Here is a 144,179-nt window from a genome sequence, read left to right as displayed (position 1 = left end):
TAGCATCTCGCGTTGTATATCGACTGCCCGGTAGCACCACAATTACTATGCCGGTCTAGAACTCGCGACCTCCAAATTTGTATTGACACCATATTATCTCAAGGAGCTAACACTCACCACACGATCCAAGACTGCTCCTAAACAGTCTATTATAACAAATGTCCGACAACAATATTCCATTCAGATTTTAATATCACATAGGCTTCTAATTCTCAAAAATAACATCTGCACATATCTTAACTGCATTATTATCATGAATTACTTATAAAATATATATTTCAACTGAAATATCACACTGTAAATAATTACTATTGGCATCTCACGTTAAACACAAACCCTTGATGACCCAATGTTTTACTCTGGCAAGATTATACCAGTCGATATGAATACAGACTTTAAATCTTGTCTAATTAATGTTGCCTAAGACACTGTAACATAAAGCCCAAACTCGTCCCAGTGTTCAACAACATCACATTGTCTGTACACACTCTAAAAGGTGAAAACTATGTGAGGAAATAGTGCAACTCAGGGTCAATGTTCAAACCAAAACGCACCGCTCTACATCTACTAATCCATGTGGATTCTTGCTGTCTCAGACGTAACACTAAGTCTCCTCCTCTTGGTCCTAATACAATTTTCTGCACACCATGACATTTAAATGACTTATTTTCACTGTGCTCAGATTTAATATGTTGGTATAAGGGAGACTTCACATCCTCATTTATGATTGCCCATCTATGCTCTTGTATTCGTAGTTTCAGCATCCTCTTAGTACTCCCAAAATACACCTTGGAGCAGTTACAAATGATCACATACACAACACCTGTGCTATTGCAATTCATAAATTCATTCATAATATAAGTTGTATCTGTATTATATTTGAATGATTTAGTTCGATTAAGGCCAAGAGCACAGATATTGCAATTATTACATGTATAAAAGCCTTTGGGTGGAGATGAGAACCAGTTTGTGTACCTCATCCTGTAGCTTCTCTACATAGTTTTTCGAAATCATGCTCCCCAAATTTGGACAGTTTCTATAAGTGATTATCGGTTTTTCCGGAATTACGCCCACTAATCCAGGCACACCTTTTAGTAGACTCCAGTTTTTATTTAAGATTCGGAATATCTGATTAGTCTCTCTACTGTACGTTGATATATATGCAATCCTGTCCTTAGCTTTAGACTTCTTGATTGTTGTTAAAGTGCTCTCTCTTGTAATTTTCTCTATCTTACTTCTTGCTTGAGAAAGAATTCGTTTAGAGTAGCCTCTATTTAATAAGCGGTTTTGCAATTCATCTAAAACTGATCTAAAATCATTTTCCTGACTGCAGTTCCTTCTTAAGCGAACCATTTCTCCATATGGAATTCCCTTAACCACTGGTTCGGGATGAGCACTGTCTGCTCGTAAAACTGAATTAGTCGCTGTATCTTTCCAAAATAGTCTTGGCCCGCCCGGGACAAGGGCGGGCCCGTCTGAGCCCGTCAGAGGCCGGGACGGGGCACATCTCTTGGCTCTTCAGGTGAGCATTCTGTGAGTGAGGTTTTGCTTTGTTGTGTGCTGGACCGACTTCTGCTTCCTAGTGCTCGGAGGCTTAACAGGCACACTTTGACTCTGCGCCCAGTCCTATACCATCTCACTAAAACGGGCAATGGCCACTGCTGGCATGAAGGGCCGGAAGTCTCTCTGGGGGTCCGGAGTGGCTGGAACCCTGGATAATTTTATTACGAGAGCCGCGTCAGTTTTACAGAAGGAAATTGAACTTACTGAGAAAAGACTCTCTCTTGACCAAGTGCTTAACAAACGCTCCTCACTGGGCAATATTGCTTTAGTAAAGTCACCAGTAGTCGCAAACTGTCTACTCAAGCCTCTGACATCAATGCACTGTCTCAGAGAGAAAATGAGAATGATGTTGTAATGGCAAACAGCAATGTCTGTAATTTATCTGAGCAAGGCGACTCTATTGGAACAACTAGATCTGGTCAACCTATACGTACTGATGCTACCCAGGCTAACCAGGCCAAACTGTCAGAACAGGTGGTGAAACGCAAGCGGGGCGGCACAGTGTTGCCCAACAAAAGATCCAAAACCCAAAAAGGGCCAAACACTGGAATATTTGACCCCGTGGTTAACGTAGATCTGACGGTTGGAGGTCCTGAGGCCATGATGGGTTCTGCTCCGAACAATGATTACTGGCTAAGACTTGAACAGCTACTCATTGCGGCTTGTCGCCCCATTTGCAACAGACTCGATTCATTGGAAAATAGACTTTCTAATTTGGAATCATTGGTTGCTGTATTGTCTGGGGCAAATGGGACTAGGGATAGCGGGGGAACCAAAGAAAATGTAGTCGTGTCGACTTGCCCCGCTCCCAACCCACCCAATGTATTGACAGATGTAACGGAACAACTTACTTTGCAGGGTCAGGGCCAGGGCCAGGACCAGGGCCAGGGCTTAGTTAACGACACCCAAGTAGTCCCCTACGACCCTATTCCATCACCTGTTGTAGGGAATTTAAGGAGTGGGGCGAGCCTTGCCACTAACAACCCATCAAACGAGCCAAGAAAACCTGACTCCGCCTTACATAAGCAGCCAGGGTTTCCCCTTGACCCCAAACTACCTTGTCTAGATCTCCCACCTGAATCTGTGCCATATGTGGTGGTTCTTGTTGGTGTCCCCACTCTGAAACACGGATCTAGGGAGGCATTCTCTGATCTAAAGAATAAATGTGTGCACTGGTTAAATTGTAACAAACCCCTCCCGAACCAGTGCAGCAGTGAGATATTATTCGCAAGGAGGATAAATTGGGTAGGGCATAGAGTCAAGGATGTCCCAGGTGATTGTGTAGTAATCAATTTCAGGAACCCAAGTACTGCTAGGTACATCTGCACATTCCAGTCCGGTAGCCATAGTAGTCCCCATTCAGCAATCAAAGCCCTCCCACTTACCTACTTTTATCCGGGACCTCAGAATTCTGGTTTTGACATCTTTCGTAGGGGAGGGGTAGATAGCTCGAGAATTGGTTGGGTTGGACCACCCCCCCTTTGTTCCTTTAATGTAAACCAAGTCCACGATTGATTCTGCCCGCCTTCTCTTGAAGCTTTCTGCCATATTAATAGATACAGTACCCTTGACCAAGTGGATTGACGTCCAAATTGTAGTGTCCCGGAAACCTATACAGTCTTGGGGGGGGCCTACAGAAATGGAAGGGTCGGCAAATGGGCTTGTGCGGGCAACCCCGGGCAGAGCATCCATCTCACCAATTATCAATAGTTTTCCCGCTGATCAGTCTTCGGCCATAACCAAACTAAAGTTGAACCCCAGCTTGCTCTCATGGAATGTGGCAGGCCTTAAGAGCAAACTGACATGTGAAGACTGGGGCACCTTTATAGATAATTTTGATGTCTGCTCAATGCAAGAGACATGGGCCTTAGAAAACTTCCAAAGGGTAGGCTTTGCATCTTTTAACACACTAGCAGTAACTAGCGGTAGGGGTAGACCATCCGGGGGTCTCACCACCTGGGTGGCTCTCCACCTGGGTGCCTCAGCAAGGCAGCTCCATACCAATTCAGATGACATCCAATGTATTTTGCTTGAGCTGCCTAAAAACACTTACTTGGCTCTCCTGAATGTCTACTCTAGACCTTCCCAGGGTGGCCGGGAATCTAAGGTCATTGAACAGTTAAATAAATTCATCTTGTCCTTGGATCCTGGATTTCCGTGATAGTGGGTGGCGATTTTAATTGCCAATATGAACCACTTAGTGTGTCGGCCCTAGATGATCCAACTGCCGAAAACGAACACCGGAATATTCCTGATCCTATGATTCCCAAGGTCAAAGCCTGGACTCCTCTAGTTCTCCAGATTTCCGCACTAACTCTCTCTTTATCCTTGAGGGCATGTAATGGGAGATTTGATTCTGACAGACCAGGACGAGCTACCTTCAACAGAGTTGGACAAGCTTCCATCCTTGATTACATTCTTATTGAAACTAGATCGTGGGATAAGGTGCTCGATTTCAGCGTGTCAGAACGGGATGATAGCGATCACAACGCTTTGGTTGTTACATTCAAACCAGGTAGCTGGGGCATGAGTAGCTACGATACACCAGTATCTCCGATACCACAACCTCTTATCTTGAACAATAATGGATGTAGGGTAAGATGGCCCCGCATTGTTGCTAGCCCAAATAAACTGTCTGAGATCTACAGTCTTGCCCTACCTCATCTTATTGGAATGTCTGAGGCTGGCCTCAATCGAATTCCCATAGAACAGGCGATCGGGCCCACAGGTATTCATACACAGCTAGTAAACAAACTCTCGAAGGTGTTCTGTTCGACTGGGAATGTGAGGCCCCACCTGCCTAAAAGGCAATTGTGGTACTCCGCTGAGTGCAGGAAGTCGAAGAGCGACTTGCTTATGGCTATCAAGGCCCTGGACAAAGTTAGGACGAAAACATTGAGAGCACAGTACAAACAAACTTTAGAAAGGGCCAGAAAGGCCTGGGAGGTTGATACTTGGGAGGAGTTAAGTCTAACTTTGCAGGCTAAGGACTTCAAGGGCTTTTGGACCATTGTCAGCAAGGGCAGAAAAGAACCAGGAACCATCTCATTCCCTAATATAGCCCCAGCGGCATGGGAAGCCCATTATGGGGCCCTTTACTCAAGCTCAAACGGCAACACGCTATCTATATCTACTTCTCTCCCCAGACCTGTTTGCCGAGCTGAGGTTGCCACGGCGATAACGATAAAGGAGGTGGAAACTGCTATATATCCGTTGATATCAAATAAAGCGCCGGGATTGGACAAAATCCCTGGCGATCTTTATCGTTCGGAACCAAAGATCTGGGCGCCGTACCTTTGTTCCTTATTTAATTCTATTCTGATGGGTGCGGAACTCCCAGAGTCTTGGCTAGGTGCGGAGATCGTACCGATATTCAAGAAAGGCTGTCCCCTACAACCCTCAAATTATAGGCCCATCAGCTTAATTGATACCACACAGAAGCTGTTTGGACGTATAATATTGGATAGATTGCAGACCTGGGAGACAGATAACAACATCTTAAGTTTTTTGCAAGCGGGTTTCAGAAAGGGAATCTCCACTGTCGACCAGATCTTCCGACTTCAGGTTATACATTGGAAGACCGTGAGTTTAGAGGGTGGCAGCCTCTATCTCATTTTTGTTGACCTGAGGTCGGCATTTGATCTGGTACCGCGAGAAAATCTGTGGAAGGTTCTCCGGGCTTTCAATGTCCCCTCATATCTTCTGTATATTGTGAGTAGACTCCACATGGAAAACTTCGCCCAGGTCAGATGTGGCAAACATGGAGAGTTGTCCCCCGCTTCCCTGTCAACCGTGGAGTCCGTCAAGGATGCGTGTTGGCACCTACGCTATTCTGATTATACATTAACGGGCTCATTAATCATCTGGCAGGCATAAGGGACACAGACGTGCCAAGACTTGCTACGGGCATGGTGCCAGCGTTGATGTTCGCTGACGACACCTTGTTGCTGTCACAAACGTCAACTGGCATCCAGCGTATCTTGGATGGCTTTGTGGATTTCTGTGCTGACAGAGGCCTAGAGATCAATTTAGCTAAAACTAAATTTATGATCCTTTACCCCCCCCAAGCACACACGGCCAAACCCAATTCTGAATGGTGTCTACCTTGAGCGGGTGACAACGTTCGGATATTTGGGGATTATACTACAAGAAGATTTTGGATGGGGGGGCAAATTGCTAACTCGGTGTTAAAACTGGCCCAAACCACTGGGGGAATTTCCCGACTTTTGAGAGGTTCGGTTTCCAAACCAGTGGCTCCAGCAATAGAAATCTACAGGACCCAAGTAAGAGCAGCCTCCATTTATGGAGCAGAATTGTGGGGTCATTCTAGAATACATAATCTGACCGGGACTGAAAATTCTTTTTTGTGGAGTTTACTGGGTTTGCCCCCTAGCTCACCGTTGGTCCCTATCAGGTTGGACTGTGGGCTGACACCTATGGAAGAGGCGGTAACGTTGCGCCCACTGATATTTTGGAAGAGACTCTGGTCTAATGCAGAGTCGGGTTTTTATCGGGAGGAATTCAAGGGGGTCTGGCCCCAAATCAAGAGCAAGAATATTCCCTGGCTGAGATTTGTTAGGGATACTTGCACCAAGATCGGCCTACCTGAACTATGGGCCTCACCAGAGGCCTCATGCCCGGCCCTACCAAAAGCAAAATTGGCCGAACAGTTCAGAAATCACCATCTCATGCGTCTCCATGAGAGTTCTGACATTGGTAGGCTGACGGTTGAGTTCCTACAAATCAAAGACAACTATAGGAGAGAGGAATTTTTAGATCTGGTTAGTCCCCCGGCTGCTAGGAAGCTCTATTGCCAACTCAGAATGGGCAGTCTTCCGCTTAGATCGTTCACCTCCAGGTGGGATGCAAATAATACTACCGCCTGCCCGGCTTGTGGATATAGACTGGAGGACGAAAAACACGTCTTCTTCTTTTGCCCCACATACCATCTGCAAAGAAAACGTTGGGCTAAGCCCATATGTAACAACCTGGGATTTAGAGAATGCGAAAAAGCTATGAGAGTTTTGAAGTACGATACTCAACCCCCAATAGTTTTTGCAGTATCCAGGTTTCTCAATGCTATGTGGTTAAAACGTAGGAAATTCTTGTAAATAATCTCTCAGTCTTAAAAATTCTTTTTTTCTTTCCTCTTTTGTACCGTATGAATGCTTTATGTAACATCTTACAACTATGAACTGATTTGGCCATTTTTAACTGTGAATTGTGATAATTTATGACGCTTTTATGGCCTTTTTGAGCCGAAATAAAGTTTAACAATGGCAATGGAAAGATTTTGAACTTAGTGAAAGGAGGAGGACTGAAGGATTTCAGAAAAATAATAATTGATTATTTTCAAGGTATGTTTAGAACTCTTGACTGTCAGTTAACAGATACGGTATGTTTTTGAGAAAAAAACGTTGATGGGATATTTCAACCGTGAACTGACTAGTGGATAAGTCTGATCAGTGGCGTAATTGGTAGGTGTGGAAAACTTTTGTCTTACACCTTGTGAAAATTTGGAAGTTTGGGTGTTCGAGACCAAGTTGGGGATAATTCCATTCCAGAGAAATATTAATTGATTATTTTTAAGATATGTTTTGAAATCTCGAATGACATTAGTTGAGGTAATGGATGACTTTAGCTAAAAACAGTCTAGTTGAATAATATTTTTGGGTGGCAGTATTGTGATTAATTATTTGGTTCTTGGATTTTGATTTTTTACACAGTGATTATCTTTTGAACATAGTGAAAAGAGGAGTATTGAAGAAATTATGAGAAATAAGAATTGATGGAATTCAAGGTATGTTTGAGCTTTCCCAGTGTTCACCTCCCGATTTTAGTAAATACTGCTAGGTACTAATTCAATGGGGACCTTTTGTTTTCTTATTATTTTTTAGAGACTTAATAAGGAATTAGGTGTGAGATGTTTCTATATTAAAGATCAATTTAGGTTAGTGCGACCTTTGTTAATATAAAGGTAAGGAGTTCTTGAGTAGCCTTAATTGGAAACTATCTATGATATTAATGTTTAAGAAAGGTATTATTCCTCATCCATCACAGAGATTTGGGGGCACGCTGTTAATTAGGTACCAGTAATATTTCATTTTCAGAACAAGAAAAGGGATCTTTATTATAAGAACATAATAAATATGTATGTATTTATGTAGACATAAGTTCATATATCAGGTTACACTGGTTCAATTAGTAACGTTAGGGAATGTGATTTTCTAATATGTAAGAAAGGGAGATGGATGAATTCTTTTAAACTAAATTGAGAAGAGAATTTTCAATACATGTTTCATTCCCCATTTACTACAGATATCTGGTTGCGCGCCGCAAATTTATGACACAAAGTATTCGATGTTTAGAAAAAGAAGAGAATTCTTCTCTCTAAAATACAAGGTGTGTGAAGTTTAACAATCATTACTATAGTTCATTGGAAACTGTTAATGTATTAAGTTTATAGAAGTCACTGTTGCCTTTTTCATTTGGTTAGGGGTGCTATATATCATTAGTATAGGAAGTGTCTGTATTAGAATCAGGTCATTTAAACTAAATGTTTGTTGTATCACATGGTTTTGGTATATTGTGAAAATCGGGTGTAAATTGTATGTTTATTTGTTTATTATTACAGCCCTGATGAAGTCCTAAGGGAAGGACGAAACGCGTAGGCAGAAAGGCTGTTAATCTATAGAAAATGCAACTGTGATCTACAAATCGATTTTGTATTGTTGATTGAAGCAACTCGTTGAAGAATTAGCAAATTTGAAAAAATAAAAAAATAGAAGGTTACTGAAACCTGAAGGAAAGATTTCATGGACTCTATTTTTTATGTTCCTTCCTAACTGTACAGTAGGGAAGGTGTTGGATTTTAAAGCCAACACCTTCTTCCCCCTCCGCAATTCGTTGTTTCGACTTGCGGAATAATGGTATGCGTTGTTACAACACGGTCGTTGTAATGACCGCGTTGTAATTGCATGCAGGGTGACGGCTTCGTTGTGAGGGCTGTTTACCACGCACACGCGCAAACACACTCACACACACACACCAGTAGGGTAACCTCTACTAACATGGGTTAAATACAGAAAGAACTCTCTGTCGAGGCTCTTTTACTCCCAACAAATTAACTCAGAAAATATCATGTGCCATAGCCATGGAGTATGGCTAAACACTTTAAACCAAAGACAACAGATTATTAGTATTTCATTTTACATTTTTTTTAAAAAGCCACCAATGGAGAGTGACAAAACGATATCCAGACTGTATCCAGGTATCTAGGAAGAAGAGCCGTTGCCATAGTAACTGGAAGTGTGACTTCGCATGGCACTGAAGCCTTTTTATGCTTTTTCGACCTACACCGTACATGTTTATCCTCTACTACGTCAAATTGAAATGTGTGCGATGTTTCTTTTCGGCAGTGCCAGAACAGTGTCACAATTTGTTTGGGGATAAAACGTTTTGCCAGACAGATCTTTTACCAAATGTCTGATTACTTTTATTTGCGCTACATATCTTTGTTTGAAAGTTTTAAACATGGGTGCAACTTTTAAATGCATGCATGGCTTTACGAAATATGACTTAGGGCGAGGGACAAGCTAGAAAGTTGGTGATCCTGCGTTGAATGTATGTTTTAGTCACTCAACCTTCAACGTCTCAGCTATAGCATTGTCCATAGTTAATCCTGCCTTGTTTGTAAATCTCAGCTCTTGTAAATGCCCTGGACTCTTGACCCTAGAGTTGCTCATCTGCCATCTTTAGCTCATTTTTCAAGGGCTGGTGAAAGGTGATCACAACATAAAACCTGAAAGACATCCAGCACAAAACGATTGTCCTTCATCGTAAAGAACGTGTCGGAAAGATAGGTCAAGATAATGTGTGAGGAAAACTGTAAGCGGCACAGTGGGTTAATGTACCTGCTGCTGAAATATGTGTGAAACCAGCAAGCCTCTCTTAGAATCCTATTGCTTAACTTGCGTCTGGCTGATAAAATGCGCACAGGTGGGTATATTAATATTAGTATCTCTTATGCACACAATGATAGAGCAACAAGTCTACGGTAACTATCACTACGTACAATTAAAATACTGAGGGCCAGATGTACGACCGATTTTAGCAGTCGCAAACGGAAAATCGGGTGGTTTGCAATATCTACAAACCCTATTTTGCGAATTGGTAACTTATTACGTACTCGCAAAATAGGGTTTGCAATTCGCTATTTGGAAAGGACTTGCCAAGGGCATCCATTCCTAATAGAGAGTCGCAGGGGGATGTACGAATGTTTTGCAAATGCGGTCGCAAAACCATCGCAGTTTACCACCTACTTTAAGTAGGTGATAAGCTAGTCTCAAACGGGAAGGGGTCCCCTTTCCCTTTGTGAATGTATGTGAGAATATTTTGTATGAGCAGGTGGTGGTCACAGGGACTGCTGCCTGCCCTTAAAAAATAAAAATAAAACTTTTCATTTTTTTTTTTCAAACACATCCTGTTTTCCCTTAAGGAAAACGGTCTGCATTTAAAAAAAAGTTGCTTTATTTAAAAAGCAAACACACAAACATGGCGGTCTGCTGCCACAGCAGGCCACCATCCCTGGGATAGTAGCCCATTCCCAATGGGTCGCAAATTGCAACCTCCCTTATGAATATTGACTCCATGGGGAATCGCTAACTGTGTCTGGGACACATTAGTACACATTAGTACATTCAGTTTGGCGAGTTGCAAAAAATCACAATTTGCGACCTGCAAAAAGTAATGGTCGTACTTCTGTCCCTGAGTCTCTATTCGCCCCAAATTAATTAGCTCATTGTATGCTATCAGCCTTCTTACAATAGGTTAAAAAGCGGTCCATTGGTTATACCAAATCCTACAAAATGGCATGCAGATTTTTATTAGCAACGCCCAATAATTATTTTTGGACTGATGTAGCAAAAATACTGTGAAAACATTGAGATAGTTTCTAATTTTTTAGTTCAATGTAAGTTTAGTCAGTGGCATTTACTGCCTTTGATGTAACTTCAAAGAGACTCGTCATAGTTCGTTCACAGTCTCATCATTTCAGAACTGAAGCATTTTCAATATTATATATAACGAAGCTATACATTTGCTTATTTATCTTATGTAGCTAACAACCATTGACAAAGCTAATAGCCCTGGCTTGTTGCAGGTATAATGTTAGTTGTATCAAATATCTGGATGCAATGACAGAAACAGCAAAATACCGGTCAGGTGAGCACGCTCTGCTAAGCACAGATTTGTAGCTTACGTGTTTTAAGCCACGCCCGTAATTATATCAGACACGCCCCTTTGAGAGACCCCCAGTTTTTTCATCCCACTTAAAGCCCTGTATTTAAACATTATGTTGGCTAACTGAAGACGTATATAAAGGGGAGGTGGGTTTCACATCGATGTTGATGAATCACAGGTGTATGTTTCTCTGTCAAGGTGTAGAGGAGCGAGAGGAGACAGAAATGAATATCCGATTCACCAATATTGAGGAATGGATATGCAAACACAATCTAGCCATTAATGCATGCATGCACACATGCATAATGACATGGCCAAATCCGGTAATCATCGGATTGAGTTAATGTATGTATGTTGATAAAGTTAGATCCTGAACTCATCTGACTGATGATTACCTGCTCTGACTATGGCAGAACAAATTTATGCCAGAGACATCACCATTCCATATTTAAGAACCAAAAACTGTAATATCTTAAGATGAAAACCTGAGAAAAACAAGGGTTTTCGTTTCAGGCTCAAATTTTCTCTAGAACAGGAAAGGCCTTAACACATAGGGGCTGATTACAATTTCATTAGGAAGGGCACCGGATGGGATTCGGTATTGTCGAATCCGATTCGGAACCCTTGTTTCCTTCCGAATCGTAAATTTTCCCAACGACCGATTCCGATGCCCAGAAACCATTAGAGGAGACCGAATCTGTTCCAAAAGGCATCCAGACAGCCCAAGTCTTTCAGAGCTGATTCGTACAGCTCTATGGACATGGTTTCCGGACGAGCGATTACGATGACCGATTCGGACAACCGTTCCGATTCGGTTTGCCCGAGATGAAATGGCTGCCAGAATCGGTCTTAGAGGGCCTGTTGTGGGCCCCCCTTCACCCAGAGGCATCTGAATGTGGCCTGTGGAGGTACCCAAGTGACTCTTCTTCCTAACCATGCACAATGTGGTAGGCACCATGGGGTGCCCGCCACAGGGTGCAAGGGCTTCCCCAACCACCCTTTTTTTCAATGGGAGCCTGTTTTCGCGTACGGAACACAGGTTTCCATTAAAAGCACTGAGAATCCGACCGAACGATGTTGGGAGGCATCGTAATCGGTCATCCGGACTCACAGAACTCGATTCATTTGGAAACTAGTCCGGAAGCTATTCATTTGGGAAAGTGTCCAGACAACATCGTAATCGGCCCCATAGTTGTAGTTATTACATATGTGATTAATAAAAATGCAGTTTTTTCTTGATGAACATGCAGAGCACCCTCTGGTAAGACAATTATTAGATCCTGCATTGATTAGGTAGGAGCTTTATTTCTGAGAGTCCCAGACTAAATTCAAAACGTTGCAGCCAGGCAGGTACTTGGAGCATCCAAAGTTGCCCATGTTACTCACATAGCTTGTACATTACACAGGTCCCAGTAAAGTCTAGGATTGAGGACAGAACTTTACTGGCATAGGCTTCTGCACAAAGCTGGGTCATTAAATGATTGGGAGGAAAGCTATGTCTGCCTAAGTTCCAACATTCAGAAAGAGCTTCAACTTGATATAAGTTTGGTGAGGGTCTTAAAGTCATTAAAAGTACAGATAAATGACCTTCTTTTTCCTAATGTCTGATTGGGTTAAAATGGCATATAAATGCTTTTGGTATGGTATGGTATGTATGGTATGGTATGGCTGGGTATGGTATGGCATGATATGGTATGGGATGGATGGGAAGGGATTATATGGTATATGGTATTTTATAGTATGATATGGTAAGGTAAGGCATGGCATGGCATGGTATGTGATTGGATGGGGTGGGATTGTATGGAATATGGTATTTTATAGTATGGTATGGTATGGCATGGTATGGAATGGTTTATCATGGTATGGAATGTGGTATCCAATTGTATGGAATGGAGAACAACATACATGGTGTAACTCCACAGGCACTGTTACCTGTGCTTCCCATGAGAGAAGGGTACACTAATGCTTAAGCAGATTGTTTGCTGTTGTATTCGTCATGCTCCTGTATGTTGCCCTTTCTATGTATGCGTTATGAGAGTATGGTTTATAAAAAGTGGATCGCCATGGCCCTTTCATCGATGTGTACGTTTATCATTGTTTTGATTTCAACAATATCCATGTCATGGAACAATGGTGCATAGGCTGAAAGCAGGCACATTGGTTTTTCCATCAATCAGATTTCCCATGATGGTTTTTTACATCCAGGGCCAGACAGGCCTATTATTCTTTTGGGCAATTCCCCACTGGACTGCAGGTTTTGGAGGCCCATTTTGAAATGCCGGGGTTTCTCCTAGTTCCCTGTCATTTTCCCCAACTTCCCAAGAGTAATTGCTGCAGACATGGGGAGGCTTCAAGAGAGAGAGAAAGAGAGGGAGGGAGAGGAAAGGTAAAGAGAAAGTGATCAGAGTGTGAGAAGAGAGAGGGGAGAAAAAGGGAGAAAGTGTCTGGATGGATGGAAAGAGAGAGATTGTGCGAGGAGTCAAAGGGAGAGGGCTGGATTGAGCATTGTTGCCAGGTTGCCCTGTCCGGCTCTGCTTTTATCAAGATTGGAGTGGCCTCTACTAAGCTTTAAGAGATGGAGCTCTCATAGTGGTGCCTAGATTACTGCAGTTCAAGGTCTTGTGCTCTTGGCCTGGATGGGGCCTGTACCCCAAAAGCTCAAGCTTGTATTTCTGTGGATGTATGTGCCTGTTAACTTGTAGAGTGCAAATGTAACCAACCTACGCAGTGGAGTTCTTTACATGGTCAAATGCAAAGATACAGTAAACAAGTTATTAGAGAGGTAGCCGGGTTTTGTAGGTGGAAGGGGACTGTTACTGTGGTGTGATGTAGTCTTCTTTAAAAAGATGTGTGCCACAAAGGGCCACGCACAGAGAGGGGGTACTGGGCCACAAACATGGTGGTTGGGGTACTTTTTGCCTGGTGTTCCGGGGTCCATCATGTTATTAGTCTGCAAACTGGGCAAAGTACACCCCTTCTGCACTTGACTCTCAGGTTAGAGAGGGCAAGCAGCGAAAGGCTTCTCAGGGAGGTAGTGTAGGAGGCAAGAGCAAAGATCTCAACAATCACACAAGAGACAAAATAACATACTGTCCAGTCCAGTGGTTATTTTAGTAAAAAGAAAATACTTCATTATTACAGCAAAAGAAATGCTAAAAAGTTCAATATGGGCTCAGTTACAGAATTTAAAATTCACCTACGAATCCTAGGCAAGTTTTACACCTACTAATGCTCCCTCTACTCTCTCTGGGAAGCTCTCCAAATGCACATGGTGGCTTATATGAAAGGACAGGGATAGGCATAGATCAGTCACAGGTGTACATCTCCAGTGATTTAACCCCCTGGATGATTCGCAGATCAGTTCAAACAATGTTTTGCCAATACCTATCACATTGACAGCAGTGATTGTTCAGACTGCAGATGTACTTCTGTGCGACCAGTTCGTGTTTCATGTTTAGGCTCTGCTTATCATGTTCGTCTAATGCGCCTTGTGCATCCTTGGTGGTTGCGCTCATCATAGTTACACTTTCAGCGTCAGCTATGGTGATGCGGGACTGCGGTGGCGGACTCACTCTGGACTAGGACTTCGATTTGGAGTGAGCAGTGTAGCAGGCACTCGTTTTGCCAGATGGATCTTCTGGGCTGGGACCAGACGGGTGCTCGTCTTTGGAAGATGCAGCTCTCAGGTGGGATTCAGACGGTTGATTGGCTTAGGCAGTTGTGTCTTCCGCTGCTGCTGTAATGACAGCTCCCACACCCGATACACAATAGTTTTGCCGGGACAATACCAGTCCTTTGGCCACGCTGCAGAGGGACCGGATGCCATGATGTTGCTTGCGTTCTTGATTTCTTGATGCTGTTCACTATGGGAACCGCACTGGGAGACTGGGAGACCTCATGCAATGGGTTGTCTATGACTTCACTCCCGATGGCAGTCAGCTGTTTTTGGTTGTTCCTCATGCCAGGAACACAGTTGGACTTCTTGTCCTTGGAGGGACCATTTGGAGGCATGAATTATTGTATGGTTGATTAATCTTCCCCTGGTCCACAGGTGGACTTGGGTGAAAGAAGCAATCCCAGTAGAGGACAGTCAGTGATATAAAACATGGGTATTTATTCTCTTTGGTTAGACCAGTGCTCTAAATGGAATCAAATATCCTTACAAAGACAACAAGATTTGTAGCCCATGGCTTTTCTCAAATGCTAAAGATTTCGGGGCAGATTTATATCAGACTTGCGCCACTTTTACGCCGCCGTTGCGTCACTTTTGTGACGCATCGGCGGCGTAAACCCTGCGCCATGTTGCGCCCCATTTACATCATGACGCATCTATGGAGATGCGTGACGGTGTAAAGCCCTGCGCCACATGAAACCTGCGTCAAGTTTCATGTGGTCGTTTCTACTCAGGGGGGGGGCGTTCCGTCGCAGGAACACCCCTGAAAAGTGACTCAGTGAAATCTATAAGATTTTCACTGAGTCACTTTCCCAACGCTGATGCGTCAAAACCCTGCGCCTGCTTGAAGCAGGCGTAAGGCTTGATGCACCATGTTAGGGATAGGGTAGTTTGGAACAGTGCTGGAGTTGCGTCGCGCTTGCGACGCAACTTCAGCACTGCGCCAACCTTACGCCGGCAGATGCGTCACGTATCTGCTTGTCCTTGCGCCACGATGCACCGCATTGTAAATGCGGTGCATCTGCGGTGGCGCAAGGGCAAACTTGCGTGACGCATCTTCCCTGGCGCATCCCTGCTGATTTGCAGGGATGCGCCAGGGAACATAAATCTGCCCCTTGGTTTTTTTATACCCTGCACACAATGCTATAGTATTTACTTGAACTTCAGCCAGTTTCTGAACATCTAACTCGACTTCAAGAGCATTCCTAAACAGCACTCGGGGATAACATGAAAAGGAAGCATAAATCGTGGCAAAGCAGATGCATAGACGATATCCCAGACTCTGTGCCCTCTGATAATAAACCCAAGATGCGTGACTACTGACTTGCACACAGAATTCTGCTAGTACATAAACAAAAGGTTGCCTCTAAGGCACGTTTGGCATACATTAAAAGATATGGCATCAGAACAGCTAGTGCTCCCTGGGACCATCTCAACATTTTCACAGCCTAGTAGTGCATAAGTCCCACAGCTGCTTTTAGGACATAAATAAAAAGAGTCTCGGTCCCAAAAGACGCAAGCCCCATTCCCTAGTCTCCCTCCTCGCTTTAATTTCCTATAATGCAGTTCTGACGATCTTATCACGCACTGTTTTCCCGATGCTGCTTTTTTACACGGTGCTGCCGAATATGCTAATGCAATATAAACGAGCGATAATAGCGTTACCTGAGCAGAAACATTAATTATCAAGCAATGTGCAGGGCCTGCCACATGAATGGTGTTGGTGCATCGGCAGAGGGAAATAGAATCAGTGCCATTGTGTCAGATTTTGAGTAATAAACATTCATTTTTGTAGAAAATGAACGCTGGCATTAGGGATTTTACCAGACAGTTAACTTTTGTGGTCTTTTATGATGGAGAAGGAAGAGGAAAGGATTAAAAGTGAGACGTAAAAATCTCTGCGTTTAGCCGTGCACTGTACATAGATTTGCACGTCTTCTGCAGTATAACGGGAGGCAGAGCGCGCGGACAGGAAAGGGTTTAGACTGCTGAAGCCTCGCTTTTGCAGCGCGTGGCAATTACCCCGAAGAATGCATGACTCACTTTGTGTACTGCTGTGTGCTGCTTAAGTACGGGTTTGGCGAGATTGCTAGACAGATCTTGAAAGCCGTAACATTGTTTTCTTTAACATCCTGCCCCATCAGAATTCCTGCAGCCAAGACCTCTTTATATGAGTTTCATCTCAAAAAGCAAAACGACAATGAAGTGCAGACAAAAATCATCTAAGATACCACCACCATCATGATGCAGAGGTTTCTGTCCAGCGAAGGGCATTTCTTGTGAATTGTCTACTGGCACGAACTCACGTTTTCTGGAGAAGTGCTAAAAATAAGCAGGCGTCTGAACCATTCCCCTTCCATCTGCATTATATTAACAGACCCCAAATAAATCCAGTGATTCTGACCGGCCACAGTGCACATTGCTAAAGTCACAACTTTTGACCACGTATCAATTTCAAGTGCTGTTCGTGTATTTTCTCTTTCACAGCCATGAATATATGTATTTTGTGAGCCGATGACTTGACTTCAGAAGTCATTTCATGAAACTGATCACATGCCTGAAACAGGTCTGTGATATTTCAGCATGTTGTGCACTGTAGTCTGCTGCTGGACACGTTCTACTGTCTCAGGAGGTACTAGTTTTACCAGCCACTCCTTTGAGGGCTGGCCATACACACACCCCACACCCATCCACTCCAGGCGTCACGACTGATGTTGGTCTGTTAATAAAAGGGCCCGAGTGCACGTGCCACAGTAACTAATGTGTGTCCGTGTCATCATTCACAAAGTATGTGCGCCTAGAGCCCACGACTTTACAATGGCGACGAGTGGGTCTGACCCCACCAGCCACGCTGCCCAGAGTGAAGTGCTGTGAAGATGACAGAGTGCCGGATTGGTGCTGCGGCCGTGTTCAACGTGGGCACAAGTCTAAGGGGCATATTAACAAGGGACATTTCTCCTATTATCAAGCTTCACGCTAGCCCTGTTAGAGACAAAAAATGCAGCGCTAACCACAGTTAACGCTGCTTTTTTACGTCTACTAATTTTCAGACTTAGCCATGTAATCCAATGGGAGGTGGATTACATGGCTAAATCCACCATGGGCTATCAACAAGGATATTCCTATCCTTGTAGTTTTATCGCTGCATTACCAGCGATAACCTCCCAAAATGCCGCTATCACTGGATTTTTTATCGCCTAGGCGGTTAGCGTTGTTAATAACGCGATAACCAGGCGATATTATCCAGCAATAGCGGGCGTTAAACAAATTAATGCTAAGCTCCCTTAGCGTTAATTTTCCCTGTTCCTTGTTAATATGCCTCTAAGTGTGCTGAAAAGGGGGAGAAGAATTGGAGACCAGCTGCCTCCACCACCTCGCCACACCTACTGCCACCCACCTGCGGAGAGATAGCATGAGGTGGTGGGCAGCACGAAGAAGTGAATGCAGCGCTATCCCCACAAGGTGAGACAGGGCTGTCACCCGAAAGCTGGTAGAGCTGTGAATAAGTAAACCCATGCTGACAGGAGCATTCTGGAAGGTGGGGGAGAACTACAGCAGCAGAGTGCATCTCCAATGCATGAGCCCCCCCCGAACACTGCCAACCCCCAGCGAAGCCTGCATACAGCTCGCCATTAACCTCGCTAGACTGGAGACCAAGCGAGGGACAGTAGGGCAGAAGGTGAGCCTTGCGCAGCCTAACTAATGCTGCTGAGACCTCAGCAGTGAATACTGCACGCCCCCTGGTGGCTACTTACAGCCTCCAAGAGGGACATAGAAAGACTGTTACGGCCTGTGCAAAGAGTTAAGTGCAGCGCCACCTAGTCAGAGGCGTAGCTAGAGCTTGTGGCGCCCGGGGCTATCCCTCAAATTTCCGCCCCTGGGGGTGGGGGGGGGGTTGCTGGGGAAAAAGGACGGCAAGCACTCGAAAGAGGACTGAGAGACATGTAGTATCGCTAATAGTTACCTCGATCATTTATTTATTTATTTATTCATTTGTAAAGCGCATGGTTATACCTATCGGTGTGTCCCCCCGCTGAGACATCATAAAGAGGAGGACATAGGGAGACTGGCTGATCGCTTAGAGGAATTTATTTAGAAATTAGCCATGTCTTCAATTGCCTGCGAAAAATAGCTTCGCTGGATTCAGTTCTCATGGTTATAGGTAGTGTATTCCAAACTTTTGCCGCCAGGTATCTGAAGGAGCGAGCTCCCATTCTGGCTCTGTAAATTCTAGGGATAGTTAGTAAGTCCATGTCTCTAGATCGTAGATCCCGGCCAGGGGTGTATCTAGATACCAATGACTTGAGGTACGAAGGGCTTTTTCCAGTCAGAATGCGGTGAACATAACACATAGCCTTAAACAGAATTCTTTTTTCTATAGGTAGCCAGTGTAAAGTGGCCAAAGCTTTTCTAGTATTAGTTCTCCTCGGGAGGCTGAGAACCAGGCGGGCTGCCGCATTCTGTATTCTCTGTAGTTTCATGAGTCCTCTCTTAGAGGCTCCTAAATACAATACATTTCCATAATCTAATTGGGATGTAACTACGGCATGAACTACTGTTCTCCTTGCATTTACAGGGAGTAAGTCAATGATTTTCCTCAAAGTTTTCATTGCTCCATAGCACTTTCCCGCAATTTTCCGTATCTGGCTATCAAATGATAGTTTAGAGTCGACCCAGATGCCGAGGTTCTTCACTTCTTCCTTAGGGATCGGGACCTGTCCTAATGTGTCTGGCCACCAGGCCGAGGACCAGATGTTCGGTGATTTGTCTACCACTAAGACCTCTGTTTTGTTTCCATTAAGTTTGAGGCAGTGGTCATTCATCCAACCTGCCACTTCTTCCAGGCATTCGGAAAACCGGATAGCAGCTTGTTCTTTGTTTTGAGATAGTAGCACAATTAGTTGGGTATCATCGGCGTAGGATACAATCGATACCTCGTATTTTTGGACATGTTCAGCCAATGGTCCTACGTATATGTTAAACAGGGTTGGGCTAAGCGTAGAGCCTTGAGGAACTCCCTGTTTTAAAACATAGCTATCCGAAGTGTGTGAGAGTTGTGCTACTTGAAAACTTCGTTGGGCTAGGAAAGAAGTTAGCCACTGGAGGGCACATCTCCGTACGCCACAACTCTCTAATCTTTGTAATAGTAGGGGATGTGAGACCGTGTCAAAAGCTGCGCTCAAATCCAACAGGATGAGCGCAGCTGTTTTCCCCTCGTCCGCCAGTTTTCTTAGGGTCTCAGTGGCCATCAACAAGGCAGATTCAGTGGAATGTGCCTTTCTGAAGCCAGACTGCGAGGGATGAAGGATCGCATTAGCATCCAAATGATTCACTAGTTGTTTGTTTACTATTTTTTCTGCTATCTTAGCTGTCAGTGGTAGCAGTGAAATAGGACGCAGGTTCTCCAGTACGGAGAAGTCCAGAGAGGGTTTCTTTCTCAAAGGTTTGACAATGGCCCATGCACATACATGACACATACATGCACATACATGACACGGTCCAAGGCTACACAGTTGAATACACCGGTGACTGGCAGTGAGTGGCAGTACAAAAGAGAACACACAGACTGCATGATCTATCTGGGGACTCAGAAAAACCGCATGTGACATCCATCAGAGAGCTGCGTGAACAATTACCTGGTAATCCCCTCAGCACAATGCAAACATGCACATGCATGACACTGTTCAGGGATCTGCATGGTACATGTTCTTTGCAGTAGGCACATTAACCCTCTGTGCTACCTTTCCAGGAGTCAACCCTTCCACTAGACAAAACTCGGATCTCTCTCTAGGAAGAACATTAATCACCGAAGTTATCATGACATTTTTATTGTTTCTGAAAATTGCTGGAGGCCAGGAAGGAGGCAGCAAGTTTTTTTTAAACCATAATATACTTGCAAACACTACGCACCCACCCGAAATAGGTACCCAGTGCGGTCACACCGTTTGCACCGCCCTAACCTGCTCAAGGTTCATGTGGCCTCAGAGTCACAGTGACTGGATCACTGTTGCTCTAGGGTGTGCTGCTTCGTAGGCCTGCCCGCAAGACTGGAGATAAACTTCAGTATGGATTGTGGTGGACAGGCCTTCAAGGTTAACTCACAATTGACACCACTAGGGTACACCTGCTTGTGCTAAGACATCAAGCCTTCTAAGGTCTAGTGGGGCCTTGTAAGGTCTAGCATGGGAATATGCTCCCTCAGTAGAGTAGTCTGGTGGACTGGTCATGAAGGCTGAACCCAGTTCCCCAGTTCCAAATTCGACAGCTCTGGCCATAGTGCCACATCCTCTCCCCCACTGAACACCATACTGCCCCACTGAGAGAAACTCGCACTGCCTTCAGCTACAACCTAATTGTGCCCGCTATAAACACTTGGATGTGGCTCAATTAAAATTAAGCACTTGATAAGAGTAATATGCTGCCTAAAAAAAAAAGTAAAAGCAATCACTCATAAGGAATGCAAGATTAAGTAAAGCATGTGAAATGTAAGCAGAAACAACATGGTTACCTTAACGATCTCTCACTCACTATTCAGAAATCAGCGAGTGGTTTTACCTGAAAAGTTAAGGACATGACTACAGGGCCCTGAAGGGAACCGTTTCAATGTCCATTGCTTATATCCTTAATAAACGTAAGCAGTATGGTTTAAAAAGACCACGTCCATAAACAGAGCCATGGTACACATTTTGTTTTCCAATCCACCCATCAACCAGGTATTGCAGTACCTCCAGGAATGGTGCACTTCCCCACCTGGGGACAACAATGCTGTTCAAAGAAAGACTAGAAAACAAAAGTAGTGCTTCACTGCAAAGTCTGTAAAGTGAGGCTGATGTGTTTGGATGTGAATAAAACCAATCTGGCCACTTTGCAACCCCTCTGTCTTGCTTTATTTAGTTATGTATTTATTTTTCATATTTAAAACCTTCTATTTCTCTCCATCCCGCTGCACTTTGGAATAGAAAAATGTCAGAAAAAGGGCATTTCCTGCAAGAGTGTTTTTCTTTTTTGGATTCATTTCACAGGGAAGCAACTAAATGAAAGAATGAAAGAGAGGTTGTGAACCGTTTCTTCAAGTTACAGTTTTCAGTAAGTGAGGAGCAAGACAGAAAGAGAGGGAATAATAGAAAGAGAGGGGGGGGGACAGCTGCCAGCACAAAAAAGAAGAGGACATTGCCCGAGTCCTATTCCTTCTCTGCCCGTCCCCGAACGTCCACGAAAGCAAACCGAGCCTTATCTGAATGTCTTTGTCCGCCCCCAAAATAGTGCCGCCTGTGGTGGACCGCCCCCACCGCCCCCCTAGCTACGCCACTGCACCTAGTGATGAATCACTGCACCCGTAAGTGATTGTTAACAAGGTGGCCTCGAAGCAGCCATTAAAAGGAAACAAGCCACCTTGCAGCCCAATAATGAAGTAGCCTGAAGTACCCTGCGACCTCACCCCAGGCCCCAAACATAAACTGTGAGTGAGGCCCACAGATGAGGGAAGCTGCTGCAGCATTGACAAAAGTGGATGCAGTGCCACCTAGTGGTTCCCTGCTGCACCGCATCAGTGACTGAAAATAAGGTGGCCCGACCAGGTGAACATAGTGCAAATGACAGGCCGCCTTGCCTTTGTCTAGATGCCCACTGAGCCCTGCGACCTCAACCTAGGCAAAAAAGACTGTAAGTGAGACTTCACAGTGGGAAACACACTACCAGCAGTGGCAGTCTCAGGAAGGAAAGAGGGAGCCTAGAGCACCACATGCCCCCTGGTGGCCGTCTGTCACTACTACAAGGAGAAACAGAAACTGATGGTCTCCCTAGGCAGAGGAGACTGTCTTACCTCCCCAAAAGCACTGCTAATAAGCCAGCCAAGCTGAAGATCGCTGCCCCACCACCTTGAGCCCCATTGGCGGACCAGTGAGCTGCAACACTGATAGACAGCACCACACCAAGAAAAGCAGGGACTGGAAAAGAAAGCCCAGCGTGCCCCTTAGTAGTAGCCGTACAATAAACAATTGGTCACAGTAGCAACAATTTACCAAAACGAAAGAAATAGTGGCATTCACAACACCAAATTTGCAAAATTTGCAGTGGATGCGATTTATTTTCAAGGCATAAATCACTTCTTATAGACAATGCAGTTGTTCATACATATGAAACATGATTGTATATGCAACAATGGTGCTTTAGTGTGGGGGAAGGGTGGGGTTGTTCTGGGTCAAAATGAGTGAGTAATTGAAAAGGGAGAGGTAATGTGACATATATACATTAAATTTACATAGTGAAACCTGTCCGGCCTATAACAGGCCAAGTATTCCAGTATATACACATAGCAATCTAGAGACACTGATAATGAATTTCAGTCATCAAAGCTAGTATAGTGGTAGTAGTCGGCCACCACCACAAGTAAGATGAGCAGCAGCACCTTCACAGAGACAAGGCATGTTACAAAACGAGCCTGGTTGCCAGCCAGGTGACCACGCAAAAGAGACGCTGCACATGTCCATCACTCCCCAGAGATAAGAAGGGAGAAATGGCCTGGCGTGGCCTGAATGCAGGAAGAGAGCTTTTACACTCCTCAACTGCAATAGCACCACCCCGCAGTGGGCCAGAGACTATTCAGGGAGTGCCGCAACACTGCCTTAAGACTGTATTGCACATTGGCCCATTACAGGGCATGAGGAGAGCTGCACAACACCAAGTGGCAAGCTCCCACCACCGCAATACGAAGAAGAGAATGTGGCACAATGTCACATTGTGAAGAAAAAGAGGAGTGACAATCCTGTCACCCTGAAGAACAGGACAACCACAGGTGCGTTGGAGAGATCAACAAGGGGATAAGAACGTGGACTCACACCACTACCAGAGTGCACCCGCAGACACCAGCCAGCCACCGAGACGGAGTGACATCCCTGGAGAAAGTTCAATGGGAGAACCACATGTAAGCCGCCGGCAAGGGCAAACCATGCCTCTCTCCCTATACTTCCCAGTGAGACCATCAGTTCCCAAGCGTCGGCTGCTTGGGACAGATGGCATCCCTGCTGACAACTGCAGATGCCCAAGGAGAAGTACAATACCAGCAAGTACACCCAGCTACGTGGCTGTGTAGTCCACCAGTCATACTCACTCCAGGCGAGTCATCACCACCTGTTGTCCAAGTCATTTATATGACAACACATCCATCAGTGCCATAGGCATCCCCATGGCCACCAAAGGAGTATCTCACCACCGAAGTGGAGCCTAACCCCCCTATAAACCACCCAGAAGGCACTCCTTACACTGTGAAAGTCCAGAGAGTATCTGACAGCCCATCTACACCTGGGTCCTGTTAGTAGGCACACCAACCATGTGTCATCCACCCTGCGGATTGCTTGAGCGACTGAGTCATAGTTCTGTTGGGGATCCTGCAGAGGCCCCCAGGCAGCCCAAACACAGCCCTGCACAGCCCATGCATTACAGTGGCAATCCAGCAAAAAGGCACTCAAGGACATTCCTGCACAAAGGTTTCATGATACAAGAGATGGTCTGGAAGCTGTTCCACCAACAAGGTACCCGGAGGCACCGGGCCTACAGAGGAACACGCCCCAAGTATCGTCTACATCATCCCAGTCCCAACAAGATTCGCCTTCCCTGAGTCAGGACACCCACAGGAGAAAAGCTCCACAGCAGATTCCAGCAACGCTCCTCATGCCCCAAGTTTGAATTTTTAACGCCAATTACATCTCAGCGAGAGCATTCCGGACTGATCAACTTCACATAAGTGGACTGTCACTCAACTAATGTGAAGCTGAGGGATCCAGATTTTGTCAGCACAGTGTTTGTGTCCAGAGGTGTTCTGGTTAAACTATGGATGTGTGCCGAGATGCCTGGGTGTTCCCAGCTGCACCTGTCCACCACTGTCCTGCGGATCACCTCCCGAGGCTGTGAGACTGTGTTGTTTTAGGAGTTTTCCTTCATTTCAACAGGTTGGACTTTGTTTTGTTTTTCAATAAAGTTTTGGAGGAATGTAGTCTCCTGCTGGACACGTTCTAGTGTCTCAGCAGGAACTAGTTTAACCAGCCACTCTTTGAGGGCTGGCCAAACACACGCCCATCCACCACAGGTGTCACAAGTGTCGTGGGCCTGTTAATAAAAGGGCCTGAGTGCATGTGCTCATGGCCAGTATAGTACAGTAACTAGCATGTGTCCATGTCATCATTCAGATGCTCTCAACTTTATAGGCACTATTCCCAACAAAAGAGGAAACATATATTTACACTAGTAAATTTAGGCTTTTGACTTTGCATGCATATTTATACAAATCCCATGCATTCACAAATAATCCATATGGAATAGCTGATAGGCTTAGATGCCCAACCACCCACAAGTGTATGCTCTGAATTTATGCATGTAAATTCTGGCCATCAATGGCTATGCAATACAAGGATGAAAGTTTCTGACAACCTGTGTAGCTGTTACATCTCTGCCATTTTACTTTTGTCGCTGAATTTTACCCTGAGTTTCCTCTCTTTTTGCCTGAGTGTGTGCAACCCCAGATTCAAAGGGATTTCCACAAACTGGTGCCCCTCATGGACGCATTTAGTGTAACCAGAGATGAAAAACTCTCCTTTGGTGTCCCCACCCTGTAGTGTCAAAGAGGTAGCCCATACACCCCTCTGCAAGAGGTAGTATATTACAGATTTTGGAGTTGCAGTAGCTTTACCCGATGGAACTTTCTACAGGCCATACTGCTTAAAATGGTGTGTGCACTTCAGAGCATTTAGAGAACCTTCCAGGGGTCCCTTCCTTTGCATTTATTCACTGTGTGTTTTAAGTGCTCAAAAACATTATGGACAATTCTAATTCTGATCAACTGCACCTGTGAGCTCAAGAAATATTTTGTAAATCAGGAGTGAAACACCATTCCATAATGATTACCCAATCCCCAGTATGTGACCAATGCCACTAACCATAAAACCTGAAATTAATTTCACCTGTCTAAATTCACTTTTCAGAAGTAAGAACACTGTTTCTTTCTGTTAAAGGTTGGAGGAAATGTGACATCCTTCATGCTTTCCCCTGAACTTTTCTCTATTTGTAGGCTGCACTCTCAGGTTTGTATTACTTTGGGAAATGTAAGAAAGCTAGCACATGTGCTATGACACCTAAATATGGTGTGACATTGGGTGAACCTAATTGGTTTATTAACCTTTTAAATAATGTCACTCTATCTTGGAGCAGGACAGGCGCCAGTGAAATGAACATTAAATGACATATGGGGACTCAAGTGACCATTTGAAGTGACTATGTGGTTATTCACTTATTTCTCCCAGTCTCCAGAGTCCATCCAGGATCAGGAAGAAAGAAGATCATATGTTTTTGCTGGTTCCACCATTGAAGTCAATGGGGTGCATCTTTCTCCTCAGATCACTTACTGTGGTGTGGGTAGCAGCATTGCAAGTTTTCAGTTTCTCCCTGTTGTCTCAGGCACATGGCCTCTCCATATCACCTGCATTATATCCACTACAAAAATATTACATCCACATCATCAACCTAACCATTACACCACATGGCAAGTTTAGGTAGTAGATGTGGAGTTAAGAATAGTAAATATATAAGACATGCAAATCAGATGGCACTCCTTTATGTATGGATGCAAACATTTCTCTTTTGTTTGTTTGTTAATGCAAAATGAAAAACAAATTCATATAAAAAAAGAGAATAGTAAATATTTACTTACAAATCCAATATAGTCGCATGAACTATATTGATGCAATATGTTGCAGGTTGGTATTATCAACCTGGATGTAGTATAATACAACCCTCAGATCCATGGTTCATCTACAGGCTTGCCATAAATAACCCTTTTCAGCCTGAAGCTTGAAATGTTGACATTCTAGAAGCCGGTCTATGGAGGAGGCTTGATGTGGCTGTTCAGTATTTTTCCACACCAAAGGCGTATCACCAAGACATCTCCAGACTAGGTGTAAATCTAGCGACCTTCGTTTTCGGCATTGTTACCCAAAATAATTTTTCTTCTGTCAGAAAAGTTTCATGGTGGGGCAGGCTCCCTCCAAATGTATAGGTCAGTGGGCAGTCATCAGAGCATTTCCTCACATTTGGAGAGTGTATTTAGGAAATTGACTACTGAGCCTTAGCTCAACCTGGGATACTTTTTTCCTCTCCATTTCAGTTGTTTTCTTGCTTTTGGCTGTTCTACTTATTGGACCCTATCACTGAACTCCTTTTGACCAAAATTAGACAGTTACTTTAAATCAAGTGCCTATTAAAGCTGCTTTCCTGGTGGATCGGAGCGTGCAGGAGTTAGGACCTTTGGTGGTTAAATCTCTACACCTGAAGATTTTTCTGGACCTCTTGATCCTGAAGGACGATCTCAGACCTAAGGATGGGGTCCTTATTTCCTGCAGTACAAGACGTTGTGCTGACTTCTTACTTTTAACGTCCCATTTCACTAAAGGAATTTCTAGGGTACACCATTAGTGTATGTGGGTGAGCTATTCAATTTTCTGGAACAAAAAGTTTAATTCTATCTCTGTGAAAGTCTGTTGGTGAATCTTGATGAGACCATACAGGTCCTAAATGTTTTGCACTACTCCATGCAAGTGAGTTAAGTTGGTTATTTCCATGATCTATGGTTTGGCAAGAAGCAAGCTTCAAGAGAAGAGAAATGCTTTTGCACAAAAGGATTGCCTGTTTCTTTTGTGGAGGCATAGAACACCTTAGTAGTTGAGACTTACTGTGTGGGAATCAGGTTATTGTCAGCCTTATTTTTTGTCCATCAGAGTATGGAAGTGAGGGACACATCAACCTTGAAATTCAGCTCATGGTACCTGCTCCATTGTCAGCTTGATGACTGGAAGTGTGTTCCTACTGCACAGTGCCTGTGGTTTGTGGTTTGGTCAAAAAGTAGAAGTAGTCTTCCTTTGCAAATCCTCCTGCAGGCAAAGTAAGAGGGTGAAAAGGGAATGATTTTGAATACTTGGTGAACTTTAGTTTTAAAATCTTCAATACCATCATTGTGTTCTGAGCCATCTTATGGTCTATGCCTCTTTTCAGTGTTTGCTAATTACATTTTTAGGGAGTTGTTCGTTAATCTAAGGGGATTTATTAGAGATGTTGCCTATTTCTGTCCTGATCATGGAGAATATGTTTCTCAGGTTAAATTAAGGAGGGCCTTTGCCGCAAGGTGGCATACCTCATATATGGGGAATAGGGGGTGCAAGATATAAATGGAATAATGCAATTTAGGGTTAAGGACCAATCATTTGGTGCAGACAAGACATGCAACTGTCTTCTCTTGACATGAGTAAATGGGGGCATATTATCAAGGGCCATATCGCTGCTTTCCTGGCTTTAAAAGCCAGAAAAGCGGCGATATTCACATCGCACTATCAGCAAGCTCGCGCTAAGCCTTGTTAGCGCTATTTTCCATGAGTTTGCTCCCGTTTTCTAATCTCCCTGCATGTCATTGCTAATGACATGCAAAGTAGGCGTTCCGGAGCAAAACTTCATGGAAATGGACGCTAACAAGGCTCCGCTTTTTTAACAAGCCTGCAGCAGACCCGCTTAGCGACAAGATTAATCGCGCTAAGCCCCGTATCGCAGGATCTTAACACCTGCTTGAAAGTCGACTAAGCATCTACATAATGGGAGGTGGATTGTAGGGTTAAGGTCACTGGGGCGTATCAGAAAGGATCTCCTTATCTCCTCCAATTTAACTCTTGTTTTCAGGCGATACTGGTGCTTTTCGCCGCTATTGCTTGATTTCATATCACCTCAGAGGTAAGCCTTGATAATAATGCACTATCTCGGCGTTGAAATCCAGCGATAGGTGGCGATAAAATAAATAGCGCTAAGCACGCTTTGCGATGTTTATCGCAAGTTCTTGTTAATATGCCCCATAATTTTTAATTTTCTCCAATTTCAGAGCATAACAGAGTACAAAACCTAATATACATATAGTATCAAATCAGAGTAACAATAATTCATAAGTCCTCAATAACGACCTATTTATGTAGCATACTGGGTAGTCAAAAAGCTAGAAAAAAAATTAGGGTCACTTTTCCGTCGTTTATTTCTGCAAACGGGTTGATGTACCACAAGACCTCCACATTACTTTTCTATTCAATAAACTCAGGTTCCTTTGCATGTCTTTGGAGTGAAAAATGAAAGCAAACGACATACCATGCTTCCCATTAGACTGTCATGGATTTGGAATAATTCTTGTGTAAGTACTCCCACAATCCACCCTGTTGTGTGGCATTTCAGGAAACCTAATTGGGCTGTAGGGAAGATATAAAAGCATGAGCCAAATAGAAACACCTTCATTAGATGTGTTCTAATGTGTCATCTTTGTTTCTGTCGTGACTTGTCATTGCCATCAAGAATTGCTTCAAAGACACTCCCATGCTTTGCAGACATGCATCTTCATTTTGAACACGAAGCAGGTTGCATGCCTTGTTTGGAATTATTCTGCAGAAATACATACATTGATTCATTGTTATCTCTGAATGCACCCAGTATAATATTTGATGTATTTTGTAACATTGCACTTATGCGGCAAGGATGTTGGGACCCTGTTTGCAGCAAAGCATTATCAGCCATTTTAAAAACTTCTGATGACTAACAATATCTAATTATACATTAAACTTTCAGAAACAGGGCCACGCAAAAGGAACAAAAAGATCAAGCTGCCCAGCATCCACCACTAAAATAGGCCAAAAATACAGATTCAACAAGCACTGATGAAGTCATTTCTTTTTGTGCATGAATCTATATATTTTTTTTAGATTGCAACACCAATATTTTACGAGGAATTCATTGTATAACCAGCCTCGTCCTCTCTTTTTAGGAAAGATACAGTAAGGATGACTTGGTGGATATTGGTGGACTATTGCATGATATTTGTAAAACCTGTGCATATAGCGCTTGCAATTATGATAGCGCTAGGGAAACTAATGCCTGACTCAGAACTGACATTTTTATTGCAATTGTAAAAAAAAAAAGCCATGCCGTGAACATTTTCATCCATCACATTGGGTGAAACCTCTAAATGTTCTCCTTGATTCTCCTACTCGCCCTTGTCCCTCATTTCCTCTTCCTATATGTGCTGTTCTCTTGACAGTTACCTCCGACTCTCCTCAGAGAAATATGAGAGGGCAGAAGACAAGGAAAAGTGAAGAGTGTAGCTAGAGAGGTGAGGTAAAGGAAGTAAAATAAAATAGAGGCAGAGACGGGGAGATGGTTGAGGTAGGGAGACATTTAAGATTGAAAAAAGGTGATGTAGCCAGAAAGAAAGCTACGCATAGGTACTCAGAGGATGAGGTAGGAAGGAAAAATAGGTAGAGAGATTGTTTTGCTTTTAGGACAAGGTTGAGAGAGCTGAGATTTGGAAAAAGAAATAAAGAGAAAAGGAAAGGGGTGGGTACACCGAGTGGTGAGTACACCGAGTGGGGAGGTAGAGAGATTGGTGGGGCAGGGCTGGGTGCGGGGGGTGGGGGGAGTCGACAGACGACGGAATAGGATAAAAAAATATATTTAATTTTCCTTATTCCGTTGACTGCCGACTCCCCCCGCCCTACCACCCCACCGCGTTTACCTGCAGGAGCCATGACTGGAGAGGTGTGTTATAAAGAGGAAGATGTGACAATCTTAGATTTGACGTGGCAAGATATGTTTAAAGATGAGGTGGAGAGATAAGGCAGCCGGCGAAAAGGAAAAAGGAAGACTATAGGGAGGTAGGGCGAGGTGGAGTGTATGATAATAATAATAATTCCAGATTTGTAAAGCGTGACTTATCACCCCTAAGGTATCCAGGCGCTGGGGGCAGCCGGGGAGATTAAGTGAGCTATTGCCCAGAGTCACATGATGCTGAGCTGACCTGGCGCTGGGGATCGAACCGTGAGCCCTGTGCTCTGGAGTCAGCCACTCTGGCCACTGCACCACACCTGTAGAGGGAGATGGTGAGAGAGATAGGTGAGCTAAAGAGTGAGAGATAGAGGAGGTTGAAAAAGATGTTGAGTAGATAGGGTGGAGATACAGGGAAATGTATTGCATAGGGATGTGGTGGGAGCAGGTTAAGAAGGATGGCACAGACAGTGATGCAGGGCGGGCATGGCAAACAAACAATAGCAAACATGCCTAAAACAAGGTTCCTTGGGAGATAACAGATAGCACGTGTTGAATCTGCAAAGGAGTCAGGCCTAAAATGGACGAAACTGATCCTTTGTCCTGCCAAGGACAAAGAACATACAATAGGGCGCGTGTCCACACTCAATGCACTACTGCATGAGACACTGAGGAGCTCCAACAGTTATTCATCTGCCTATATTAAGTGATTTGTTGGAAATATAGCCCAGCCTCTAAACACAGGGCACCTGCTGCAGGGTTGTCTCATGTCCCATAACCTTTCAATCAACAGACAAGTACTAATCCTGGATGGCCCCTGGCCATTGGTTCAACTATTCAGACACCAGTACACGATTCACACTTTTGAGCTGTGCCTATGATTTCAAGCCTAGCTACAGTAAAAAGACTTCTTTCTTCTGGGATTACCATGAACATGATTTAAGAATGGAATCAGCTGATTTTTTCAGCCCACTAGTTCTGCAGGAAAAATACTGCAATGATGCTCGAAGAGAGAAGAAGGATGATCTAAAGAGGTGTGACATATTTGTCTCCAGAGTTACCTTTGATGGACTCCCAGAACACTACTATCATCCTCAAGGATGCCAGGGATACATCATCCTCTGCTTAAACAGTACAGAGATGCTTGAAGTTATGGAAAGCTTTAGTTGCCTGTTGCAGACCTACTGTTTCCAGTACATAACATATACTCAGAGTGGGCTTTATGTCAGTCCCTTGTTCATAATTGGGTGACATTGCTGGCTGCCTCAGCTCTTGTTGTATGGTATTACAGACCATGTTTTCAGTGGGTGACCACTGTCAACTCTGAGGGAAATCAGGAGTCATGGGGGTTGTAGTAGCAGTTACAGAGAAATAGTGTTGTGCATCGCTATGTGTGATTAGAACAAAGTTATCTTGATCTTTTCCTTTTGGTTGTGACCTAAATGCAGTTCGGGATAACTGCACCATGGCAGGAAATTGGGAAGTATTTGGGCAGTGTGGTGAAGCAGGCTATTTGTCATCCTATATGTTGAGGCTGGCATAGTCTGTGAAATTGTAGTAGACAAAGGGATGTCTGTGAGGCTTTTTGATTTTGAGGGTGTCTAAACGATGCTCTCTTTGGTGAGGATAAAGCCAATTATATCCATCAATGCTTCTCGTAATGAAAATGATATCCTGGGTTGCAGACATGTTGCGCCCCCAGCAATGTGCATGCGTCTGTGACCTGTTATTGTGCCATACTGAAAGATGGATGTGATGTGCACTCTTTGATGCTTATCATTCCATGATTCTATGATTCATTCTCGTAATACTGTGGTATGCATATCTATTTCCTCTCCTCACAGCCCATCAGGCATTGCAGCGCCGGCCAGACGAGGAGCAGCCCGATGATGAAGCATGACACCCAACTGGGTGTGTGAGGGAACTACATGCCAAAGAAATGGATTCCCATCTCTTTGACTCTGTAGCCTACTGTCCTTTGTATATTGCTGAATTTTAGATCATTCAGGAACAGCACAACTTTAATTTTCATATCCTCTCCTCACACGGCATGAAACTAATTTCTCAGGGGTGTAATAAGGGACCTGGGCAAATATAACAGTGTGTTGATGATTTATTTGGTCAATTAGAGTCTCCATAGATTTCTCTAGTCTGCATAGAGTCAAAGGGAGCTATACCTTACCTAAATCCTCTTCTCCTCCCTTTCCTGAAGTTTTACAATAGTGTTTGTGCCAGTTAGTGTACAGTTTGGTGCCTAAATCATTGCAGCAACCCTAAATGGCATCTCTCAGTGTTAGGAAGTACAAGGTCCAAATCACCAGCCATACTTTCTGAATACTGAGAGGTAGATACAGTGAATAGCCAGGTCTGGAGAGTAGTTTATGAATAGTCTGATGAATAAATTGGATGCAAAAACGTAGATATGAGCCTGTTTGGCCCTCTCATCAGGCTTGGGCAATATTAGCTAGTATCTGTGAAAGTCCTGATACCCAGTGAAGATTGCATGTAGATGTAGATGTAGATGTGAATCTTCAAAAATAATAATGTAATTTTTGTGAAGCCCATATTAAGAACTGCTTATTGGCAAACGTATTGGTCTTTATAAAAGATCCTTTTATGCAGTGGTAGACAGTGAATAGTTGTTAGGGATCTAGCCCTGTAGTCTCTCTGCAAGAGGCCTAAGGTTTCACATAGTCTAATGATTGGTGTAGTGAGCCACCCAGCCACTACAGTCTGCCTCGATGACCCAGATCTATAGCACTGCCACCTTCAAGGCCAGGCGCAGCCAAGGGTACAAATAAAGGAATGTAAGACCGCTCAAGGTCTTATGCACATGCAGCATACTGTGTGCATGTTCAGTTATTCACCAACATCACATTGGCGACGAGGGGTCCCCTCGCATTTGCCACTGCCTCTGCCCCCTGACTCAGCAGCACTACCGGAGGGCCCGCCCATGGCACCTGCTTCTGTCAGAGCTAGAACTGACTTTGCTGCAACTCCCCGTGGCCCTTCCCATACAGTGGCTCCGCACGCCTGGCTCGGTGCTCTATTCACACCGCCAGCACCATGCAGCCCAACCATGCACTAGTCCCAGCACACACGCCTCCTGCAGAATGTCTGGCCTCCTGCTCCAGCACGGGGAGAGCTTGTTTGCCTGAGGTAGGCCCCTGGACGTCGTCTCCTAGGCCTGCAGCCCTCATGTGAACTTGCCTGCACTACAAGAGACAAAGATGGCCCCAGCCCATGGGTGAAATCGTTGTAGCAGGCACGACCATCAGAGCCCTCATCAACATGGGCATTGGTCAACTTCATGTGCTACCACCAGTACTGACGCCTCAGTCCTAGGCCCACGATCTCGCCATCCATGACCAGGATCTTCACCTACGGTGGACACACACCCCAGCCACTCGAAGGGAAAATAACTGCACCAGTCCAATCCAACGGCAAGGACATCGCAGCGAAGTTCCACATCATTGAACGGGAGGATGAGACCCTCCTTGGGTTCCCTACAGCAGAAGACATTGGTCTCGTGTCCTTCGTCCAGAACATGCAGGCATATCAAATAGACTAACTGTTGCACCAATTCCCCAGTCTGTTCCAGGGGCTCGGGTGCCTCCGAATGCCCCCAATAAAAGTGCACATTGGCCAGACAGTCAGCCCAGTGGCATTGAGGCATCGGTAGGGTATGTCGGTTTAGAGACCCCAATGGACTTAATGCACTTAAGTGTGTACTGCAGAGGATCTGGTGTCATTTTAAAGCCAGCCCTGCTTTTCATGCTGGTTTTAAAATAAAACTGTGTCTAAATTCAACTTTGGAATTAAAAGTACTTCTAAAGTCCACAATGACCTTTATATTACATATGTCACCCCTAAGGTTTGCCCTAGATGCCCCAAGGGTAGGGTGCATTGTTATAAAAAGCAGGAACATTATAAAATATGTTTATGCCCTGGTGAGGGAAAAACAGCCAAAGTTGTTTTCCCCCATTGTAGTGCTCCTAGCTCCATTGGCTAACATGGGAAGGCTTTATTACACTTTAATAAAGTCTAGCTTTTGACAAGATTGAGCTAGCAGCATAATTGAAATATCAAAATAATAGTTAAAATATATCCAACAAGTTGCCAAAGTCTGATTTATCATAACTTTTTAAGAACGTAGTTTTAGAACTTGTTTTCCTGAAATGACCTGCAATAGCCCTGTAGCAGCCTCCTCTGATTGGTCAGACTTTGACAGCCTGAGCCAAGCTGCTCCCTGATTAGGTGTGAAGAGGCTGGGGCTGAAACAATGCAGCCACCTGGTGGGAGAAGATGTGCTGTCTGCAGATGCCAGGACAGGAAGGGGGCTGGGGAGATAAACTGGTCATCAAAGGGAGAAGCCCAGAAAGCACCGGAACCAGGCCCACCCCCACTTCCTTAGTCCCTAGCCAGATGGGAGCCCCTCTAATTAGATTAGGAGAGGGGCTGGAAGGGAAGTGTAGGGAAAAGTTAGCCACACCTGTAGGTTGGATTTGCCAGACCTGAAATCCAAGGAGAGATTTTCTCCATTTTGATTTTTAAAGAAATGTGTGTTCTGGGACAAAATAGCCCACACTGCCCAGGAAGTTGTCATGGCAGAGGGTGGCAACGTAAACCCCATTGGTTGGGGGTCAGCACAGAATGGGGACTAAATATGGGCGAGCTGCAAGAACACCTCAGATCCTTGTCTGAAACCATCTGGAGAAGGACTGACCTGCTGGACCCTTGGACTGCACAAGAGAGGACTTAATCAATCAATAAGGGAATTGTGAAGCGCGTTACTCACCCGTGAGAGTCTCAAGGCACTGGCGGGGTGGGGCGGGGGGGATTTGGCAGCTCTGATCAGTCGAACAGCCAGGTCTTGTGTGTCTTCCTGACGGTTTTCAGGGAGAGGGCACATCTGATATTGACCGGGAGCTCGTTCCAGGTCTGTACTCAGAAGGCCTGCACCTGCTGCACTCCAAAGGCTCCACAACAGAAGAATTTTGCCTGTTTTGAAGTATAAGGAGCGGATTTCCTGAGCACCAACAGATGAAAAAGTGCTGGAAAAAGTCACCTGCAACATCCACTTCAAGGACAACTCCAGCTGACAAGCTTCACCTGGATTTTACTTGGAAGGACCAGGTGCATTGTGGGAGTTCAAGACACTAAGAGGCACACCAGCAATTCTGAACCCTTGACTGATGGTGTGGACCCTTCATGGCCCTCAGGGAACCTTTCAGAAGATAGTCAGAAAGTTTGGAAACTTTTTGCCAACTTTTGTAAAACAAGTCCATGAGAAAACCGGCATCAACGACGATATTCAAGCCGGCGACATCAAACCGCGTCTCAGCCTGACTCTGACTGCACAGATTTACTAAGTTGAAAGCTCCGGAGCTCCTCACCATCGACGGCAAAGACAAAGACCTCCAGGCCTTACCAAGGCATTGCGCTGCAGCAGGCCAGTGTCATCAAATCGAAATCTGGATCCGAGGACCCGATCGCTCGACGTCAAGAGAGAAAGCTCCTAAAAATGACTAAGTCAGAAGGTTAAAACTTGACAGGACCCAACCACTGATCATATCATTGCAGTCAGCCTGAAACTTAGACTTTATCCCGGTTCAGAGCGATCAGATAGCCGTTGTTGTTGCTTTACACTGTAAGGCAATAGAAGGCACATTTGTTTATGTACACTTTAAAATTCATATCTCTGGTTCCTTATATTGGAATTTTGTCGTTTTGGTGTCTTTTTAAAAATAAAAATATTCTTGATGTTTATAAATTGGTGTGGGATGTTTATTGTGTTCTTTCTTTTACTTATTTACTGTTTTAGTGATATTAAATGCTAGACCTGATTAATCACGTTATTGTACATGAGGCTTCTCGATGCAATGCACTGTCAACACAATTTTATCATTTTAACTTTTTATGGTGTTATATTAGTGTGCATTTATTTGTTTTTATAGCTTTATGAAGTGTATGTTCTATGATTTTTATGCTCTTTTATGGTTGTATTTATAACCGAATAAAGATTTTTGAATGATTGAAATGCTTAACACTCCTGTCTCCTAAGTTAAGCCTGACTGCTTGTCAGCCAAGCTACCAAGGGTTGAGCAAGGATTATTTTATTGAGACTTGACTGGACGTTTTTTGGGACTGTGAGGTTATTAATAGCTGTAGGTACTAACTGCATCTAGTAATAAGCCCCTTCCAACATGGGTTCTCAAACTAAAATGCATTGTCAAATCTGTGTTCCACCTTAGACTGTGTTTGCAGTACCCATTGTTGAAATAATGCACGTTGAATTCTCTTTACTTGGTTATTGAGGTGAGGCATTCTTGAAAGGTGTATTGGGTGGTAGATGACTTTGACCAACTCATTGATATGCTGGGAGTCATAAACATAGTACTAAGAAAGAGACAGTAGGAAACACTCATCTCTAGAAGTAGAGTAATGCAAATAGTAAATAGTGTGGAGATGAGGGGAGAGACATGTGGCAGCCCAAATAAGGAAAGACCAGATAAGAGAGTTATGGAGGAATGTAGGCAACCTAAGATCTTTTTGGAATAAATGAGCAAACTATGGTAGGGCACTGCCACTCACCCCACAGATGCAAAGTAAGTAAACATAGTGGGGTGAGATGCAGTGTCAGAGGCTGCTGAGAGAGCCCAAAGAAGGAGCTAAGCAGTTCTACCCATTTTATGGCCATATGCAGGTCCTTGAGAGCCATCAAGTACAGATTTTGAGAGGAGTGAAACCTTGCTTGCGCAGGTTTAGGAAGTTTGGGTTATTATAGGAAATTATAAGTTCCTGGTTAACCAATCCCTGGGTGGTTTTAGAAATAAATTGCAGTAAGAAGACGGGACAGTAGTAGACATGGACAAAGACACCAGCATTAGTCTTCATTGGGGCAGGATGTAGTCTTACGGCTAGAGCGGTCGACCTCGAAGCTGGGGAACCGGGTTCGAGTCTCGGCAATAACTCTCAACATCATGTGATTCTGGGCAAATCTCTTTATCTCCCTGTACCTAACAAAAATGAATATGTCTATCTGTAACGAATCTTGTGCTCATGTAAAGCGCTCTGATACCTGATATCCTCGGGTCTAGTTGGTGCTATATAAAACTCTAAGAAGAAAAAAAAAATGAGGAGTGGGGAACACATTGGAGAGATGAGAGATATTATGCCCATATTAGTGAGGAACAAGGTGATGGTGTTGGAGGCAAGTCTGAATATCTTCTTAGAGAATGGGTTAAGAGAAGGGGTAACTCGTCAAATGGAGGATAGTTTTGAAAGGCTAAATGTGCTGCAAAATGGGGCAAATGTGTACAAAGCATGACTGGGAGCAGAGGTAACATCCCAAACCAGCTGGTTAACCTCAGTAGTGACATGAGAACTAAGTAAAGATCTTTTTTCCGTTTTGATGAAGACAAAGACTTTCAGAAGCAGGAATAAAAAATTTGAACTAAAGATGTTTAAATCTGAAATTATTCAACAGAGTGGGATATGTGGAAAGTGTGGTAAATGAAAATGATGTGGCAAATAACAGAAGAAGAAGCTATGAAGAATTATTAAAGGCCAATAACAGCGTTTAAGATATGAACCAACATCTGGCTACTAAGGAGTGTTAATGGCCATCATGCACCACAAAAATACTCCTAGGTCTATTTGAGTGGCCCTTTAATAACATTGCGGCTGAAAAAAGCAAATATAGGATTCCAGATGGCACAACAATGTTCCGGCATCCAGTTTAGGGCAAATCCTCCAAGTCATATTAGGACCCTTGTCCTCAGCAAAAAGACTGCAAAAGAAAATTTGCATAGGGGTGTGAGAAAATCTGAAATTTTACTTCTGTAATTTTGCAAAATGTATGCATAAGGCGGTATGCTGTATCTCACATGACATTTTTATGTGAGGGCATAACACGTAAAAAAAAAGTAATGCGAGATACCGGCAGATGTAAAAGTTCTAGATATTTTTTTGATTTAACATAATGTGAAGTTAGTGATTTTCAACTGTAAATTTATAATTTCCAACCTCCTATTATGCATCTAGGAATTGATGCAAATCACTGATTCTGCATGTTATTCCGCATTGCGCAGGGGACTAAAGTAGATCTACTTGTATACCCTGGTAATACCAGTTTACGGTGTCAGTGGTACACATGTGGCCAGATTTACAGGCCCATTGGACGCACATGCAGCGCAATGGGCTTGCCCATATTTGCAAGGCTACTTAAAGTCACCCTGTGCGACTTTTCATGGCCTTGTAAATATGGATCCCCTTTTCACGCATTACTCTGCGTGAAAGGGGTGTTCCATGGGTGTTTCTCGCAACATCCATGAAACCAGACACATTCCCTGATTTACAAAGTTTTGCGAAGCTGGAAATGTGTCAGAATCCTACACCACCCCAGGGGAGGCGTAGGAGTGGCGCGACGAGGAAAAAAACTTGTATTTCTCCTTGTTTTTTCCTCTTTCTATGCATGCTGCATTCTGCAGGATGCACAGAAAGAGGAAAATACCATCAAGGATTGTTTGTGCAGGAATGTGCTTGTTCCTGCACACAAAAAAATCATCCCCCGCAACGCAGGCACCCTTGCAACATGATGCAAGAGTGTCTGTATTGGCGCACGGCTGCTGTTTGTGTCCCGGTGCAGGGGAGAAGGACAGGCATGTGTCATATCTTGTAGATGCAGCGCATTCCTGCACTTTTATTTTGACCCGCGGCAACGCAGCAGGAAGGCTTGCTGCGCTGCCCTGCGTCACATATTGTAAATGAGGCCGGTGGTATCACTAACACCAGGGGCGCTTCTACCAACCCTACAGTCCACATCACTTGTAATGAGGTCTTAAGTCTTTTTCTGTATTGATTGACACTCGTTTGACTTCCTCCACACTAATGACCCATGATGCTGTTTCTGTTTGTTGTTGTGCTGTGTTAGAAAGTTGTGATGTTGCTAACAAACACGTGTATCTGCTTTACCACTTTTAATCATGCATCCTTCCTGCCAGGCTACTCTTCTCCAGGCAGAGGCACAGCGAGCAGTGGTTATTAATCCGGCTGTTACCCAGAGTAATGGCTTCTATGAGGTGCACTGGGTGCGCGCGCAGTTCTGCGGCTGCGGGCGAGGTATTAAAGAAACCCCGACAGTGGTTTCCATTGTAATGAGTCCTCAGAGGGAGCACTGGCAGCCGACTATAAGACTGGGTTGAATTTAGCAGAAGGGTTTAATAGGAAAATGAAAGGGCGGTTTCTAAGAATAATTCTGGCATTCCTCCGTGAAATATTGAAACATAAACTCAGCTAAAATGTTGCTTTATTTCTCTTTTTTTTAGACTCACTCATGTGGGCACAGTACAACTTATCTCGTGTGATTTCTCCTACTGAAAATGCTACATATTTCTTTCTATATGTATATTAATGATATGCACATTTAAATACAATATATGTTTATTTGTGTAATTAGTAAAATGTTATCATTTATTATTCTAAATGTGTTCATGAGGGCATTCCTAATTGTGTTTTGGGATCTAATTAAGATTCAAATCTTTCTGGATCACGTACACTGTTCTATTTTTGGTAGGATGCCGGATGGCGAATAACTACTTGAATAGTTTATATTTCTAAATACATTTAAAGGTCTATTCAAACTAAAAATGGTCCTGTATTCCCTGCTACCCCCAAAATGACCAATACTGTTGGCATCATTTATTCAAGAGAAATACCGATGTATCACAAGTTGATCCATGAGGGTCCCCTGAGAAATGGGGAATAACCAGGGGGAATTGGGAAAACCACATCTGAGTGGAGCAGTTATTGCCAATCCAATAAGTATTAAGATAGACATTTGTTCTGCATTCTGTTCAGTGTACGGGAGAAAACCTCATGTCCCTCGGTGTTTTGGGAGATACTTTTAATCTTGAGTGGGTCAATAGCTCATGAAACCAGCCCAATCGGGTTTACCAGGCCTCATCATGAGGGTCCTAATTACTTTAGCAAGAATAGCTATTCCAACCTTAACGGAGTTGCCAAAGCAGCAACTGCAGGGCAGGTGTGCTAGGAAGGACAAGCATTCAGGCATACCATATTCTTTTCATAAATGAATATATTTCCACCTAACGCATCATGAAATTGATATACTTAATTGGCAAGTGTGCTGTTGCAGAGATACTGATATCTGTATTCCAGATTAAGAGCCAATGTAAGACTTTGGACATGGAGATAAGGGTATATTCCATGGTTGTCTTGGTTAGTTCTTTACTAATGTGTCCACAATATTTCTAACAGTAGCACTATACCTTTGCTTTGTTCCTAATGTTGGGTCTGACTGGACATTGAAGTCTATGGAAGTGAATTTTATCCAGCAGGAATAGTGACAAAGGGTTGTATGACAGAGGCATGCATGGCTGAACCACGTGTGCCTCTACAACGCCCAAACCACAAATGCGTCCTAACCACGCATTCCTTTACCATGCACGCTTTTACCACACATGCCTTTACCGCACAATTTTGTTGTAAAGGCAGTATTGGGAAAGGGATATGTGTGGTAAATGTCACCACTAACCCGACCCCCCCTTCGTGCCCTAAAATCCTATCCCCATACCTTGCCCCCCCACCCTGAGACCTAAAACCTTCCCCACCCTGGCTTTAAAACTACCCCTTCCCGTCCCCCCGCCCTAAGACCTAAAACCTTGTCCCCTACCAAAAGTTAACCCAGCCCTAGCCCCCGCCCTGTGCTGCCTTTAAATCTACCCCGACTCCTTTCCCCGCCCTGAGGCCTAAAACCCTGCCCCCTTTAAAAAAAATACCCTGACCCCCCCACTCTGAGCCCTAAAATCGCTCCCACCCGTAATACCTCCCCCAACCCAGTCCCTGCTCTTAAAAATTACCCCAACCCCCTCCCCCTGAGCCCTAAAACCCTCCTGCCTTTAAAAAAATCTGCCCAAACCACTCGCCCTGAACCCTAAAACTGACCCCATCCTCAAAACAACCCCACCCAAACCCGGAGACAGCCCTTACAACTACCCTCCCCTCACCCTGAGCCCTAAAGCCCTGCCCTCTTCTACAAACTACCCCAACACCCTGCCCTGAGCCCTAAAACCAACCCCACTCCTAAAAACTGCCCCCCCCAAATTCAGCCCCAGCCCCACTTACCTGTCAGTGTACAGAGATTCCTGTTCCGACACTTCCTCTTCCTCTCCCCTCCCATCTGGACACTATACTGCTATCTGCCTTAACCATGCATATACCAAAGTAACACAAAGTTGGCCTATGTGCTGTTTTGCGTTACTTTGCATCAAGAAGGAGTTCAATGGTTGGTACATGGGTGTTCTCATGCACCCACCCATGGGGTTTGCTGCAAATCCCTATCTACAAATGTTCTGAGACAGGGATTCGTGCCAAATTCTTACAACGCCTCAAGTCAGACATAACGGGGAGAGATGTTTTCATTTCTCATTATTTTTCCTACTTTGCATGGTTGGTGCATTGTACTGCATACATACATACCAAGTAAAAAAGTGTTAAAGATTATTTTTTGCACTAGAAGGGTCCTCGATCAAGTATTAAAACAATTTCTTACAGAATACACACACCCTTGCACTATGGCAGAATGGGGAATGCATTGAATCGTGGCCTAGAGTGTGTTAATGGTGGAAGGGATGGAAACAGCACCATATTTTAGTAGGTATGGCACTGTTCTACTCTCTAACACAACACAGCACAGAAAATGTGCACTACATGCTGATAATGTTTTGTAAATCTGGGCCTGAGTGCGCACCCAACAATGTTAAGAAGGAAAGCATAACACTAGTGGACATTTTCAGGCAAATAGTAGGCCACATTTAAGCTTTCCATGGCTAGCAAACATACCCTTCTACTGATGAGTGGAATCCAAATCTTGAGAGATTTATTGTGAGGAAAAACACACAGAGAACTTACTCTTACATTTTTTAGCATTTCTTTTTATCATTTTTGTTAGACCTGGCACCATTGGAGTGGGTTTCCCCTGTATTTTTGCCTTGGCCTCCAGTGTTTTTGCTGTGTTGGACTTCGTTTTTGCTGGTCTTGATGCTTTGGGTGCTTTACCACTGCTGTTCGGTGCCAACTCGCAAGTGCTACCTTTGTAAATATTGTAATGGATTAGTGATTCCTTGATTGGCATATTTGATTTACTAGTCAGTCCATAGTACAGTGCACTGTGTGTGCCGAGGGCCTGTGAATCAAATGCTGCTAGTGGGCTTACAGCACTGATTGTGCCACCCACATAAGCAGCCTGTAAATGTAACTCAGCCCTGCCATTGCATAGCTTTTCGGCAGTCTAGGTCTTCCATGTCGACTTGGCAAGTGCACCCACTTGCCAGGCCCTCACCTTCCCTTTTCTTACTTGTTAGTCACCCCTTAGGTAGGCCCAAGGTACCCCTGTGGGCAGGGTGCAGTCTATGTAAAAGGTAGGACATGCCCTGGTGTGTGTGGCATGTCCTGATAGTGAAATACTGCCAATTTCGATTTTTACTATTGCAAAGCTACCTGCTCCCATAGGGTAGAATGGGGAGTTTGCTTATGACATCTTATAAACATAACTACAAGGTAGGAAAATAAATTTTAGTATGTCTGAACTCAGAATATAAAATGCATCTTTTAGTGAAGGTGATTTTTACATTCCGTGTTTCAAAATACCACTTTTAGGAGGTAAGTATTTTCTTGCTTAGCCATCCAGTGTGCCTTTGCTAGGGTGTGTATTCACTGTCTGGCTTTAGGGTAACAGGGGCTGGGGATGAGCAGTGGCTCCAGAGAGTCTGATGGGTCAGGGCTGGGCTGAATAGACCTGGGCTGCATTTAGAGTAGGGTGAGGAGATTTCCTTTTACCTGAATGGGCCTGGTCTGCCTGACACAATGCTGTCTCCACCTCCTGCCAGGAAGCTGCACCAGAGAGGACAGAACTGGTTTTGACTGAGCACAGGGCTCCTCTGCCACCAGAGAACAAAGGATTTTGCTGTATAAAAAGGGGGTCCCAGACCCCAGACTTTTAGATCACTTCTGGGAAATCAAAAGGAACCTTTGCCAAAGAGAAGAGCTGGAGAAACCGGAGGAGGAGTACTGCCCGATTGCTGTATGCTGTCTGGGGCTGGCCTGCAGTAGCTGTTTCTGCCAAGGAAAGGAGAAGGACTTTACTGTGTGCTGTGTCCCCTGCTTGAGAAAGGTCTCCAAGGGCTTGAAGTGGAGCTTGCCCCCTGTTCACGAGGCCTCAGGAACATCAAAGACTTCACCAAGCTTCTGGGCACTGTCTCTGCAACCGCTCGTTTCAGTTGCCTGGAGAAGAAAATGGTAACCGACTCTGCCACCGAGTCCGTCGCAGGATTCTGGTCCTGAAGGCACCGTAGAGAGCATCGCCTCCTTTTGCAACACAACCCTGGTCTCACCGACTCCATCAATGAGCCGCTGCTTGCACTGTGTCATGTGGCAATCACACTCTGCACTGCTTTGCTACATGCTGCACTGATGTCATCGACTCCGTCGCTGCCCGACTCAAACATCGACTGGCTCCGTTGCCGCATTGTGACCTGCCAGCACCGCATTGAGTGCCGTCTCACCCTGTAATCCAAGCCTTGGTCTCACCGACCCTGTCAACAAGCCGCTGCCTGCACCGAGCCGTGAAGACACCGCACGCTGCAACGCTTCCATCTCACCTTGCAACCACGAATGTTGCCCCGGACCGGCTCGTACCATTGTGTCGGCCACAACAACAAAAGGTACTGTCTCCGAGTCTGTCGACGCTTAGGATAACCCATATTGAAGCAGTTGGCTAGAATTGTTAGACTCTGATGTATTCAGTATTGCAGTAGCCCCAGACAGAGCTACAGAGTCAGAGGAACTGTATTTTCACATTTTTCCTCCAATTTACAGGTTATTTTGCACTGTAACTATTTTTAAGAGTATTGTATGTTGGATTTTTTTCATTTTTGGTCTTGTTGGTTTAGATAAAATGTGCTTATTTTTCTAAACTGGTGTGGTGTCCATTTGTAGTGTTGTCACTGTGTTACAGTATGTATGCACAAATGCTTTACACACTGCCTCTGAGATAAGTCTGTTTGCTCGTGCCAAGCTACCAAGGGGGTGACCAGAGGTTCGGTTAGAAGTGTATCCCCCTTACCCTGACTAGAAGCAAAGGTCCCTATTTGAACAAAGGTACCTACCTCTGCCAAGTAGAGAACCCCATTTCTAACAATTTTTTGTGCTATATAAAACACAAATGAGCAGCAAGTTTTAACATGGCATACATTACTCCTATATTTAACTTAACACACATCTCTGTTTCTTGGCAAATTCTCCATCTGTGTCTCTCTCTTTCCTTTTCTCCCCTACTCTACCTTTCTCTATCGTTCTCTTGTTTTCCTTTTTTCATGATCTCTCTTCTCTCTATCTCACTCTTTTTCTCTCTCTCTCTCTCCCTCTCTTTTGTCCTGTCTACTCTCAGTGCTGAACCCAAAGTTCAGTGTTGAGTCAGAACAAAGACGTGGACACCTAGTGACCTTTCATTAGAACACAATACACAGATGGGCCTGTACCCTGGTCTCAGGTTTTTCTTTTTTGACTGGCCGTAGTGGACACCGGGCATTTTCCTGGTGGGCCAAAGGGGTGGGGGACGGTTTTGTACCTGTGGGTGCCAGTTTTGTTACTGGGGGCTGGTAGTATTGCAATATTGGCCCCCTGTAACAAAAGCATGTGCCTCTTACTAGCACCTCACACCCTCAACCCTGCTCTCGGGGCAGGTCAAGCAGCAATCTGCCAGGGCTGGTTGCTGTTCCCAGTCTGGCCCTGTTTATAGGTTGCCACTTTCTCAGCCCCATGGGCCCGGCAAGTATTTCCACAGTGATTTTGGCCAGTACTTTTTCAAATTCTGCAAGTATTGGCACTGCAGGTCCCCTGGAGGCCATTTCCTGAGCTTTTTTTTGCGGGGGGGGAGTATTATATATTTTATTACAAGTATTGAATTTTAAGCAATTCCATAAACACCTGGGGGCTGATTCTGCACCCATTTCCCCTCACCATATTAGTATGGCGGGGGGGACCCCAGCGGACAGACAGACCATCCGCCGGTTTTCCGCCGGTCACACAGGTGACCGGGCGGAAAAGGGGCCTGAGGAAGGCAGCGGGAATCAGCCTTTCCATGGTGGCAATGAAAGGCATGTGGAATTTGCATACAGGGGCCCGTTGCGGGCCCCCTGGGTATTGGGGGGTGCACATGGGGGGTACCTATGGTACTCCCCCTGCATTGTCATGGACATGGTGACAGACACCGCGCGGTGCTTGTCACCTTGTGCATGACAATGCACACAGTGCATTCCCAGTATTGTGGAGGGCGGTTCTCTGAGCACCGCCCGCCACAATGCTGGGAATGGAGAATGCCACCGCCACGGTGGTGGTGGCATCCTAATTGCAGGTGCGGTACTGCCGCACCACTGGCGGCCGGTACATGCACCGCTAGGTGTCTGCCACCTTTCTGCTCTCTACAAAAAGCCCTTCCACTTATTACCACTCAGATGGATCATCCCATTCCTTTGTGGTAATTCAGAAATGTATGGAATTCCAGGTAAAGCTTTCTGTACAGACTCATTAACGCTTTACCTTCTTTCAGGTTGACCGAATTAATTGGTTTTCTTTATTGGATTTAGGTAACTGACCAAATTTAAAATAACAACATTTAACCTCTAAAAACTGTAAATTAGAAATACATTTTATTATAAATGAAACTCAGATTCGTGAGGTTCATGGACAACAGCATATACCTTTAAATGTTGTTGCTTATAGAGGTCACCACTAGGAAAATCTCAAGAAAAACATCAAGATTTGATCCAGAGGTTTGTCAGGCACCAATCCTGGAGGCATCATTGTTATATACTCACAGGCAGGGTAGGGGAAATTGCAAAGTTATTTCCATACAAAATGCATGTCATTTGTGAAACAATTACATCTGTTATGTGAAATGTGCAAGGGCAATCATGTGTGTGAAAATTCTAAATGAGGCAGGCCCTCGTGACAACTAGGATAACTGCTCAATGTACTTTCCATACCAGTTCTAACGTCATGCAGTGAACATTGGTAATGCAGAACATGTCTCTGAGGCATGCGTGCAGTTTCACAGCTCTTGCAAGACATTTTCTGCCCGAACAGGTCTGCACAGCTGAAGATTATGTAAAAAAGCATAATTGGAAGAATAACAAAAAATATGCAAAGTACACAAAACACAATTCAGAGGATCTGTAAGAGATTAGCTTGTGTAAAACAATGTTTGCGCTGGACAGCTCACTGGGCAGAGGACAAACTAGATTACATTAACATTACATTAACATTTTGATAAAGCGCGCAATCGCTGAGGCGTCTTAGCGCTAAGCGTTCTTACTGGATTGGATTGAGACAAATCTGCTAATAATGAAGAGAGAAAAGCCAGGTCTTTAACAATTTTCTTAATCAAGAGATACTAGATTGCAATCTCAATGCAGGTGGTAGGGATACCACAGCCTGCAGACCAAGACAAAAAACGTCTTCCTCCCCATTAGGACCTCTTGGTTTTGGCGACCACTACTAATTTAGCAGAGCTAGAACTCAGATTACAATTCGGTGCATGCCAAGAGAAGGACTGCTGAACATATGCAGGACCTCCAGTATGCAAGGCCTTATGAACAATGCAGAGAGCTTTACATTTAACCGGTTACTGGTTACTAATGGAGGTCATGAATGCCCTTGGAGATCAAGCTAACCTTGGGGATTTTTTAAATCAGGAGAGCATCTGCATCCTGAAGTGACTGAAGTTTCACCTGATACTTTTTTTGTATGCCTAGAAACAGGGCGCTGCAATAGTCTAGATAGAACTAATGCCACGACAACCATAAATGCACATCAATATATTAATACTGTTTACGCCTTTAGCCCAGCACTTATCATGGCTCTCAGGAGCAGAACATTTTGTAAAGGTGCACTTTTCATAAATGTGTTACCCCCACATAGGGCCTGATTATGAGTTGGTCGGTGTATTCGGACCAGTGCATAAATCGCTGTTCACGCACGGGTCGGAATTATGAGTTGGTAGGTATTTCATACATTCGATAATTATCAGATGCAGTAGGTACATCAGCTTATGTTAAATTTCAGCAGGTCAAACCTACTGAACTTTAATGGGGGAAGAACATGCAGTATTAACCTTATTGTGCAGATTTTGGTGCTTTAAATACCAAAATCCTCATGTTATTCCCCACCAACTCATAATAGGTGTTATTTATTGCACCTGATAAATAATACACTCAGTGGTATTGTTATTTATACCACAATATCTCCGATAAATAGTGCCTAAACTCATAATCATGGCCATAGTGGCAAGCCATTACGTCCAGCACCACGATACATTCTCATTATCAGTGAGTTTCTGACAAGGTTTAAGAGTTTTATTCGTTTACACAGAATCTTAAACTGGTTTTGGCTACAATATAGAATTGAAATGTCAGAGGAGATCTAAAATAATTTGCAGAAAAAGCAAAGAATCTGGGGCCAGGTGTAAAACGCATTTTACGGGTCACAAATGGCCCATCGGGCCGTTTGCAACCAGTAAAACAGATTTTTCTATATACAAACCCTAATTTGAGAGTCGGTAACCTATTACCGACACGCAGTATAAGGTTTGCAAGTCCCTATTAGTAAGGGGAGTGCCAGGGGGATCCCTTCGTAGTAGCGAGTTACAGAGCGATGTATAATTGTTTTGCGACCGGAATGCATTCGCAAAACAATCACAGTTTACTGCCTGCTTCAAGTAGGTAGTAAGTCAGTCGCAAACGTAATGGGGTGCAAAGGGGGCCCCTTCCTCTTTGTGAATGGTAGCGAAAATGTTTTTTAAGAGCAGGACCACTGCCTACCCTTAAAAAATGAAACAAACGTTTTATTTTTATTTTTGAAACACATGCCATTTTTATTTAAGGAAACAGGCTGCATTAAAAAAAAAAAGTTGCTTTATTAAAAATCAAACCCAGACATGGTGGTCTGCTGTCCCCAACAGGCCGCCATCCCTGTGTTAATGCTCATTGCCAATGGGTCACAAATTGTGACCTGCCTCATGAATATTGATAAGGCAGGTCCTTTCCGACCCTTTTCAGAATCACTAATGTGTCTGAGACATTTTGCGAGTCTCTAATTATGAGTTGCATAAAATTGCAAATAGACTCGCAGAATAAAATGGTCGTACACCTGGCACCTGATGACTGACATATGGAACTCTTTCCAGTTTCCACACTCTCTCCAAAACCGTCACCTACATAAAATTCAACCCTCATTTCAAACCTAATATTAATGGACTCTTAAGGTATTGTATAAGGCAACAAGACAATGTCAAATCATTTTCACGTGCTAGTTTACTTTTCGCTGAGCTTTTCTGGTCCCAATGGTATTACACGGAAGACGAACATCGTTTGATTTTGTGAAGTATGCGGAGTTTATAAAGTATGGAGGGCCTCATTTATGAAAAGTGACGCATCACTGCGTGAAAACAGTGATGCGCCACTTTTCACTGCGCCCTCCCTGCGACTCCAGTGATGCGTCATATTTACAGTATGACGCATCATGTCGCAAGGAGTCACAGATACGTCAGGATTTCTGACGTATCTGTAGGCGCAAAAGTGACGCATCGCTGGAGTGTGTCACAAAAGTGACGCAACTCCAGCAATGTGTCCTTTCACATGGGGCAAGCCCCATGTGAAAGGGCCTGCGTCAGTCTTACGCCTGCTGTGAGGCAGGCGCAAGAAATTGACGCATTTGCACCCTAGAAGTGGCGCAGTGAAATCTCGTAGAATTCACTGCGTCACTTCTACGACCCTTTTTTGCGTCAAAACGCCCCCCTTGCATACATTATACCTGGCGCAGGTATAATGTGGCGCAGGGGTTTACAAAGTGACGCATCTACCTAGATGCGTCACTTTGTAAATATGGCGCAACATGGCGCATGTTTTATGCCACTGGTGCGTCACAAAAAGTGACGCACCGGCGGCGCAAAAGTGACGCAGAGGCTCATAAATGAGCCCCGGAGTCTTTTAATTCGTAAAACAGGATATATACGACATATTCTATCACAAAACTAACAATTTCTATGTGAATGCGAAAAACGTAGAACTTTGCATCCGTCTAAATGCTGTGGACTTTCTCTCCAACATTTTGAAGTTTCCAAGCCTGCCTTCTTATACCCATAAAAACACACACACTTCCTTTAGTACACTGAGAGGTCAGTAAAGCTCTACGAATTGCTTCAAAACACTGAACATCCCACAGGGAACAATGGAAATGATGGCATATGGAATAATGATTGGGGAGAGGACGTAGCCTTACGGCTAGAGCGGGGAACCGGGTTCGAGTCTCGGCAGGGACGCTCAACACCCTGTGATTCTGGGCAAATCTCCCCGTGCCTAAAAAAAAAATGAATGTGACCATCTGTCATGAAACTGGTGCTCATGTAAAGCACTCTGATACCTGATATCTTCGGGTCGAGTTTGCGCTATATAGAACTAAAAAACAAAACCAATGATTCCAAAAAATTGCTTTCCTATTAAAATCAAGAGAAACTGTATTCTCCAAGTGCCAATCAGTTCAAGAGTCGATCTTACAGCTGATTCTTAGAGACAAAATGATCTTCTAACTGAAGAGATGCATTTCCCTCGAAATACATTTTACATGATGTCTTCGGAATGTTTTGATCTGCCACTTTTAGCCTATCTTCGAGCCAGCACAATAGCATATGTTAATCCGCTGTCTTCCCAGTCCAGGCAAAATTCCTATTCTAATTGAAAGATAAGTTACGGGCCCAAGTAAGACTTGCAAAATTGGCCATTTTTCTACAACTGACGGTTAATATTAAGATTTGTTTGAAAAAGTGTGCCTTTCAGTAAAAATCACATATGCTTAACTGCCCAGTTCAAACACAGTCAGTGTTTGGTAGGCTGTTGGTGTTTCATCCAGGCCACACCTGGCCACACACCAGTTGATTTATTTCTCTTAACCTCCAGCCAGTGGGCGATACCAATTTACCATCTGAAGGGTGGGAATCAGACAGATGCCAGGTGGACCTCTCCCAAACTTACCTGCATTGGATTCAAATTGGGAGTGAACATTAACTGCCAGAGACTACATGAATTTAATAGGGTTCGCCTGACCCTTTCCCCAAAGGAAGCATACACAAGACAAAAAGACTAGCATTATTAGAGGCTTTTATTAGAAGCCAAACTATTGCAGAATACATGCACATTTAAAGTAGCAAATATCACAATAATTGTGCCATTAACAGAAAGTAGGTAATATGTGAAAATGTATTTTATTTAATTTTAGTTTTATATTAGTTCGCATAATATGATCAAACAAATATATAAATGCAATATTTCATTTGCAATTCGTAATTAACCTCTTCATTTCATTTAAAACCTTTAAAATGTATAAATCTTAAAACGTATGTTACAGACATTGCATTGGATACAATTTTTTTAATGTGCTGCAGTGGAAATATTATTCTTAATGAACATACTACACAGTCAATAAAGGACATCCAAAAAGCATGAACAATATTATTCTTGCATATATTAAGTACAAATCTGCCACCTGGAACCATGAAACAGCTCACTCGTCGCTATTATGTTCTAAGGGTGCTTGAAAAGGAAGGCAATGTAATCTGAGATTTGTATAAACCTTCATGATTCCAGATCTATGAGAAACTCTAGATAAGATTGCAGCTTTTTCAATTTCAAATTTGTTCCAACAATCTCCTTTTTAACTACAAGCTAACAGTAGTTAATACCCCCATTACAATCTGCTATAGATATTGAAATAGAAATTTCCCATCTTTTTATAACACCACTGGCCTTACATTTGATTCCTCTTATGCCAAAGTACGGGAATAGCTTGTAATAAAAAAACTTTTTCTGATAGTCAGCAAACATTTTAACATCTACACTTCATGTCAATTTAGGTAGTAATCCTTGTCAAAAGTTATGTATTTTATACAAAACAAGATCAATGTTGGAATTTTAGTACAATCTCTAAGGATATGACTGAGGAGCTGTTGTTCAGTAATTCTCTAAATCAAAGCAATTCTTGCTGTGTGAGAAGTGTCTTTCACCAATAAAAGCATGATATATATGGTGATTTATGTCTTATTGTGAACTAGTCCATAATGATAATCGCATCCACATATGCTGACAACTAAGGGGCATATTAGCAATAACATGCGATATTTATCGCAAAACGCGCTTAGCACGTTTATTTTTATCGCTACTTATCACCGGATATTTTAGCGGAGAAAACATACTATTAGCAACGTTTATCTCCACTGTGCTAAAATATCCAGCAATAGCGGCGAAATGCCTGAATATCGCTGGAAATCCAGCGATATTCATACATTAACGCCATGGTGGACTTAGCTTGAAGATCCACCTCCCATTGAGGAATACAGGTAAGTCAGGTTTCCAGCAGGTGTTAAATACCAGCGATGATCGCGCTTAGCGCTTCGACTGCGTTGGTAATAGGCGATAGCTGTGCTAGCGACTGCTTTCAGTCGCTACCAGTTTGGGTACGCCCACTTTGCATGTCATTAGCGATAAATATCGCTGACATGCAAAGCGGGCCTCAAACTTGTCGCTATCGCCTGGAAGCTGTCTTTAACTGCTGTTAGCGACAGCTTGATGATAGGGCGATAAGAAAATCGCCGCTTTAGCGGCAAAAAGTGCCGCTAAAGCGGCGATCAAGCCCTTGCTAATATGCCCCTAATATTCTTACCTTACAAAAGTGAAGAAAATGTATTGCAAGGATCTATTAACATCGGTGAGTCATGAATGTATAAAAAGAAGAGATGAGGGTTAACAAACAGTTCTGTTTAGGTCCGTTTTATGAGTGGAATCTGTCAGTGACTACCTCTGGGTTCCACATACAATTCTGTGCTCAAGTCTTGGTATGAAGGGTAATTAAGACTCTCAGCAAATCTATGCAATTTCATGTCCTACTGAGTCCTTGCTAGTATTAGCACCTCGAAGTCTGTCATTAAGAGAGATGAATATGTTATTGCATACCTTTTTGGCATATAGAGGCTACCCTGGGTCTGCAAAGTCAGGCTCTGTCTGGGAAAGTTTTCTTCTGTTTAGTAAAACTCTTTATTTGTTAGAGTCGTTGTCAACCCAGTCAACATGTTTCATTCCTTGCTTGGAACTTCCTCAGGGCTCGCAATAATTACGAGGGGTAATAGATCAGGTCAATGTGGAGTATGAAGAAGCTGGAAGAGAAGAAGGAGTTGACCTGAGCTGTCATGGCTAGCTTGTTGTCCAGAATAATGCCTAGGTTTCTAACGTGGTCTGTGGGAGTAAGATTAGGTCCGAGTCCCGAGGGCCACCATGATGCGTCCCTTGGGGAGCTTTTGTTTCCAAAAATCAGTACCTGTCTTTTCCATGTTGAGCTTCTGGTAGTTGTCTTTCATCCAGTTGGCAACGTCTGTCATGCAGTTGTAGAAGTTGGTCTTGATGTTGGTTGTGTCTTCAGAGAGGGAGAGAATGAGTTGTGTGTGATTAGCGTAGGATATAATGTTGAGTCTGCTGGTTTTGGCGATGTTGGACATAGGTGTCATATAAGTGTTGAAGAGTGTGGGGCTGAACGTGTATCCTTGAGGTACTCCGTAGATGATTTCCTTGGATTTGAAGGTGAAGGGGCGGAAAGCAGACTTTTTTCATTCTTCCAGAGAGGAAAGAGGCGATTATTCAGAGAGCAACTCCGTGGATACTAATGTTGCGCTGCCTTGTGATGACTGTGTAGTGGGAGACCGTATCGAAGGTATAGGAGGATCAGAACTGCTGTCTCTCCTAAGTTCTGTAGGGTTTGGATGTCATTGGTAGTCATGATGAGGGCAGTCTCAGTGCTGTGGTTGCTGCGGAATCCATATTGGCAGAAATCAAGTAGGAGGTCCTGTTCCAAATGTGAGGAGAGTTGTAGGTTGAAGGCATTTTCTAATACTTTGGTTGGGAACAGGAGTAGGGAGATCAGTCAGTAGTTTTTGAGTTTGCTGGGGTCTGCAGATCGTTTCTTTAGTAGAGAGTTGATATCTGCATGTTTCCAGTCCTCGGGGAAGGTGGATGTGGAAAGTGAGGTGTTGAACAAGGTGATGAGTACGTGGCTGATTCTTGCTTCGCTTAGGTTGAAGATGTGGTGAGGGCATGGGTAAGTTGGGGCCCCTGAGCGGAATGAGTTATACATTATCACAAGCTTACAGCCAACCTTTGGTAATATATAAAACCACAGATACCTAATGTCTTAAAGTCAGAGGGTAACATAATTTATTATGTATCCTTTTAACAGTACATACTTGAAAATGGGCACATTTTATCATGTTTGACAGTTCACTTAAAAAATGTATATACAGCTTTCAGTGCCAGTGTCCTGGGTTACTCTCAATGACAGCATATATTGGTAAATGTATTTATTAGGCTAGGTCTACAGGAGATAAAGAATATAACAGGTGCAAAAAGAGACGAATATGGGATTTTTATCAATGTGGACAGAGATTTTCACAGCGCTATCAATGCTTTTACCTGGACTCAGTGCAGATGAGATAAACTATGCTGGGAGGGTGAAGGTAGAAATAGTGCTAAATGAAAAGTATGACGTTCATGCTAAAATATTTTCTTGGAACATATTATATTATTGGTAAATGTTTAAATGCCTGATCATTGGTCCGTTAGTTATGTTTAGTGGTATATGTCTTCCTTAAAATGATATTCTTCATAGTAATTTCTTCAGCAATTCTTACTTATACTAATATTGTATCTTGTCTTGATAAATCACTTTCCGTCCTTAGTTTTCAATGTTATGAGATCTCCTAGTCTCTTTACAGAAGTGTGTGAAACACAAAATGACACAATGTAAATGTTAGAGGTTGGCTTGGTGCTCATACCTCTCCAATAGCAGTTGTATCAACTCTGAATAAAGGAAAGTCTTTATGAATTTTATTGAGATGGCAGAGCGGGTGGTCAGATAGCTTGTGGATCAGAATCTAGAAGTGAGTTTCCCATTGCTGGATTTGCATAAGATTATGACCCTGCTTTAAATTAATCTGAAAAACACATCTATGTGCCATGGGTTTCGAGAGAAGCATCCAGATTATGACAGCCTTTACAAAATTCAAACCACCTAGGAAATTTCTCTTTTTGCTGAAGTTTAAGGGATGAATATTATGCTGGATGAGACTTTGATGTTATATAAAGGGCAGTCGCTGTTCAGGGACTATATACCTATTAAGAGAGCTTGATGGGGCTTTAAAGTTTATATAAAGTGTGCAAGTTCAACTGGTACATATACAGCCTTGGAGTCTATGATGGAAAGAACTCCAGCATAAATTCTACCGGTTACCCTTCCTCATTAGGAACTAGTGGGAAGATTGTGTGGGATTTCGTTCACTCTCTCTTTCATAAAGCGTACAGACTTTGAGTAAATAGTTTCTATACAGTAATACGGCTGCTCAACAAACCACACAATGTTTGCACTGTGGGTTGTGGGACAATTTGAAGCAAACACAAAGTACCCTCTCAGGAGTTTATTTGTAAAATACTTTCAAAAGGTCAATTAGAACCCTTATGCTGCAATAAACTGCTGCCTATGAAATTCTGTGACTGGCAGGAAGCATGGACCATATGTACAAAGCATTTTTGAAGTAGGAAATAGCCTGTTTACAGAATTGTGTCGCTTGTGACCACAAAAATGCTTTTTTAATTATACAAACACCAAATTGTGATTCAGTAACTTGTTAGTGAATTGTAATTTGTGTTTGTGATCCAAACCTGATTCGGTTTTTGGAAGAGGCTTGTTTAGAGAGTCCCTTCCAAATACCACATCAGTATGGTATGTATTAATTTTTAAATGTAATGTATAATGTAATGCAATGTATTAATGTTTCTGTTTTTTACAGTCTACTCTATGGTAGTGGTAACGATTGGCAAATAGGAAGGACACCCCATGGGACCCTTCTCCCTTTGGGAATGTAAAATCTGAAACGTAAAAGTCCAATTTTCTTTTTTTTAAACGCATCCCATTTTCCTCTAAGGAAAATGGGCTGTATTTAACAGCAATCACAGACCTGGTGGTCTGCTGTCCCCAGCAGGCCACCATCCCTGAGATGGCAGCAATTCCTAGCGGGTAACAAATTGCAACATGCCTCGTTAATATTCATGTGATAGGTCAATTTGCAACCCCACTAGGAATCGCTAATTTAAGAATAAGTCTTTAGTAAATTAGGAATTGTGAATTCCTAATCGCAATTTGGAACTCACAATTCCTAATTTTTGTACATTTGGCCCTATATGTGCTCAGTGCATATCATGATGACAGCACTTTTCCTGTCATGGTTTAGAATAAGATGGCTTAAGTACATAAACCCAAATGCATAAATGATTATAAGAAGTGCTTGTAGTACTTGGGTAAATTTGATAAAACTGAGCAGTTGCCTCAGCTATATGATGCACTCGTAAAACATAAACTTTGTATGAGAAGTTTGCTATCCATCTGATCCTTATAGGAGTGCACTTTGCATATGTTGTCTGTCTTTAGACTACCACTGTAAGACTCATACCCATCCTTGACTTTAAGTTATCATCATTGTGAGAAAGTGGATTTTTGGTTGGGGTGGATCATAGTCTACCACAAGTAATAATGTCATTAGCCTTGTCAGGTCCACGATAGGTTCCAGTAACTTAAACCAAAACTCAACCTCTGATAGCTATTGCACTGAACAGACAGACTTCATTTCAGAAAATGTGTAATGTGTTTAGAAGTAGAAAAACAGTTAAAAAGTCAAAAACACAACACAATAAAAATCCCACTCCAATTTATAAAACTAGAGAATGAGTTAATGAATAAAACAACACCAAAACTTCACAAAGCCAATAAAAGGAATCAAAGATATGGATTTGTCAAGTTTTAAATAAAAATAGGACCAGAAATTGGAAAGTGCGTACTGCGGGTAACTGGTCATACTAAACCAGGAGAAGGGTAAGATTATGGCTGAAAGCGACGGAGAACAGGTCAGCTACACATTGTCCCATTCGGAAATTTACCTTCACACTTAAAGAATTACAGAGGTGGGGACAGTCTTCCGCGGGGTAAGTCTGCAAGATGGATCTGAAGATGGGCTCATCGTCAATGAGTTGATGAAGAATGACGAAGCACTGAGCAGTAAAAGTCAAGAGTTTTTACCCAGGAAGACATCAACCTTAATCAGATGCTGCTCGGCATCAGATCTAGTGAATCTTTCTCCCTTTGGAGTTAGACTCTTTTATGGAAGTTGGATTTCTTCAGCGGGCCAAGGCTGCAGACTGTAGTAGAGGAGGGTTTAACTGCAGTGGATACCTGTCGGGTTGGTCCTGCTGAAATCGATAAGCTGCTGCAGAGAACATAGCTGGAGCTGCGGCAAAGTCAGGCCCACTGTCAATGCATCCTCGACGGATTGGCTGGTATGTTGGTCTCGATCCCTTGACTGTTCTAAAGGAAAAGATTTAGTGAAAAGCTTTAAAGTTCCAGGCTTTTAGGTTTAGGCTGGAGTAGTACACTGTGACACTGGCTAAGGGCTTTAGGACTTTAGGAACAGCACTTCAGGGTCGGAACTCGATCCAACAGAAGCCACTAGCGGGGTCCAGGTCAGGTTCAGTTGAAACTGGCCGTCTGGACTCTTCCAGGAAAATGGTTTTCTTGCAGCTTTTGTATCCCTGCAGCTTAACAGGAGGTCTGACCCTTGGAGTCAACTGCAGGGGACAAGTGGGAATAGGTCCATCCCTTAGGGTTCTCGTTACAGGTCTCAACAGCAGGTGCAATCCTCTTCCCTTGTATTCCACAGGTCCAGTAGTGTTCTGAAGAGGGTGGCGCAGTGGTGCCACATTTATGCCTAGCATGAGCCTATGGGACGGGGCACCATCTGGCCACTTCCTAACCAATCACCCCAAAGTGTCCTAGAAGTAATCCTATCTAATTTTGCAGCAGTTCCTGTGTACCCTATTGCAAATAGTCCCACAATGACCCTATGCTAGACCTGTCAACTTTAGGGTGGCCTTCCCCCAACTTTTGCCTTACCCCTCTATTTTTGCTAACTTATTTTTTGTTAAGCTTTGGACTCTGTGCACCTTACCACTGTTAATCAGTGCTAACATGCATGTACTTTCTCCTTTGAACATGGTAAATGTGGATTACACCCAATTGGCCCATTTAATTAACCTATCAGTCCCAAGTAAATTGGTACTACAAATACCCAGAGCCTTTAAATTAAATGCTCCTGGAGGGCCTGCAGCACTTATAGTGCCACCCACTTAAGCTGCCCTTTATGCATATCTCAGGCTTGCCATTGCAATCCCACTTGTATAGTTTTAAACTGCCAATTCGACCTAGCAAAATAAGCCTTTTGCCAGGTATAAAACTTCCTTTTTAATACATATGTCACGCCTAGGGTAGGCCACAAACAACCTATTGGGCCAGGTACAGTGTATTTAAAAGGTTGTACATATATGTGTAACTATCACATAGCCTCTAAAAACCTACTTCTCCCATAGGATAACATTGGGTTACCTTATTACATTCAATAAGTGATAACTGTCAATTGAGAGCAGATAGGAATTGCGAGTTTGGTGTCTAAAGAATTGTAATTTAAAACCCTCTTTAATGGTAAAGTAGGATTTTATGTCACAATTCTGAAAATTACTCCAAAAGTCGGATGCACAGCTCAATCCTTTAAAAAATGTACCATAATGTTAATCCGTTTAAATCGATTTTATTCCAAAGTATTCCATATGTTCAACTGAATCAATTCCTTTAATCTTATCACATGAGAGGCATTTCTGTACTTCAAAGTTTCCAATGCGGCAGATATGCCCATCCGGGCCTTTTTCTATAGCACGAGGCGTACATTCATTATCTTCAGTAGTTAATCTTTAACACCCAATGCATTTCGGGCTTTTTCTAAGCCCTTCGTCAGGGGTTCACTACAAATTTAAAAAAACATTAATATTAGACTTTGTATTCAGACCTCCATACATTGATTATGTCTAATGTTACATTAAGCAGTGCATATATTGTCTTAAAAACCACCTTTTATCAACGTTTTCCCTCTAAATGCGTGAATACACGTGTTTAAACAGTTGCCAAACAAGCCTTTCCCACATAAAATAACCCGCCCTTCTTCTGCTTCTATTGTTTAAAAGAGCCTGATGACTGTTGCCCATCAATTTATTTTAAACACTGTTGAAAGTTAATGGAAACCCCTGTGCAGAACCCCGACTATGTTCTCCCCTACATTTGTCATCCGACAATGAAAGCGCTTTCTCAACTCCATCTCTGCTTACTCAAAGCAGTGCTTCACTTTCTACTACCTTCCCGCTTATCAGTTTGTGTGGCGTAACCACGCCTCCCCTGATTAGCCAATTACGTAATCATCTACTGACCTCATTCCTACAAATCCCATAATGCGCTACTTTCACTGCCTCATACGCGCCGGTTACCTGTAAAACCTGTATTTAATGATGACACTAACACGCTCATTATTGCCAAAACCTACCCAGGCAACCTATTCAAATACCCCGCCCACCCACAGATGAAAAAATATGTTGATTCAGTATAGATATATTACATATTAACAATGCTCGTAATCTTAAACAAAATTAAGATTTTCCACCGTCCAAACCAAAATCGTCCATCATGTTCATAACAAATGCAGTTCCCAAGATCCTTCTACTGAAATGAAAAAAGATGTTTCCGTCTCCCATGTGATATTTCCACTTTTATCTAGTTATATTACTAATCCTTTAAGGGTGCCACAAGTCAAACGGGCTGAAAAATTATGCAAAAAACGGTGACTGTGCACACCATTTAGAGGGAAAACGTTGATAAAAGGTGGTATTTAAGACAATGTATGCACTGCTTAATGTAACATCAGAAATCATCAATGTTTGGAGGTCTGAATACAGTCTAATATTAATGTTTTTTTAAATTTGTAGCGAACCCCTGATGAAGGGCTTAGAAAAAGCCCGAAATGCATTGGGTGTTAAAGATTAACTACTGAAGATAATGAATGTTGTCCTCGTGCTACAGAAAAAGGCCCGGATGGGCATATCTGCCGCATTGGAAACTTTGAAGTACAAAATGCCTCTCATGTGATAAGATTAAAGGAATTGATTCAGTGGAACATATGGAATATTTTGGAATAAAATCTACTTATATGGATTAACATTGTGGTACATTTTTGAAAGGATTGAGATGTGCGTCCGACTTTTGGAGTGATATTTCGCTTCAAACTCGACCGCATTTCAAGAACGTGGAACCAGGGTGGACCACAAAGCCGGACTGCACGCTAAATGTTTAACGAAGGAATAAAACTCACAAGAAACATTTGGGTTAAACTGGTGTGCACAGAGTCACCCTTCTTTAGAATTCTGAAAATGCCACTTTTAGAAATCTGTCATTTTCTTGTCACAACCATTTGGTGCCTGCAGCCTATATTTTGGGTCACATGACAGGGTGTAGCTGGAAGTTATCTTTGTGTATTGATCCCAGACAGCGAGACAGAGGGGGAATAGATGTTAGTAGAATGAGCCACCTCTGACTTGATAGGGGGAGGAGCTGTCACTTACCATGCGTGCACATCACAACGGCTCTGCCTCAGCACACTCGCAAAGAGTTTCACACCAGTAATTTCTATTGTGCCCCAGACAAGCTGGGGCCAGGGACAGGGAGACAGAAAATTCCAAACAGGTCTTGGGGTGAAAACCTCCAGAACCTTCCCCTACTTCAAAGCTGGCACCGAGTATAAATGTTGGACCATCAGAACCAAATCTTCAGTACACTTCTGGACCTGTGAGATTCTGAAGGACAGATGTGCTATCTGCAAGATGTACTGCTACTCTGTTGCTCTGCATCCCTGCTGCCTAGGTGAGAAGGACTGGACCTGCATCTTGAACCTAGGACCTGCAGAGTGACTCCAAGGGCTAGTTGACTGGCATCCTGATCATAGACCCAGGGACAGAATAGGCTCCAACCATCCTATACCCAAAACATGGACTCTTTCTGCTGTGAGTCTTGTCTCCCAAGTGGTGTCACCCCAGTCCTGGGCCCTTGGAAGTGGACCTGAAGGTGTTCTGCAAGCTCAGCTATGGTCTATTGGGCAGAAATGACACAGCATGACACATCTCCTTGCGGCTTTGCATCAGAACCGCCGCTGTGTTGCACATTCCCACCACAGGAGTTTGCATTGCAGCCCCCAGCTTCTTGGAACCACTGCTGTGCAATGCATCTCCGATGAAGGACTTCGCATTACAAGCCTTCATCCACAGCATCCTCGCGGAGAACACAGGACCGTGCATAACAACTACAATCAACAGCATCATCGGAACCATTATTGCGTGATGCATCCTTGATGCGGGATCTAGCAATGCTGAGCAACCAGGGTTTAAAGTACTTTGTTCAGCTGTCCTACCTGTGCCCCTTTACATGGCCCACACTTCATTGTGGTTGATCTGAACTTGTGACTTTGTCCCAGTCTGGTGTGACCGGATCACCACAGTTGGCACTTTGTGCTTTTATGCACTGTTTTAAAAGGAAAACTAAAATTGCATATTTCCAGTTCTACTTATTGGATTCTTGTTGTTTTGGCCTCAAATAATTCATTAAATTTGACTCTATATTTCTAAATTGGTGTGGTATTTTTCTTGTGTTGTGTTTTCACTTCATTACTGTTTGAAGTGCTGTATAAATACTTCACACATTGCCTAACTGCTTTTGTGACAAGCTACCAGAAGGTTAAGAATAGGTTATTTTGGGGTCTGCTTGTGTTTCACCATGATACAAAATATAGTTGCTTCTTTGAGAGAAGGGGTTCAGCCTCACAACCCACTTTCTACACCCTATCTACCTAAATCCAACATGGTAGAACCTTTGTTCCCCTGTGCAGAGCTCCTATGCCCACCACAGACGTGGCCAGAGAAGGAGCAACCCTTCTTTTGTGGTCACTCAAAACTGGTTCTGGGGGTAACTCCTCTACCACTGGGATTGGTGCCTAGCTGTCTAGAAGGACAAAAGAGGGAACAGTCCTAGATGTTAGCTACATCTTCCTGTGACAGTGTAGGCTTCTTTGAAAATCATGAGCACTGCCCACATGATCCTCCTGTGAGAGGAACAGAACACATTTCCAAGCCCTAGGCATTTGACTCAGCTTTTGGAGAAAGTACACTCCTCATCAAGAAGCTTTTCAGCTCCTGGGTGACTGTTGGAAGCACATGCAAATGTCCTTCTAGAGGTTTTAGGCAGGTAAAAGCTACATTTTTAAAAGTACATTTTGTAAAATGGCACAGATCCGACTCTACAATGAGCTGGGCTTGTAATAAATATTTTTAAAAGTCCAATAATTAACTTTTTAGCTGGTTCCTAGGAGGAGAGGACATCATTTAATTCAAATATAATATCCCAATGCTTTCCTGTGGAACAGCTAACCCCGCAACAATGAGAATAGCTTTTAGGGTCTGTCAGTGCAAGGACTTGTTTTACATTAAACTTTTATACATCCTACTTTTAAATACCATGTACAGTGCCTTAGTCGAATTAAGGCCTACTCAGGGGTGACTTATTATTATTTAAGTGAAGGGTTTAGGCCAATCGAAGGGATTATTTTGACAAGTGGAATTTACATTTTTATAACTGTACAGAGAGACATCAGTAGTAGGTCTGCTATCATTTTTGTACTGTCACCCAAGGGTTGGCACAATGGGTGCTGTAGTTCACTAGTGACCTTTAAATTACAGGCCATGTGTAGTTTTTGCACCATATACTATGGGCTCAGAGGTAAGATAAATATGCCAATTAAGAGTATTGGCAATGCACTGGGGCCTGGCTAGCAGAGACCCAGCTCACAAAGTAGTAAAAAATGCAAGAAAATCTAGCAATACGTGGGGGGGTTGATCACGCACAATGGGGCAAAGAGGGGCATTTTCCTACAATCAGCCTCACTGCTGTCAATGCCGCTGCTCCACTTCATCTGTAGCAGATGATATCACAAGCCAGAAGGGGTTGACACTTTTCTGACCCTCTCTTAGGAAAGTGAAGCACAGCAGTCTAAGGTCTACTCTCTGGCCCTTGGCGAAACCAACTGGTTCTGGGGTCAACAGGGGAAGTGTCCTTGGTCCTTTTGGGTGTCAGCTGGTTTCTCATTCCAGTTGTCTATGACTGTCACAGGGCTGGGGTCCAGTAGAGAAAAGCACAAATACATCAACAACTCTCTCTTTTCCTTGTGGAAGGGTTTTAAAAGGGGGTGGAAGGTTCAAGAAGCCAGGCACTCCCCGCCAATCCTAGGGTGCCACATCACCTTTCCACCCCTTTCAAAACCCTTCTGCACAACATGTCCAGACAGTTCAAGATGGCATCATCCAGGTGTCACTGGTCAGATCTGCTCCTGGGGTCTCAGCTCCACCCCTCACTGGTATCATCACTACCAGGATCTTTCCCACCAAAACGTCAAAAAGGAGCCCCCTCCCGTGTTGCCTCCAGTTGTCAGGGCTTCCTACTTTGTTCAGCGGGCCCGGGATGTCCCGAGCCCTGGTGTAGTGTGATAAGTATTTAAAGAATGCAGATATTTATCCACCACCCTTTCCTCGTAAGGGACTGAGGAAAGCATTGTTAATCACTCCTTTTGTGTAGGGCAGCCTTTGTTCCTGCTGGTTCTAGAGAAATGTAATTAACTTGGCCCAGCAGTGTGACAAAAGGCTTAGGCTCTGATGTGGAGCTGAGGCAGAGAAACATGGCCATTCTGGATAACCCCTACAATGTGGATATACCTTCTTGGAAATCTCAGATTTGATTTTGGTGCACATGTTCCACCCCATTTTGAAATGTGACTGGACTTTGTATGCCAAAAAGAATCAAAACTGCCCTGTAAGGCAATCTTTCCCCTATGTGTATAGTACAGTGTCACTGCAGATAAAACAGTAAACCACAGTGACTTTCCCTATGAGTGTACATTAACATTATAAATCCTACCACAGGTCAATATATAATCCTGCTGAGTCCCCTCTGGGTCAGACTACCTGTGCATACAACAGTAGTCTCACATGCACAGCTCTCACATGTATACACATGTATTCAGTGTAACCAGCTAGGTGTCCCGTTCGCTTTCTGCGTCACATCGGCCTTACCCTAAAAGGTAGACACTGGTGTTAAACACGCACAGTGCATTTGCCATGTGAATATAGTGGGTGAGACACGTAGTGAGACTTGCCCACAATGTTAATTTAAAAACCGGATGATCTAAAAAGCAAAAAACACAGGTGTACTGAATGAGCAGAGCTCAATTGCAACACCCACTTTATAAGAATTATTTAAATGCAAAGGAAAAATATTGATGTTTTGATGTTGCATTTTGGGGTGTTTATGCCCTGGGGATTAGGCCCTCACATACATTTTGTAAAACACCCTCAAAATCACAATATATGACTAAGATTCAGCCCAAATTCAGAGTGGTACGAATGTATAACACGTATTCTTAAACTCAGATTATTGGGTGCATTTGAAAAATGCATGTCTATCCTTCAGACCCGGTTTTCATTCAGTATATTTAATAATTAGTTTCTTGGACAAAACCAGAAGCTATGCATACAATTGTACCCTTGCTGAATTCAGAGTTGTGTCTCTTTTTCGGAAATGTTTAGCCTTCTTGGTTCTCAATATGTTTTACACCTCTGTCTTTCACAACTAGTAAGTAGGTACAAACCACAAAAATAGGAAAAGTTTGCCAGCTCTTCTCAAAATTGCAAACATTGTTGTATTTTTTTTTTATACAACTCTGTCTGTTCAGAAAGTTAAGAAGAGGGCGATCTTAGCATGTTGATGTCATTGAGAATACACACCATGGTGACCCCTTAATACCCATGAGAGATGGAGGAATTCAAACAAGTGCAGGTAAGGATCTCTCAAAGGCACGAATGTATCTATGTAAATGTAAAAATGTAAATAGACTCGAAATTGCTAGTGTTTAAGGTTAATGCTATATATTCTTTTATTAATTTGCTAGTTGAAATATATTGCTGTTGAATTGTACAGCAGCGGTCCGTGCAGGATAAATAATTGATTTTCCCTCGGCATCGTCCCTTGAAATCCCCCCCTACATGGCCCCACATCCTCACCGATGTTACCTACATGGACTGCGGCTGGAATTTTATGACAATAAAGTGTAATAAAGTTGAGATTTAAGCAAATATTATTACATTATGTTATGACAAGTGTCCATAGTGACTATTCACTTCAATAGTCTTATCAGAAGTCTTTTCTTAAAAATTACAAGAAATTGAAGTCCATAAGACCTCAATTATGTGCTTTTTCTGAGCTCATTGAATATAGAGGTAAAAAGTATTTTCATGCCGACTATAAAATTTGCCTGCCGTTACTTTATTACGAAATCAACGCCATGTTGTATCCCTTAGTTTTTATGAGGTATGTCCAGAATTGGGTTAATTTACTTTGTTCCACATGTCTCAAACTTTGACTCACTGAAAAGACCTACAAGCACAAAACCGGTCTGTGGTTGCCTGCATTTCCATCTGGCAGTTTGGGCTGGACTTTTCCTTTTGGAGCAGGACCATTTACATGAGGCTGGTCTCTTTTTTCATTTTCCATTTGCATTCACACCTGTGAAAACTCCTGATATTATTGCAGGCTAAGCTAAATAAATTTAGGTGTCATGAGCTGTAAAAGACACATTTTACCTGAGACACCTGATTCTGAGATCAATCAATCAATCAATCAATCAATCAATCAATCAATCAATCAATCAGGGGTTTATAGAGCGCGCTACTCACCCGTGATACTCACCCGTGAGGGTCCCAAGGCGCTGTGGGGGACAGGGGGGGGGGGGCAGCTCCGAATCAGTCGAAGAGCCAGGTCTTGAGTTTCTTCCTGAACGTGTTCAGGGTCGGGAAGCGTCTGATGTTCACCGGGAGCTTGTTCCAGGTCTTGGCCGCCATGTAGGAGAAGGCTCTCCCGTATGTTCTGTTTCTGCGGATGCGGGGGACCTCTGCCTGGGTGAGGTTGGCGGAGCGGAGGTTCATCTTGGGTACGTGGAAGGATAATCTCTCGTTGAGGGATTTGTAGGGGTGGGTGAGGAGTTTGAAGGTGATCCTCTTCTCGACAGGGAGCCAGTGGAGGTCTCGTAGGTGTTGGGTCATGTGTTCGTGGCGTGGTGTTCTGAGGACGAGTCTGGCTTCGGCGTTCTGGATGGTTTGGAGTTTGTGTAGAAGAGTTCTGTTGATTCCGGCGTATAGGGCGTTGCCGTAGTCAAGTCTGCTGGTTATGAGTGCGTGGGTGACGATCTTTCTGTAGTCGGGGGGATCCATTTGAAGGTCTTACAGAGGATGTGCAGGCAGTTGAAACTGCTGGAGGCGACGGCGTTGATCCGGCGGTTCATGGAGAGGGAAGAGTCGAGGATGATACCGAGGTTTCGTGTGTGGTCTGTAGGTGTGAGTGGATTCCCGAGGGCGGTGGGCTACCAGGTGTTGTCCCAGGCAGAGGTGCAGGGTTCGAGGATGAGGACCTCAGTCTTCTCTGAGTTGAGCTTCAAGCAGCTGTCTTTCATCCAGGCTGCCACATTCTTCATTCCTTCCTGGAAACTGAGCCTGGTGTCTTTGGGATTTTTCACGAGTGAGAGGATGAGCTGGGTGTCGTCAGCGTAGGATACGATGCTGAGCCATGCTGTCGGACGATGGCGGCAAGGGGGCCATGTAGATGTTGAAGAGTGTGGGACTGAGCGAGGATCCTTGGGGTACTCCGCAGTAGATATCGGTGGGTTCAGAGAGGAAGGGAGGGAGTCTAATCCTCTGGGTTCGGCCGGAGAGAAAGGATTGGATCCAGTCCAGGGCGGCTCCCTGTATTCCCGCATTGTGGAGTCTGGCTGTGAGCGTGCGATGTAAGAACGTGTCGAAGGCTGCGGAGAGGTCAAGAAGGATGAGGGCTGCGGTGTGTCCCAGGTCGAGTAGCATGCGGATGTCATCGGTGGCTGCGAGGAGTGCAGTCTCGGTGCTGTGGTTGCTGCGGAATCGGGACTGGGAGGCGTCCAGGATGGCATTCTCTTATATGAAAGCGGTCAGTTGGGTGTTAGCCAGTCTCTCGGTGACTTTGGCCACGAAGGGGGGGAGAGAGATGGGCCGGTAGCTTTTCATGTCTGTAGGGTCGGCCGTGGGCTTCTTGAGTAGGGGTTTAACCTCTGCCCACTTCCAGATGTCTGGGAAGATGCCGGACCTGAAGGAGGCGTTGATGGTTTGTTGAGTTCGGGTGCGATGGCGGCGGCTGCCTTGTTGAATATGTGCGGTGGACAGGGGTCTGTTGGTGCTCCTGAGAGGGTTTTCTTCTTGGTAGCTTGGATGTGTTCTGCGGTGGCGGGGTCCCAGGTCATGATGGTAGGCTTATCGGCGGCATATGGGGGGTAGTGTCTGGCGTCTGTTCACTGAAGTTGTCGTAGAGGGCCTTGATCTTCAGATGGAAGTAGGAGCTGAGCTTGTCGCATTGTTCCTGGGAAGGTGTGACATCCATGGCTTTGCAGGGGAGTTTTGCGAACTGCTGTATGACGTTGAACAGTTCCTTGGCGTTGGTCGCATTGGTCTGGACTTTGTCTCTTATGAAGGTCTGTTTGGTGTCTCTTATGCGCTGGTGGTATTCCTTCAGGGCGTCCCTGTAGTTGTTCCGTGCTTCCGCAGTTTTCTGGTTTCCCAAGGTTTCCTCTAGGAGTCTGCAGGAGCGTCTGGCTTCTTGTAGTTCTGTGGTGAACCAGGCAACCTTCAGAGAGCGTGGTTTGGCCGGGCAGCGGAGGGGTTCAAGCTTGTTGGCACAGCAGGAGATCCAGCGGTGCATTTCCATGGCTGTGGCGTTGGTGTCGGTCGTGGCACTGGGGGGAGTCTTGGAGGAGGGTGGTGTTGAGGTGTTTTTCCGTGACCTTGCTCCAGTTCCTTCGCAGTGGGCGTGGGGGGGCTTGGGTGCGATGGAGGTGTTGAAGGTGAAGTGGACACAGTGGTGGTCGGTTCAGCGGGGCTGGGTGGTGTGTCTGAAACGGATGTTTGTCCCTCCCGCGAAGATGGGGCCGAGGGTGTGTCCAGCTCTGTGAGTGGGCATGTTGACCAGCTGCTTCAGTCCGAGGTTGGCGAGGTTTTCGAGGAGGGTGGTGGAGTCGGGGTCATCGCCGTTGTTGAGGGGGAAATTCAGGTCCCCGAGTAAAATGCAGTCCGTGGAGGTGATGCCGTTGGGTGCGGCGAGCTCGCCAATGGCGTTGCGGCCTGGGCGCATGGTCCCGGTGGTCTGTAGATGAGGGTGCCGCGTAGCATGGTCCTGGGACTGGTCTGGATCTGGAAGTGAAGGTGTTGTGTGTTGGAGTGGGGGGCGCTCGTACTGGATGTGGAGAGTCGGAGGGGGTCTTGAGTGCGATGGTGAGACCTCCTCCTGGGCAGTGGGGTCAGTTCTTTCTATGGATCTTATAGCCATCGGGGATGGCAGTGGCGATATCAGGGCCGGAGGTGGCGTTGGTCCATGTTTCCGTAAAGAAGGTGACTTCGTGCGAGAGGGTGTCGATCAGGTCCCAGATCTCTACGGCTTGTCGGTGAAGGGAGCGTATGTTGAGGAGAACGCAGGTTAGGGTTTCGGTGGTGCGTGCATCCGGCAGGCCTTCGGTGGTAGTGGTGGTTGTGTCGGTGGTGAAGGATCTGCGGCAGAGTCAGCAAGAGAACGGTCCATGGGTGGTGTTAGGTGAGGATCTTTTGCAGTCGGTGTGTCTTCCGGGGTTGAGCGTGTGCAGTGCAGTGGAGTTGTATCGGCGGGTTCCCAGAGATCCAGGGTTCCTGCGCTGGCTGCGTTCGGGTCGCGGATGGGCGCTGATGGGCTTGGGGGAGGGGGGGAGGGACGTGCAGCTTGGAGGCAGGAGTGGGGGCGGGTTGTGGCGGGAAAAAAACTACGGGAAATACAGCATGAAACACAGAGGACTACAGAGCAATTCCACTAAATAATGAAACGGTGGTGAAAATACAGAAGGGCTACCGTACAAATCCAATAATGCAATGAAGGGAGCTACAGGAAGGGGGGAGCCGAAAGCTAAGGGGGACACAATCAGCGTGCTGCTGACACCCAACCAGAGGATACAGGTTTGGTAGGGGGAACCAGCGATGATGGGCCACAGTGGGGTAATGCGGAGACAAATAAAAATAAAAAAACAAGAATTACCAGCAAGGAGAGGTCTCAAACCTTGCATGGGTGGACCGTAGACCGAGCACAGTAAGGTGGAGCTGCTGGGGGAGAGCTGATCTCTGACCGAGGGTCAGGGGTCTAGCTTGCGCTCCCCGCAGCGTTCGCCGTTTAAGTAGGGGAGGGGGAGGGACGTGCAGCTGGGAGGCAGGAGCGGGCTGCGGCGGGAAAAAAAAATAAGAGAAATACAGCTAGAAACACAGAGAACTACAGAGCAATTCCACTAAATAATGAAACGGTGGTGAAAACACAGAAGGACTACCGAACAAATCCAATAATGCAATGAAGGGAGGTACAGGAAGAGGGGAGCCGAAAGCTAAGGGGGGCACAATCAGCGTGCTGCTGACACCCATACAGAGGAAGATCAGAAAACGGGGGGAGGTAGAGGTGTATGCTAGGTTCACCCTCCTAAAACAATAGTAGACCTACAAAATCCGAGATGTCGGATAAAGAACCTAGCTAAATAGAAATGATTTTCGCTCAATCTGAGTCGGAAAATCAGAAGGAATGAAAAGATTTTCTTTCTTGAGTCCCCTCACTCACCAGGGTTTCTCCTTGGTGACATGCTTCATCATAGGGGCCATATCAGTCCGCTACGGACTGAGGCATGCTGCGACTTGCGACGTTAAGTAGGAGCACTGTTGTGAGGAACTATGTGTAGTGCAGTGGTGTTGTGGAGTGGAGGAAGTGAGTTAAATATACCTAACTAGTGGGCGAAATAACTTTTATTCTGGCTCCTAGTCGGTATGTCTAAAAACGGGGTAAGATGCTGGGAGGCCCTAGCTATAATGGGTTAGGGGTCCCTAGCATATGTCAACATGTTTCTTCAGGACAACACAGGGTCCCGCCCTGTGTGTACCACTCCAAAAGTGACCTAAATTGAGTTAAATAGTGAAAATAATCAAGACAAACGCTGCAACTAATAAGCATGCGTTAATTAATACATACGATAAACCATTAGTCACGTAGTATTCATTGAAAAGCAAAATTGTGCCCCATGATCTTGAGGGGATGAGGGGGTTGGGGGACAGCTGATCTCTGACTGAGGGGAGAAGATCGCATAAAGATAGTTAATTTGGTAGCAATAAAACATTAAATTAGACCCTAGCTGAAAGTCTAGACAAGAGTGGAATTGGCCAACCAGATATATTTCTTTGAGTGTGATAAAGGCAATATAATTGTGTTGTTGGAGAAGGTGGTGTGAGCTAGATGGAAGGGACACTCTGATCAGGCAAGAGCAATTGATTTGTGTACTGAACCAACAAGCCAGTCCTGAAAATTAAACCGTGTGTGACCCCATTAGGGGATTTGTCACTTTTTTAAAGAGATTTAGAGCTTGCATATCATTTAGAAATGTATGAAATTAGCCTCCAGGAAACTCCATAGCTAACGACAATACAATTATTGAGTGAGCCCCATGCCTTTGCGACTATGGAGAAAATCATCAACACTTTCCGGGGTGGGAAGAGAGCAAGAACTAGCTTGTGAATATCTGCAATATCTGTGGCTGGTACCAAACCTCCAAAACCTCCAGGGCATACACTCCCTGGAAGGCTCACTCCTGACCCACAAGTGTAGATTTACTCCCATAGAAAACTGATGATGTCAAAAATCAACTTTCCCAAACAGAAAAGTTATTTGTTAACTCATAACTCAAGCTATTTTAAGTTTAAATAAAATTGTATAGATAGAAAAGTGTATAGTTGTAGTAACTATTATCATATGCAAATCATTTTTATTAAATGAATTACAGTAGAAAATACAGATTCGAATTGCAACGATGCAGAGCATAGACACCACAGGGGCATCCACACCTAATATGGAAAGGGCTTAATTTTTTTTACATGTTAACATGTAAATATAACTAAATATAAGAAATACAGTCCATAAATCTTATAACGCATTTGGATAAGTGAGAAATGGGGTGGGGGAGTTGGGACACAAAGCAGAAATATGACTGATTTTACCTTGAGTTATTCAAATTAGTTACTGCAAAACAACACATGGAAAATCTACATAGGAATTCAGAATCATGCAACCTTGCTACAGTAAACATGTGTCAACAAAGAGGAGGAATCTCAGGAAAGAACTCAAGATATAGGAACAGTATCATCTCATCTCTCCCTTGATCTAACAATATTTTTAAAATCCAGTGGTGCTTCAGGTTAAGCGGAAGCCCAGAATGTCCTATCTTGCACAAGTCTCAATTCCACTGGCTGCCAAATGAAGGTCTCCTTGCCCCTCACCTTCATCGCTTTCTTAAGATGCTAAAGATCCTGCCTTTTAAGTTGCATGGTGCAACATAGCCTGTAAAGGAGGTGGGGTCCCCCCATTAATTTAATTGCAGAAGAAGTCAATGAGAATCTTAAGATCTACATTCTGAGGAATAAACAGGAACACCGGCACTTTCACTTTAGTGAACCTTGATGAATTTTCTAAGACCTCAATCTGATCATGGAAGGAACTGGACCTTCCCTACATTGTTTAACTCTAATGTCATGCATTTGGAGTTGTTGGCCCTACCTGGGAACAAAGCTCTACAGACTTTGCAATTCCATCTTTATATTAACAACTCTGGTTTGTATCTTCACAATCGCCTCCCCTATTCATGAAACCTTCCCACCAATACCCCATGTTAAATTGCAGAGCTCCAAAAATGCCAAACAGAACTCATTCCATCTGGGTAACGCCAGCCAGTCAAGACTCATCATGGCTTATCCCTTTGTCAATGTCTTTCATGCAATGTGGTGGAAATAATTCTATCTTATCTTTAGTGTTCTTGGCTATTTTCTAGTTGGGAGATATTGTCCGCAGGTATGTTGTTGGCTGACTTGATCACAGCCGACCACCTATCAGTCCCTCACCTATACAAAAAAGTACTCCCGAAACCACTAACCTTAGAAGTCTCACAAACTCAGTTCACTGTAAAGGGTATAAATGCATTCCATGGTTGCTATGACAGACGTACTGCGTTCAGAAGCCCTGCAGTACTAAACCTGCCAAGACCAAACTCAGCTCTCATTGTCACCACACCATATTGGTAGTACAGACTAGCCTTGGGGCCTTGATATGTCAGGAGCCCTCTAAATTGTAAGCTCACCACAGAGGACCTTGTCCTGCTCTTAGAATGTTGGTAAGGTGTGCAGCCAACTCCCACATCTGTAGCTACTCCATGAAGAGTCACACTGCCAAGTATTGCCAATGAAAAAAGGTTCTCCAGAGCGCCACAAAAAAGCGACCATTATGGTGCCTCGTAAGCCCTGCCCCCTGCAGTTTGCGTCATTGAGCATATGAACAAGATGTATGAGGAGGCACACCATTATAAAATATATATGAGACAATGCGCTAAATGTATCATATTTCATGAAAAAACATCATGTTTCTCATATAATACTAAATAATGGTAATCTCTAGATTGGCTTTCATCGAGAGTGTACTACTAACCCTAAAAGGGTATTAACCTCTTGAGTGCCCATGACGAGATGGTCTCGTCATGGGCCACGGTTGCGCTGTGCCCATGACGAGACTATCTCGTCATGAACCCCGCCCGCTAATGAAAGGGCCGGCACAGGGCGGGGAAAGGGCGGGGCACTCAAGGGGTTAACTAGTGATATGAAAACATTTCCAAGTAAACATTTACAAATTTAATGACGTTTTTTTTAATTCACCAGCTTTCCTAAATTCATAAAATTGTGAATGTTTCTAAAAATAACTACAAAACTATAACACACAAAAAATCCTGAAAAGGTTTTGTTTTGTGGTAAAAAAAAAGACCTTCTTTTTGGAATAGAATTTTCCTGCAAAATAGGTTTTGTATTTAAAATTAGTAATAAGTTAATTTTTTTGACGGAACAAACTGTGCAACTTTATGAAGTTTTGAAGTTGTTTTGTTGGTAACAAAATCACTCCTTAGGTGCACCCCAAGCCCCACTGCTGTGCTTATATGTTCATTGTTAATCAATTGTGTAGGCTATTCTACACCAATGTCTCTAACTGTATTATCTCACAGAACTATAACATCTGTATACCTAGGAGTGCACTGAACAAGGCTGACCTCTAGTCCTCACAGTACTTCAAATTGTTGCTCCATTAACGCTATCTAGCAATTGCTACCCTTCTCCTTCCCTCTCCATCACAGTTACACACACAGGTTACGCAATCTCACCCATGATAATGCACCACTAAATTGCTCCTCCTGTCTTCTCTGCCTTCTTTTTTGCACCACAAGGTCACAGTCTTCCATGGCCAATGACAACATTCCCTACATCACTAATACACCTTAAGGCACCACATTTCACTCAAACATCCTTCTGTCTCTTCTTCACCTCACGGTGAGTCTATCAATCCAGTTACTCATCCAACTCACCTACCGCCTATTTTAAACAAATAAAATACTTGCTTTGTAACACCACATCTCTGAGCTCTCTCCTATTTCTTCCTGTTTATGAACAGCCCATTTGATCTAAAATAAGACAACCTAGATTTCTATGATTAATTATGATTTTGACTCTCACCTTCACCAACTCTACTTTACTACCATCATAAAGACTTGAATCCGTCTAAATGACAATGCTAAACTATTGGCCCTTCCATGAAGTGATTACATTTTAACATGAAGCTCGCAACAATCAAGATATAAGAAGGGCATCTCCTTATCAAACGACCAACAACCAAACAAACCCCAATAGTACCTTCCTGCCTTCATGTTTGAGTATTACTCCACTACTATCATTGCCCCATTCAACGCATACAATGTAGCCATTTTCTGCCTGCCTACAACCATTGATTCTGTATTTGAGGAGCTAGGTGAGATGTTAATTCCTCTAATATGCTGAACATCAATCAATATTCTTGGCAACACTATTCTCCTCTTACCCACTATGACCATAAGATCTCATTCAACTAATTTCTGTCTCACCCCTCCCTGAGAAATACTCACTGCTTCCCTACACATTCAAATGGCAATCCAATGTCACCTCTTCCACCACCATCAGCTGAGGCCTCTGACCATGCCATAATTAAAAAATCAGTCGCTGTCCCCTAATCACTCCATCAACAAAATGGAAGCTCTTCCCCTAACATCCTGCCACTGTTCCCTTATAAAATTAATGACAACCTCAGACACATAGACAACTCCACATCTGTTGAGGAAATAAACAGAACTATGAAAATAACCTTTGATTTATGCTATCCTCTTCATAACTTTACCCCTGTAGAACCTCGTCTTCAACCTTTGGTTCACTCTTCTATCCAAACATTAAAAACTTCAGTGCATGCACTCTGTTGTAGTTGGAGAAAATGTCCTATGGGACAGCACCCTAAATGCTATATTAGCAAGCCCTAAAATACTGTACTGTCTATCCTGCTTGCAAAATCCACCTGTCTTCAAGAGCTCACCCCATCTTACAGTCTCGCCCTTAAAGCCTTACTCACATCATCAACACTCTTCTTCCTCCATCTCTCTGACGCATCACTCCTTATCAGCGAAACATTTCGGATCCTATTTCTCTTATAAGAGCTCAGGTATTTAAAGTGATCTAAAACACTCTTCTTACCTCTTACATCTATCCTAGCCTCCCCTCTATCTCCACCAAATTTTCTACTCTGCCGCTCACATATTTTGCTATGGTAATATCCATGCTGTAAGTCGATAACCTATTGTGTACTACACATGATCAAACCCCTTCAGCTCCAAATCTTACAATCACTGTTTGTTTCCTCTTGTCGTATGCTGGCAGACATTAATCTCTACCTACAGACACCTATCATCCTTCAAATCTGCAGTAGTTATACCACTACTGGGAAGCCCATATGAAAACTTTCTGCCCCTGGTTTCTGCCCTCTCTGTTTAACTCATTTTACTTCAAAAATCCTTCAACGATTAGCACTTAATTGTATCATTACCCCTCACTACTTGCAACCTGACAGACATTAATTACAGTCTGGTTTTTGTGCTCTGCTTCTAATACAACTGCCCGATGCCCTAGGGAGCTCTCATGTTCAATTGTGGACCGGCCTCCCTCAACTGACCTCTCCACTCCTGATAACCTATCTCTCACCTGCTATCCTACCACCCAAACCATCAGCCATACATCTTGATATACACGTCATAGAACAGAGAAACAATCACAACCAACAGAGCCAAAGCAGGAAGATTCCTACAAATGAAAAAGCAAGGAATCTGCCTGTACATTTCATTCCAAGTAGCCAAGAAATTGATCTCCTCATTGATGCTTAGCAAACCTGACTATTGCAAGAGCTTACTAGTGGGACTTTTATTGGGACTGCCCCTGTATTGTTTTACCTTGTTAGACAAGGTGGTCAGCTGCGCCAAAAGGACCTGTTAGATGCTTCCCAGAAACGCTCCCATTTCCAACTAGGGTCTCCAAGAAGAACGGCTCTCTTTCACTTACTAATCTTTGTATCCAAAGACATCAGTGGAACCTCCATGCTCTACCTCACCTCTGTCCTACGCACTCATATGCCAACTCATAGCCTATTCCCCGGAGAACCTGAGGTCATGGTCACCCCCAACCTCCACCTGCAGCTTCCAGGTTCCGGTCCTTCTACCTTCTGCGACTCCTGGAAGGGAACTCTTTCCTGGTTGAAGTCTGCTCTGTCTCTCTGACAACTACAGTCAAGGCTCCTCTCAATGGCCCCATTATATTAGGACAATCCTTATTTCAATCTACACACCACCCTCTCCCTCTCTCTAAAATCTTACACTATCAAGATGTATATATGAAGCATCTGCTAGTAGTGTCCTGTCTGTGTTCAGCTTACCCTACCACCTCCCTGACCTGTACTAAATGTCATACCTGATAACTGCTTTTGCATTGGGCCGCTGTTGCTATGAACATCAGTTCTTGACTAAATGCTTTTCCACCTATAAAAAAAGAAAAAAAACAAATAAATAAATAAACAAATGAATGTTACCTTAAATTAGAATTTAGCACCTCTGGTACTAACATCATTTGTCTAAATGAATGCTGCAATTCTTTTATATCAATGTGGGTACCTGAAAGCAGTCTGCTAGGAAGCCAAAGCTCTCTCCATGTAAATTGTTGTAATAATGTCCACTTTTTAAAATGAAGAAAAACTGCATTATTTACTGAAACTAACTAAAATAACAATATTAAATAGCAATAATAAAAGACAAACTTAAACAAAGAGAAACAACACGAGTTGGGCCTCTCTGTAATCCGAGTGTGTTCCATCACTCCCTAAATTCAAAAATACTTTAAAATATTTTAGTTGGCAAATATATTAACGGGCAAAGGTAGTAAACAAAATTTAAAGGGTATGAAAGAAATCTGTAACTTACAAAGTGCACCTTGTTTTCTTTTGCATGACTGCTACTTCGTTTGATTGAAGCTGGATCTGGAATTTAGCCTCCATTTATATTTGCAGTTACATTTTCAGTTTACTTGGAGACTGGCGGCTGCTCTGTTTACCTGCACCAAAACAGGAACAGGGGCCCTGAGGCTCGGATTTTTCATAATTAATAATTAGTTGATCATGTATCTTGTAAATCCGATGCCCAGAAAATTACAAAAAAACATGCTGATTACAGGAGGTTGTCTACTGAAAATTTCATGTTTGCCATTAACACTCTTCCCTTGTCATGCAATGAGGTTAAAATAGTGTAAACAGTGTGAAATGAGTGTCTGTCAATCCCCTTTACAATTTACAAAGTATTTCTGCTGTGTAATGACGCAAAGCAAGTATTTACCCAAACCTTAATTTCCTGAAACGTTTTTTTGTCGAAATGACATTCTTACTGCTAGTAGGAACAGGCAATGTTTGATTTCCTTCAGCTGCCTCACACTTTAATACAGCGACCCGCCATTTTGGTCGCGAACACATCACCACGCAGAATGAAAGTGGTCAATAAACCCAATTGAAAAAAAGTCATATTCCGTCAAGAAGACACACACTTGTAATGTGCTACATGTGCTACTTAAAGATAATGAATAACTAATTTAAAGTGTTTAAAGAAATAAATTCTACTGTGTGCAGAGGCAAGTTCTCGGGTATTTTTAAACTCGGATTACGAGGCTGTTGTTATAAAGAGCAACACAAAAAGATGGAGCGGACTGTGAGTGCTTCCAGGCACTATTAACTCCAGGTATCATCTTGCTGTCTGATATCACGCAATTGTGTAAAAGTGCAAGATATTTCAAAACCATGTCAGTCATGTGCATTGCACCCTTGAGGCTGAAGACATGTTAATCTGGTGGGCCAGTGCTGTTTTGATGCAAAAATATATAAAAGGGCAAAAAAACAGAGAGGACTCTTATTATCCAGAACATTACTGTTCACCTGGTTGATAAATAATGCATGGGCTGAGAGTTGTTATTGGACCACGTGATGGAAATGTTGTTTGACGTAGGAGTGCCGCGTGATGGCTCTGTTAACATGAGAAACCAGAACAAATTAGTTTTTTTTAGATTCTTTATTGCACCAACATGGACCACAGCCCTTACACAGACTTCTTATCCATCAGTTCCTCCAATTACCCAACCTTCTACTTGTAACCATAGCAACCACAAGGGGAGTCATTGGATAGAATGTGATTACAGACCCAATTAAAATGCATGTTACAACACAGCTACCTCTTTAAGGAACTGCAGGCAATATCTTACACCTAGAAAAATATTCATAAAGGGTGGAAGGAAACATATATAATACAGTATACCCAAACAAATTGAAATAATAAGGGCTAAGTATAAGGAGCACATAGGTAAGAATCCATGCAAACTGTTCGCTATAACATTTGACTGTTGAGTTATACAAAACAAACATTACTGCTGAGGACCAGTGGAAATATACATGCTAAGGTAATACGCATACCTACACAGAGAAATTCAAACTGTGTAAATATTCTATATCGAGCAAATTACATAATTTACTGATTACACCATCAGATCCATGCAGTTCATAATCTTCTAGGTGCAGCAGTGTCTTCCTGGAAAAAGAGCTGCTATGAACTCCACCAAATCTGGTCTCTGCATCGTCTGCATGCGATTAATTTGTTCTAGTAGAACCAAAAAGTGGCACAGATGATGGTGAAGCGGCCAGAAGATCTGAAGTGATTTCATTGCGTTCCCCACAATTTGCCAACCTGGACATACTCCACACCTCTTGGCCACTCAGATAAACTACATTCTTCTTCACATGAATAATATATTTCAGACCCCAGAATTTGGATTTACCTTTAGGTGCCCAAATCGGTTTCTTCTCAAAGACCAAATCCCGCACATTCCAGTGCCATTCACATATGCAGTGCTTTTCATCAAAACCCTTTTGTACCTCTCCTGGTACCTATATACCACACGGGAATCCATCAACTTCACACATTTCTTGCTTTCCAACCACACCGGATTGAGGTTTGACCCAGCAATTCTTCCCCTCAGACACTGGAATGGTAATACTTTGGACACATCAATAAGAGAGTTCCAATGTACCCACAATTCCTTCCTGAGAACCATTTTGAGAGATTTGCCATTCTCTACAGCAATTTGAGCAGATGCTCTCACCAATCAATTCATGCTTTCAACTAGGCCATTCACCTGTGAAGAATATAATGCTGTAAACAGATGTATAATGGTCAAATAATTTAAAACCTCTTTCATTTCGCTGGATGCAAACTGGACCCCATTGACCGTGACAATATTTTTGGGCACCCCTTCCGAATTAAAAACATCCTTCAAAAATTCCAATACATTCCTTGTAGTTACAGAATTCACACAAGAAGCTGAAACCCATTTAGCGGTATAATCAATCGACCACAACTAAGACAAACCTTTCCCCAGATGGCAGTAACTTAAGGGGGCCAACAATGTCTAACCCCAGTTTAACCTATGGCTCTTCAGGAATTTCAAAAGGAGAAAGTGGAGCTATCTTCACTGATTTTGGCTTGTCATTGCCGCACTTTGGATACATTCCTTCACCACACATTCCACTTGTCTGTCTGACCGGGCCACCAATAACACTCCCTGACTCTAGTCTTGGTTATGTTTCTTCACAAGTGTCCCTCATGTGCAAGATTAACAATTTTGTCCCATTAACCTACCAGAGGGACCAAAAGATCACAACGATATAGTTCTCCATTCCTAATACTCAATGCAGCCCTGACATTTTTTCAAAACCCTCTAGCTTCCTCCTTAACCTCCTTGAGGTTTGGCCAGTCTGTTACCACAAAGTCTACAATCATCACATCATCCCTAGCAGTTTCAGCTTTCCATTCCGATCTGCAGATTGCCGACTCCTTGACCTACAAAATAGGGAGATCTGCCTCAGCCCACACAGGTTTATCAGCCAGCAACCTGGACAAACAGTCAGCAGGAAAATTCTTAGCCCCAGGAAGTAACTGAACTTGGTAGCTAAATTCCATCAAACCCTCCACCCAACTTGTAATGTGTGAAGTGGTGTTCTCAATGCTTCTGCAATCCAATAACACGCGAGCACCTCCCATTCAATGACACAATACCTTTCTTCAGAACCCTTAAGGGAATGGAAAACAAAAGCCACAACCTTTTCTTCCCCCCCTTCAAATTGGGACAGTGCAGCCCCAAGTCCCTTCAAACTGGCATCAGTTGTAATAATATTTTTTTTAGGGACATGAAAATGGCCAATTGTCGACATTTTGGCAATCTCACTCTTAATGAACTTAAAAGCCTCCTCCCAAACTTCAGACCAAGCAAATTGCATCCCCTTCTTAAATTGAAGTCCATTTGGCTGTATCACACTGGCAACATTTTGAATAAACTCCAACTAGTACTCTGCCAAACCTAAGAATGACCTAATCTGATCTTTGTTGGTTGGGAAGGTGCTTCAATGATGAGTTTGCCAAATCTAGTTTTGGACTAATACCTTCACCTGAAATCATGTGTCCCAGATACGAAATCTGTTACAACAAACAAATGATGGACGGAATGCTGACAATGCAGACATTCTCCCCCAGTCAAGAGATCTGGGTTAAATCCATCGTTCTTTTGCCCACTACGCCACCCCAGTTTAGACATGGCCATATGCAAATCAGTCTTGACCCTGTGCCTCATGGCAACAGTCCAGCCCGAACTGCCAAGCCATGTCTTCCCTGGACCAGAATCAAGCATCCTAGGACCGGTTTCTGGCTATCAGCCGTCATCAGCCAGGATAGCTTGACTCCAGTGGCATAGTGAGCACGGGTCCCACGTCTGGGAATACCCATCCCACTTAGGGCGAAAAGCGTTACAACAAACAAATGATGGACGGAATGCTGACAAATACGAAATCTAGCCTATATCAAACCTGCATTTTTCTTTTTTGGGTGTACGGCCTTTGTCTCTCTCGGTCTCATCAATACCTTCCTCAAGGTAGCATCATGCTGCTGCTTATTCTTCCCATACACCAAGATGTTGCCCTGGAAATATATCTCAGAATCAATACCTTTCAACACTTCTTCCATAAGCCTCTGGAAGCATGCAGCCACCGAAGCCAACCTAAAAGGTAACCTTTTAAAGCTATATGCCCTCAAAGCTGTAACAAAGGATGTGAGAGCCTTGGAATCCTCATGCTATACAACCTGGTGGTATTCAGCAGAAAGATCTATAACACCAAAAACACTGGCACCGTGGAGCTTGGCTAAGGCCTCTGTGATATTAGGCAATGGTTGCTGGTCAACCCAGATGCACTGTTTGAGATCCTTGAGAGTCACACTCAGTCTTAGCTTGGTTCCATTATCTTTGGGAGCTACACCAACCGAGGCCAACCATTCCAAATAATCTGTCTCTTCTATAACCTCCATAAGTAGCAATGTATCCAACTCCTCCTTCAAGGGCTTCAACATAAAATTAGGCACGCTCCTCACTTTATGCACAAACAGCTTGGCATTTTTCTTTAAGTTAATCTTGTGCTCAAAATCTTTAAGACGGCCAAGTTAATTTCTGATCACCTCATGAAATTTTTAAACCAATTCAAGGTCTTCCCCAATGGTAGCTATCATTAGAACCTAATTGGGAGAGTTGGGGTTCAGGGTAATCCCTAAATCTCATTGATGCCTCCACCCCATCAAATTATTGCCATGCCTGGCTACATAAATGTTCCCCACAGATTTTCTTCCCTTGAAGTTAGACTTCATTACAGTAAACCCTACCAAATCGATTTTCAGTGTTCCTTACCCTACTGGATTTATGTCGGGGAGGAACAACGTGATCTTTTCATTCCCCTATGGTTCCTCCCAATTTTTGTACACCAACAAAGTAAAAGGGTACCCAGAATCTGTAAACATTGTGCGATTTTTTTCACCAAGCTCTATTTCACACTCTTGCAAGGCACATTGACCCACATCCACCACATCATCCACCTATTTGATTCCTACTGAAGAAGGTACAACTTGCAAAATCACATCGCGGCATTTCCACAACTTCATGTAGCTTGACATTTTTGCACATCAGATTAAAGTGCCCCTTTTTTACCACAATTACGACAGACTGAATTTCAGGCATTACAGTTCGGATTATTAGACAGGTGATAAGTGCTGCCACACTTGAAACATTTGAACTTGGGGTCCCTCCCTAAGCTAGGATTCCCCTTTATGGGTCTTTCATATGTTCTTTTTTGGGTTGAACTTCCATCATTGTCGCCAGCTCCCTTATCTGTTGTAAATTTGCATACTCTGGTCATGGAATGAGGTGGACTGCCCCGCATTTCTTTAACCCACCCCTGAAGTGTATTTCATGCCACCAACATCTCCTGGCTAATTGGTAATCCACAAGACCACATTGACTCACCCACTCCCTCTGACTATCCCGGGGCCTCTCCGGCCCCCACAGCTATCCCTCCAAATCCCACCTTCCCTACGGAACCCAACATTCAGATCTCAGACTGGGCCACGCGCCTGGATGAGATCTCTAGCCACCTGCACCTTCTTTCGAAGGAACTCCGGGAATTGAAAGCCATCACTATCGAACACCTCCCTCTACTCAGAAACCTTAGCATTATACAGAATGGACCCCCGTCCTGTCGGGCGTAGCTCCTCCATTGGTCTTGCACAGCTCTCACTATACTTGAAAAACGGTACCCCTCCAGAATGCCTTCTCCCACCCCAGACAACTAAAGACTGATCTTTCGACCAGTGAGATCCGTGATCTACTTCTCTCATAAACCTAACAAGTTCCATATGGGGCAAATCCAAGCTATCCAAGCAAACCCTTACAGAGAATTCTCCCACAACCTGAGAGGTACAAATACGGACAACCTCCAGTGCATCAATATCCTTCCAGCTGCCACCTCTCTCTCCACTAATCAATTGAAATGGGGACTTCTCAATTGCAGATCAGCGAGTAAACATGCTTCTGACATCTATGATCTCATCCTAACCAACAAGCGTGACATCATTATCCTCACAGAAACCTGGCTCAATTACTCTTCCACTCCTATCCTTGACCTTTTAGTCCCACCTTGCCATGACATAATTTGTATGGACAGATACTTGAAACAGGGTGGAGGAATAGCCTGTATACACCGAAATACACTCTCACTTTCTTAATCAGGTTCCACCACTCCAACCTCCAGTGAATATCTTTGCATCAACATCACCAGCAAAAATCACAGTGTCTGTAAACTAGATACTTTCTACCACCCCCCTGGTGACAATCTTTCCTTTATTGAGAATTTAATGGAAATCATCTTCTCCAACGATGACCCTCTAGTGTTCCAAATCTTCCTGGGAGACTTCAACCTCTACTGGTCCAACCCAAACGATCACGTAGTGAAGTGTCTTAAATCCTTCCTTTTGGATCAAGAGCGGACACAATTTTGTGATAGTCCAAATCACTATATCAAAAACAGAAGAAAGGGGACCAGGGAGCCAGTTAATGGTCCAGTGTCCATGCTCCCAAAATTACATACCTACAAAAAAGCACACTGTTCCAAGTCCAAATCACAACAAGGGAGAAATTCTGGATCACATCATATCCAAAGGTAACACCATTACACTGGACTCCATTATCCCTTGCGACTGGTCCGACCACTATTGCATCTTCTTCTTCATTAACAGGGAGGTGTCTGTGAATGGAGATCAACCTAAGAAAATGAAGTAATGGATAAAGAACCTTAGAAATATCAACACTGAAGAACTAGCAACCGGCTGTGCAAAGGCTTGGACTCCTCATTCAGAAAAGAAAGATGTTTGTGTCCTCACAGATTTCTATAATGCCTCTATCTCTGGTATCGTGGATGATATAGCCCCTTTACAACTGATAAACGTCTCTTCCAAAAACTCAAAACCGTGGTTCAAGGCCTCACTAAACTCAGAACGCCGTAACCTAAGGTCAGCGGAAAGATCCTAGAGATCTATGCCATCCACCGAACACCTAAACCTCCTTAGAGCTGTCAGGAGCTCTTAGAAGAAAAAAATCAAGAGCACAAAAGCCGACTTCTTCAGATCCCCACCTAATCTAGCCAAAAATCACACCGAGAAACTCTTCAAAATTGTTAATTAACAATCGCGCAAAGTGCCCATCCGCCCTGAACATGGCGAAGGCACTTTTACCTGCGACAAACTGGCCACCTTCTTTGTCAAAAACCATCAATCATCAATATAGACCTAGAATAAAAAAGGGCCCTTCTTCCAACTTCTGGATGCACTGCTCCACCTGATCACCAGGAGCTGCTCATCCCCCATAGCATTAGACCCAAGAACAATGCTTCTTGGCACACCTTTTACACCCCTCAGTGAAAACGACATCTACAACACTCTGTTTGTTGTCAAACCATCCAATCACTTCAACGACCCTCTACCACTTTCCATATTCAAAGACATTATGCCTGCGATCCTCCTCAAATGAGCAAAGATTGTTAACGCTTCTCTATTGCAAGGCATGATACCTGGTTGCCTAAAAGCAGCACAAGTTTCCCCATTCTAAAAAAACGCAGACAGTTCTCACCTGAATAACTTCCGTCCTATTTCCAACATCCCCATGCTGGTGAAACTTCTGGAAAAGTGTGTGCAATCTCAACTCTGTGCTATCTCACATTGAGAAATTCCAACTGATGGATCAACACCAATCAGACTTTTGTAGAGGCCACAGCACAGAATCTGCACTTACCCACATCCTGGATGACATTTTAAAGCTGCTAGACCAAAATGGATCCTGCCTCCTGATTCTCCTTGACCTATCTTCTGCCTTCGACACTGTTAACCACAGCAATCTACTATCCACAATAGAACACAGGATGGGTCTATCAGGTGTGGTTTTGCAATGGTTCACTTCCTTCCTACACAACAGATCTCAAAGAGTCAAAGTTAATTAATCTCCATAACAGTCGTCTACACTCTCTATGGGTGTCCCACGAGGGTCCGCCCTTACGCCCATACTCTTCAGCTTATTCTTGGAACCATTAGCTAAGGCCCCGAACTCCACGAACATTCATTTTCATATGTAGGCTGATGATACCCAACTTTATTTGAAGGTTTCCTCCCCTGAAAACCTCATTTCACTCAGCTCCACCCTGATGAACACTAAAACTGGCTCACTGAAAACTATCTAATGCTCAACACCTCCAAAACAGAATTCCTTCTCATTGCTCCCCCTAACCACGCCCCCAAGATTGACCTCTGGATGCATCATATGTCAGAGTTCAACTGCTCCCCCCACATTATTGAGTCTGCTAAATCTCTAGGAAACACTCTATACAGGCCCCTGAACGTGTAGAATCATATCAGCAATGCAACCAAGGGTGTTAAACACCAGATGAGGATTACTAAGGAATCTTAAACCATTCCTTCCACAAGTCGACTTCAAATCGGCAGTGCAAGCTCTAGTATTGCCAAGACTAGACTACGGTAGTTCAACACTCTGTGGTCTCCCCAAACAAAGCTTGGCCCCACTTTCAGCTTTCATTATTGCCGCAGCCAGATTGATTACTGGTACAAAAATAAATTATCACATTTCCCCAGCCTTGAAATCCCCAACCTGGCTACTTTACGAAACTAGAATTCAACTAAAGATTGCTTGCTTGACTCACAAAAACCTGCATTTCAAGACCCCGACCTATCTGGTGGTCGTCTGACTTGAAGTGAAAATTCTCTACTCCTGAAATCGCAGTTCCTCCACAAAAAGAGAGCGAGTAACTGAGCTTTCTCTTGCATGGCCCTGAATATTTGGAACTCCCTCCCACCGGAAGTAAGTCGAATCCCTTTCACCACTTCACAAGAAGTGAAAAAAATCTTAATGTTGAAGTTCCTGCCTTAAAGTCCTTAGCTCAGCAACTTTATTACTGCCCCCCTCTCTGCCTGTATGACTGTCCATTATACGATTGTACTCCTGGGATTAACAATTTTAGCAGGCCATTACACATCTTTGTATTGCATTTATAGAATGTTTCTCTCCCTTTACCGTATCGTTATTCATTACATGTGCGTAATCCGGTGATTAATGGTGTTGGCAGGCTATGATCGTACTGTTACTGTTTACTTTGCCTTTTCTTCACAATTAATGGTTCCAGCCAGACTCGTTCTTAAGTGCTATGAATCATGCCGTATTGCTCACGTCTTGTGTGTTGATTGCTCTTGTCCCACATTTGGTACCCTACCTACCTTAACTGTGAAGTGCTCTGATACCCACCTGGGTCATGTTCAAGCTGTACAAAACTTATAAATAAAAATAAAATCAACAATGTCCATTGCTTCTTTCAGTGTAGGGATCTTGGCCAAGAGCTTCTCCTGCACCCTGATATCATTGGTGCATCGTACCAACTGATCCCTAATGAGGCAATCAGCTAAGTTCCCAAATTCATAGGTTCTGGCAAGGCTCTTCAAAGAAGTCACATAGTTAGCCACCTTCACATCCTTGGCTTGAGTTCTAGTAAAGAATTTGTCTTTCCATTATGGCCAAAAGAGCTTCTCTAGCATCAAGGTTCACCCTCCCTATTGCCAATTACAATCTTGTCAGGACTCATAAACATTGCACCCTTTTATGCCCAGATTATGTAGTATCACTCCTTGCTTCCTATATGTGGAGAAGTTCTTGTCACCAGTTGCTATAAATAAGAGTCAAAAAGTTGTTTTCACTTCTTCCATGGTAATAAAGGCTCTCCAGACTCATATAAAAATTCTGGAGGCTCGGACATACTTGAAGAAGCCATGTTACAAACCCTGTAAAAGTAAATCTAAAGAAATTAGCAGACACAATAGGTTAAAACAGAGGGCTAAATTAATAAACTAATACAATGAACTAAAATAATAAATAATCAAGAGTCACTACTAATCCTGAGCTGTGCCTTGGAATCCAAAGGCTTTTGTAAACATCCATGTGAAAACTCCCTTGCAGGATCAATTTATTCCCATGAAGTCCACATTCAGTATGCACTAAATCCACAGGCCTGGCTTAAACTCCAGCATGAATGTAGAAACAACAGTCTAGTTGCCAGGTCTAGATGAGTCTAATGACTCGCTGCCATTTATAACCTGTACTGCTACTACCTTGAACGCACAGTAGTGGTCTAGCATTTGGATTATGCGCATCAAGTGACTCGTTGCCAATCAATAGTTTGCAGCACCCACTCAGCACAGCAGCTGAGTGTGTCACGTCAGCACCACCAGATGGACGCAGCTCCTGCTCCTCACGCACCGTAGGGGTGAGATTCCCATGTGCATTACAGATCGCTTCCTCTTCATTCACTGTGGCCCTCGAACCCTTTGTATGTGTTGGAGAGTGTATTAATAAGTACTATTGTGCCACACACCCAGGTATGGCATGATTCAAAGTTAAACTGCCCGGGGTTGCAGCACAGTACAATTACTGCCAAAATACGTGCTGCAATAAAGTCAGAATGACGGACTTGCTTACAGTTGTCTCATAAGAATCAGCAGGTTGAAGTCTAAATAAATTTGTCAGAACTAACGGATGCTTGAGCACCTAGTCATGCTGTTTGAAAAGGATTCAGAGGGTTGTTGGTTAATCCTCAGTCCCTGACCCCCAGAGGTTCTCATCATCAATGTTAAGATTAAATAGCAGGACAGATTAGGTATTTTGAGAACTTTTATTCCACCAACATGCAGCACAGCCCTTATACAGCCTTCTTCTTATCCCTCAGTTCCTCCAATTCCCAACCTTCTACTTATAACCATAGCACACAAAAGGTGAGTCATAGGACAGAATGTGGTCACAGACCCAATTAAACTGCAAGTTACAACAGGCTCCCAAAGGGAGGTGGCCTTTGTGGCTCCCTTCCTAGAATGGATAGAGTGTCCTGTGACACCACCAATTGTCACTAGATGAGTCCCAGTGGTGATTCTTCAGTACATGGTCAAAGAAAAGAACAGCAAAAATGCTTGTGTTATTGTGGAGCAGCATGGTTCCTTGTCACCTCTAGCGATATGATGATTAATTTCAGCATCCTTTGCAAATTATTCCCCAGGTGGATAAAGATGCAAGGAAGCTTTGCCCAACTGCATTTACCCTCTGCTAGAATCCCTCCCCATCACTATGTCTTTGAATCCAGTGGTTATCCCAAATGCCTGTTATTAGCTACTGCCACATATGTAAGTCAGTCAAGTAGAGGGATGCTATGGATCTTAATTCAAGCAACTAAAATGTGTCCCTTACCCCTGGTTGGGAATTACAAGACAGGGCATAATTTGTGGCAGAGAGCCCTTTTCATCATTTGTTCTAATGTTCTTGATGTACAATTGCTAGCTACTTCTGTGAAACCAGTGTTAGGACCTCCTGCCCTTGGGTTAACATTCAGTTCCTCTAGCTTTAGCAATGGTACCATTGGTCTCAAAGGTCATAAAGGCTGCAGCATGAATGGAATATAAATAGGGGGCTTAGAGCCCTTCTTGCTTTCTATAGCGTCCACATCTTCCTCTTCCCCCTAGACCTTCAATGTCAAATTTAGGACTGTGGAAGTGCTACCTTAGGACGTGATGTTCAAATGTGCGATGGGATTAGGTGGTCAATGTGTGATGGTACATTACTCCTGGCATGTTAGTAAATTGCAACCCATTAACTCCCTTTCCCTAATGAGAATCCAACAAATGTGTGAAAGGAGTGTTTGCAGTCAATTTTCAGGATTGTTAGGCCGGTTTTAATTCAAAACAAAATTAGTCAGCCACATAAGCTACAAAAAGGTGCCGTGATTGCCTTTTTAAGTAGTTATTAATGACCACTTCCTGTGGTATCCCGTCATCAATTAGTCTTCCATATAAGTCCAGTTTTCATTTGCGATGTGGAAAGCATTTAATTACATTTAAGAAAAACTCATATCTCTTCGTATTTGACCTCTGAAAATACATCTTGAAGCTATTCTTGATGTCTGTATTCTGTGCTATTACTTTGAATGTATCATGCCGGTGTTAAGGCACGCTACCCCAAAGGAAATGGCTCTGAAATATTCTTCTTTACCTAAGCTCTATTTAATAGGCTTTCAGAAAGACGAAAAACTCATTCCCAGCCTGAAACTCAATATAATGTAAGAGAAAAGGCAATCCTATTCCCAGAATTAGGATTAAAATCTCAAGCAATTGCATGCCAATTTTCTGCATCATCAAAGCTGCTGAGGGGAAAAGTCACAAAGCAGTCAATAGTGGAAATATTGCTTCAACAATTGGAATTTCAGACCAGTTCAGCAGAATACCATTGCAGATGCTGTGCACAATTATATGTGTCAATTGGGTTTTTGAAAGTTGCTCTCTTTGAAAGCCTAGATGCCTTCAACAATTGATTGGTCCCCTTTAACGCAGCGGCTAAGAAACAATGGATAGAGCCTTCATTTAGTTTGTTATTATGTTATATTAATAATTTCTCAGAGCCTGCTGTGTACATTAGACAGCCATATACACCTGGATCAGTAGAACAGGGCTGATGCATACCCTGTGTCCAGGGTCCATTGCACACAGTTGAAGGACATGCACAGATGGTTTAGTGGTATCGGGAGCACAGCCCGACCGCAGGCCACACCCTATGCCAATATCCTGCAGTATATGGCCAACATCTGTGCACAGATATTTTAGTGGATAGGGGCTGGTGCAGCGCTTATGCTGTCGGGCCATTGCACACTTCAGTGTGTAGGACAGCGATTGACAGAGGCCACAGCTTAATTCTAGGCCCAATGCCTAGGACACGCATAGTGTGAGAAGAATTTAGGGTCTTGGCATAGGACAGTCCATCCTACCAGAGACCTCTGTTTATTGCCACAGACCAGTTCGGAATGGATGCTTTCATAAGCCCTGTGCACACAGCTTGTTGTCCAAGGTCAAGGGTCATACTTCTCATCTTCAGCAATATGGGAGCCAGCACAGGGCCTGGCCACAGGCTCCTGTCCAATAGTTCCCTGAACACAGTCATACATGTATCTCTTTAAAAACCCAGAAAAAATTAGTGAAAAAAAATCTTTGTTTAAGGAGAAGGATAGACTGATACTCAGAAGATGAAAGTACAATTGTTAAGAAAAAAACATAGAAACTGCCTTAACACCTTACTTGCACCCCTAAATCAATTTTTCCATGCGTAACAGATTGTACTGGTAACCATTTGTAAATCTTACTCTAGAAGTGGACCGGACATGTCAGTGTATTTTTGGATATTCACAAACATTTTTGCACCTTCTTCCTTTATTTAAAATGATCAGAAATGCATTTGTGTCAAATGCCGGAGTAAAGCCCTTTCCAGCATTGGAATGAAACGGGAACACCTTTTAAATTGGTGGATAATAGGGGCATAGGGAGAAAAATCCCTAAAATGTCAAAAATGCAATTGCACAAATGAGATAACAATTCCAGATGCACAGTTTTAAACTTCTTACAAAGATACTTCAAGCAAGCAGCTTCAAAAACCGAAAATGGGTAAAAGATTTGTGTGACATATAGTTGTCGCAGTGTCAGGGCAAGTAGTGTAGCATTTCTGTAAAATGTGGCAATATACATTAGTGCAAGACTTCATTGCTCCTGAGTTGAAGACAACTAAAAGAAGGCATATACAGGAAGCAAAGGTTATTTATGAAGGAGAAAAAGTAAAGGATTGTTAAAAGTAAATTGGAGAATTGATCTACCCTTAACTGAACAAAATGATCAGAAATCTGGGGATATTGTGGTGCTCCAGACCCATTGAGACATTTTTATCTATTTGATTCATGCAATCCTTTGGGATGTACATCTTGGGTAGAGAAGAAATAGAAGAGACTGTCTATCCCGTTCTTTATGTTGATGGTTATCTGTGTGCTAATCTCACTCTGATTGTTATACATTCTGATTGTATGATCTCATATCTTCAGAAACATGGCTTCCTCTTGTGGTAATTCTGCTTGTATGGGATGGCTTGTCTGCAAGCTTTCAATGTGCCAGGAAAACTTTAATGGCATGGGTTCCCTGCACAATTATAGTTAATCATAGCCATCGGCCTACACATTTTCTGGGAGATGCCCAACATTTGAAACATCTTTTCCTCTTTGCATAAACATTTTTTCATGATAGGTCAAAAATCCAGCATAAATTTGCACTTCTATCATGATCAATTGTCCATTAGATAAACGATTGTTGCCTCGTTTAGAGGTAGGAGACAATAGCATCTTTGATACTCTTTATATAGGGGTGTAAGTGGTTTTCATAGTCGTGGAGGTGCCACTGGCTCTTACCCTGGAGGAAAGCATTGGAGAAACCACACTATATAAGGAGATGTGGTGCCTCCTATGGCAATCTTACTGCCATTTTTCCTCCCTGGATGTGCCATGTAACCCTTGGTGGTGCCAGACAGAAAATAATCCACAAATGACACCCTTATATTGGAGGGCAGCTCCAAGTATGCTGGAGCATTAGTTTTGTTTCTTCCAAAATACGACCCACACTTTGGCAGTCACTCTTCCGAAGAAAAGAAAGTGTTGACACATCTGTCATGCTGCCATGGTAGGGGAGGCATTCTGTCATTATTCTCTCATTATTTTTCCACAGAAGAGCTTCAGCCATGTAAATGGTAGCTGCTTCACATACTCTAGATTTGATGGCTGGTTGAGGCTAAGGTGGTGTATTTACCACAGCGGCCATACAGTGGCTGGCCCACTATTCTTCAAATTGCCCAATTGTATAATTCCCACTTGAATTAGTTTTTCATTTTTATGTAACAGATGTTGTCTGAACTGCACTAAGCACAAGTCTGGTTTGAGAAGATGGGGATCCAGAAAGTAGGCATGCCTGGACGACTCCCTCCTTACAAAATCTGCTGTAGGCTTGTGTTCCCTACACAATAAAGCAATCATCTGGAATCATTTGGTTTTCCTGAGAGAAGCAATCTTGTGTTCATTGTAATAAGGATGGGGTAAATGCCTCTCTCAACATTTGGACAGTTTTACTACACATTATGGAAGCTGGCAACCCCCTCCTTGCAGAGGCTGCTGAAGTTTTCAACAGCATTTTACAAACCTGTTAGCTCAAAACTCCTAAGTGTAATGGTGGGGTTATCTTTCTTGCCCAACCACTTACTGGAATTGTTCTGATGGGATTCTGAGGCTAGGCTAGGAATGGTAGAACACAGAGCACAGAGAATAGTGATTAAGGTTAAGTATGGGGTCACTCATGGCTTCTGCCTAAACCTTCATTTGTTGCTCATCTATGTGAAACGTATTTTATGACCTTTCGTTACTGCCAGAGATTCAAAACTATGCTGACAATTTTTACGTTATATTTCATTTATTGCATAATCCTTCAATGTATAGACGGATCCCAACTGGATCATCCTAAACAAATCTACAAATGTTTTTCTTTTTTGGTCGTGGGATCTGAAGGGTAGGCAGCTGTATAACGTATACAAAGTGGGCCAATTAGAAATTTCAGCTAGAGTAAATAAGTCCACTTTATGTAACATTAGAATTAGAATTAGGTTATCATCATAAATCGTTACAAAGATCACAGGATTTTCTGTAGGAGATAAACAGAGGTATGATAGCAAGAGTAATTTTTTTAAACTTTTTGTTGAGCAATTGCTCAATGGACAGCAACATAATGAATGGGTCAGTCGTACAGTGTATACATGATCAACATAAATCACATCGGTAGCAAGAGTTATTATAAAGGCAAAACTGGATTAAACTAATATTTTACTGTTATGTACATCTGAGGATAATATGATCAAACTGTGAGTGGTTCAGAATTTCAGAGCTAAGGCAGTGGTAAATCCACCTAAGAATGGTGATATTTTCCCTACCTTCCAGAAGATGAGCTGGGTTCTAGTCTTTGCTAGAGTCTGTTAGTGCTTGCATGAGAAAGCACAAGCTTCCTACCAAGATTATCTTTTAGTTTAACACCCTTTTAGGTCTCTCAGATGTGCTAACTACAAATCGTTAAATCCCTCACAACGTTTTGAAAAAAAAGCATTTTGAAAAAAATCCCAAGTAGTATGAAATGTACTACCATGGAATAGGCTTTGTTGAATGGAATCCTAGAAGATAGCAGATAATTTCAGACTAAGAGAGCAACTTCTCTCTTTGGAAATGCTGAAGATACCGGTACTGTGAATGCGGATATAGTTCAGAGCACATATGCCGCTGTCACTTAGTTGGATTTTAAGGTCAGTAGTACTATTTAAAACATCCTTGATAATGATGAAGAAGGCGATGATGGTGATGAATTAGCAGACAGGTATATTAGAACATCATAACAGAATCACCTGTATGAGCAAGGCTATTCTTTTTTATGCAACGCCTAATATTGAGTTTTAGCTTGTTTCTAATCTGGACTACATTTGGGAGAAGTAAAGCATAGAGAGTTGATGCAATGTGCCAGAAAGAGAAAGTTCAGCAGCCACATTCCCTTCTACTATTTCTGTTGCCCATTCACTGTCTCACTGAGTGCACAAATTCATCAACATGGTAATGCAGCATTATAATCTCAGTCAATACTGCAGTTCACTGTTCTCTGGTAGGAAACGTTAGTCCCGACTGCCTTAGGGTGGTCTTCCAAAAACGTTTTGCCTGCTTACCTATGCTTTTGCTGTATTATTTTTGATGGTTAGAGGGCTCCGAGCAGTTTACCACTGCTAACCAGTGCTAAAGTGCATGTGCTTCTGTCCCAAACATGGTTACATTGACTTATCCACAATTGCTTTATTTAATTTACCTTTAAGTCTAAAGTAGAGTGGACTACCAGTGCCCAGGGCCTGTAAATTAAATGCTGCTAGTGGGCCTGCAGCACTGATTGTACCACCAACACAAGTAGCCCTTTGAACGTGTGTGCAGGTTTACTGCCATGTTGACTTGGCATTCAAAACCCCTTAGTGTATCAACCCTATCAAGTCCTATAGAGAAAATAGAGGTAGAGGCCTGGTCGGTATATTAAAGTATCCCAAGAGTGGAGACGGGGTGTCTCCCACTTTGGGAATTAGGGATCCGAACAGTGGAAAGGAAGAAAATATGTAGCAGGCATATGGCATGACCTAAAGCAAGCGAGGTGGTTCAACATCAATCATGATTTGTGTGGCAATTACAACTCACCGATCCAGTATTACTTGGTTTAAAAAAAAATTCTATCTTTGCAATTTTTGTCAATATTGGACTTCGACAGTACTTAACATACCCTCTACCAGTGATTCGAAGGAGCTGGTGAGCCACCTGAGATGGGTGAGTTGTAATTGCCACACAAATCATGATGGTTGTTGAACCACCTCGATTGCTCTAGTTCTTAGATGTGCCACATGCCTGCCACATATTTTCTTCCTTTACACTATGCCTGTCATATTTGTTTTTTACTAAACATCTTAATCGTGTAATCTCTTGCATGATATTTTTCCAGAGCCTGTTTTTAACGTTGTGTCTAATGATGTATGTCATTAATATTCTTTGTTTTAGGTAGTTCTGATAAGAAGGTACCTCAATGTTAGGGCGCTTGTGTGCTTGGTTTACACTGGATACTAACAATGGAACCAACCACTGGGTAGAGAGTAGGGGTGGGCAGAATTTGCGAAATCCACTTCCGCAAATTATCGCGAAAATGTTTAAAATTATCGCAAACAAGCGGAAATATTGCGAAGATGCGGAAGTTTTTTTCCCGCATGTTTGCGAGATTTTCTGCATGGTTGCGGGTCGCCAACTTACCCATGTGGTTGCTCGTGGGCGTGGCCATCTTCTTTTGAGTTGTCTCGCGGTGCATGATCGCGGGAAGAAAGACGTGATCGCGCGACGCATGACGTCACTGCGGGTGCGAACTGTCGCGAGACAGCGCAAATGGCTAAAAACAATACAACATCTCATGGAGAACACGACCGGATCAAGAAAACATGTCGGTGAACGCAGGGATTCAGGTATGGCGATGGCGTGCACGCGAGAATGTATTATTTTACAGCGCGAGCAACAAACAAATTATCGCCAAGCTGCGGAAAGCGGAAATTTTGACATTTTCGGGCTCTCCGCGGAACGCGAAAATGTCAAATTATCGCAATTTCCGCGAACGAAACACAATTTTCGCCCAGGCCTAGTAGAGAGTCAGTTCAAACTTTTGGCCCTGAAGAATTGTCAAGTGATCATTCTGACATCCTAGGCAAGAAACATGTTGACCTATACATTGTAGCCACCACTGTACATTATCTCAGTGGTGACACACCTTTCATTTTTACCTGGGACCAGTGGACTCACTGATTAAAATAGATTTGGAGCACTGCTGTGCCTCAATTTATATTTCCCTGCACAGTTCCCTTACATTTCCTGCACACATCAACACTACGAGGCCCTATACGCACACCGCACATTACGGCTTGGGAATAAAAGATCTCCGATATAGCCCATCACAGCGCCGGCCTGACGAGGAGCATGCCCTATGATGAAGCATGACACTCAGCCGGTTGTGTGAGGGCCCTAATTCCCAAAGTGGGAGACACCCCATCTCCACTCTTGGGATATTCTGATATACCGACTAGGCCTCTACCTCTATTTTCTATAAAGGAACTGCAAACTTAAGTTGATATACTGAACTCCCTGGGGCGTGTATGCTGGACCTATATGCTCCCCTAGTCCCTTCTTTTTTAAATATATTTAAAACCCCTTGCCAAGCCTAAATTTCCCTTTTATTTCACATATGTCACCACTAAGATAGGCCCTAGGTAGCCCATATGGCAGGGTGCTGTGTGAGTAGAAAGTAGAGCATGTACTGTTACGTTTTGCATGTCCTGGTAGTGACAAACACTTAATTCATTTTTCACTACTGTGAAGCATACTCCTATCATAGGTTAACATTGAGATTTCTTTATTACAGTTTTAGGCTGTAATTCCTGATTGAGAAGGGGTAGCTTTCATGTTTTATATTATTGGAATGGTAATGATAAATCCTCTCTGCTGGCAAAGTTGTATTTAATATTACTATTTTAGAAGCGCCACTTTTAGAAAGATGGCATTTCTCTGCCCATAAAGCTCTGTGTGCCTGCAGTCTGCCTCCAATACATGTCTGGGGTGGGTGACAGCTTGACTTCATGCATTCCCTCTAGACAGCCACACACAAAGGAATGTTATGTGCGCCTGAGTGGCCATCTGCATCCGAATGGATCCTCCTGGGCAGGATGGGAGGGAGGAATAGACACCTACACTTGAATGGGCAATGTCCTGTCCCCACACAAGGGTTTATTATCCCCCTGCAGTGAGTTTGGTGCCTGGGCTGGAAAGGGAGGACCTCTGTGCACTTCAAAGTCCCTCTTTAAAGTCATCTCCACTTTAAAAGCGCAACTGGGTATAAGTACTGGGTCTCTGACCCCACCAAATCAGACACTAATGGACCTATAAAGAACCTCGGTCAGGAAGAAGGGCTGCTGTGCTACTACTAGGACTGTCACTGTGCTGGACTGCTGCTCTGGAAGAACTGCTTTGATACTGTGCTGCCCTGTTGCTGTTACCCTCTGACCTTACTGAGGAAGAGCTGGACTCTTGCTTGAACTCAGAGTGATCTCCAGGGGCATGATGTCTTGCTCCTGTTTTGAGACTCAGGATTATCAAAGTCTCACCATCTTCTCCTCCGTCTTCGTGAAGCAGAACTGCCACATTGTCGCTGTTGCTGGAGCAGAATCTGTGCATTACACTCATAACCAGATCATTGCCTCAAAGATCGATGCATTGGAACCGCTGCATTCCCGCTGGTGCAGTGTGGGTCGATCGATGCAACTCTTTGACTGCGTGGTGAATTCCGACGCATCGGATTCAGAACCAACGAATCTCGGCTCAGCGCATCGACTTAGGAACAAGCACATTTTCAATGTTGCATGAAGAAAACTCACGCATGACCTCTACTGCGGGATCCACACCTACGCATTGCTCGGCTCGCTCCGCAACTAGCTGTTGTGACCAGAATCAAGGTACTTTTTTCAGCGGGCTTTGCATGTCTCCAGTGTCCAGCCCACGCTCCATCGTGGTAGGCCTGAAATCTTCACTTTGCCCTGGTCCAGCACGACCAGATAACCCCGATAGGCGCTTATTGCTTCTAAGTGCTATTTTCTCTTTTAATATTTAAAAATTCATATCTTGACCTCCACATAATAGATTTTTGTTGTTTTGGTCTTGTTTGATTTATAAATCATAATGCTTCTAAATTGGTGTGGAGTCTTTATGTGGTGTTTTCACTGTGTTACTATTTGAAGTGTTGCACAAATATTTTACACATTGCCTCTTAAGTTAAGCCTGCCTACCTGCCTGCTCTGTGTCAAGCTACCAGAGTGTGAGCACAGGTTACTTGGCGTATATCAGACTTACCCTGGCTTGGATTGTGGTTCCTGCTTGGACAGGGTGCATACCTTTGCCAACCAGAAGCCCAATTTCTAACAGAAAAGGTAACTTGTTTCCATGTGAATAAAAACATTTAAAGGGGTATTCTATTATTAAGGAAATATGTTGTTATTGTCTTTTATATTATGGGTTTGTGTATGCCTAAAAGATCAGATACAGAATGTAGACTTTCTTTTCTTGACTTTGTAGGAAAACAATGATGTCCTTGGCTGAACCAAATCAGATACATCTTTTTGAGCAGGAACCTCAAAATATACAGTGACCGACAATTACTAGTTGTAGGCAAGGACTAATGCAATACATATGTTTCAAAAAAATCAGCCTCATAGCAGGATCTTTCTGTGCTTTCAAATCCTTCTTTTTCTTTCCTATTTACTGAAGGTTTTTATAAGTCTAAAGAGAGGCTATACTGAGCCACTAAGGCAATAAGGAAGGTTGTGATGCCTACTCAGAGATGTGAAATAATAACGATTCCTTGCTTATAGGGTTAGAAACCATTCTGGGACTACACAAAATGTGAAACTAACATTAAGTCAAAAGCACTGGGTACTTCCTTGAGTTTCTATAACATAAATACTGGCATTGTGCTGTGATGATAACCTGGGGTGTTATGTTTCATATAGGTACCCCAATATAGGCTCAGGTAGTCACTAGGCCTGGGCGGTAAATTCCGTTCCGCTCGCGGAATTTGGGTAATTTCGTGTTCCGCGGAGAATGCGGAATTGCCCAAAATTCCGCGATCCGCTGCTTCGCGGAATTTTTTGCTTGTTCGCGCTTTCAAAATGCGTGTTCGTGAGATATTTCTCACCGAGCAAGCAAACAGTGTTAGCCAACAGGAACAAGCAATTCCGCGTGTTCGTGGAACTTTTGCGTGCTCGGGGAGATTTTTTACCGTTTCGCGGAGCTTTGCGTAGCGCGAATACGCAAATTCCGCCCACCCCTAGTAGTCACCTAACCTTTCACCTATATTCTCCTCCACCATTACACTACATAACGGTTCTTGGGACTGACCTTTTACCTAGTTACTATACTGCTTACAGGACGTAGGGTTTCCCCTGAAAACTTGCCTCATCCATTATGTATGAGGATTCTTGGAAACTCAGCAGGAGTACCATCTCCTGTATAATAACCATGTATAAGGGTCATTCCTTCCGTCATCCTAAGTTCAACATGACACAGCAAGGTAGAACCCCTGAGGGTACCACTTTGGGTATATAAACACCATATCTGGTTAAGGAAGTCAGAGGAGAAAAGGACTTCCATGCTGACACAATGACACGAGACGCTGAGGTTCCTGCACGCAGACACTCCAGCTCGCATTGGTCTGACATCCCTTGCCAGGTGTCCATCTCGAGACCAAGAGAGGGTCCCACACTCTCACTTCAGGTAACAGGGTTGACTTTATCCTAGAGGGATTCTTGGCTTTACACCTACATACATGCTAGGCACATCTAGTTAGGGTTCCATTGTAGGAGTACGCAATTATTACTGTCATGTAGTTTATATAATTGCCTTTATTCATTGTTTTAGCACAATGGTAGAAATCTACCATCCTTTAGTTAGTGCTTCTAATTATTTATATCTGTTTCGGTCTACTGGTTGTTTCAGCACACCTATTTTACACTAGAATGATGCTGGTTCAATAAATGCTTATTGAAAAGCGTCCCCACTGTTTATTCTGTGTATCTCTCTGAGACAAAGTAAGCATGAGTGACTGAGCGAAAAGTATCGCACTGTTTCCACGATCCTGAGGGATCAGGGTTGTCATGTTCGATAGTTGCCAAGAACTATTCTCTCCTTGGTAGGAGGAATTTCTAGTGGCACTGTGTGCTCGCTGGTATACAGGCTAACATACCCGGTGGGGGGGGGTCTAGAATCAGGCCGGACACCAATCCTACAGTGTATGTTGTCTAAACGTGCAGGTCCTATATAGGTTTATAGGAACTACAGGACATAGCGCCGCCAAAGTTGGTTTGGTACTTATTTAACAGTCAAATCAGAGTAGTTCAGTTGTGCTATTCTCAGAAGACCTCTATTCACATTTCTCCAGAGACGTCTGGAGTGGGAAGGGAAATATACGCCATAGCTGAGTAGGCATATCCTATGTATTGGCTGTAGGTTTATCTAGCTTGAAGGACAAATTGTTCCTATCATGCATAAAACCTTATCTCAGTTTCCTTGAAACCTTCTCTTCCTCAAACTACAAGACAGGGAAATATCTGCAGTGGTTATGTATATTGAATCTTAAGAATAGTTTCACTAGCGGGTTGTCAGTCTCACAACCAGTCCAAACATGGATTCCCAAGAGCAGCTGGGGGTAGAGTTGGGCTTGGTATGTGCTTACTAATTTTTTTAAGACTAAGTTGCCAACCATCATACTTGCGCATCTGCCACTAAGAACTCGATCCCTGCCTCACAGGAACTCTGCCACGCTTTAGCAGAAAACGTACCCAACAAGATAGCCAACATATACAGAAACTACGATCCCCAACCCACCAACCTCCTCAGCCTCTCCTCCTCCACAAGGACCGCCAGTAACCACCTGTTCAACTCATGGGAAAAGCTCAGCACACCAAACACTATGGCCCAAATGAACTCCATCCACTTCGGAGCACCTTCCAATCCATGCCCCTAATGACTCTTCAACCTCGGAAGCGACAAAATCAGCCACCAGCTCACCACCATCTTCAATGACTCCATTGACACAGCCACCTTTCCTGACACCTAGAAACACTCAGAGGTCAGACCCCTCCTCAAGAAACCCTCAGCAGACCCCATTGATCTCCAGACCAACTTCCCCATCTCGCTGCTCCTGTTTCCCAACACAGTCCTGGAGAAAGCCATAAACCTCCAACTCATGCAACACCTGGGGAGAAATAACCTGCTAGACTGCTCCCAATCAGGATTCAGAGCCAATCATAGCACAGAGATGGCCTGATTGCCTACAGATGACATCTGTACCCTACTTGACAGACGAGAATCTGCCGCCGTGATCCTCCTAGACCTCTCTGCAGTCTTCGACACCATCTCCCACCACGCACTCATCAATGACTACACCAAATCGGAATCAAAGATGATGCCCTTAGATAGATGGCATCTTTCCTCATGAGGTGCACCCAAATAATCCGACTCCCCCTTCACCTCAAAACCCAAATGCACCATCTGTGGTGTTCCTCAAGGTTTGTCCCTCATTCCTACCCTCTTCAACATCTACATGACGCCTATGGCAGACATTGCCAGAGTCCATGACATCAACATAATTTCCTATGCAGGCGACACCCAGCTCATCCTCTCGCTCTCAGCGGGCCCCATAACCACAAAATCCAACTTCCACAACTGTATGAAAAATGTTTCTTCCTGGATGAAGGACAACTGCCTTAAGCTCATTATGGACAAAACCGAAGTGCTGATCTTCGACAGCCACATCTTCCCATGAACGACATCTGGTGCCCATCGGAACTTTGAGCTACCCCCACACTGAAACACTATGCCCAGAACCTCAGCATCATCCTGGACAACAAACTCTCCACGAAATGACAGGTCAACACTGTATCCTCAGCCTGTTTCCACACTCTCCGCATGCTCTGCAGAATCTTCAAATGGATCCCCATCAGCACCAGAAAAATAGTGACGCAGGCCCTCATCAGCAGCTGTCCTTACTATGGAAATTCACTCTATGCAGGCACCATCAGCGAACTCATCAGAAGATTCCATATGATACAGTATACAGCTGTCAGACTGATCCTCAGCCTGTCAAAAAGGACCCACATCACCCAGTACCTGAGAGACCTTCACTGGCCCCCATCGAGAAGAGAAGCCAGTTCAAGCTACTGACCCACGCCTACAAAGCTCCTGCATACCTGACCCACCATCTGAACTTCCACCAACTATCCAGAAACCTCGCCTCTGACCACGTCGCCATTGTAAAGACCTTGCAAATCCACTGCTGATTAGGAGGACTCTCCTTCTCCCACTCTGCCGTAAAGTCCTGGAACACCCTTCACTTCCAAACATCACCCATTCTGACAGACGTCAGGAAGAAACTCAAGATCTGGCTTTTCGACTGGATCCCGCAGTCCCAGCTTTGGAAACCTCGCTAGGTGATAAGCTACGCTATACAAGTAGCTGATTGATTGAATAGCCCATGTTCCTATTCCACTTTCAGATCTCCTTTTGCAAGGTTTTTCCTATGCTAAGCAGGAGAAACACAGTAAACCGTTATTATTCAGATGGAAACTCTTTGTATATTTTGGAACATAAAATATAAACAAACAAACAGCTATGAGCCGGACCACTGAAATGAAAAGCACCTTTGTCTGATACTCTTGTCTTCAATGTATGTACCTAGCAGCATCAACATTTTGATGAGAAACCTTTTACATAAAAATGATGCCAGTACATAGATTAAGGACGGCGGGGCTATTAACACGGTGTAGGCATATGACACTTGAACCGATTTTTCACGCCAGTTGTGAAAGTACAACGATTTCAAAAAGTAGAACTCTAATGCTGTGGCATAGCCAATAAAACATAAATGCATAGTAGTAATTTGCTTCTTTTGAGTTTTTGGCATCAGTGCCATTTTGGGCTCCAGTAGAACAGGAACAGAAGACTATTTTTTTTATGTTTTTGTTTTTTAGCACGATGTGTTGCATACCGCTTAAAGGTTGAATGGCTGGATCTTGTTTGAGACAGCACAGGGTGTCTTGGGTCTGACTTACAATGTGAGTGCTCAAGGTCACACAAGTGGGGGCGGTGCACTATGGAGGCACAGACCCATACAAGCATCTATGGAGTCTTGTTTGTAGTGCACCTAGTGACTATCAGCCCCCAGGGCCACCAATGAAATATCATAAATAAAATTTGAGATATTCTGGTACAAAATCAGCTTTTCCCTCCACAGCCTGTCTGATCCTGTGCACTTATGACCTCTCCACCTCAGCTGTAAGTTTGACAGTTCAATGGGCAGCACTTCAAAGCCACCTGGTTATACCTCGACCAAGGAATACTGTGAAAAATAAAAATGATAAATACAATCTCTGAAAAATGCAGAGGAAGTCGTTTCAGTCACTGCTCAGCATCCCATGGGGACTCATTTCCTGTCCACAATAGTTCCAGAAGCATATCACAAAAGCTGTATGGGGTTTGTTGCTTGTACATAAATATTATCATTGATAAACCTATTTCCCAAATGGTATTTTATGCAATGAGGTTTCTGAAAGGGTACATATTTACATTCTTCTTTTGAGAAGGGAATACTGCTGAGACTGGTTACAAGGAATTCAATAGATTTAATCTCACTGCAGGCTCCAAAAATCAATCGTATCGCACTTAAAAGGAACAATCAGGGCTGAGCATGTTAGCCATTATATGATGAATTTCCCGATCATTTCTTTTACCTTTCTTTGAAATGTTTTCTTTTTTTTTAGCTCATGATCCGCCATTCCAATTAAGTGGCATTTCATTTCTCAAACATATATAAAACCATAAATTACTTGCACTGTTGCATCATGCATTCCTACAATAGAAAGAATGCATAAAACATTTGGGGGGGGGGGGGGGGTCCATGTGCGTTTTTGAGTGCTGCATTGAAGTCAGGCACAAACACTTGCTGGGTAATGCTGTTTGTGCATGGCAATCGGTCAGTTTTTACCCCTGATCCCAACTTTTCTACGGCGCTAAATCAACAACTTTCGGAAACCACCTTTGCAACTGTTTTCCTACATGCTTTCCCAGTACTGTACTGTTTTGCCCGCCCAATTTTCTCAACGCAGTACCTGGAGTAAAATGCGCAGGCAAAAGCTCTGGGGCTGAGCATAATTTGTGCAAATCTGTTTTTGTAAAGATTCTATGAGTTTACATAGAAATATCAATTCAGGCGAATCCAATTCTGCCATTTCACCTAAACTTGCTAATAGAAATCTTCTAGTTGAACATAATTTGTCACGTGGTAAAACAGAGAATTTTTCTTTTCCCCGAAATTGCCTTTACATGTTTTTTTTTGAGCATGTAAATGACATCAGCTTTGGTGATGGGTTATCTGTTGGCTTTTCTACCAGTTGTGCAAAGATCGATTTTCCCTCACTGCTCCTTCCCTTCCCACATACTATCACTTGGTAACATTTAGTGGCAGATTTACAAGCCCGGTGCGCCACTTTTGCGTCACTTTTAACATGGGACGCAAAAGTGGCGCAAGGGTCTTGTAAATCTGACCTTTACATTTTTAATTGCCGCTCTGGTGAGTTAACTCCCAAGCTCCCATACCCCTTTCCACTGCTATCATCCTTCTGATGTCCCGTGCCCCCTTCATGTGTCCCACCCTTGGTATTTTGTTGGGGGGACTCCCTTTAGCTCCTCTTTTTATATATTTTAAAATGTGTTTATTTGCTCCACCCGCATGCTACTTTTCCCCACATTTTTGTTGGGGGGTGGAAAAGCCTGGCCACGCCTTCATTCCTTCTTATACCTCCAGTCATGACATTCACTACGGGTCTCTCCTTTTTTTTTGTTTTTAAATCAGTATTCAGTAAATGAATATTTTTTCTATATATTTTCGGGGTGGGAGGTTGTAGCATGTTTAAATAAACCAAGGGGCATATCAACAAGGGCTTTATCTCTGCTTTTTTGGCTTTAAAAGCCAAAAAAGCAGAGATAAAACTAGCGCCCTATCAACAACAGGGTGCTAACACGCAAATTTGCATGTTAGCACCCTTTTACTCCACGCTTCCCCTTGCATCTCTAATGAGATGCAAAGGGGGCGTTCCAGAGTAAAATAATAGGAGAAATGTCGCTCAGCGACATTTCTCCTATTATCAAGAATGTTGCTAACCCTGTTAGAGACAAAAAAAGCAGCGCTAACCGCGGTTAACGCTGCTTTTTTACGTCTGCTAATTTTCAGACTTAGCCATGATATCCTATGGAAGGAGGATATCATGGCTAAGTTTGCCTGTCCCTATCAACAAGGTAACGTGAGATTATCGCTGGGTTTCCAGCGATAATCTCACGTTAGCCTGTTAGCGTGTAGATTTTTATCGCTATTGAGATAAGCGTTGCTAATAGCACGCTATCTCAGAGATAAAAATTCACGCTAGCCGGCGATAATTATCCTCACGCTAAGAGCGCTGAGCGATAATTATCGCCGGTTGTTGTTGATATGCCCCCAAATTTCTGCTAATTCGCTTTTCAACTAAATAGATTTTCATTCATTTGTGTTCTCAGCAATGGGATCCTATAAATCTGTTTTTCTAAGAATGTACATTCTGCAAGTTATAGAACAGGCCACAAAAACTCTTGGGTTCAATTTTAAAATGAGCACAGCCTTCAAAATGAGTGTTAAACGAATGATGGATGATTCTAGAATAGAGAATTGGCCAAAAGGAATCATCCGAACTGGCAGGGCAGGTTTACATTTTTAGGTTTCCATTGCATATTTTATAGTTTTTCCATTCCTTACCAGAACGGAAGGGGCGCTGTTGCAAGCAGAGACAGGAACATAGTTACTTAATGACATGCCTTCCAAACCGGTTTTTGTTTCTTTTCTAAAACAGCAGAGCTATTAATTGTAAGCAAATAGAAGACAATATCCGCATTTTAGAACGATATTCATGTTGATTTTTTTCCTAATTTGGGGCGTTTCACGGCGCCATTCTGCTACTGACGTACATGCTTAATTTTATTGTATTTGCACTTTATTTTGACTTGCTTAATTCAATCATTTCTTCTACAGCAGTATTTGTCCCTGACGAATCAATTATATCTATTTTACCTCTACATTAATATATAGTCCTGTATTTATTTATGTATATTGATGAATGTATTATATTTTATTTTCCTTATTCTCTAGAGCCCGTTCCCCTGTGTGGCAAATGTGCATTGTGCTGCGTGAAGTCATGATACCTTTTTACAGGAAAATAAAAATGTAATTCTTCTACTTAGCCCTCAGCTCTTTCTGTGTTTGTGTAAGTGTAGAAATGCACATTTTGGTAACACCTGGCTCTCACTACAGCTAGATTTGCATGAAAGGCTACAATAAATGAACAGGGGTTGTCACAAGAAGAGGGGCCGTGTTTCACGTCATAATCTGTCCATTTTTTTAAAGTGGCTTCTTTTGAGGTAGCTGGATTGTAATCTCCGAAACTGTGTGCACAGGTCACTCTGCAATGCAGTTAAAAGGGCCAGACTTAAACACGGGAACAGAAATTAAACAAAGATGACAGCTGGGCTTTTGTCTCCAGCCAGTACTGAGCCAGTGGTTAGACCTGTTTTACCTCTCCTGGTAGGTCTTCTCCAGTCCTACCCCACTGCAGTTTGTGAACTGGCATATCCAGTTTCCAGCACATTTTCACCTCAGTCAGTTTAGGCCTATCCCTTTTGGGTTGGTCGTTCACACAGAGCAGTAATATGTTAGCAGCCTTGTTTACCTTACTTTTACAGTGCAGGGGATTTAGTTCTGTAAAGAAATCAGGGCGAGAGTGAAACCCGGGACAATTGTCTCACTGTAGGACTCACAATGTGTGAAAAGCTCCACTTACGTAGGTGTAACATGAGCCACAGGGGCAACCCAGAGACCCTAGGTGGACGTGGGTGCCAATCAAAACCAAGAACAATGGGCCAGATGTATCAAGGGGTTTTACCCATTCTATGTCTATGGGAAAATGTGTTCATACATATAGCCCAATGTCCTTCAAGCTATCGAGGTAAAAAAAACTGTGTAGGCCTCTTCTTACACTTCCTAGCAACGTGTTCATGGCTGCACACTGAGCACATAGAGGCCTATTATGTTTATCAGTGAAGTATTTGTCTTGGATTATTGTTAAATATATCAAGTCTTTGCCACAGCTATGCTTACATAGTCTACTCTACATAACATAGCATTCTCTCTGACGTTGTTTGTAATGATAAAATTAATTATTCAAGAAAATGTTGTTATTTTCTTTGTAAAATGTTACCTTGAAGGCCATTTTGTTGTTATTTGGTGCCATTTATATAAGTAGCAGGAATTAATATAACCTCTTGAGTGCCCATGACAAGATGGTCTCGTCATGGGCCGCGGTTGCGCTGTGCCCATGACGAGACTATCTCGTCATGAGCCCCGCCCGCTAATGAAACGCCCGGCACAGGGCATGGAAAGGGCGGGGCACTCAAGGGGTTAACCATGCATGCTGACTGAATGGTGGTTACCTCCACAGAAGCTTTAAAATTGGGGGAAATATTTTCTTTATATTTGATTAAGAAAGACGAATCAAGTTTCACTGACATTGCAAACTCCGCCGCATAGTTCATCATCCCATCACTGTAATCTTCTATTACCCCATGCTAAATATGGGTTGACCTGTAATCAGCCCACACCACCTAAAAAATAATAAACCTTATTAAAATATTATTCAGAACTTATTGTGAAGAAGACAAATTTAATTGAATAATCTGTGTTTAAGCATAAGACGTAAAGAAGGAAAACACCCAGGGGCATGTTTACAAGCCTCCGGTGCCACCCGAGCATCCCTGTTTGCGACGTTCCAGTGGCGCAGATGGCAAAATCATATATATGAGGCCACACAAAGCCAGTATGCGTGGCTTTGGATGCCCGCATAGATATGCAGCAAGGCAACGCAGCGGAAAGCACTGTGCGGCCTTACTCTGCGCTTCTGGAGGCGCTCCACGGGCGTTGCTGTAGGTTTTCAGGTTCAGGTCCATGAATATCAATTCTCAAAACAGTGTTTTTTTCCAAATCTTAAAATAGAGATAAAAAAGAAAATTCACAGTCTGTCTATATCTGGTTAAAGACTGCACTGTGAGCTCTGTGAATATGGAGGGTTGCTTATTTGCCTGTATTTTTGCTCAGAGGCTGTTGTGCATGACCCTGCCATGAACAGCTTGCAATGTCCAAAATTATATCATTGACATCATCTCATATGTTATCATTGATGACATCACTGGTAGCTGCCAAATGCCACCACTAATGATAATACTGTAGAAATCACATGTGACACCACCAGTGACATCAATGTTTATGAAAATGTATGATATTAATGGTTCAACAATTACATCAATACACACAGTAAAAAAAAATTCAAGCAGTGTTTCAGAGTTTTTATTTCCCCTGCATCCTCTGGTACTACTATACCTGCAACATACTTTGTTGGCATACACATAATTTGGGCTACAATGATTGCATAGTTTTTTTGAGTTTTGCCAACAACCCCCGTTCAAGTGCAAAATTAGGTTAGACATTAGCCTTCAAACATATCTTGTATTGATTAGAATTCTATGAACCCCTAGTACTCATAGGCTTAAACTACACTTGATACTAAGGGGCCTATTAGGATGGCAGGCGGACCTGAGTCCGCCCGCCATCCTCACGGTGTTGGGATCAGCCACCAGACATGCGGCGATCCCGCACCGTGAATTTGGATGCCAATGCTAACCTGGCAGTCGCATTACGCACTTTACCATTGCGGCGGGGGCTGCTTATAGAAGCACCCGCCGTGATGTCAAAATCGCATGCCTGGCATTTCCGTGCACCACGTGGCAGGCACCACGCGCGCCTGCCACTTGGTGCAGGGAACTGAAGGGGGGTACCCCCCAAGTGCATTCCCCCCACCCCGCCGGGGGCGTGTGACGGGCCCCCAAAGCCAATCCCAGCCAGCCTTTCCATGGCGGCATCGCCACCATGGAAAGTCCTGTCCGCAAGCCACATCGTAATATGGCTGGCGGTACCTGCTAGGCACCGCCACTATGTTACTGGCCCAGCACCGCCTGGCCAGCATTCAGAACGATTGCCAACCGGCAGAAAAGCGGTGGACGGACTTTGCGTCCACCGCGATACCCCCTTCATCACAATATGGCAGGGGGTATTTCACGTTATGATGGTGTAACAGTCGCCACCACCGAGCCGGCTTTATAAAGAGCCCCTAAGTTAGGACTCTCATCCCTACGCCACCACTGGAAACAATAGAAACAATAATGGTAGACTTTCTTTGCTCACAGTGGGTAATTTATCATCAACATCATCATCATCAATAAATCTTTATTCGGCTGCAAATCAACCATAAAAGATTACATAATAAAAACATGTCATACAATTAATAAACTCAAATTTATGATAAAATATTGTTTAAAGCAAAATAAAATCATTTGCCCACCATGTTCCGAAGGCACATCGTGGTGAAAATGTATTTATAAATCATTAGGCAAATAAATTCATCTTTCAAGAGGAGCAAATATTGTAACGCACCCCTGCACTTTCTTATATTTAAAAATCTTAACAGTGGTTTTAAAAAAGCATGTCTAGGAATAGTATAGAGTCCATAGGAAAACATAAAATGTAAAGTGCTCTGTGTTGATTCTGAGTCACAAGGACACAAATCCAATTTTGTGTCACAATGTGCATCACACGGATAGGAAACCAATAAGCTAGCAATACCGATCATGAATCTTATAAGATAAAACATCTTAGGGTGATTAAAAAAGAAAGAGAGATAGGATTCAGTACCTAAAGAACAAACCAGCAATGAGTGTTCGAGAACTTTTTTCTTGCTATATTCTGCACGATCTCTGAGTTCATAGCTGTATGTCATAAACATTCTTTGACTCTTGGAATTTTGACTATATTACCAGGAGTGTCAATACAGTCTGGTAGCCCCAACTTCCCTATTAGCTCGTGTATATACATGATCCAGGGAATTTTCTTCACACAGTCCAGTTTCAAACAATCAGTGATTATAGCACGATTTAGGACAGTCTCTTCTTTCACCCAAATACTACGCCATAAAAGAAGTGGTGATAACTGAAGACGAAAAGATAGCGGGGTTACACCTAATTCATTATGACAAATAGTAACGGCAGTACTTTTAGGCACTGTTAACAACCGTTTCAGAAATATTCTTTCAACTCTCTGTAGACCAACAATGTTACAAAACCCCCAGACACCAGTACCATAGTGATAGCGCACGTGCGGGCCTTATATATGTCTGTAATGACTTTTATAGGCTGGGAGCCTAGTTTTTTTGTGAACGTAAATATAGCCTCAACGTTACGATTAAAACCTCCAATTATTGCCTCCACTAATTGGGACCATGTATTTTTTTGATTAAAAAGAATGCCCAAGTAGGAAAAGGTGGGTACACAAAGTAATTTTTCATTATTAATAAAAACATGTTTTTGTGCTCATGGGAGGTTTGCCCACCACCATAACATGGGAGTTAGCAACATTTGTTTTCAGTCCAAGATCACTCATAAAACCATTAAAACTAGTTAAAAGCCTCAACAGCCCCACCCCTGTTCTGGACATTAAAACACAATCATCAGCATATAGAAGTGCTGTAAGGGGTCTACAGCCTATCTGAGTTACATCCATATTCCCATTGAGCAAATTACTCTCCAGGTCATTGATGTAGAGGCAGAATAAAAAAGGGGCGAGGACACAACCTTGATGGACCCCGCGATCCATCTTTATTGGGGCGGTGAGCTCGCCATTGACACCATACCGCACTCTACCCATTACACCCTGGTGCATTGCTGCCAAGAAGTGGACAATCAATGGTTCTATACCCATAGAGAGCATCTTCTCCTAAAGTCTTCCCCTCTGCACCCAGTCAAAGGCAGATATCAGGTCCATGAACCCCAAATAAAGGGTTCCTTGCCTGGCTAAGGTGTACTTGGCCATGACCAGGTGCAGATTCAGACACTGTTCAACAGTGCCAAGGCCTCTCCTGAACCCATATTGAACATCTGAGAATTTGCCCGTCTCATCTGCCCAAGTCTCTAGCCTCTCTAATATTACCCTTCCCATGATTTTACATGTACAATCAATCAGTGATATGGGGCGGTAACATTTGGGGTCCGATCTATTACCCTTTTTGAAGATAGGGACTATTATCACTGTTCTCCAGGATTCTGGGGGACCATGGGTCGCATAACATCTCAGTAAATTGGTCAGGAGAGGCAGCCAGAGGGGAATATTGGCTAAAAACAGATCTGCTGGCATGCCATCAGGTCCAGAGGCCTTATTCTTCACTGTCTGGGATAAGGCTCTCCCCACCTCTTCCAGTGACGGCGGTGCCTGAGAAATACTCCCAGATTGATAACTAAGCCTCACATCAGAATTATTATAACTCCGCTACAGGCCAGAAAAATGGTCTACCCAATCCTCAGGCATAACTGTCACGTTGATATTATCATTGGTAGAACCATTAAAGTAATCTTGATTTACGGTACACCAAAAAAGTCTGGAATCTCTATTTTGACATGCCACGTGAAGCTAACCTCAAGCTTCTTGCCTAAGCTCGGTCTTACGTTTCTCCAATGCATGTTTGTAATTATGGCGTAAGTTTTTTATCTTGACAGTATCTTGGTGTTTTTCTTTTAAGGCTTTAATTAATTTACTGTGATGAAAGGTGCAATTACTGTTGAACCACCGTTTGTTATTCTGTGGTCTTGCACCTTGCTTCCTGATTAATATAACATTTGTGGTCTCAGTTATTGACATAAATGATGTTGCAATAGACTCAAAATGTATATCCTCAGCTAGACAGTCTAAAATTTCTCTTAAATTGACTTCTATGATCTGCTTAAGGATGCGGTCAGGATTTATAGTGGGTAATTTAGACCTGTCATCCTTGGGGGTGTCTTTCTCCATACATTTTGCCTTTTTCCGCCACATTTTGCCAATTCTTTTTGTTGGCTTAGAGCTCTGAGCACTTTACTACTGCTAACCAGTGCCAAAGTGCATGTGCTTCTCCCATAAACATGGCATTGGTGTACACCTGATTGGCATATTTGATGAACTGGCAAGTCCCTTGTAAAGTGGTAGCCATATACCCAGTGTCTGTACTTCAAATGCTACTAGTGGGATGCATCCCTAAATGTGCCACCCACAGAAGTAACCTTTCCAACCTATCTCAGGCCTGCCACTGCAGTGCCTGTATGTGCAGGTTACTGCCACTCAACTTGGAATTTAAAACTACTTGCCAAGCCTTAAACTCTCCTTTTATTACATATAAGTCACCCCTAAAGTAGGCCCTAAGTAACCATAAGGGCAGGGTGCTATATGTAAATGTAAATGTAGTTGAGCTTATATAGCGCACAGCTACCCGCAGTGGGTTTCCCGGCACTTGCTTAGGGAACCCGTCCTGGTATTCCCCTGTGAGATAGCAGGGTATCCACAAGGTGAAAGTCAGGCATCCCGCCGCGAGGGGCCGTTGTGGAGATTAAGCAAGCTATTGCCCAGAGTCGCAGAGTGTGAACCTGTGAGTCGAGGAGGCACCGGGGCGAGAATTATCAAGTCCGTGGAATTTTTAGCCCAAGACCCGCCGAGGCGGGGAATTGAACCCTGGTCCAGGACCGATCTCAGCTTCCGGGTCTGCTGCCTCTAACCCCTGAGCCATATATACATTATATATAAGTATAAGATAGGCCATGTGCCTTTATGTTTTGTTTGTCCTGGTAACGACAAAAAGCCTATTTTATTTTTCACTACTGTGAGGCCTAATCCTCTCATAGGTTAAGTTTGGGAATTTCTAAATACACTTTTAAGCTGTAATTCCTAGTCAGAGTGGAGTGGCGTTTTTATATTTCATATGTTTGGAATGGTAATGATAAGTCCTACTTACTGGTGAAGTTGGATATAACATTACTGTTTTAGAAATACCACTTTTAGAAAGTGGGCATTTCTTTTTACTTACTGCTCTCTGGGCTTGACAGCCTGTCTCCAATACACATCTGGGTTGGGTGACGACTGAACTTTATGCATTCCTTCTAGACAGCCACAACACCAGAGGGATGGGTGTGTGAGTACCCATCTACAAACATCAGCATTGTGATGGCCCTGTTCGGGCAGGAAGGAAGGAAGGAAGGGGCAAACATTTCACTTTAATAGGCTGTGAATGTCCCCAAATAAAGGACATATTACCCCACACAAATAGCCTGTCAAACAGGATTGGTTTGAAAAGGATAGTTGTGCACTTGAAAGAGCGGCTTTGAAGTCACCTCCCACATCAAATGCACTTTTGGGTGTAAGTTTTTGGTCTCTGACCCTCTAAAATCAGACACTTCTGGACTTGTAACTAAAGGTCTGCCAGAAGAACTGATCTGCTCCTTAAAGGACTCAACTTAACTGTTGATCTGGAAGGCCTGCTTTTCTGTTTGGTACCCTGCATCCTGCTGTTCTCTGACTGCTGAAGGAGAGCTAGACTCTGCATTTACTTCAAGTGATTTTCAAGGGATTGTTGGCTTGTCTCCTTTTGTTTGAGACTCATGCATATCAAGGTCTCTGACCCAACTCTCTGAAAGTGTCCCAGATACTTGCAAAAGGGTTTTTAAGGCATCTCCTGCCTGCGTGTAGCAGAACCAGCACATTGACCCAGGTTGAGGAGCAAAATCAGCACATCGCCTCGGATCCAACGCTTAGTCTCCAGAGATCGCTGCATCTGACAGCGTATTGCCGCCACTGCAGTTTGGTGAGATCGATGCTTCAACTCGATTGCATGGCAAAATCCGAAGCATCGCTTGCCGCCTCTCCACTTCATCACCCGTCTTCAGAACTGACGCATCGCCTTCACTGCATTGTGAAGATCGACGCATCCTGCACCTGCGGGGCTCGACATCGATGTATCTCAGGAAAAGTACTTTGTTCACAGAGGCCTGGGTGGGTCCTGTAGCCATCCAGACCCAAATCATTTAGATTATCTCTCTGCATGTACTCCACACAGAGCACCTTTGTGTTGTTCCAATTATACAAGTAGTTCATCCTTCAATCTATTTGTGATGTGTCACTCTATTCCCACTGTATGAAGTGTCCTAGATGTTGGGTTACTTTCATCACAACAATGTATCTTTTGTACATAGAGTTTATTTCTGCCTGCTATATGGTATACAAACACTACATTCTTCCAGCACACTTCCCTAGCATTAACTGTGCAGTGTTTGGTTATTTTTGCCTTTTTCAGAGTTATAAGGTGGTTTCACAGCATTTTTGGTGTTTATTTGACATGGACGCAATCTGCATCACACATTGTTCTTGTTAATGCAGCAATTGTGACAAATCATACCTGATGTCATATGTGAGTTTATGAGCAGTGCATAGCAAACACGATTGCTCAAAGTTATTTGATTTAAAACATGCTTTTAGTTTGCTGGTGTAATTTATCCTTCACTACAGAGTTGCATTGGCTGACTTTGTATTATGCATGGATACATGCATCTTTGTGAGTGCGGTTCCCTGTGTTGGTTTCGATTTGAACAGCACTCCCATTACTTCTATGAAGTTACTTGCCTAATTTCGAAATCATCTGCAAGGTGTGAGAAGTCTTGTAATTGGTTTCAGAACATTTATGAAAAATGATGTGAAATAAATCACTGGAAATGTTATTTGCTTGTATCTAGAGCTAACATTTAATGTAAGGGAATGCCTTGTTTATGAAAGTCACACAAGATACCAGCTTAGTGCTGGTTCAAGAAGAAAATATGTCTTAAGTGAGACCATTTCAGCAGGAACCAGTCTCCCACAACGAAAAATGTGAAATCTCAGCATTATTGCTAATTCATGTGATGCAAAATGTCCACCAGGTCTAATCAGCCACCAGGGCCGGACTGGGAACTGAAAGCAGCCCTGGCAAATTTTGGCAGACCAGCCCCCGTCCGGCGCATAGCGAGCGCGAGCAGCACGCGAGCCCGACCGCTATCTCCCCCCAAGAAAATTTTGGAAAACGACAGATCAAAATGGTGAATTTTACAGCACATTTATCATTACATATTCAATTGTATCAACTTTCAAAGCGCAGTAAATAGTAGGTGATGACCTTAAAGAGCACCAGGTTACCCACCCAGTCATATGTACCCATAGACATTCTTTCAGAGAGCACCAAAAATAGACCCAAGAAGTGAATCAGAGAGAAAAAAGTAAAAGTGAGACCAGCCCCCCACATGGTGTGTAGCGAGCAAGCATGGAAATGTCTCACATGAGCCTCCAGCTCCAGGTCACTGAGGCCAGAAACTAAGGAAATAGTCCACATAATTAAGCACCCAGGCCAGAAAGCATGAAAAATTAACACAAAGGCCCTGGCCTTGACATGACACATCTTTAAATAGCCTACTTAAGTGGGTGACACAATAAGTGTTGCAAGTCCACTAGCAGCATTTAATGTACAGTCCCTGGGTACATGTAGAACCACATTTCTAGGGACTTACAAGTAAATTAAAATTGCCAATTCGGTGTAAGCCAATTTGACCATGTTTGAAAGGAAAGAGCGCAAGCACTTTAGCACTGGTTAGTGGTGGTAAAGTGCCCTTGGATACTCGTGGTGGCACTGCCCTTGTTGGTTTCTACCCCTGCATCAGGGCTAATGGAGAAGGCAGGAGCAGAAAATAAACTAAGGAGGGTTTTAAAAGACCTATTAGTGTGTGAAGTGCCCCACACCTGACGACTTTAAAAACTTTTCACTATAAGAGAGGAGGAGGAGGGGGCATAAACAAGGAGCCTCTCCCCTAAAACTCTAGCAAAAGCTTCAGAGGCTACCACTAATTTCCTAGGGAGGTTGCAACCCCCTTTATGGACGTCAGCAATGCAGAGCCTCCACACACAAGCTGGAAGGCTGCTTTGTGCAAGGGTTTCCAGCTCACCTTGTCTAGCACTATGATAACAGCTCTTGCCGACCATGTGAAGGGAGCTAATAGTGTGACACACGTTCACACCGTGTGAGGTAGCAGTTCTAGCTTCAGCATCTGATCTTGCCCTTGCTGCCCCTGGGCCCTTAGGAGCAAGTAGGAGGCTGTTGAAGGGCTTGGTCTGGGATCAGAGATCAACTCAGTGATGTCATCAGAGGATTGGTGATGTCATTTGCCTAACACTGCGCCTTCTGTAGAAAACTCTGTGCAGCAAATTTGTTACAGATTGGAATCGATGAAAGGCAGACCCTGCCTTTTCAGCTTTCTGAGGCCAAAAAACACGAATACTATTCAGCTGGATATTGTGTTCCTTAGACATTGAAATAGAATCATAGAACACACAGGGATTGGGTATTATAAAACAGCAAGTCTCTTTCGAAAACTTCTGTCAGATTGCACACTGGGAACTGCAGCTACCGTCACTGTGGCCCGATTGCATCTTGTAGAAGTGAACCATCCGCTGAACAGTGAACACTGAACAGTGAACACACAAGTGCGCATTTTAACAGTGCAAACTCCTTTCTTGTGAAATTCGGACTGAAATCCGAACAATTTAAAAAAAATGTAAGTCACGAACCAACTGAGCCAGCATCAAGGGAACACACCGAGGGCTCCTAGAAATGTACACGTTAGCCTAAGCGGCAAGTGCCAGCGGCAACACCAGTGGCCAGTGGAAATCAAAACAAAACGACTCACTCGTGTAAAAAAGAAAGAAAAAAAACACTAGAAAGCCCTGTTGTCTGCTTAAAATATATTTTTCAGCACAAGCCCCAAGTTTGGGCTTGTGATGAAAAATATATTTTAAGCAGACTTGCTGACCCCAACCTTTGCCCCAGTTACAGCCCCCAAGAGTCAAGCAGCACCGCCACCAAAGGGAGCACACGACATGTATCCTGCCTGCTGGCTCGGAACATTTCAGCTGGCCTGGCCCTGCTCGGAGTCTGACACACACACGAACAACAGACAACACCTGACCCTGATGAAAAGAAAACCCATTTTTACAGAATCTGACCTGAGCTCATCAGGGTTTGAATTCAGTGCTGCACTGCTGGGGGCAGCGGGCGGCCCGTGGGAGGAGGAACCAAAGCAGGCAGGCCTGCTCACAAATAAATCCGCACTCAGGGTCCAGGGCTCTAGTGTGCTGTGTGCCTGTGCTGCCGGCACAAAACTGGGCCGGGGAATAAACAAAAAGTTATAGGCCAAGGCCCAGACTGGGCCTTAATTGAGTGTTAACATGCATTTCCCGTCTAGAATCTCTGTTAACAGATCACCATCTGCTTTCATTTCATTTTGTCAACTCCCATTCTGCTTTTTTGCCTATTTTAACGGGCCACCCAAAGAAGAGGAAAAAATACGGTTTTATTGACCCAGTCCGCATCACTAACCCGCACCAACCGTACGTAGCCATTTTAGAATGCTATTTTGTTTGTTGACGTCTGATGGGGATCTGAGACCTATCTTGACATCATCTCCTGGATAGCGCCTTTAAATCTGCTGTTTCCCAGTGGATGACTATCATTGTTGTGTCAAAGGAGAGGGTGTGGCGTAACAACCAGAGTTGCCGACTTTGGAGCTGGGGAACCGGGTTCGAGCCTCGGCGTCAGCTCAACATCCTGTGATTCTGGGTCCTACCAAAAATTAATGTGTTTCTTTGTAATGTGACTGGTGCTCAAGTAAAGGGCTCCAATACATTTGGGTTGCAAAATGCAAAAAAATAACAAGTAACCGACTTCCTGCTCATTCGAAGAATTCCTCTGAAGCAGAAGGATATATGATACCATTTAGAAGCTGATAGTGTCAACAACACGTGCCAACAAATTTGATGTTATGATACATTTTAGAGGGCCTGGCAAGTGGCAAATCACTTAATCGCCCCATGTAAAGTGCTTTCATACCTTCGAGTCGAGTACGCGCTATATAAAACTGCAATAAAAAATAAAATAAAAATACCGCCATAGCAATCATACCTACGTACTTCCGAGCTATGCTGTCGTTCAGCTCATGTTCTAATTTATACAACTCTTCCAGTTTAACTGAAAACAGGCACAATACAGTGCTCTTCTCCTCTTGTGCACGGCACCTTGTTCATGATGAAGCCCCGCGGGCCTTCGCTTGAACGCCTGCGCAGGCCCAGATCAGAGCTGTGCACCTGTGTCTGAATGTAATCACACTTTCTGCAGCACATGAGCTAATGTACAACATTTCCTAGAAAGGCAAGATTTGTCAGTTCGCTCATGAGGTGCAGAAAGCAAAACTTGGAAAAACCTTTTGTTTAATCCCGGCCCGGCCCGGCCCACAGTGCCATGATGAATCTATCCACCCCCCCCCCTCTTTTCTACACCCTCCAGATGCCGACCCCTTATAGTCCATGTGTTGTCATCTGCCTGCTGGTGACAGGTAAAGGTAATGCTCATGTGAGGTGGTTACCCCCAGAGACCAGGGCGCAGAGGCACTCTCAGCAAAGCGCATAGAAAAGAGAAAACAGAAATGGGGCGATGCGGCTGTGCAGAAAAAGCCGCCGGCCTCGTCATTTTAGTGCTATGTTTAATAACTCCACACATAACCTGAACAGCATTCTTGATGAAATGTCAACTTAATGTTACAAAGGCAAACAATAAAAACGAGCAGACACGCACACGATGTGAAATGATGTCTCCAATAAGCTGCCCCCCATAAATGACAATGGAGCTAATACAAACAATGCACGTTTCGTTCCTGCCCCACTGTGGCCCTCTGGTCTTAAGACTTCAGCTCTGCCCCTCCCGCAGTTGCCTACATGTACTTCAATCCTACGGTTATTTACCCGCGTTGACCCCGCGCTCCTACTGCACCTTCTGGCTTCTGCTGTGGTATTGTGTAATATATTATCTGATTGCAAATGCAAACAATGTGCAAAAATGCAAATGACACTCACCTGCGGGCGGCAGACAGTCGGCAGCAGGGACACTGGGACAGGCAGGGGCCAGGGCTAGAAATAATTTAAATTATGGGGACGGTGCCAAGAGAGGGCCTCTCTCGTCGTCTGGCTTAGTTCTCTGGAATGCGGGTCACTCACGCGCACTTTTTATTGAGCGAGCCCTAATGCGCATGTCACCAACAGCCGCGCCCGCCCTACCCCCACCCCCCTAAGGTGGGTGAACTGAAGAAGACTAAGAGACCACACAGACGCGGCGGCGGGCGCCGTGCGGAGACATCTGCGTGCTGCACGTGCGCGCACGACCCACCCCCTAAAATGGCACTCGCACTCCAAAGCATTATTTGATTAGCAGCAGAGATTGATTAAGTTTTTGCGCGGAACGAGGAAAGAGTGAGAGTCACGCAGACGCACGCCGCCGCGCAGCAGAGTACAGTAGTGACGAGTCAGTGACTACTGTACTAGTGACTGTGTAAAAAAAAAAAAAAAAAAAAAAAAAAAATCGGCCCCAACAACAAAACCGGCCCCCGGCCAAAAAACCGGCCCCCACCCCTGGCAGCCTCCCGGGGGATTGCCCGGTGCCCGGCATTGCCAGTCCGGGCCTGTCAGCCACAAATGTTGCTGGCGTCCAGAACAGCTAAACTTTGCCTACATTAAACCAGATACACGTTCTTTGAGACATTCAATTACTTTAAGACTACGTGGACTCAAGTGTGAAGTGACACTTCTCCTCTTGGACTTTTCATCCAACTTTGATCCAGTACATCATTTTATTTTGATACACAGACTTAAATATATAGACATAAGGCACCGTCCTTCACTGTGTTGTCACTTCCCCAAATAACCAAACCCCCAGTCTATCTCTGCTTTCTTTCAGCTATGAGACTTTCCCCTTGATGGTCCGATTTACTCAAAGATCAACCTTTACCCCCTCTTTCATATAAACCACTGCCAGAGCAGATCACCTCCTTCAACCTCAACTGCTACAAACTGAGGGGCAGATTTATGAGGTTTTGCCGTAGGGAAGCGCAGCAGGCCTTCCTGCTGCGCTTCCCTACGGCAAAAGAAAAGGGCAGGGATGCGCCGTATCTATAAAATGCGGCGCATTCCTGTCCTTTTCCCCTGCGCCGGCGCACAATGGGCTGCCTGCGCCAACGCAGGCACCTCTGCACCATGGTGCAAGGGTGCCTGCGTTGCGGAGATGAATATTTTTGTACAGGAAGGGAAACCTTTCTGTACAAAAATAATCACAAGAGGTTTTTCCTCTTTGTATGGGTGCTGCAGAATGCAGAACACATAGAAAAAGGAAAAACGAGGAGAAATAAAGATATTTCTCCCCGTTGCGCCTCCCTTACGCCTCCCCTGGGGAGGCGTAAGCTTTTGGCGCTGCCTCAGATTTACGATTTCTCGTAAATCTGGGGCAGTGTCAAAAGGCCATGGATGTTGCTGGGAACGCCCCCAGCAACACCCAGTGCACGCCCCTTTAATGCAGAACACTGCGTTAAAGGGACTGATATTTATGAGGCAGCATTAAGCCAAAAAAAGTGGCTCAGTGCTGCCTGATAAATATCACGCAGGCTTCTGCGCCACGGAACGTCACAAAAAGTGACGTTCCGATGGCGCAACGGGCCTCATAAATCTGCCCCAAATTGTACAAAACATCAGAGTCGGTCTAAGCTTCTTTTCTTTGTGCGATTGCCTCCTGTTAGTTAACCCTTAGATGCAAATTAATTATCTCAAACTAAACTCATCAAGAAAAAATGTGCTTTTGGTAACTATAATACCTACTATTCCACTAATCTCTGGCTAAAAAAGCTCTGTCACCCCATAGCCTATTGCACCAAGTAAGAAATCTAGATGTGATCATGGATCCAAATCTCACCCTGATTTCTTAAGTGAAACAAGACACAAGAGACCATATTACATTGTAAGGTGTCTACATTGAATTTTCCATAGGCTAGCTTTCCACCACAGGGTACAAGTCACCATCATCCTAGTGCTCTTCTGTTTAGATTAAACTAACTGTAAATACCTAAAAAAATCTCTCCAAGTGATTTGAAAGCTACAGATAATTCAGAATTCAGCCATGTGACAGCATCTTAACAGTGATATAAAGTCTTACAGGTTAACTGCACTTCTGAATCCTCACTGGCTGCATGAGGCTAAGTGCATTAATTTTAAAGCAATGTGCAACCCATTTACGGCTCAGGCTGTCTCTTCCTTGTGCAAAAATGATGCACCTATCACACATTCATTGTTCTTAGATATCAGCTGGCTTCGGTCCTTAAAGTTTAATTCCTTCAATAAATGTTACACCAGTGGAAACACCTTGTCAATTAATTTGGCTAATATATGGATCTAGTTTACTGGCATACTAAAACTAATTTACAACCATCCTGTATCATGGATAACATTAAAAACCTGGTTCTTCCTGTGTTCGTAACATGTAAAACATATTTAAGCCCTCTGAGAAATTGGGTTGTTGGTTCACTCTGGTGTGAGTCCTAGTCAAGCGGCAACCACTATCCTTGTCAGCGTGAGGCAGAAGTCAACCCTAAATTTGCCTGTGCTTAACCCTCTGGTAGCTAGGCACAGAGCAGTCAGGATTTTCTTAGAGGAAATGTATAAAGTATTTATGCAACTCTTCATACAGTAATAAAGTGAAAATACCACACAAAAAGGAGAATCCCACACCAAGTTATCAAAATAGATCATTCTTTAATGAATAAAAGTTTTAGTGAATATAGCGCCAAGAAAGCACAAAGCGCCAACTGTGGTTATCTGGCCGCGTAGGACCGGGTCAAAGTTATACGTTGAGGCTGACCGCGATAGAGTGTAGGCTGGGTAAAAGGACCCAGTTAGGCCCGCAGAACAAAGTACCTTAAATCAGAGTTAACCGAGTATTACGAGAATCCATGTCTAAGATGCGTCATGCAGCCAAAGTGATGCTTTGGTTCTAAAATACAGAGAGTCTATGATGCGACGGCCTGCATCATCATTGAGAATCCCGATGACCGGGCTTGTGATGTGAAGTCCGGCGTTGAGGATGCAGTGCCCAGTCGGGTGATGCATCAGTTCGGTAAAGCTGCGAGGCTGTGATGCAGAGTCCGGCTTCGTCCTCGAGGCTGCTGTCGAAGAGGGATGCGAGGGCCTGCACCAAAGGATGTGTCACGCAGTGGTGGTTCTGTAGGCATTGCAGACTGTGGAGGCAATGGGGATCTTCGCGACTGGTCTAATCCATGCAGCAACTCAGATGCGCTGCTTCTGCTTGGGTTTGCGCTGCGCAGCAAAGGAGACTTATCAGTTCCGCTGGTATCACGAGGCTGGCAAAGCACCTTAAGCCCACTTTCAAGGGTCCAGGACTGGAGTGGCACCACTTGGCAGAGTAGACTCACAGATGGCAGAGTCCAGGTGCAGATGCAAGGTCCTTGGAAGCCTGTTTTGTCCCAGAGGCTTCAGATCAGGGGCTCAGCCAACTATTCCTTGGAGTTACTCTAGATTCTGGGTTCAAGAGATGCAAGTCCAGTCCTTGGCACCCAAGCAAGAGGGCAGCAGGTCAGCACAGCAGGATTGCAGTTCCTTCAGAGCAGCAGTCCAGCAGAGAGAAAGTCCTTCCAGCAGTCCAGCAGTCCAGCAGTCCCTTTTCCTGACAGAGTATCCACAGGTCTAAAAGTGTACTGAAGAGTTGCTGTTCGAAGTTCAGTATTTATAGCCAGCTGCGCCTTTGAAACAGGGGGAAGCTTCTAAAGGTATGCCTTTGAAGTGCATAGGTTCCCTACCGCCTTGTTTCTTGTTCCAGGCTAACTACAGGGGGTATGCAGCCCATTGTGTGGAGAAAGGACAGCCTATTCAAGTGTAAATGGGGCTGGGCCCAGCTCCTTCCTCCCATCCTGCCATTGTTGGCCAATTCAGTCACACCTAGGATCCCCATTGTGTGTGGCTGTCTAGGGGGCATACATAAAGCCGTACTGTCAGCCACACCCAGCCATGTGACCCAGAGACAGACTGCAGCCACAAAATGGCTAAGCAAAAATAATTCTAACTTTGTAAAAGCGGTGTTTTCAGAATCTAAATTCTGACTTCACCATAAGTCAGGATTGTAAATTGCAATTCCAGAGACATCAAACACATAAAATGAAATAAGATCATTCCAATGTTATCCTTTGGGAAAGGTAGGCCTTTCAGTAGTGAAAAACAAGTTTGAGAGTTTTCCACTACCAGGACATGTAAAACTTAAAAGTACATCTCCAACTATTTACAGCACCCTGCCCCTGGGTCTGTCTAATGCCTAATTCAGAGAGGTAAAAAATATAATAAAAGGGATGGTTTAGGCCTGGAAAAATGTCTATTCTAGCAGGTCGAAATGGCTGTTTAATACTGCACACACACAGGCTACAATGGCAGGCCTGAGACACGTTTAAAGGGCTACTTAAGTGGGTGGCACAATCAGTGCAGCAGGCCCGCTAGTATTATTTCATTTAATGGCCCTGGACACAGGCCGTGCCACTTTATTAGGGACTTAAAAGTAAATGTAATATGTCAATTGGGTATAAGCCAATTCAACATGTTTTCAGGAGAGAACACAACCACTGTAGCACAGGTTAACAGTGGTGAAGTGTCCTGAGATCAGCAAAAAGTAAGTCAGAAAAACAGGAGGGGAGAAGGCAAAATGTTAGGGCGAAACCACTCCAAGGATGCCAGGTCTAACATGCCCTAAATAGAAGATTAGGGCTCTGTAAATGCAATGTTGTCAACTCTCACATGGTTGTGCAATATCTCATGCCCAGCAATGATGCAGCACCTGCTCAGAGCACTTTGCAAAACGCTTGGCACCCCATCCAAAACCTCAAAAACTGGTCTCACTACAACCAACTCCCTGTTCAACCAGGCGCTAGAAATGGCAACCATGCTCCTGAAGCAAATTGTTAAGCTTCACAACTATGTCCGGGATATGAAGAGTTTTAGGGGTATGGGTATGTGTGTGTCTAAATTATGGGAATACAACACACCATGCAATATCACTCTAATTCTACTTTACATAATGTATGCACACATTTTAATCAATGGTTTGCAGTATAAATCAGGCAACTTTTCAGAACATTAATATTTGTTCCTTTAGGATACTGCAGAAAGCAGGAGGTTGCACATCAGTGGTCCATTTAGATTCAGGCTTAGTCAAACACTTTATCTTGTTTAATAAAATGTTCAAAAAAATCAGATTTAAACATCAAAATGTCCCTCTGTCATGTTTTCAGATATCTCCCTCTAGATATCACTTTATCTACTTCTGTGTCCATTGCTTTCAAGAGCTGGACTTGATTATCACATCATAAACCCCCTGCACGTGGCATTCAGAAAGAAAATGCTTCTGAAAGGAGTGAGAAAAGAGTCAGGCTGAAGGTAAGCTGTCTTCTGAGGCAGGTTCCTGTGATGGGATTTGGAGATTGCAGCCATCTCTCAGAGCAGCCGCTGTAACAAGGGAGGACTATCACATGCCCCTCCTATCATTATCATTCAGCTCAGGTGGGACGCTCCATGCACCTCCAATCAACCTTAGCAAAACCATTTGGACGCAGGGATAACTACAAGCCAGCCCTACTGCTGGGTTTCTAGATTTACACGTGATAAGAACAAATGTGCACATATCTCTCTAGAAGGTAAATACTGCTGGGGATACATTGGCTTTACCATAGCATTTAGAAAGTAGCTCGCTGTCATGCTTAATCCCCTAGGAATTATTGAGTAAACAGGATTAGAATTGAGAAAGATATACAGAGTGGAATCTGTAGATTTTAGCAGTGCTTTTTTTCTAATGTTTTATACAGAAAGGAACAAACAATAAATTATTTGGGCCTGATGTAAAAATCCCTTTTGTTATTGCAAACCCTGTGATTCACAAAATCTAAAGTTTTGCAACTACAAAATGGCTTATTTCGATATTTACAAAAAAACATTTTGCTAGTCGGAAAATCCTTTCTGAAATGCAAAATGGCTTTTGCCATCCATTCTGAATTGCATTTAGGAAGGGCTGTGAAAATGGTGCCACTCCAATTTCAAGGCATTGTAATAGACCAGTGGACCAGGGGACAGCTATGTACTCCTCCCAATGTTTTTCCAGAACAGAAATCATTTTAATTTTCAAAAACATCACCAGTTTTATAAACAGCCGCGGTCTGTGCAGGAAACAGCAGTGGGGATGTGGGACCGGATAAGGGGGGATTTTGAGGGACGATGTGAACGGACAATTAATTATTTATTTAATTTTCCCTCTGCATCTTCCCTCGAAAGCCACTCTTACTTGGCCCCACCACTGATACCTGCACTGGCCGTGGCTGTTCTTAAAGGAACATGGGCTTCTCAAAAAAAAAAATCCCTTTTGGGAATGCAAATACAAGGATGGTGGTCGACTGCCCCTTACCGACCACCAACAATATGTTTGTAGGCACCTGCCTAATTAATATTTAATAGGCAAGTTGTTCTGCAAGTCACTGTAACACATTTACTGGTACATAATTCACATTGTAAATTCAGAGACAGGTCGCGGAAAGTCAGGGCCCAGTTTGCAACCATTTTTTGATTTTGTGTGGCCTGAGTCTCAGTGAAGGCAGTGATGGTTTCAGCCTCTACTTTTACAGAGGAGGGCATCTCAGAGAGTCAGTCAGCTCCTGCGACTCTCCTGTTCACACACTGTAACTTTAAGAGCAGAGGTCAGACTTTGCTTTATAAGAGGGACCAGGCGAGAAACAGGAACTGTACAGTCTTTCAGAGAAGCCTTTTCTGAGAGAACCGATACTCTGATGCCCTCATTGATTAAGACGGTGCTCAGTTTTGCAGCCACACTTTAGGCCCAATTCACAAACTGTATTTTATAGTACCTAAAGTAGTAGTAGCAGTACTACAGTAGTCCTAATTTCTTACTATAAAATGCAATTCACAAACCTATGAGTGTATATCTCCACCTTTGTCTCTCCTGTCTTTTCTATGGGGTGGTTCTCACACATGTAAATTTACTACATAGTAGTAAATGTGGGAGGAACCAGTGGGAGTACTTACTACTAAATAGGAGGCATTAGGAGGGGTTTAGGCAGAATTAGGGAGGAGTATAAGCCAGGGACATGCACCCACCCTCAAAAGAGGAAGTCCATTGCTAATCACAAACTGCATTTCTAAAGTTACCATAATCCAAAAGAACCCAACAAAGTAGTAAATGTACTGCACTGCAGAGCTGGAGTAATTCTAGCACCACACATGACCAACTCCTGGTATTGAAACCCCCTCCCATGGAAAATAATGAAGGGAGAAACTTAAAATTAAACCTGTTAGGAAATAATGTTAAATCAAAATAAATATTAATACAATTAATAATAAAACAAATCTAAAAGTAAAACATAACTAATTTATTTATAAAATATTTTATCAATATTATTTAAAAAAATAATTTATCATTAATATTTGTTAAGATTAATTCAAGTACTGGTAATTAATTATATAATCATTTTAATAACTTTTTTTTTAAAGCAAAAAAAGAATTGTGCATACTTTAGGTGGGATTTTTTTGTCTTTTAATTTAAACATCAGAAAAATACTTTTAAGTTAAAATAAAGTAAATAGTGTTTAACTAGCATTTTCATTATTTGGTTCTGCATTTAAAATATATATCTAAAATTAATTCACAATATTTCCCATAAAAATATGTTTACAAATTTTAGTAAAGTTACTGACATTTTCAACTTTTCCTTATACATTACCATAAAGAAGTCACCACCAGGTGCCTTTATTCACCACCGAAGAGTGGCCTTGTATTTGAAAAGCATGAAGCAGCCATCTTGTAGACACTCAGAAGAGGAATGGAGCAGGTGAAAGGAAAACCTCGCAAAGTGGTCTGGCCCTCGGAGCAGTAGGTTAGACCTGTAAAAGAGGACCTAGGGATTACTGGCTACCCTAGAAATTGAACCATACTGCCATTGTGATAAGACAGGGAAATGGACCTTCACACAAGAGGGCCCTAACTGGTGAGAGGGCAGTGATGGTGCCATGGTCTGAGACAGGAGAGCAGCCGAACCGAGGTGCGGAGGGGAGGATAACATAGACATAAATGCAGAGCTCCATTACTTAGGTTCAGAATAGACACCATGCACAACCGGGTGATAAGTGACTATGAGAGGCAAAGCCCGCCACCTTTCCCACAGGGGCCAAAGGTGGGCTCCTTGTCATAAAGAGCCAGAGAGAGCATTAGGCTAACAGAGACGGAGCTTCCCAGGTCTCACCAAGCCATATTTGGACTGATAAAAACATGGGCTGTTAGGTAAGTCATACCCAAATTCCGCATCTCACTTCTTGCAGTTCTGCCAGGGTTTGTTCTTTTAGGTGCTGGATGGATGCTAGTAGGCTCCTGGTTTATTGGGGTAGACTACCATCACTCTTTGGGAATTCAAATAGAGCAATGAGCAAGGAAGGCAAACAGCACTACTGTAGGCCATGAAGAGGGAGTGGAGTTGTCTTGTGAATGGCAGGGGGTGAAGGAAAGCCTGGCATAAATAGGGAGAGGGTCACCAGAGGTCCCTTGAAGCTCCATTGGACACCATGGGTCTGGAACTCTGCATCAGATATTTGAAGAACTTCATGAGTCCTATTGCTGCTCTGTGTTTTAGGGACAACATAACACATAGATACCATAAGACAGCCACTGGGCATGATGGTCGGTTGAAATTCGTGGGGGATAAGAATGAATGCACCCCTGTGCTACAAGCAACACGTGGCAGACAAAAGACATCAAGGAGACACAAACCCTAAGATGAGTGATGAAACCTTGGTGTCAAAACTACACACTTTAGGTCTGGTTATTATATAACTCCACACTCAGTTTTGTGACTTAAACATTGCAGGGTAGACCACATTGGTAGTGTTGAGGAGTATGGGGTGAAGTACACCCATGACAGCATGGCATCAGGAGAATACTGCAGCTGGGGAACATACCTGTTAAGATCCGTGAATAGCTCGGGGCGTGACTTCGCCATGCAGCGAAATGGCCGCATACTAGAGCGGCTCCGCCGGCCGAGATAAGCAAATCTGTTACATATCCGACATAGCTGCCTGGAGTTGGTGGCCCACTGAGCGCAATCGCAACCGGAGCTGCTCGGCAAAGCGGAGGAGCTTTAACGGGCGCTGGTGTGGCTGTCGGGGAGAGATATAGCTGCGGAGAGCGAGGGCCTGCTGACGGTAGAGCCTAGCTGAAGCCGGGGACTCGGGTGACTGCCTGGCCTGCCGGCGCAACCTGGAAGCCGGGGCCGGGGGGCTGAGTTAAGCGGTCCTGCCCTGATTTTTGCAGCTTCCTGCTGAAAGATAAGGCCGTGAGTGCTGGTGTGAGCGGGCTGTGGTCTACCCTCTGACGGATGCCCGAGGACGGTGTGGGGGGTATGCGCGGAGACCTGAAGATTGCTTTAAAAAATCGGATGCTACTTTTGAGCTGCCCTGGGATTCGCGCAGAGCTGATTGCATGCTGGACTGGGCTGCTACTGAGACGGCAACCCAAGCACTGGCTCAGCAGAGGGGAGCGAAGACTGCAACCCAGCCGGTCTCGCGGAACGCTGAACCCCATGCCAGAGACCTCTTCTGATTTATTATGGGCGACTGTCCCATACCTCCCATACTGTGTGCTTGCGGCCAGGGCAAACGGAGGAGGACAACGGGAGCGCGCTTGGCGGGTGGTGCCTCCCGCATTGACTTGGCGCCGCGTGGGCCGATTTCCTAACCGCGGTGGTGCGTTGGGGAGTCGGACCTCGGTGGTGGCTAAAGTGGACACAGACTCGTGATCTACACTGGGGCTGTTGTGGTCGTACGCCAGAGGAACCCACCCTGCGAGTCTTCGTAGTGTGTCCTTGAGATGTTTCTCCTATGAAGCCAAAGGGGGTGAGATAACAGCGAGAGGTGCAGCTTTTGAATGATGGAGGAGGCCCCCGTGCACCAGCAATACTGATCGTGTGTGGATTGCTGCCGCCATCTCTGGCCTTAGGAACAGCGTGGCTGCCAGGAGTCCCTGGCTGTGGGTGTGCGGTGGTGGTGGCCGGTGGCATTGCTGTGGGCCTGCTTGTTGGCGCCGACCCTGGGCGTTGCCAGGCAGGGGTCCTCGCGGCTCCGACATTCACACTCCCAAAGCGGGGAGCACGCGGGTGGTGGAGTCGGTGCCGGAGGGGGGCCCTTGGCCAGCGGCGGTATACTGTGGGGTGCCTGCGGGAGGGCGACGCTTGCATTTGCACGGTGTGCCACGGGTCGTGATCTGCCACTCCCTCACTGGTGGGGACTCTGTGGTCAGCGATGATGGGTAAGCCGGACACACGCCAACCTCGGATAACATTTGATAAAAAGGCCACTAAAACAGCAGATACAGACACTGGTCAGCAGGGGCCTGCTGGAGACGGGGCGTCTGCCCACCCGCCTGTGGAGGATATCCGGGAGATGTTTTGGGATCTAAAAACGAGCCATCAAGGATTGGACTCTAAAATGGATTCACTAGCGGAAATAATGGACAGGATAACACAACGAATGGACAAACAGGAAGGTCGTACTTGTGTCTTGGAAACGAGAGTGACTGAGACGGAGGAGGGTCATACGGAGTTGGACAAGAAAATGCGGGAAATGGATGGTGTACTCCATGTGATAAGACAAAAGAATGAGGATTTAGAGGCCCGGTCGCGGAGGAACAATATCAGAATCACGGGGGTTGCGGAATCCACAGACATTCAGAACATGGATAAATACAGAGACAATGTTTGAGCTCTTTGGTTCTGACCTATCCACGATGTTCTTAATCGAGCGAGCGCACCGGACGCTGGGGCCCAGGCCACGACCGGGAGCACCGGCAAGACCAATAGTGGCAAGAGTCTTAAATTATAGAGATCAGGACACAATATTACGGGTGGCGAGAGAAAAAGGAGCTATTCAATACAAAGGAAATAACATCGCACTAGATCCAGACTTTACACTGCAGGTACAGGCGGCAAGACGAGCATTTCTGCCTGCAAAGAAAATCTTCCAGCAAATAGGCACCAAATATGCCCTGATCTATCCTGCCAAGCTGCGCATTCAGGGCAATGGAAGACCCACATTTTTCACGGACGCTAAAGCAGCTCTATCATACACAAAGCAGTTGGCTAAGGAGCATAAACAGCGTCCACTGCCCGGAGATGCTCCAGCCGAGGGCAACCTGAGCGACAATGACTGACGGCCCAAGACCAGCGCTCTGACTACTCAGCTATGTGCCCTAGATGGGCTCCCGTAATTCCATTGCTCAATTATAGCATGAGAACATTACTGTTGAATGTTTAGAGACTTGATGCCATATCTTCCTGCACTATAATTACAATGTCATGTTGCTGAGGGGTTCACGGTTCCAGGTTAGCGTGCTACTATCTCGGCCACCCTGCCAAAAGTGCAGGGGTGTATTGCTGGTGGACGCATGTGCCCCCTTGGGATGAATCCTTCATGTTCGCAACTGTGGGCAGTTTGTTTACAGTTAGTTGGGGGGGGGGGAATGTCACAACCTAATTGGGGGGTTGGTGTGGGAGGGGGAATGGGGGAGTTAATGTTTTATTGTTTGCACCTGTCAGGATCTACACTGCTTTACACAAGCACACTTGCCGACATGACCTATTGGAATGAGATGATTGCTTCTATGATTAGGTTGGCGCAAGGCCCTGCTTTTGACATTGTATTGAGTCATTGCATACTGCTGATGCACCCCATGTACATAACACAGCTCAGCTATGGTCCCAAGACCTGCAATTATCTCTATGCCACCCTACTGTCATGACTGCCCTTACATGCATTTCATGGAATGTAGAGGCCTAAACGATCGCAGAAAGACCAGATTAATTCACTCTTATCTGTCCAGGCATGAGGTTGACATTTGTTTGCTTCAAGAAACACATTTAACATCTGCAGTGGCGGGTTTGCTCAGACACAACAGATGGGGAGAGGTGGTGGAAGCAGGGTACTCAAACTACTCCAGGGGTGTTGCGGTCCTTATACGCAAAGGCCTACATTGGAAAACGCATCGCACCATAGCGGATAAGGAGGGGTGGTTCCTTATATTGCAGGGCACCTTGTACAATACCCCGGCGGTGCTGGTTAACACGTATGGCCCCAATACAGACTGTCCTGAATTCTTCCACCTTCTTTGGCAGAAACCACAGACAATGGGTGGGGGGACAGTGCTCTGGGGGGTGATTTTAATGTCGTGCTCTCAACGGCATTGGATAGACAGGGGACGTCCCGCGACCATCACCCAAAAGCTGCGGGAATGTTGTCAGACATTATAACGGACCTTCAGTTAGTGGACACCTGTAGGATACTCTATCCAACGGCTAGGGTTGGTACATGTGTGACACACCATAGGAATGCATGGTCTAGACTGGATTATTGGCTCGTGTCCAAGAACATACATACAGGGGTTTTGGATGCCGGGCACCACCCACACACATTCTCCGATCACGCACCCACCTATATAAAGTTGCACATACCAGAGCCATATAAACAACCGTTTACCTGGAGATTCCTGTTAGGTGCTCTCTTAGATCAGGTTTTTCGGGAGGAGCTGCGGGGGAATCTGGTGGATTACTTCACACTAAATGAGGGCACAGTGGACTCCCAGGGAGTATTATGGGAAGCATTTAAAGTGGTCACAAGGGGGAATTGTATAGCGCTAAAAACAGGGGTTCTCAAAGATATTCGGAATACCCTCCGTAGAGTGGAGTGTGAACTTAGAGAGCTAGAAAATGTGCTGTTGATAAATCCTGCCCCAGAAGTCGTGGCCCAGTTCAGCACTAAATTAACGGAATTCCAACAAGAGGTGGAAAGGGAAACAAAATGTTTGCACAAATACACTCAGGCAAGACGTTATGGAGAGGGCGAGCGTGCAGGGAAAACACTGGCGGGCCTTCTCAAATCTCCTAGGGGTACTGATTATCTTACTGAACTCCACACAGACGGTGGGGGGGTGGCAGGATCACCATCGGACATATTGCAATTGATGACCGATTTTTAGTGACGCCTATAAACATCTAAATTTAACCCCTCACAGACGAATATTTCAGATTACTTAAATACTGTCGCACTGGCATGGTTCAATGATAGGGCCAGAGAATATATGGAATTGCCAATATCGGCGGAGGACATACGGCAAGTGATCAATAGCATGCCGGCTGATAAGGCACCTGGTGCGGATGGCCTGACTGCCGCCTTCTATAAGGAATATGTTGACATTATAGCACCCCGGCTACTAGAGGTATACCTGGAGGCCATGGAAACAGGTACGCTACCTCCCACATTGCGTGAGGCAATTATCATCACCATACTTAAACCTGATAAAGACCCTACCCGGCCAGAGTCCTATCGCCCCTTGTCGCTAATTAACTTTGATGCCAAAATATATGCTACATTGATAGCGAATAGGCTGCAACCAATGCTCCCGCAAATAGCCTTACCAGAACAATCAGGGTATATACCCGGGCGCTCAACCGCTCACAATTTAAGAACTCTCTTCGGACTTCTGCACTATCTGGCCCCTCATGTCAAGGCAGTTGCTGCACTGCTTGATGAGACTAAAGCTTTTGACTCCCTAGAGTGGAAATTCCTCTTTACGTTATTGCCCAAAATGGGTCTCAGCCCCTTGTTTATCAAGCAGATGCAAATAATATACACAAAACCAATGGCGAGGATCAGGGTGAACGGGCAGGTGTCAGACTCTCTCGGAATCATGAGAGGGACAAGGCAGGGTTGCCCTCTATCGCCCCTGCTATTTACTATATCCACAGAACCACTGGCGGCTCGATTACGCCAACATCACACGCATAGGAGTATAGGATTCACCTCTAGGGGCCTCCTGATTTCTATGTATGTATGTTATTTGGTCAATCCCAGTGATAATTTCGATGCGGTTATGAGAGAGCTGGTTAGATTTGGGGGATTGACAGGTATTCAAATAAACTTGACTAAATCTGTGTTGTTCCCACTAACTGATACCACTGGCCCATTTGACACGGAATTTCCGATACACTGGGCTGAGGACCCAACAAGATATTTGGGGATCAAGGTGAGCAGATCCCTGCAAGAAATTTGGTTGGCCAACTATGGCGCTGTAATATATTGAATGGAAAGCAAAATTCACAGATGGAAATCATTACCGCTTTCCCTAACACGGCGCATTGCGATCACTAAGATGGTTATCCTACCCAAATTATTATATCTGTTTGTAAACATCCCCATGCCATTGAACTCTCACTTTTTTAAACGGCTTCGCTCCTTTATTCTAGAATTGGTATGGGCGGGCAAACAACCTAGGGTTTCATGGAAACTATTGACACTGACGTTGCCACAGGGAGGTTTGGGCACTCCAGATTTCGAGCTCTATGCCTATAGTGCGCAGGCACAGTATCTGCACTTCTGGCATCATCCGACCTCGTTTCAACCCCATGTGGTGATAGAAATAGATTGTGTTGCTCCTATACCTCTGAACGCGGCTGTTTATCAGCCATATAAACGACCTCATCTAGAAATAGACACAGTGGAGGCAACACGCTGGGCATGGAGCGTATCGCAAAAAGGGCGGGATTGCAGGAACTGTACGCATCATCAATGCCACTGGGGGGCAATCCACTACTAACACCGCTGATGGATAGAGCCGCCACCAAGCGGGCTATGGCACATGATTTGGTGAAAGGGGGTGACCTCCCTCCTGAAGCTACGTTCCTATCGCTTCAGCAGATGTGCGGGGCCCAGGAGCCAACAGCGATGGACAGGCTGTTGTATTATCAGCTGAGAGCTGCCTGCAGGGCTAGGTATCCAGCTTTCCCAAGGGAACCACCTGCTTTGCCAGCACTGGACAACGTATTGTCAAATCCGTCCCCCCGCAAACTGATTACGCGAATATACAGTATAACGCAGAAGCACTCTCCCATCATTGTCCCAGATGCCAAGGCAGATTGGGAAACAGAGGCTGGCATAACTATTACGGATCGACAATGGCAGTTTTGCTGCTCCCAGCTGGAGCAACTGTTGCCGAAATACAGATTGAGGCTGGTACATTTTAATTAGGGCTCCCGGTTTTATGGTATTTATTTTTTTGCCATTTCCGTCTGTATTTATCCATATTTATTTTTTGGGCTTTTTTTCTGTATTTATCCATATTTATTTTTGCCACAAGTAAAAGGCGACGCTACAGCTAGTATTTTTCCACATTTATTTACATTGACCCACTGAGAGAAACTCGCACTGCCTTCAGCACAACTCAATTATGCTGCGACTAAATTCAAATTATGCACTAGACAACAGTAAAATGCTGCCTGAAAAAAAATTAATAACACCCTGAAAAAAGCAAACACTCATAGGGAATGCAAGAATAAGCAAAGCATGTGAACTGTAATCAGAAAAAAAACATGGTTACCTTAACGGTTTTAAACTCATTATTCAGAAATCAGTAAGTGATTTTGCCTGAAAAGTTCAAGACATGGCTACAGGACCAGGAAGGGACCTCTTTCAATGTCCATTGCTTATATCCTTTCAAAATGTATGCAGTTTGGTTTAAAAACGACCACATCCCCAAACACAGAGCCGCATTTTATAAGCTAAAATAATTACAAAGTTGAAAACGATCATATTAAACGTTTCCACTCTACCCATCAACCAGGTATTGCAGTCCCTTTAGGAATGGCGCACTTACCCACCCTGGGAAAACATTGTTGTTCAAAGAAAGAAGATAAAAAGAAAGTAGCGCTTTCACTGGCAAACTCTGTAAAGTGGCGCTAATTTGTGTGGGTGTAAATAACAGTCTGACCTGTCTGCTGTCCACTCTGTATTGCTTTATTTAGGTATTTAACTATTTTTTCTCTCCATTCCGAGGTTTTTCTTTTCAATAGAAAACGGTCAGAAAATGAGGACATTTACAGCCAAAGTGTTCAGCCTTTTTTGGATCAATTTCACAGGGGAACAAATAAAGAAAAGGAGAGGCAAGAGAGAGTACCTTAAGAGCTGCCTCTTGAAATCAGCACGTAAGCAGGAGCGAGACAGAGACAGAAAGAGATGGAGGAATAAAGAGAGGAGGGCAGCCGCCAGAGGCAGATCAGGAGTAGTGGACACTGTCCTTGCCATGAAGGAAAAGAGACAGCGTTTATTTTTCCTCCGTTCTCTGCCCTTCCCAGAACGGCTGAGCCTTCCTGCAGCATAACAAAAGGCAGAGGGCGGGTGGCCTCTGACTCCAGGCAGGTCAAGTGCAGGGCCATTAGGTAGCGCTTTCGCGTGCTAATGGCCCTGCGATAACAGAAGGGAGAGGGGAAATTCCTTTGTCCCCTCGTCCCCCCCACCCTTGTCCCCCGTGTCCCCCCACTCCAAAATCTGGGGGGGATATATTCCCCGCGTCCCCCACACTTCCTACGCCCATGCACACATCCCAAGAATTTACTGTAATGTTTAAAATGCTCGAAAGAGGTAAGTCTGGTAGCCCAGTGTTTCCAGGTTACTTAAAGCATTCGACTGAACAGATAAAGGCATCGTTCACACTCAGGGTGACTTCATTCACCATGCTCTGCGTACGGGCTCTGAAAACAGAGGCACGAATTGGCTCAAAATTATACATTGTGAAAAGTAACACAAGAGTGGATGCCAACATTTCAGAGGAGCAAAGTGCGTACCTCACCGCCCCCCACCCCCCACGTTTGTGGCCGCCCGGGGTGAAACAGCTTATACACAGCCGCCCCCGAGCACTTCACAGGTCTTTAAAAGACCATTCGCTTGTTAATGGGGCTTTGTTGGTTGTTCACCCCTTCTAGAGCCCCTGCATCGCCACTTCGACTTTTGCTGGAAGAATTAGCACGTTACACAATACTGCCCTGTCAGCTGAAACCCAGAGGCATCGGGTTTTTGCTTGCAGGAATCGGGAGGCGGGAGACTAGCGCGGCAACATTTACTCGTATTTTACCGTTTATAAATATAAATACAGACAAAGGAAATATCGATTTCCGTCTGTATTTATATGTATAAATCCGTAAATACGGAAAACCGGGAGCCCTAATTTTAATTTCAGACACAGGGTTTATCGCACACCGCCGCAGCTATTCCGTATGGGCCTACATCCTGACATGAACTGCTGGAGATGCGATACACCCACAGCCACATTTACACATCTGGCATGGCATTTTGGGGTAATAGCACAATATTGGGAATCGATCTTTTTACATATCGGGCAAATTACCGGATTTCACATTCGAGTCACATCATTGATAGTGCTACTGGGCTTCGTACTGGAGGTCCCAAAACGCCAGGTGGCCATGCATTGGAAAAAGCAACATCCTCCCTCAATTGCAGAGTGGCTGAAAGCTGCCATTTACTGCAAAGATCAACTAACATGCTACTGGGAACTAATGCTAAGCAGATCTAGGCCTCAAGATATATGGACTCCATTTGTGAACTGGTTGGCGACCGGCGGGGCAGACCTTCTGAGAAATAATGCTGCCTGAAGGTTGCTGCGGCTAACGGGATTAGTAGACCACATTGTGCTACTAGGCAGGGGGGGACAGGCCCTAAGCTATAGGAAATTATTCTGCGCAGTGGGTCGCAGGGCCTATGCAACAGTGGTGCATTTAATGACATTGGGGGAGTCGACAGGTGGGCAGATTCTTAGTTGATAGTATGTGGTTACGACAGGTATGGTGGGGGAGGGGTATTTGCTCTAATTGTCAAAGATGGGTTAGTATATTTTGTATCCTTTGGTAGTCCCTTGTACAACCTATGCCAATACATCGTGTGCTGTCTAAATCGCTGCCGGACCTCTTGGTTGTCGGTGTAACAGCTGTGTCACCACTTCTATTCTTTTTTTTTTTTTTTTTTTTTAATTCATCCTTGGTTGCCGGCCTCTGGGATGTAGGCACATGGTTGTGTATGTATAATGGCTCTTTATTTTTTTTAATTAAAGAAAAAAAAAAAGATCCGTGAATAGCTCTAGAGCAAGGAGGCGCTGCAAGGTTGGCTGCTTGGGACGAAATAATTAGAGACATTGTCAGCATCAAGGGATAGGAGAGACCTGTCTGTAAGATAAATGCTTCAGTCCAAAGGATTTAAAACGTAACAAAGGCAATAGGTGACCACGTTCCTGTAAACCTCCGGAATGAGGCACCTCTCCACACCAAGATCCTCCTATTTCCCAGGAATATTTGAAATGTTTTCCCATGTAATAAAGGAGGAAGGAGGTGCAATTAGATCTAGCCCAAAGATGAAAGAAGGCATCACCTCCCTGGGCCATAGAATAAAAGACACTGCAACAAACCTGGCAAAATGCATTGAAGACCACCATTTCTTGGGAAAGAGAATGCTAGTTTTGGAAGAGAAGTATGTGGAGATCATAGTAAAGTAAGAAGACATTCAGAACAGGTCACACTGTAATATCATGTGACTAAGAAGGCTATCAAGGAAACCTGAAAAGCAGGACATGCATCAATTAGTCCTTAAGCTGCTCCATGCCTTTAGCAGGAAAACGGAGAACCCACATATTTGGGTTCATTACACACACAAGAATGCTGATGGGTCACCAAAAGGGGTTTCTGCCAGGCATGCTTACCAGGGTCCATTACTTCAAAGGAAATAGAAAATAATGGCCATTGCAACAAAACATGACACAGTTGAATTTGAAGAATATGCCCTGCAGCTGATTTGACAGAAGACACCCTCAACAAGCAGAGAGACCTTAAGGCGATTACAGACTTCCTATTGTTCTCAAACATCTTGTTCAATCAGGGCTTTTGAATTGGTAGAACAAGCGCAGGATTTGCATAATTGAAGAAGTACAGAAAGTACTTTGTTCTCTGGATGACAGCAGAAATGATGGTCCCAGAAAAGGAGAGAGAATGCAGAGGCTCAAACACCCAAATGGATATGCCACCAATGTTAGTGGTGGGCGGCGCTCATGGAGTATTGCTCCAGGGAAAATCCACAGAGTTACATGTAACCTCCGTGGGATTCAGCGGAGTTTGGTGAACAAGCACAAATCGGTTTGTTGCGCTGACGCACTGACTTTTAGTGCAGGGAGCTTGTTCCATGCTGCAAAATTAGCACAAATGGCACACTAGAGGGCGCTGCTTCTTTGCTGCAACTCGAGTACATTTTCTACTCGAGCAGCAGGTTTCTCACTGCGAACAGTTGCAACCATCTGCGCTGATAAACTCTCGCCAGGTGCTGTCCTAATGCCTGAAAATCATGCTAAGAGGCACCAATTATCACTCATGCTCACCACGTTACCATTGGTGAACTGCCTGCAAAACCCCCCAAAAACATCACGCAGCAGTTGGCGGAATTTGGCCGCCAACTGCTGTGGCCAAAACCCTGCTATTTCCATTGGCGGGGAGGAATTTATCATTGTCCCTTAGTAACCATCGACTAGAAAGGTAATCATTCATTTTTCATTTATTGCCAGGTGCTTAGAAAATACTTCTAGAGTTTTATGCCACTGATAAGCATGAAGCAGAGGGAGGGAGTAAGGTAAATGAAGTCACAGAAGGAACACATGAACTGCACAATCAAATGGCCAGTAGATAGAGGGGTATGCTTGATTTTCTTAACTATTCAGAGGTTTTGATTATGCTGGGTGGAGTGTCTTGTGAGTTATAGATGATGGGACCCTTTTGGTTCCTGACAGACTCCGAAGAACAGTGTGATAAGTGCTTGGGTGATGGAATTCATGATGTTTAATGTTCAGTTAAACGTTACACATTGAGGAATAGACATGTAATATCAAGCTCCATGTATGGTGTGATCATTTGCATGTACTGAGCTGGGGAAGGATGCTACAACTGGCAACGAGATAGGGAATTGCCTAAACCTGCGACCCAAAGAACCAAGAGTGCACTCCCAGAGAGTTACTGTTGTCTAGCAAACTGCTTGTGCCACGTGTGCCTCATTTAAAGTGAAAATCTACGGTTGGTGTATGTGGAGTCAAAGCATCACTCCAGCCAGTGCAAGGCCTGAGAAGAAGGTAAAGGCCTTACAGAAAGTTTATTTGTCGCTGGCTTGAAATTTGCTGAATAAACTAGAGACAAGAGGTACTGCGCCCCAACGCAACACAGAACTGTCATTCATACAGTACGATAACACTAAAAGCAGTGATAGCCAGGTTCAAGAGATCGCTGTGAGCAGAAATGGCTAAACACAGAGAAACATTAGATGTGGTGATAACCAGATATAGAGACTATGATCACACCTACCTGGACCTGAGTAAAGAGAGTCATTCAACCTCACCAACAGGTACCGCATCCCAAGCAGAAGCGGGGGTTGCATTTACCATGCCAGTGAATCACATTGGACCAACTGGAAGGACATGAGGGGCAATCAGTATAGTGACAGTTTTCAATGGCTGCTAAAAGGAGTGCAAAATATGGCACCGGCGCCTTCTTGGAACCACTGCTTTCCTTCAATACCACCAAAAGGCTAAATATTAGTGGTAGATGGACTGCTTAGGTCAAAACTTTTGAAGATTTCAATGATGCGCTGGAAGAAGAAAATTACAAAAAGATCAATAAATATCTAAAGAATCTAGCAGGTGAAGGAGTAAAAGAAGTGATCAAGAAAATACAACAAGTTGATGAAGTGAAGTACTGTTGTTATAATGAAGACAACACTTAAGCAGGTAAGTTTAAGCGTCTTTATTCTGTCATCCACTCTCCGCAACTGACAGCTTGTCAACATTCCAATGTGAACTCTGGTGGAACGTTCCAAGAGGGAGGAGAGGGCGGGGGAGAGGTGGAGGCTACCACTGGGGAAGGAAAAGAGAAGAACACCACAGAGGAGAGAACCAGGAGAAGAAAAGAGAGATTACAACAACTGTCAAATCAAAGAAGCATTAAACATCAAGTTCAATCCAATGCCGAATGTCGACTATGAAAGGTACATTTTCAGTCAGGAAAGGCAGAGAAATGATAATGAGTTTGTAGAAAGACTTGATTCACTCGTAAAGCATTGCAAGTTCAATGAGTTCAACGATGAAAAGTCCATGCGTCTCAGAGTAATAGATGTTGACGATCTGATTCCTTCAGGCGACGAATGCTGAAAGAGACACTCAGCTTGGAGTGAGTATTCATGACAGCCAGAGCGGAAAAAAGAGCTGACACACAAGTAGCTAACATGGAGGCATGAACGGCCCAAAATGAATCAACGTTGAGTGTGAAAAGTCGAATAACAAGGCAGAAGGCCATAAAATAATGTTCCCCAAGAAAAAGGGTGCATTTTCGATGTGGATTTTCCTTTCCGCATGAGGATAAATGTCCCACCATTGGACAGGTATGAAAGCCTGTGGGAAAGAAAGCCATTGTGTACAGTCTGCAAAGTGAGGGAAAGATCAGTGTGTCACGCCAAGAAAACAAATGTAGGCAAGGTCAAGAGCGTCATGTCGAGAAAATAGAAAGGATGCCAGAAAGTTCCAGACACAATGCTCTACGCATGCCCACAAGGCCAAGCGGCAACATGAGTTGAGACAAGTAGAAACTGAACGATGTCGACTGTCATCAAATTCTGTCTAAGAGTTTGTCACTGTCATTGTCAAGCAACAGTAAGTATGATGGGTGTGTGATTTCAATGTTGACTGCTGGATCATGTGCACATATAGGATTAGCTTCACGCAAGTAGGTCGAAGCTAGATCGACAAGTGAAAGTGCGAAATTCATTTGGACACTGCCCCAAGATCACACTGAAAGTAAGTGGGTGCTCCACACCTTTTATCATAGACAGTGGTGCATGGATAAACATTATCCTAGAGGGAAAGTACCATGAACTGTCCCCAATACCCCGTTTAACCCTGTCAAAAACCAAACTGTATATGTGGGCTGCTTCAATGCCAATGCAAAGTCGAAGTTCATTCATAGCTACTGTGAAGCATAAAAAGATGAATGTACAAGCACCTATTCATGTCTTGGCAGGCACTTTCATCAAGTGCATGTTCAGTACTGCTGCTGACATGGGGCTAATTTCTGAAAACTACAATGTCAATGCCTATCATAAGAATAAATCAGGTTTCATCCTTGTTTCATGGACTGGGGAGACTTAAGACCATGAAAGTGCAACTTCACATACATGAGGCCATTCGTCCTGTTGCTCAACAACATTGTCAAATTGCATTTAATTTACAAGAGGCTGTTGAGAAAGAACCTGAGACACTCTTAAAGCACAACATCATTGAGTGATCCACTGGTTCGAATCCATGCATATCACCCATAGTGGAAGTTTCTGTGCGCATCTGCGTTGATATGCGCAAAGCAAACAAGGCAATTGAAAGAGAACGAAAGAGAATGACATCTCACATTGCACATTGCTGACATGATTATGCAGCTGAATGGAGCTAAAATCCTTTTCCAGCCTTGACTTGAACCAAGGGTATCACCAGCTCGAACTGGAGGAGAACTGCAGGTACATTACTACCTTTTTGACTCATGTTGGTTTGTTTCACTATAAAAGGGCAAGTTTAAGAGTGTAATCAGCTTCAGAACTTTTTCAGGACATCATTCACCATATAATTCAGCCAGTAACAAATGCTTTCAATTACAGTGATGACATAATAGTTTTTGGGGCCACACAAAAGGATAAAGCTCTTCCACAAGTATGTTGTATACTTGTTGATGCAGGCCTCACTTTAAATGCAGGAAAGTGTGAGTTTCATAAAACCAAACTCAAGTTCTTTGGGCACATCTTTTCTGAAGGGGGGATGACTCCAGATCCAAATAAAGTACAGGCTTTGTCAGCCACTTCTCCCCCCATAAGATGTAACTATGCTGTGATCCTTTCTTGGTATAGCCAGTTATTTTTCAAGGTATATACGTGACTTTGCCACTGTAAGTGCCCCATTGAGAGACTTAACAATATGAAATATTCCATTTCAATGGTCAAGTGAATGTGAACAAAGCTTCAAGAACATTGGGCATGCAATTGAAAACGCAACTGAAATGGCATACTTTGATCTGAAATTGCAGACAGAGGTTGTTGTTGATGCAAGCCCAGAGGGTTGGGTGCAATCCTTGCCCAGCACACTAGCCATCCCAATGCCCAAAGACACATGGTGGCTTATGCTAGCTGAAGTTTGTCAACATCAGAACATGCCTTCACAACCTGATAAAGAAAGTCTAGCTGTAGTGTGAGCATGTGAGCATTTTTATGTGTTCCTATATGGAAAGCATTTCACAGTTGTCACTGACCACCAAGCATTGCTCACCATTTTCAGAAACCCTAAAGCAACAATGACTCTTGCAAACGAGGTAGGGGTTGCGATTGCAGGAGTATGATTACACAATTATGCATCATCCAGGAACCGTTCAAAACCCTACGGAAAACTACTCACGTGTGGCCATCATGGCACTAATTCTAAAGTGGCTGATGCTAATGTTAACTTCATTGAGAAATCCTGTACCCCTGCTACCATATCTGTAAAACAAATCATTGCTGCCCTGAGTACTGACAGGGATTTTCTAACAACTGCAAAAACTGTTGATGGACAGAATGCAGAACAATGTCATACATTCACCCCAGTACAGAGATCTGGGCCTAAATCCATTGTTTTTTTGCTCACCATGCCATTCCAGTTTGGACCCAGCCATATGCAAATCAGTCTTGACCCTGTGCCCAATGGGAACAGTCCAGCCCGGACTGCCATGCCAGGTCCTCCCTGGACTGGAAACAAGCATCCTAGGACCAGTTTCGGGGTTTGACCCCTCTTCAGCCAGGATAGCTTGATTCCAGTGGCATGGAGAGCACAGGACTCACGTCTGAGTATACCCGTCCCACTCGGGGTGACAAATGCAAAAAGAACTATTGATGGACAGAATGCAGAACAATGTCATACATTAACCCCAGTACAAAGATCTGGGCCTAAATCCATCGTTTTTTTGCTCACCATGCCATTCCAATTTGAACCCAGTCATATGCAAATCAGTCTCTCTTGACCCTGTGCCTCATGGGAACAGTCCAGCCCGAACTGCCAAGCCAGGTCCTCCCTGGACTGGAATCAAGCATCCTAGCACCGGTTTCGGGGTTTCGCCCCTCTTCAACCAGGATAGCTTGATTCCAGTGGCATGGAGAGCATGGGACCCACGTCTGGGCATACCCTTCCCATTCGGGGTGACAAATGCAAAAACAGTTGATGGACAGAACGCAGATCAATGTCATACACTCACCCCAGTACAGAGATCTGGGCCTAAATCCATCGTTTTTCTAACACTCAAAGACATTATTTCACATCAATCATGATGAATAAATGTGCAAGATGAACTTTCAGTTACCCCAGAAGACATCATTGTACAAGGATCGAGAATTGTCATACCAGAGAGTCTGAAACAACAGGTTATTGAACGGGCAGCTGAGGGATGCCGTGGAGTTGTTGCTATGAAAAGAGCTTTACGGGATCGAGTGGGGTTCCCTTGGTCTTGATGAAAGAGTTGAAAAAGAGTTAAAGGCATGTCATTTGTTCAACTGTTTGTTATCAAAGACAACCCCACATCCGTTTAACAAGTTTGATCTCCCAAAGCATGCATGGGAGAAGTTTGCAATTGATTTGTTTGGACGCCTTGAGAATGGACTTCATCTACTAGTAATTGTTGATGAATATTCCCATTTTCCCCTCGTGGAAGATCTGTCGTCAGCTACTCATGACAGAGTCATTGATAGACTAAAAACATTTTGCAACATAGGGTGCTCCTTCGATTTTGAAATCTGACAATGGCCCACCTTTCAATAGTTGAGAATGTAATTTTTTTTTACCAATTTAAATGTCAAGCATCAGAAAAGGACACCTCTCTGGGCACAGGCGAATAGTGCGGTAGAAAGATTTATGAGTACCTTCAAGAAGGCTGTTCAGCGCACAAGGAAAACTTAAATTCAAATCAGTTCTTCAGTCTATGCTTCAGGCATAAAGGTCAACTCATCATTCTAACACGAGCGAGACCCCCGCAACTTAATATTTGGGAGAGCCAAAGGAAGCAAATTGCCACAATGGAACACAGAGAAATCTATTGGCATTGGTAAACTTCGAACCACTGATTCATCTCACAAACATATAATGAAGACCTATGCAGACAGACGCTGCTGAGCTTGGAGCACTATGTTCTACAGAGGAGGCCAAGGTATTGTCCGGCAGAAATAGAATTGCATGTCTGATGCTCTTTTTGATGCTAACCCATTGAGTGTTGTGACTAGTAAAGGATGCATGGTGACTGCTCACCATCCTGGATATTCCATTACACAAGATTCTTCACATTTCAAGGACCTGCCTCGAACTTCGCCAACTCCAGATGTCAGGAGGGAGACTTGTCCACCTGAGAATCCAGAGAGGCCAATGACTGTACCGATGTCTCTGTCACCAACGTCAGTCATGAACACTTCTCCGGTATTTCTGCAGCCTTACATGACCAGACTGGGTGATTGATTCGAGCACCAAAGCAACTTATTGAAGAGTTGTAATTAAACCTGGGCGTAGTGCTCCGCTCCGCCCGCGGAGTGTACGTAGTGCTGCCTGCTTCGCGTTTCACGAAGTAGGTGTAGCAGGCAGTGCTACGCACACGCCACGGCGGAGCAGAGCTGCCCGCCACCCGCCTCCCGCCCGCCCTCATTTTAAAATAATTTAAAGTATTTTAAAGTAAGTAAAATGCCTTACCTGTGGTGCGGCGTCCTGGGGCTCCTTCTTCCTGGTTCATGGCAACTTCTTCTCACAAAAGCGCATGCGCGGACGCCCGTCCGCATTTGTGAGTAGAAGTTGCCATGAACCAGGAAGAGGGAGCCCTGGGACGCCGCACCGCAGGTAAGGCATTTTCTCTTTCTTTTAAAATACTTTAAATCATTTTAAAATGAGGGCGGGTGGGAGGCGGGCGGCCCGTAGTGGGGCCACACGGAGCGCGCGAGTGTGCGTAGATTTGGCCACACTACTCAATGCTCCACGTAGCGCCACTACGCCCACTAAGCCCAGGGTTAGTTGTAATGTATATATTTATTATTGGTACTTTTTATTTAACAAAGAAGGAGATGTAGTGTCTTGTGAGTTAGAGATGACAGGACCCTTGTGGTTTCCTGATGGACTCCGTAGAACAGTGACATAAGTGCTTGGGTGATGAAACTCATGACGTAGAATGTTCAGTTAACCGTTACATGCTGAGGAATAAAGATGTGTACTATCAAACTCCATGTGTGGCATGATAACTTGCATGGGCTGGGGTAGGATGCTACACAGAGCACTGTTGGGGAGCTATTGCAATGGGGGTGTTCAGGAGGAGCTCAGTGGTATAGCTGGACTAGGGCTAGATAGGGTGACTGATGATTGGGCAGGAGTCAAAGTGACAAGGGGACAGTAGGAAGACACACAGTGGATTCCTTTTGACTCACACCATGGTTAGTGTAATCAGCTTTGAAACTAACTTATTGCACCCGCTCAGCAGCTAACAATGTTTAACTATTTAGAGGAAGTGCTGGGAGACAAATGCCTGGTTCAGTTAAAAAATATACACTGATATGACTGGAGCAGATTGAAGTAAAAATGGTACAACACCTTTCATCGAGCTCAAGAAGAAAGCAGGGTTAGCAATACTTTGCTCACCATTCTTCAAAGATAAGGTTAAAATAGAAGTCGGAAATGTGCACGGGAGTTTAGTAGGCATGGTATGGAAACTGGGGCCCACACAGTCACAACAGCATCCATTTATGCCCCCTACAGAGAACCAAGAGGCCTTTTTTTTAAATTGGCTGTACTAAATAAACTGGAGATAGGAGTGGTGGGAAAAATGATAGAGGAGGACCTGAACTAAGCAATTGATGTTTCAAAAGAATGAGCAGGTGGGAGACAAGGAAGAGATGGTGCATTTTCAAAAGCCTTCAAGGATTATATGCAATCTGTGGTAGTGAAATGGAAAGTGATGGTTTAGCGCCATCAAATTTGACATAACATGTAATGTGGAGAAGCTTTGCTACTTAATTGAACAGAGAAACTTTGGTGTTTTGTGGACCGCTTCATAGTGAAAGATTTTCGAATGAGGCATACAGAACAGGATACTCAAAGGGGACCATGATAGGCACCTCATTTCCTCCCTTTATAGTTTGTTAGTTTCAAGCCATCAGGCAGAGTAGTCGACAGGTCAGAGGAAATGGAGAAAGAGCTGGGAAAGTAGCTTGCTACCGAGGGCTGAAACGCAAAACCATCTGAAATGCCTTGGAGAAAGAAATTCTATGAAAAATAATTGTATCACATCCAAGCTAAAATGCATGAATGGGATAGAACCAACCCTCTGAACTTCTGTAGAAGGCGTGACGCAGAGGTTACATTAGTACATTACTGTGGGATTGCTGTAATCTTGCTGTCTTCTAGAAAGACATGCTAACAGTTGTCATGGAGATGCTCCAGGTGACAATTCCATGAAAACCAGAAAATTACTGTGATGGTAGAGTGCAATGGGAAGGTAAGCTCCGGGTACGTCTTGCCAAGACAGAGAGTCT

This window comes from Triturus cristatus, chromosome 10, assembly GCF_964204655.1.
Source record: "Triturus cristatus chromosome 10, aTriCri1.1, whole genome shotgun sequence".
In the NCBI taxonomy this organism is placed as follows: Eukaryota; Metazoa; Chordata; class Amphibia; order Caudata; family Salamandridae; genus Triturus; species Triturus cristatus.
This window is presented reverse-complemented; position numbering follows the sequence as displayed.